This window comes from Acomys russatus, chromosome 23 (assembly GCF_903995435.1).
Source record: "Acomys russatus chromosome 23, mAcoRus1.1, whole genome shotgun sequence".
NCBI lineage: Eukaryota > Metazoa > Chordata > Mammalia > Rodentia > Muridae > Acomys > Acomys russatus.
This window is the reverse complement of record NC_067159.1, coordinates 55,945,821-56,089,999: the sequence shown is the minus strand read 5'-3', so window position 1 is coordinate 56,089,999 and position 144,179 is coordinate 55,945,821.

The window sequence follows — 144,179 nt, the reverse complement described above, 5'->3', positions numbered from 1 at the left end:
TGTATTACTTGGTAATTGAAGCAAATGAATGTTACTTTAAGGCCCAGTACTTTTGCTTTTTTAATGTCTTTAATTTTTTTCAGGCCTGAAACATGGCTCAGTGAGTGAAAGCATTTGTTACAAGACTGATGGCCGGAGTCCAACCTGTGTGACCCACACTGTGGAAGGAGAGACCCACGTGTTGCCATGTGCTCGCCCCCCACACACGAATAATACACCATATTCTATTTTATTTGTAATATATTTGTACAGAGATATATACACAATTCTCATTCAGAGAAACAAATTTCCAGAGGCAGGAAATTCAATCTAACTAGAGTCCTAAGCAGCACTCGAGGAGAAATGAGCCTGACAGTCCTCTAGGGTGTCCCCTTGTCCTCCAGGGAAAGCTTGCTCTCTCTCCAGCTCTGACCCTCCCACTGACATATCTTAGCACTGGGGAGACTTACCCTGTGCATCTCATTCCTGCCACCAGTAAGGCCTAATGTCATCCACAAGCCTGAGAAAATCAACACATAAAAAGCAAAGAATATGATAGTTATAGTTCAAAAGATTTAAGTCAGCAGTTGCTTTGTTCCACATGTTGAAGGCTGTGACCTATGACCTAGCCATGTGAAAGAAGAGCCTGCCTGATGGAGGCCAAGAGGGAACCGAGAAAGGAATGGACCCAAGCCAGTCAGGATCCCCCAGTGACCTCACTTCCACACACTAGGCCTCTTATTGAGGATCCAGTGAACTCCGAGTGATCCGGGAGCTGCCGTAAAAGTCACGTCTCTGTTGCTGTGATAAAATACCATGGCCAAGGGCAACTCAAGAAAGGGTTTGCTTTGTCCTATGGTTCCAGAGGGATCGATGTGCGTAATGACGGGAAGGCACCTCCGCCGGGGCAGGAAGCTGAGGGACCACATTTTTATCCATCCATACACAAGAAGTAGAGTGAGAACTAGAAATGAGGAGCAGCCACAAACCCTCAAAGCCAGGTGCCTGTGGCACATTTCCTCCAGCAGTGCTCCTCTGCTGAAAGCACCCATAACTGTCCTGAACAGCAAGACATGGCAAGGACCCAGTACTCAAACACATGCGCCTTACAGGTCCACAGCTGGGGATGGGCCCTTCGCTTCATTCATCCTTGCAGGACTTTTAAGATTAAATAAAAACATACGAGCCTCTGGTATGTCCAATCCCACAATCTTTCTCTGTATTGCCTCTATGCCATAGAAATTTTCACATCACAGCACACTCATCAGGCGTGTGTAACAGTGTATGTTTCATGGGCTTGTCTCCTGTGTTCCAGGGAGAACAAAGACTTTTTAACCATAGCTGTAAAGTGTCACTTAAAATAAAAGATAGAAGAAGTCACCTAATGGAACAATATCAGCTTCTTTAAATGTTGCCTGAACAAATCACACTCCATCTAATATTTTTTAACTTTATAAGTTAATATTAGCAAATGTTGATTTCCTAATTAAACTGTATGCTGTCTGGCCAACCATTTTTTGAGCCAAATATTAGATAACACAGCATTTTATATTCTGCATCTAAAACTTTAAATAAAATGGAGCCCCAATCAGAAGTGCAGTTTTAGTTATGTGTGTATTTCTTTGTCACGGTGCATGAAGGCAACTTCATTATTTGCAACAATAGAGGATTATGGCATCATGTAGTATAATCAACATTGTATATTATTCTATTTGTCATTTCATGTTTGACTCTGACCCATCTTATGATTATTAATTAACAGGTGAATCAACTCTCTCCTCTCTGTTATAACAATGATATCAGTTTGGGTATTAATTTCCTCATGATGATATCAATCATGTCACAATGTCCAGAACAAGAATTATATCAACGAGGTGCATTGGAGTGCCCCAATTTTCTCTTTTACTTTAATTTTAATATTTGTAAAAAAAAGTTGAAAATATTTTTATTTTGAAGCTATTCTTATGAACTTCCCCAGGCAGATGAAACTGATTTTTCCTGAGTGTTTCACTGTATAGTTAGTTATCATTGACAACATTAGATATTGGGGATGCACAACTCCATGTTGATTTTGTGTTTCCCTAAATTAGTCAGGACAACAGGACTGCTGTAGTCTTGCTCCATGTAGACATGTTCTCACAGGAAGGGGTTAGGATGCCTTCCGGCATGGCGTTAGGATGCCTTCCGGCACGGCGCTAGGATGCCTTCTGGCACGGCGGGAAGCACTTGGAGACAGAGAACAAACTGTGCACATCGCAGACTCACCAGCACTAACTGCGCAAAGCAGCTTGTCTTCTTCTGTAGGTGATGAAGAAGGACATCACACAAGATTCCTCGTGGGACAAATCTAGACCAACGTAAGTTGAGTCGTAGTGAATTTGCAAAGTGTGAATAAGTGAGCAAGAGTGAACTCTGGTGCCCCATATTTACCATGTCCCCTGGGTGGGGAGGCCCGGTGGCACTCAGAGGAAGGACAGCAGGCTACCAAGAAGGTATTTGATACCCTATGAGCCTATACAGGGGGAGGAGGTCCCCCTCAGTCACATCATAGGGGAGGGGAGTGGGGTGAAAGCAGGAGCGGGGGTGGAATTGCGAGGATACACAGGATGGGATAACAATTGAGATGTAATATGAATGAATTAATAAAAAATATAATGCAAAAAAAGAGTGTATTGGAGGCTGCAATGCTCAGTTACGACACCAGCACAGAAGGAGGAGGGAACACGGGAGCTCCACCACCACCCCTATGGCTCGCTGCAGTAGACTGCGGCTGGCACAGCTCCACTCCACAGACAACTCCAGGCTCCTCGTAAACCCTGGCTATACCCAACAGCTTCCCACAAAGAGTGGCTTCTACAACACTCCCCACACAGACAAGCCGCAAGCAACCAAATTCTCTTTTCCAAAGGGTATAAATGTTTGAGACTTGGAATGCTGCCCTTCATTGCCTCAGTCTGTGATCCAGTAGCCATGAGAAAATGTGGTTTTCTAATGTGATTTTGGCTCTTTAAAGATTCAAACACGCGAGAAAGTCATATCACACTCTCCACTCAACTGTGGAGAATATTCTGATCATTGGCTAGATCTGGGAAGGGGTTTAAAGTTTACCTCCTGTATTGTCCTTGGCTGGTGCCTTAGTTTGAGCGGGACCCCTGGGCCCAAATCTGCCTATCATATTGTTCTACTTGTAGGTTTCTAGGACCCTCTGGATCCTTTTACTTTGCTGTTCTCCCATGCGTCTCTCATCTAGAGTCCCAATAGGATGCCCTCCCCTCTGTCCCAGTTTCCTGGTAAGTGAAGGCTTTTGTGGGACATGCCACTTGGGCTAGTATGCAGATATAAGTGAGTATATACCATTTGACCTCACATTTGACCATGTCCCCTGGAGGGGGAGACCTGGTGGCACTCAGAGGAAGGACAGCAGGTAGCCAAGAAGAGACTTGATACCCTATGAGAATATACAGGGGGAGGTAATCCCCCTCAGTCACAGTCATAGGGGAGGGGAATAATGGGAAAATGGGAGGGAGGGAGGAATGGGAGGATACAAGGGATGGGATAAACATTGAGATGTAACAAGAATAAATTAATAAAAAAAAAAAGATTCAAACACGCAATGGCAAAAACATGGTGAGTACTTCTTACTATTATGGAATGTGAGTTCAGTTCTAATCATTTTCACACCTTATACAATACATGCTCATACATGTGTATGAGCATATGTACATATCTACACTGAATATTGGACACACACACGCATGCTAAAGTTCATGACGATCTTTTCACGCATGTATATTCTTTTTTAATGCTGTGTATAACTTTCAATAAGAACCATTATTGGCATAATCATACCGCTCAAGTTAGGATATGTCCCAATTTTCTCGACTGCTCCTGAACAAATTACTTAGTTTTGGTGCCTCACTTTCATAGTTTGTGAAATCCTACTAATGATAACACTGTCGCGGAAGTGTTGGAGTTAGTACACTCAACACGTGTCAAACTTTTGGGACTGTGGGTGGAGTAAAACATTGAGCAGCTGTTAGTGAGTAAACGACTGGAAAGTCACCTGTGGAACGTCTGTGGGAACGCACCACACTGTGCTGTCTACACTGTGACTGCACTGAAAGGTTACTATGGAGAAGACACCTGAGATGACTTACAGTTTCTAACAATTTGTAAATGGTCAACAGTGTGCAAACCATATTTAGCAGAAGAAAGCCACCATCCAGATACAGATGCGTGTATTTAACTCAAGGGGTGGGGGAGAAGTTTAGCAGGAAGGTCTCAAAAGTTAGAGAGCAGATTTGTCCCAAGTGAGCCTTTATTTTTTTTAATTAATTTATTTATTTTTTATTAATTTATTCTTATTACATCTCAATGGTTATCCCATCCCTTGTATCCTCCCATTCTTCCCTCCCTCCCATTTTCCCCTTATTCCCCTCCCCTATGACTGTTCCTGTATCTGCTCATAGGGTATCAAGTCTCTTCTTAGTAACCTGCTATTCTTCCTCTGAGTGCCACCAGGTCTCCCCCTCCAGGGAACATGGTCAAATGTGAGGCACCAGAGTACGTGAGAAAGTCATATCACACTCTCCACTCAACTGCGGAGAATGTTCTGACCATTGGCTAGATCTGGGTAGGGATTTAAAGTTTACCGCCGGTATTGTCCTTGGCTGGTGCCTTAGTTTGAGCGGGACCCCTGGGCCCAAATCTTCCTATCATAATGTTCTACTTGTAGATTTCTAGGACCCTTTGGATCCTTCTACTTTGCTATTCTCCCATGCTTCTCTCATCTAGAGTCCCAATAGGATGTCCTCCCCTCTGTCTCAGTTTCCTGGTTAGTGAAGGCTTTCGTGGGACATGCCCCTTGGGCTGGTACGCAGCTATAAGTGAGTATATACCATTTGAGTCTTTCTGCTTCTGGGTTAACTCACTCATTATGATCAATTGAGAAATGGGGCTTGGAACTAAACAGAATTCTCAACAGAGGAGTATCAAATGGTTGAGAAACACTTAAAGAAATGCTCAACCTCCTTAGTCATCAGGGAAATGCAAATCAAAACAACTCTGAGATTCCATCTTACACCCATCAGAATAGCTAAGATCAAAAATTCAAGTGACACCACATGCTGGCGAGGATGTGGGGAGAGATGAACACGCCTTTATTGCTGGTGGGAATGCAAACTAGTACAGCCACTTTGGAAATCTATCTGGTGCTATTTCAGAAAACTGGGAATAGGGCTTTCTTAAGACCCAGCTATTCCACTCCTTGGAATATACCCAGAAGATGCTCCAGCACACAACAAGAAAATTTGCTCAACCATGTTCATAGCAGCCTTATTCATAATAGCCAGAACATGGAAACAGCCTAAGTGTCCATCAGTAGAAGAATGGATAAAGAAACTGTGGTACATATACACTATGGAATACTATTCAGCTATTAAAAACAAGGAATTCCCGAAATTTGTGGATAAATGAATTGACCAAGTAAGCCTTTAAATCTCTGTTTGTCAGCAAAGTAAGAAAAGTTGTCATATTTAGGAACTTAACCTAATCAAATAGGCACACACACACACACACACACACACACACACACACACACACACAAGAAACCAATTAGCTAATGTAAAAAATGGACAGGCAACTCCTTCCTATAATGTAATGGCACTGTTTTTTCCCTCAGTGGAGGAATCACTAATAAAAGTTCTTAGGCATAAAATCTTGTGGACTCTGAGCTGTGGACTGGTCATAATGACTACAGCCCAGTGTCACACATATAAAGAGGCTTGTAAAATGACAAGAACGTAGGCTTTTGACCCACAACACTATGAAACATTTTTGAATATATTAACAATTTACATTTCATTAAGAAAATTACTTTTTTTCAACTTCATTTTTTTTTTTTTGAAATTCTAATTTTCTGCTTTTCTAAAAGCACAGTGCTCTCTGCTAGGAGACATCTGCTGTCTGCCTGAGCAGCCATCCTCATTTCCGCCCCTCAGGAAGGTCAGAAAACCTTCTCAATGTCACCTAGCCCACCAGGACACATAATTTGAGCCATAACGTGGTTTGTGTCAAATTTAATCATAGTTTGAATTTTAAAAAGTCCCCTTTCCGAAGTTGAGATCATGCTTGCTTATCTTGTGGTTATCTTGATTGTGCACTTAATGAGCACTAATTGCTCCCAATTTAAAAGCAAGTCTCTACACAACTGAACCCAGAAGGCAAGGCAGGGTGTTTGTCTTCCTAGCACTTGGGCATGTGAGGGCTGAAATTTTGTGCACCCAAGGAAGATTTGATGCCTGTTAATATCTTGTCTTAAGATATCCAGGGTTGGGATGTAGCTCAATGGTAGAGGGCTTGCTCAGCCTGCACATGATGTGCAAGACCCTGGCCTGATCTCAAGTACAGAAAACAAAGAAACAAAAAGTGGTTGTCACCTTATCACCTTATGTGGTTGTCACCTTACCACCTTATGTGGTTGTCACCTTATCACCTTATGTGGTTGTCACCTTATCACCTTATGTGGTTGTCACCTTATCACCTTATGTGGTTGTCACCTTATCACCTTGTGTGGTTGTCACCTTATCACCTTATGTGGTTGTCACCTTATCACCTTATGTGGTTGTCACCTTATCACCTTGTGTGGTTGTCACCTTATCACCTTATGTGGTTGTCACCTTATCACCTTGTGTGGTTGTCACCTTATCACCTTGTGTGGTTGTCACCTTATCACCTTGTGTGGTTGTCACCTTATCACCTTATGTGGTTGTCACCTTATCACCTTGTGTGGTTGTCACCTTATCATCACCTTGTGTGGTTGTCACCTTATCACCTTGTGTGGTTGTCACCTTATCACCTTATGTGGTTGTCACCTTATCACCTTGTGTGGTTATCACCTTATCACCTTATATGGTTGTCACCTTATCACCTTGTGTGGTTGTCACCTTATCACCTTATGTGGTTGTCACCTTATCACCTTGTGTGGTTGTCACCTTATCACCTTGTGTGGTTGTCACCTTATCACCTTGTGTGGTTGTCACCTTATCACCTTATGTGGTTGTCACCTTATCACCTTGTGTGGTTATCACCTTATCACCTTATATGGTTGTCACCTTATCACCTTGTGTGGTTGTCACCTTATCACCTTGTGTGGTTGTCACCTTATCACCTTGTGTGGTTGTCACCTTATCACCTTATGTGGTTGTCACCTTATCATCACCTTATGTGGTTGTCACCTTATCACCTTATGTGGTTGTCACCTTATCACCTTGTGTGGTTGTCACCTTATCACCTTGTGTGGTTGTCACCTTATCACCTTGTCATCTTATATCCTTATCACCCATGTCATCCTGTGACATGGCACCTAGAGAACCTTGGGCAAAGACTTCCCTACTTGAATTTTTTTTTATTTAAAGACATCTTTTCTTGCTTTAGGAACATATATATCACCTTAGAAGTTCCCACATAATATGGATATATTTACTGCATAGTGTGTAAGAATTTAAAAATTCTTTATTGCTGCCTTATAGACGCACCACACTCTGAATCCCATCAAACACTTGGCAGTCATAACTCAAACTGTAAGGAGTTTGGCAACTGGAGAACAGAGCTCTGGGTTAAAGAAATCACACCATTTTCTTGTGACCCAGTGGTCCAGCTGGTTCCAGATTTACCTCCCCTGATATCCACAGACTGCTCTCATTTCACTCTCTCTATGTGGAGAAAAGTCAAAGCTCAGAGCAACAATACTTATGGAGCTAATCTAAGCAGAGTTACCTTTGTTCATACCCTTGTGGCTTGAACTGAGAAAATCGGCCCCATAGAGCTTTAGGAAAGACTAGGAAATATATCTGTGTATAGCCAATCACGTCAGAGGCTGGTGCTCAAAAGGATCCATTACCAAGGAAAGACAGGATGTGAATGCTGTGCTGCCCTTCATAATTTAGTCCTCACAGAGATTGGAAGTTCTGCTTGTTGTCATCATTTATCCCTCTGCAGCACTGTGAGTGCCCATCAGGGACTCTTGCCTCTTCCCCTCTCTGTCTACATGCTGTGGTGTGACTACCACTATCTCATGCTAGCAGAAAGGCCTTTACCCAGGTCCTGTCAGTCAAAACAATCTTACCTCGGTGGTCCTGGCTATTGGCTCCACATGACATTAATTTTAGTGGGTTTGGACAGGAGTACAGGCTCCAATATCTGAGACCAATGTTTAATGGATATCTGTTCTATATGGTGGTATTTGTTGGATTTTACTATATTTTATGAGGTACTTGAGAGTATATTCAAACCTCATGATATCATTTCATCTTTCATATGTATTTTCCATGGAAAAATATTCTTTTGCCTATCAAAATTAAATAATGACAATGTATTTTTAAAGTAAAAAAAATCAATGTTATCATTAATTTCCTTTACTGACTTAAAAGGATACACAGGGAATCAGATTAGAGCACACAGATAGCTAACTAATTAAATCAGTGAATAAATAATGTAGACAAAGTAGATGAATCTGCAAGTTAGAAAATCAACTTAGCACAGATAACATGACAACAACTAGTTTACAGAAGAGTAAGTAACCCACATCTGGTGGCAGGGACACATGTGCTGAGGATTGAGGGTTATGTGAACATACAGATGACACCTTGAATTGAGTGCCAAAATTAGCATTACTAGTCAGGTACTGTTTTAACAAAAACAACAACATGTCTAGTGTCTTCGGATGGAATGAATGAAAATAAATACATACAGCCAAAATCTCACTTGGACCCAAGACAGTGAGTCTAATCATGAAAAAATTAAATAATTTGTGACTTTACAAAGCCTTGGCAAGAATAATCTTGCTTTCATCATTACATTTCCATTCTCATTAGCAGACTCTGTCACAATAGAGCTCAACTTATTTTTTTCGCCAAGCAGATAAGTTTGTTATGCTGGGATGCACCTTGTGCCTGGTGAAGGGCAGAAGTGTTTCCTACAAGTCCCGTGGGTTCCATGAAGGAGCAGGTGTGTATGTGAGGGGAAGGCTCTGTGGGTGAAATTCTTGCCTTTCAGTCTTCAAGACTTAACTTCAGATCCCTGGAAACAATGTGAAAGGATGGATCCATAGCACCATGGCTGGGGTGATGAAATGAGAAGAACACTGGGTCTTGCTACCCAGAATCCCAGCGGTGTCGGTGAGCCCCAGGTTCAGTGAGAAGGACTCTGCCTCCAAAAGTTGGAGATCAACTGAAGAAGAGCTCAGTGCCAACCGCTTTTCCCCATATGTAGCTGTAAACACACATGCATGCACACACACACACACATGCATACACGGTAACTTAAAAAACAACATTCTGTTAATATATGTGTGTGTGTGTTTGTGTATAATACAGTATACAATATGTAACAGAAACTTTTGTGAAATATAGAAGAAGGTTGACTAAAGAATAATCTTTTTTTTTATTTGAGAGAATGGTCAACTATATTTACATGTGAAGTGTGTCTCAGTCCTCTACCCACCTGAGGGGAGATATCACTTAGTCCAGTTCACAAGCAGAACACAGAGCGTTAATGTTTTAGTGGCATTTAGTGGCTACATGCCAGTTTATCAGAGGAATGGCAGCTAACCCTTTATAATCATGGCCGTTGCCCCATGTTATGTGTATACAGGGCTGAGCTGTGTTCGCTACGCCTTTTCTCCTCTAACCACTTCCCCCCTAACCGTTTTGTTGGGTTCTGTCCCCTCTTTTCTCCAGGGTCTCTACATTTCACGAGAAGCACCACATATAGGGTTAGAACCCTGATAAATAGTCTTTACATTTATAAAACACAGACAATCTGGCAATTTATTTAACACTTCTTTGTACACTCAATGCTTGGCATCACTTAATATAAAGCTTGTGAGTTGCTGTGAACTTTCATTTGCAATTACTAGTAGTTTACGTTAAGAAAATCCAAAGCTAACTCCAGGTTAGAACTCTTGAATCATCCCTGACAGGTAAAATATTCACCTGCCTTAGCTAATAAATGATTTTTAAATACAGGCTCCTCCCTCTTACCTCAGAACACATCTCTGACTGTAACAACAACAACAGCTGACCGAAAACAAAATGGTGGCACTTGATCCACACTAGTACAGAGCCAAGTCTTGCTTGTAGGTTACTAGCAGATGGAAGGCATCATCCTTATCTGCCTAATTAATGATGTAGGCTTTTAAATTTGGGTTTCATAAGAAATCAGTTGTCGCTTGGTAACAGACTTGCCTGTGGGCTCCCTGAAGAAGCCTGGCTCTCCGAGCAGAGCACCCTGTTGTCTTATAAATAGGGCACTGAAGCTGGCTTCTGTGTTCTACATCATCTGGTTCTGGCCAGCTACTTTTCCTCATCAGAGACACACTCAAATGTAGGGAGAAGAAAAACAACCCCACTTTGTGTTTTAACCTAATAGCAAGTCAGAAGGCAAGAGTGCAAAGGCACTTGATCTTTCCCAAAAGAAGAAAGCAAATTACTTTATAGTATTAATTTGCTAAAAATAAAACCCACTATGGTTCTTGGACAATTTATATAAAGTGCAATACTGTTAACAGGGCAATGGCAAACTCCAACAAACAAACAAACAAATAAAACAGATCTTCACAAAAATAGGAAATATATAGCTTTAAGTCCCACTAATGGGAACCAATGCGGTACGTGAAGTCTGTGAGCATGGTGAACATTCCTTCTGGATGACAGAAGTGTCCTTGTCACTGATTTCTAAAAAAATTCATACCATCTGTTCTATTATAACACAAACTCCTAAGAAGAGAGCTTTATTGTCTCCACCTGGGCATTTGTGTGTACAACAGAGCATGCCCTGGGCAGGTGCCTTATAACTGTTTGCTGAAGAAAAGTTCAGCATTTCCAAGGATCCATAGCTTTCAAGGCTACAGTACAGCACATTCAACCCGGGGCTTAGCTTGGGGGATGTGGCTTTATTTCTATGGGGTGTTATGTGTCTATTACATAACACATTGTTTGGACGGACGGACGGACAGACGGACGGATGGATGGGGTAGATGGAGACGTGGGTGTGTAAATGAAGACAAGAAGGAAGAGGGGGCTGATAAACTCTGCACTGATGAGGCTGAGAAGGACTTGGGCGCACACGACGCGGTGATGAGGAACTGCACGTGAAACAAGGACCTCTGCGGTGCTGGGAAGAATCAGTTGCGTGTGTGATGGAATAAGAGTTCATCTCTCCATTTTCAATGACTGAGATAGTGACTTCCTAAGCATTCTAACTTCATAGCTATTTATTGAATGTCTATTATATTCTAAGCACTCTACATTTTACTTAAAAATCACTGAAATATGTAAAAGCATGCATTACAGTGAACAAAGTAAAGAAGCTAGTAAATTTTAGTCTCCCTGTATCCTGTGAAATATACATGTGCAATACAAAATAAATTGAATTTTTGCATGCCTTAAGAGGGTGCCAAAAATAATAAAAAAAAATAAATAAGTACTGAATATCTACTTTGTTATTTAGAATTTATTCATAAAGAAAATTTGACATTGGCTAAAAATGTCAAACTTGTTTGCTACGGAAAAGGGAAAGTGTATTTAGAAGGAAAATATTTTATAAAATTTCACACAATGTAAACATATTTTTGTCATTATTACTGCTAGTATACTTTGTGCAATAATTATTAAAGTTTTAAAAATGCTTTACACTACCAATATACTTGATGTAAATAAATATGGCAGAAATAGTGAACTTACTAGAAATGGCAAAATGTGAATTTCACAGTTGTGGGTTTATTCAAAAACAACCTTTGAGTGTTTAAAGTTTGCTTAAAGTTTCACAAGTTCTTGCTGAAAAAACATTAAGGACTTTATTAAATCAGACAAATAAAATTCTAATGATTTTCTGATTGCAACACAGCAGTGATTTCTTTTAATATCACCCAAGTATCAAAAGTAAATAATCAGTTCCCTTTCTTAAAACAAGAGTAACCTTTCGAAATGCTTGTATGTTTAAAATATGCTGCTGTTTCTTGATAAAACAGTTGAATTGAAAGAAGTGAAAAACTAAAAATAGTAAATATTTTTCTCCAACTTTCAGAAGAACACATTGTGTTATATAAACTATTATAACCTCTATGAAACACCAAATAAAATTCAAAATGAACTGCTCATCTTTCCATACATGAGTTTTCTCTTAAAATAGCCATCTGGCTGCATCTCTCATATAGGAAACATCAACTCAGTAAGAACTCCAGGAGACCATAGTAAAATCGATGGCAAAGCAATGATTTTGAAAATATAATGTCACAGTTTGAGCCAAGTGGAACAGAGCCTAATGTAGTATAAATAAAACTATTTTATGTGAATTTGTGTTGAAATTCAGACCTCTTAAGTTTGAAGCACAACCCATAAAAAAAAAAATCAGCAGCGTCTGAAGTTCACTTTTGCTGTATGCCCCTTAAAGACACCAGCTTTCTTGTTACTCATCAATATGTGCTTATGTGCTTATTTAAATAGAGCCCTGTACAACAACCCCCTTTTTATGTCCTTTCATTAAGCCTTTGTGAAGCGTATGTGTCCTTTGAATGCATGGTCACAACACTTGCCAGCATGTGTCATGGTAGCTGAAGCTGCAGACTTGAACACGGGCAGCCTGGTCACAAAGTAAACTTACGTCACTGTGGTAACATGGGGTCAAATTTTCTAGACAAGTAAATTTTAGTATCCCTTTACATCATTACTACTTTGAGTCAGGGTCAGTGGTTTGGAGTGTGAGCTTGTCCAAGAGTACCGTTCTGATGACCCAGTGACCCATGCCAGACAACTCACAGCTGCCTACAACTCCAGACCCAGGGATCCAAGCTCCCTTTCTGGCCCCCATGAGCATGCGTACTCAAATACACATGTCTGCACACTATTACGCTCTGAGGTCTGAAGAACTTTTCTACATAGATCACCAATTTAATTGTGAAATCATTTTATACTTATAGTTAGGGAATGGGAAGTTAAAAGAAATTAGATAATTTAAACAGATTAAATGTGAAGGATCCAAAGAAAGACTGAATCCCATCAAAATTTATTCTGAGACTCATTCTACCCCAACTATATAATTCTTTTAAAGGCATTTTAACCATAAGAGTATGATTACTTGCCTGTATGGACATGTATGTATGGGAAAGTTTTTCATTTTGGTTTTTAGAGACAGGGTTTCTCTGTGTAGCCTTGGCTGCCCTAGACTCACTTTATAGACCAGGTTGGCCTCGAACTCACAGACATCCACCTGCTTCTGCCAAGTGCTGGGACTAAAGGCATGTGCCACCACTACCCTGTTCCATGTATAGAGAAATTTTAATCCAGAAACATGGCTGCTCTGGAAAGGGACAACATACAAAGACCTTCTAGGTCTGTGTGATCTGGCTGGAAACAGGACAGACCTTTAGTTCATACCTTTAATCCAAAACTGTGATGTCCAACTGAGAGGCAGACAAAGGGATGACCCAGCAAGATTTGACAGAATGAGTCAGAGATAGGATACTCCCAAATCTCATAAGAACATATAGAAAGAGAGGCTACCTAGAAGCAGGGGAGAGAGAGGGAGAGGGGAGAGAGAGAGAGAGAGAGAGAGAGAGAGAGAGAGAGAGAGAGAGAGAGAGAGAGAGAGAGAAGGTGGGTTCAGTGCAGCTCAATTGAGTTTATGCAGTTTTGTTCAGTTCATGGAGTTAGAGCAGTTAGTGCAGTCAGTGCAGTTCAGTTCCTGGAGTTCAGAGATGGTTTTTCCAACCAGACCAATTCAGTGAGAAGCTGAGAGAAGCCAGCTTTAATCAGTCACTTTGAAAAGTATTTTTGAGCCACAACAGCTTAGTTGAACCACCCAGCCAGAGTTCAGAGAGAACTGGAAAGGGTGAGCCTATACAGCAGTAAGTCTCAGAGGCTGAAAATAATCTAGGCCTAATTTAGTAGATGGAGGCTGGAAGGTGAAGCCTTCAAGGTCCAGTCTTAGAAAGAGTTACAGTGTACGGCAACTAGAAGCTTCCAGGCCAGGCCTTAGCCTAGGGATAATTAGAACAGAGATAGAAATGCTCTTGGCTCAGCCCAATTCGGGTTGGGTATGGCTTTTTTCACATCCTATCACTTGAGGAAATAAAAATGACATTTACACATGTGTTCGCCATGTGAGTGAAGTATCCATGACAGCCAGAAAAGAGGTCTGATGGAACTGGAATTCAGATTGTTATAAGCCACTGTGTGGGTGGTGGGAACTGAAGAAGCATCCTCTGTAGAGGAGACAAGAGGTTTTCATCACACAATCATTGCTGCAGCCCCTGATCTACTATTCTTCAATAATGTATGTTACATCATAGAAAAAAGTAAAATGTCCAAGGCTGTGCTCCAAGGGGTGCAGTAAGTTAAAATGTCTTTCTTTCTTTCTTCCTTCCTTCCTTTCTTTTTTTTTCTTTCTTTTATTTTTTAAAGCTGCTTATATCAATGACTTTTGCAACTACTGCACTTTAAGTTTTACAATGAGTTTCAATTATTTTTACTTTTTCATGTGAAGTGGTAATATGAATAAATATTATAAACATTAGTAATGTGGTGAGCAGCCACAGTGTGGTGAGCAGGCACAGTGTGGCGAGCAGGCACAGTGTGGCAATCAGGCACAGTGTGGTGAGCAGGCACAGTGTGGTGAGCAGGCACAGTGTGTGAAGAAGTGCGGTGACATTACTGGATAAATGTTAGTTTGATACACTGTAAAGAAATAAAAACATTAACTTGAAAATGCCCAAAGCTCTGTGATTTGCTTGGCATGAATAATTACTTATTAATCCTAATAAATAAGTAATTTGGAGAAAACTAATAAGATGATACAATCTTCTTAGCTTCTAAATACTATATATATGTATGGTGTGTCAAATGCAAAATACTCTTCCCTATTTTGGGATGACTTGACTAGGAATCTGAGTCCATCTGTCACTCAAGTGTCAAAAATACAGGGTACAAGCACACAGGAATCAGCCAACTTATTAGAGCGAGAGCATATTCTACGTCCACCACCTGGTGTCAACTCTGGAATCTGAAAGTAAAATCTGTGCTTATAATGGCAGCCATGAAGAGTTAATCCTACATAACATTAAAACAAAGGGACAGCCACCATGGTGTCTTCTGTAGATCTGCAGAGCTGGAACTGTAAAGGCTTATTTGAGCTAAAGAAAAACAATTTTAGGAGGGTGTTTTATTAAATCAAAGCCTTTAGTTTATTTGGTTTATTTACCAGATCTGAGTTTCTCTACAGCAGATCCTATTTTGAGGTGCGCGCAGCAGTAGTCTTTTATATGGTAAGAATGGTGGACTGTTCGCACTTCTGGTCATCCAGACTGTGAAGTTGTATTTGGGACTAGTGTTTAACGCCCTTGCACACAGAGGTGTCAAATGACTAAATCAGCACCCAGTACCTGCAGAGTGACAGCCACCCATTCCAGGCTAAGAGTAAGCCAATCTTTGTTGTTGTCAATGTTTTGCAAACTTGGAAACTGTGCTTTGCAGATGGTAGAATATAAGAACAAACACTGATACCACATTTGGATCTGCTTTTAGAAATGTCAGAATTGGCCTGGTGTGATGGCACAGGCCTTTAATCCCAGCATGCGGGAGCCAGTGGCAAACAGATCACTGTGAGTTCAAGGCCAGCATGGTCTACAATGGGAATCCAGGACAGCCAGGGCTCTATTACACAGCGCAACCCTGTATCAAAAAAACAAAACAAACACCAGTGTTGGAATTTAGGCCAGCTCAGGACAACACATAGCGTGTCCATCGTCGATATCAAAGCCTCTTCCTAGAGACAGTGTACCTGACACAAGATGTGAAGACAGAATGCAGGCCATGAAGGCGGTTTTAATTATAGTTCAGAGTTAATCAGTTATGAACAAGAAGTTGCTGCTGAGGCTCATTGGAAAAATGAAAGTTGTTCTCTTTAATCTGAGTTCCTTTCCTTTTTAAAAATACCTGTCTTCGTTTCATAACCTTTTACTTTGTTTTAATCGTGAAGTATGTACACCACTACCTGTTAGTCTCCTCTTTTCAGAGCTCTGAGACATGTTAAAAATATCCTGATTTAAACTTACACATGGTGACAGCTTCTAGAAACACCCACAGGGCATAGCTGAGCAGAAGAATGGGCATTTCAGCCTCCTGTGCTATGGAATGGAAGTCTTCATCTAATAGTTAATGTTTAAACTAAAGAGTATGAACAAGAGTTTGACAGATGGCCAAGAGGAACAGCAGATGCTTCACACAGATGGATCCATGTGAAAAACAGAACAGAGTTCTAGAAGATATGGCAGAGAGACTTCCTACCAAGATATGTCTGGAGTTAAGGTGGGTGGTGTGTCTTACAGAAGGAGAGGAGATGTACATGTGGGTTAATGGGACAGACTGGAGATGAAGCTCTGTGATGACATGTCTTACAAGCGCTGTTTCTTTCTTTGGGGCTTTGTGTAAACTCATGTTGCACAACATGTTCTTCTCTGACTAGTTGATCCAACTGACTCTTTCCTTGTGTGAGCCTCTTCATTGTCAAAGGGCCCAAAATAATATTTTCATCCATGAGATTATATTCAAGTATAGGAAACTTTGTACATTGGATGCATTTACTGCATGTTTGTGTAAAAACATTTTTAAAGTTATATCTAGATTTTGAAATAATCTATGAAGATTACAGACATGATGTTGAGTGGAAAATTTAATATGACCTAATGTGCTCATCAAGGAAAAATGAAGCCAAGAGAGGCATGACCTCATGAACTGAGGTGGCAGAATTGAGGAAAAGAATCATCTGTGTTGGTTTCAATGGAAACAGCCTGCACACAGAGTCAATGGGCAAACTCTGCCCAGACAGGTAAAGCAAGTCCTCAACACTTTCTGCCTCACACATATGTGTGTCTGTCAGATATATTGGGCAAGAAGGCTGAAGATGATGCTCCAACATTATAGAGAGTTTTGGGTGACTATTCAGGTAGCAAACTGTCTCTGTCATCTTCTCATTTGGAAAGCTACTAACCTGCACTCCCAGCACACTCAGGTAATCAAGTTTATTTCTTCTCAAGTCTCTGATGGAGTTGAAGACCAGGAAGCTTGGTTTTTAGTTGTTTAAGGATTAAGATGTTTTTAGCTCTAGATAGATGTTTTAAGTTGATAATGACTGCCTAGATGTGATGGAGATTGATTTACATTCAGAATTTTAGACACACCAAGATAGAAAAGATGTTTTCTTCAAGGCTGTCAAATACAAATAGCTAAAACACTAAGAAAGCAACATTTATATAATTCCTGATTGTGTCGTGGTTCTTCTTGCTGTAGGTAGTTTACTGTATATATGTGTTATAGCATAAATATATATGTAAAATGTTTAATTAATTAAAAATATCCTGCATATAGTAATAGGGAGTGGGATTGCTGGATATTTGGCTTAAGAAAGTGTGTCACCAGGGGTGGGCTCTGACGTTTCAGAGGCTCAAGCCGCAATCAGTTTCTCTTTCTTTCTGCCTGCTACCTGTCAATCTGGATGTAAATGGTGTGTGCCTACTCCAGCACCGTGTCTGCCTGCATACCCCCACGCTTCCTGCCATGGTGATAACGGACTAAACCTCTGAAACTGTAAGTCAGCCCCAACTAAACACTTTCCTTATTAAGAGCTGCCATGACCGCAGTGTCTCTTCACAGCCATAAACCCCATGACATCATCTGTGGCTCTTTACACTGGACTAGTATTAAGAAAAAAGAACTCAAAGTATCAAAAATGTCAACATGCAAGATCTTATGGTATCAAGGAACATTTCCAAAGCATATAATAAAAAGGCTAAGGAGGCGGTCAACTTCTATTTGAGAGAATTTTAATGTGGAAATGAGTCATACGTGTTAGTTTCATGCTACGAGTTAGATGGAGTTCTCTACAAAAACTTGATAGGTAAGATGTCCTTGTAGCTCAGACAGAGATTTCGCAGGAGAACATGCAGAATGTTACGATCTAAAGGAATGTGCAGAGAAAGTCAACTGCAGTGACTCTGCTATACGGCAGCCTTGGTATTTCAGTATTGCTTCATTTTGAGAAGAGCTGCACATTGGGTGGAACTGAAACTCCAGTCTCACCAAATGTCACCCTTGACCTAGGGGAAAATTAAGTTTATCTGATGAGTTGCAGACTCTTCTCTGTTTTGTGTGCTGTTTGACCTGCTATAGAACTTAAGTGTTTTAGCTGTTATCGTGTTACCCAAGTTTGATTCCTACACACTCGAGATTATGTCTGAAGTGCAGAGGAGCAAGGCCTGAGCTCTGCTCACTATTACTACATCTTAGATAAGCAAGGGAAGTTGCTACTCCACAAGGCTCTGTGACCTTCTGAGCTTGAAGCATGCCAGTGGCATCTTCAAATTTATTGTTAAGGATTTCTAGGTATTATGGGAAGCACACACACTTCATGGGTCACATGGATATCATGAGGACACACAGTCCATATGTATCACGGGATGGACACTGGCCATGTGGACACCATGTATTTAACAGAGCCCATGGGCCACACAGGCATCATGATTACAGACAGGAGATCACATAAGTATCATGGGATAAATGTAGCCTGTAGGTCACAAATTTTCCCACCTGCTCCAGAATTAGTACATAAAATATCTGATTTAAAAAGTTAGCTCATTAACATGTCTTTCTTGTCCCTGTGCCACCATGTGATGAAAATAGAAACACTTTTACTAATTATGTTTAAACATGAAAAGGACTTAGGATCGTGCCTTTTAGACTTTCTGCCATCCATCTATAAACATGTCACCATTGCTTCACAGTGCATGAAAATTTAGCTATGCTCATGAAATAATCACCATGAAATAGAACACCTGGTGCATTTTTTTCTAGCTTATAGGGAGATGATAAATCTACCATTTAATTCAATTGACCAAATTTTTGATGGTAGAATTGATAGATTCTTTTTTTTTTTTTTTTTTTTTTCTTACCCAGAGATTAAAAATATGCTGACAAAACATTCTTTTTGGAAAAAAAAAAAAAGACAAAGACGTCTTACCATGAGCTATTTTTTTACGGGCAATGCATTTTCTTATATCTAATGAACTTTTAAGTTTACCATCATAAATAATGTGAGTACTGATGAATTGCATATTAATTGCACATAAAAGAGCTTATGACTCCCCCTCTTCCTGTAACGGCTCTGGCTTTGATTGAGCCAGCTCCTGCCCAGCAGAACTGAAAGGCTAACAAAAATGAGCACCTGTTTTTCAACCAACTGACTTACCAGACATGGCTAAGTTTCTTACCTAAGGATAAGAAACATGGGAACAAACTCCTATTGAGAGGATTGAAAATGTTTGCTGATGGCCTGTAATAAAGACATATGGCAACCAGCAGCCTTCCTGTCAGGCAGGCGCTGGTTGCCACCCTGCCTCTGTCTTCCCTATTGTACCTGCACAAAGCCAAAATGATATCTCACCCCTGTATTTTTCAAGGATTTTGAGGATGACTGTTCCCATATTATTCCCAATGAGAACCCTTCTGATAAGTGAGCCTTTACAAGATGGAGTGCTATTTATAAGTAGCCAGATGGAATGAACTCAGACCCATTGGGAAAACAGGATTTCAGTTAGATAGGACTTGGAAGCAAGTATACTGGACTTAGTGTAGGTAAGGACACAACTCTGAGAACAGGGGGTCAGAGTAAGGCAACGATGAGTGAAACTTCTCCACCTCACGACCCACAACAAGCCAAGCTTATGTCTTTAAGGGAGGAGACCATTTTCTATGCAGTAAAGTGACTCTTCAAATAAAGGACTGAGCCCACAAATCCAGACTCCATAAGTTGGACTTCCCAATGGATTTTTACTCATTCTGATAATCTTTTTTATTTTACTGAAAATGGATGGTTTTTGTATAGTACATTTTGATTATATTTTCTCCTCACTACACTCCTCCCTGTTCCCCACCCCAGCCTAGCCCAGATCCACACACTTCCTGTCTGTCATTATAAACGGGCATCTAAGGAATCATAGTAAAATAGGATATGGTAAATTTAAATCAAATTGTAATATGATCAAAAATGAAAGAAAGAAAGAAGGAAGGAAGGAAGGAAGGAAGGAAGGAAGGAAAGATAGAAAAAAGTTTAAAAAATCACAACAAATGCATAATAGACACAGAGACATAGACAGTCAAATATACAGAAATCCCATAAAAGTCTGGAAGGCAAACTATATGCTCAAAGGAACTATAAGTTTCAAAACAAAAATAAACAAATAAAATAAAAAACAAATGCCCTTACTTACCATTATGAGACAAAGAATACTCAAAGATGCCTTTGTGTAAATAATTCTGCTGCTAGTATTTTTTCTTCCATCCACAAGCTCCAAAAATAAAGACACATGAAACCCAAAATATATTTACAAGCACCTAAGGCATATAGCTAGGCCCTTCTCTGACTAGCTTATAACTTAAAAATAACCCATTTATTCTAATTTCATTCTGCAAAGTGTCTAGTTACCTGTGATCAGGGATAATGTGTCTGTCCTCTTCACATCTTGCCAATGAATCTCCTATACCTGGCTCTCTCCCAGAATCCTTGTTACCTACTAGTTGTCCCACGTTCTATTTCCTTCCTATGATGTAGGCCATCAGATTTATTATTTACAGGGGCAAGAGCCAACAATACACACAATATTCCTTTTACACAACTTCAAGACAGTGGATTTTCTTAGTGTTTAATATAAATATTTTATCATTCTTTCAACTGAAGAATTTCTAGAAATATCTTGTGCAATTCTTTACTTTTGTCTACAATACACTCCCACTATCTTAGAAATTCCATTTCTGCTGAAAATTCATAGTATTGGAATTGTTCCCATTTTGATGTATAGATTTCTGAGTTTTCTCATATTTTATCTTTAATTTCTTAGTATGATAATGATGTAATTTAAATCTTACATATTAATTATATGATTAGTGTTCTTTAAGTTTATAAATTAATGCTTCTTTTCCAGGTTTGGGCATGTTTGACAATTGTTTTTTCCATTTTTCCCACATTCTGTTTTTATATCTCCAGAGTTTAGGGACAACACTTCCCTGCACGTTACAAATTCTGATTCCTTAAGGACACAGTGTCTGTGCATCAACAGATCCACAGTTTTTTTCTCCTTTTCAGGTTACATCACATTTTGTCCTTTATTTTTAAATTTCCTGAACTTCTCCATTTCTACTTCATAACAATCATGTCTATTTTTAATGTCATCCAGCATATTATATTTAACATTTATTACAGTCTAGTTGTTACTTTTCTTTTTTATTGTCTTTCTCATGAGGGTAAGTTGGCATTTATTTAGAGAAAGACTGTTACGTATGGGCTAGTATAGTACTAAGAGAGTAAAAAAACATTTTCTTATATATTCCTAAGATTTTTGTATTGTTTATATATATCAGCTATATTTTCCTTTGTATTGATTAATTTTAATTTTTTGAGAAGATAGAGATTCTCAGCAAAGAAATAATATATTATTAATTTTAAAGGTGTATTTCCACTAATATATAAAAAACAAACATTGGAAAAGTCAAGGCTAGAAACAAGAGAAGAGGATTAACTCCTTGAAATAACTTAAGAACTGTCGCTGGGATTTGACCTACATAATTTGATTTATTTCACTGTATCTTACATTTTTTAAATGTAAAGTTAAATACACTTGGTAAATTGTGAAAGAAAGGAGTAAAAGTTGGCTTCATTATTTGATTTGGTTATCTGGACGAAATATTGTCATTAAGCAAAAGACGAAGGCTATGTTATAGTATGTTTGAGAGTCAAAAATGAAAAGAATTTAGATTTTAGTCTTCTTATTTTGGAAATACATAATATAAGCATGCTGGTGGAAATGTAAAAGAACAGTAATATGTAAAAAGTTCAGAGTCAATGAAATTAATAAAGAGAATTAAAAAACCACACAGCTGATTGAGAGTACCTGGAGGTAAGTAAACAGGTAGAAAAAAGTAGAGAGGACAACACATTGTTAAGAGTCACAGGAAGATAAAACAAAACAAAGAGAATATGTCAGCAGCTTAGGAGCAAATGCTAGAAAGTGATGGCATCTGGGAATCCAGGTAAAACAACTGTGGAGCAAGAGATAGGACACGTCCTACAAATACTAACCATAGGCGAGTTCAGGAATGTGTTTAGGCAGCGAACAGATGGCTGCGATAGGCAAAAATCAAACACTTGATTACGTTGGTTCCCACAGAGAAACCAGTAGGGACACAAGTGTAAGAGGAAGTTGAGATGGACTCCACGCAGTATTTCAAGCAATTATGCCACAGGGATGGACCCAAGGGCTGGCCATCTGAAAGATGGAGCACTGGAAAGTGTCGAGTATGCTCAGACTACAATGAGCCGACAGGATGATGAGAGTCATCCTGGAGTGGATTAAACATTCATAGGCTCAGAGGGTGTTAAACTGGCAAAGCTGAGGACCTCCAGCAAGAGGATGTGGGCACTTGATGGAAACATGGATAATTCATCTGTAATCATAGAAAAGAGGTAGAATAAATGGGGTCCAGATGGGGTTCGTCTGCCAAAAACAAATGGTGCTAATAAATTATAAAACCCCTTTGCTTATATATTATATTTTTTTTCTCAGTGAAATAGGATATAAGGCCTTTAGGTGAGGTGTCTGCTGTAGAGAAAGTCTTCTAAATTTATGTGAAAGGATTAAGGAATATATCCATCATCTCTTAGAAAAAGGGGAATGGATCAGGGTGACAGCCATCAGGATGTTGTAATAAAGGAGAGGGATTAGAAATGACTGTTGGGGGACACAAAGGAGACCAGAGGGATGAAGAAGAAGAAGAAGAAGAAGAAGAAGAAGAAGAAGAAGAAGAAGAAGAAGAAGAAGAAGAAGAAGAAGAAGAAGAAGAAGAAGAAGAAGAAGAAGAAGAAGAAGAAGAAGAAGAAGAAGAAGAAGAAGAAGGCGGCAGAGGAGGAGCAGAGGAAAGAAGAAAGAAGGACACTAAAAGAAACTCATTTGAACAGCTTGGGCTTTGAGGAACAATTCTGTATATGAAGCCAGTAGTTAAGCAGTTACAAATTGGGAGTATAAATTTGAAAATAAGTTATAGAAAAGTAAATGTTGAAAAATGAAAAGTATAAAAATGAATCTAAAAGAGATGGAAACATTTGTTTTAGATTAAAAAAACACAATAGCAAAGGAAGGGGAATAGAGCACTAAGCCTCAGTGATTATAACATGAAAATGTAGTGGTGGGTTCCAGATGGCCAAAGAACAAAGCCCTCAAATGTCTATGTGAGTTTACTTCTCAATTTAGGATTTTTGACTTAGATAAGACATCCATCCTCCAGACTACAAAAGGTTAATTTTAAGATATTTAAGTACTCAAAAAAAAAAAAAAATAGTTCTGATATGCCCTTAGGAGTCTACTAAATTGCTTGGTCTACCAAAGTAAAACTCACAGGAAATAGGAAGACTGCCCAGAAAAGATGACAGCCACCCAGAGCATAGGTTCCCCTGCGGATGACGGCAGGCAGTCACTGAGGAGTGGACCTGGCAGTCCTCCGAAGCTGGGGCACTGTCAGTCACCTTTAAATAAAAACACAGAAGCAACAGTTCTGTGTGTGATGATAGAGAAACCCGTGTCTTCTCCAATCCCCTGTAGCCAACATCTCTCTGCTCTCCCTTTTCCACATGTCAACACAGCTCCTACTGTTGCTGATATGGCACTGTTAAATCCTCAAGTTGGACCGCGTGAGATCTCTTGTAAAATGCCAAGGCCTGCAAAGCTGCTCCGCGTAGTCTCTCCTTCCAGCTGCTGTCTCCACACTTCTGCTGTCATATTGCTTCAGGCCACATCAGGGAAGAGTAGCTCCACATCAAGCTCTCCACCATTTCCAAACTCCCATCTCCTTTCCCTCTTTCCTGTTACAGTGTCACCTGCTTTAAAGTGATGTCAGCATCCTTCCCACAATTCCCTGCCCTAACCGTTTGTTCCTGGAGAATCTACACTCTCAAACGTAGTGTATTTGTTTACTGTACTGTTTGTTATCGTCAGCCTCTCTGGTAGCTGAGACTCTTGATCTTCTGCCCCAGCTTCCTGGCGCAATTAGAAGACATCCAGAGAGTGTTTAATAGAGATTTATATTCTAGCCGAAGTTGCAGAATACCACATAGGTTCCACAAACCACATAGGAAATTAGACGAATGAAAGTAGTTCCAGTATTACTTCTAAAGAAAAATACTGTTTTCATATGGAGTTGGAGTTTACCGCTTTACACAATTGGGAAAACAATAATGAAATTTGTGAAAGAGGTTCTCTTAGAAATAAGAATTAAGAACTTGGATCAAGAAAACATGTCTTTTTTTGTCGTGAGTCTTATAAAAATAATTTATAAAACTATGCACATGAAAAAATTTGATTCTTAACATATTGGTAAATATTTTAAATACTATTCATCATTGTATTAACTAGTTTTCTCTTAAGTCCATGAGCTGTAGTTAGTTAAAGGCCTGCAACAAATTCTTCAATAATTCAGGTTCTTTTTATTTAAAGAAACAGTATGCCAATAAACTCATATATAAATTTTACATAAAGTTGATCTATTTTTTTTAAAATAGCTGAACTTAGGGGTCAATTATAATAACCTACAAACATCTAATTTGATGATATGAAAACAAATGTAGCCACATTTTTCTAATCCATAAAAAGTCAACATGGTTATCTATTTAATCCATTTAGATATGATGTGCAGTACAGGATTATGGTATTAGACTGGAGGAAGGGGATTTACACATAGACTCTATGCAGTCATAAATTTGATGTGACTCAGAATGAATTGCAAATTTCATCTTCTCAGTCAAATGACAGAGGATTCCCAGAAGATGAGAATTCTAGGTTCTTAAAAAGCTTAAGTCAATTAAAGGAGGTGTGGGAAGTATTAAAAAAAAAAAATGGCCACTTCCATGTTGACATCTCTGGGAATGTGCTTTACGAATGTGGCGCCTGAGTCTGAGATCACAGGCCTACTTCAGGCCTACTCACATGAGAGTATGTTCCCGTGTAGACGGCAGGTCCCTCTCTGTGCTCAGCAGCGTCCCAGCTTCTCCCCTGCATGTGGGTAGAGGTGAGCATGCTCACATAGCGGAAGAGGTGCTGAGGATCTCAATTAATTCTACTTCCACTAAATTGTGTTCACAGATAAAAAGGTTCTTTTTCAATAACCTGTAGTCATAAACCAAGGTGCCGATAGGAGGAACACATTCCTGTCCCTTTACGTTTGAATGGTTGGCTATCTGTCATGTCTTTCTCTGACATGAAAGCAGCAGGGGAGCCCAGAATCTTATCTTGTTTGAATTGCTCCTGAGCTATCACTTCTCTGGCTGTCAGTGGCACATTGCATACAGTGTGGCTCACATGAGCTGTTATGTATCTGCCCAGAGCATAGCCTAATGTCGGTTAAGATGTCTATCTCTTTAATAACAGAAACCCTTCCACTCTGTTTGCCGTTCGAAGCCACTCACCTGTGGTCATTTGCACAGCATTGCAATCACAGATGAGAACTGACTTAAGTGCATGGTACAGTAAGGAACATCCTGCAGACTTGCTCACTTAGCACGCATCTAGTAAGCAACACCTGGATGAAAAGCTTTGTGCTACATGTAAAAGGAAATGATTGGTGTGTTGCAGTAATTTTCAGCAGAGAGATTTTCTTGGTCATTAGATATAGGAGGTAGGTCACAGAGTCAAGTAGGGGAGAATGTCATGAACAATTAAACTTTTCGAAAAAATGTGATTGAAGGTTTTCTTTAGACTCTTGGCAGTATCTGTAAAGCACTTGCAATGCTATAACTAATGGTCTTATTTTGGTTTGCCTGGAGCTCTTGGATAGTCTAACTATGGGGTTTCAGGTGGGGATACCTTCCTAATTCAGTGGTTTTTTTAAAATCAGTGATTTTGAGTGTGTGTGGAGATGCCTAAATCAATGGTTTTCGGTGTGTGTTTCCTCAACTATACTTCATTATTGGCTAGATGGGCAAATCTTATGGAAGGCCAGAATCTAGCTTGCTCTCCATTCCTCATAGTAAATTTATGGAAGGGCACTATCAGTGGAGACCTGGGCATCAAGATAATTCAGGCTCTATTGCTGACCTTTAGCATGCTTCCCAAATCCCCAGACCCTTCACAGATCACCAGGGCGCTAGACTTCCAACGCAGGTGGAGTTTCCACTAAGTTTGCATACAATCCTTTTGAATCAACCTCTGTGCTTTCCCACAAACATCTGTTCAGGTACAGCAGCATCTGTTCACAATTGTGCAGACTCGGCACCAGATTAGAAGGAAGATTTCTAGGGCACATCCATCATCCATAACAACCTTGGCAAGTGGTCTGATGCCTGGAATCCAGTGAGAGATGTACACTGTTCATCTCACTGAAAACCAGGCAAAACTTCTCCACCCTCTCCCTTTTTGCCCAGAGAACTTCCATTGCCTGAGTAAATAACTATAAAGATACAGAAATATGGAGCTATTTATCCTCCTATGAAATGCCCTCCTATAGTCAAGGAGAGCTAAGTGGTACAGAGTTCTTAAGAGTCATTTGAAGGCAACGTGATACCCTGGTCTTGTCTCTTGAATGAGTGATGGGCTCTATAACCTTTCAAAAGTGTAAGTGCTTACATTTTAGAGGAGGAAGATGACTAATGCCTGGAATCTATAAAAGTAGCAGCATCCTGAGGATCATGGAGAGAAAGTCCTGTCTTGATTTTGTTTGTTTGTTTGTTTTTGTGATGTTTGAAGTGGGGTTATGTCCACTGACATGAGACTTATTCTTTTCCCAAACATCCTCTCAACAGACTAGTTTATAAATCCCAGGTTTTTGTTTTAGAACTTATTAATTAGTTCAATTGCTCCTGTTTGTTGTGCTACCATGGGCATAAGTAACTTTTTGATCCATGGAGAATAAGGATATCTATGCAAGGTAGAAGACGGCCAAAACCAGAGCTACTGGCTTGAGAAGCCCAGCACCGAAGACCCCATGCTGCTGGTTCTGGTGTCCTTTGCAGTGTGTAAAGGGTCATGACAATTGAGTCATAACGAGACTGAGGTCATCTGGGTGAGGCAGTGTCCAGAAATCATATCAACTTAAGGTGTTGGAGGTAAAGCGGTTGACAAACAATCCTTAACTTTATTTTGTCTCTACTAGCTCTTCTGGATCAGAGGTTGAACTGCCCTTATGTTGACAACCCCAGAGAGCAGTCTGAGGCATGCTTTAGCCTCCATCAATGCCTCTCCAATGATATCACTTTCATTGAAAACTTTGACCAGAAGACTTAAATTTAAGACAGAAATATGGAGGGCTATGAGACTGCTTTGTCTTCTTCAGTGATCATCAAGAGGATTAAATCAGAGATGTGTCATTCTGACCTACCTGTTCTATTGAGAGAACCTGGGTGGAATTCCAACCTTTCCTGACCTTCCTTCATTTCCTCTCCTCCCAGTAACACTCTCTCGCCTATTCTCCCCTTTCCGCCTTTCCCTTCTCCTCAGAAAAGGGAAGCCCCAACTACCACCAACCCACCCAAGCACATCAAATAACATCAGGATTAAGTACATCCTCTTCCACTGAGGCTCAACAAGGCATCTCAGCTAGCAAAAGTGACACAAGAGCAGGCAACAGAGTCGATGTCAGAGTCATTCCCCTTCCACTGCTAGGGGACCCTCATGACGACTATGCTGCCCATCAGCTACATATGTGTAGGGGCCTAGGTCCAGTACATGCATGCACTTTGGTTGGCATTGAGCTACCATGGTCCTTGGTTAGTTGACTCTGTTTTCTTCCTGTAAAGCTCTTGTCCTCTTCAGGTCTCTCTATTCTTTCCCCAACCCTTCAACAAGACTCCTGAGCTCTGCCTAATGTTTGATTGTGGGTCTCTGCATCTGTTTCACTTTCCTGCTGGGTGGAAGCTCTCAGAGGACAGTAATGTTAGTCTCCTATCTGCAAGCACAGCAGAGTAACATTAATAGTGTCAGGGGTTGGCTCTCTCCCATGGGGTGCATCTCCAGTAGTTTGTAAATGCAAAAATCTACATGGGAGCATCCTCACCCTTTAAAGCAGACAAGTCATTGGTCTGTTTTATTTCGTGAAGTGCCATATTGTATAAAATTACTTTCTCAAAATTCCCCTTTGAGTTTCTATGGTTAAGGTATATCTTACTCAGTAGTCCATATAGCATAGCATCTGACTCAAAACTGGTTACCACAAATAAGTGTAAAATAAGTTATTGAGACAGTCAAGTAAAATTATTTAAAGAAGACAAGTTTTCACTTAAATTTTCAAAAGAAAGTGTTCCTTATCAGTCTGATTTTAAAGTAAAAAAAAAATTAAAATTGTATTTGTATACTTATTGTGTTATTCTTATAAAATATAACTGAAAGTTTCTTAATGGAAAAAAGTTGAATAAACTTTAGACATTTACGTCATAGAGTATTTTGGAGCCACAACAAAAAATAACTTGGAAATGTACACATATATCTGTATAAAGACATAGGTTATCCATGGAATAGACATAGATATTTCATATGTATATTATAAGAACACATACTTATTGAACATTACACGGAACACAATTCCATTATTACTAAACCGTGCTGACTTATAAGAATGAAAGATGGAGTCAGGACACAGGAGGAGGATCAGAGTGCAGTGATACAGGCAAAGGCTTCAGTCTCACATCATCTACAGATAGCAGTCTCTTCTAAAGATGGATTTTTAAAATGGTGCCTTTTATTTTCTTATTCTTGCTTTTCAAATGACTTGAGCAATACTTTTTAAGAAGGAACTAAACAAAATAATGACTGTGTGTGTGAAATTGATGCTAGCTCGTCTTACTGTTTGACGTTTTACTGTTATAGTCATGTGTTCAATAAGCACCGTTGCTAAATACAAGACACATAGACATTTCTTAAGTGAATGTGAGAATAGATTCAAATGCACACCTACTTCCATATTTAATTGTCACCTATTCATGTTTCAGTTCATGGAATCAAAGTAAGCATGATGAAGAACATGTGTGTGCCTCTGTTTCAATCATTAATGCCTTCCAGCTTTCTTTGCCTTCAAAGGTAGAGGTCACATTTATATTTTAAATGTCTGCTAGACTAGAGAGAAACCATCTCCAGGTTATTTTCTTATTCCTGGACTCACCTAGGGCAGATGGAGGTTTAATAAATGTTTTTTGACTACTATAGTCAGTTAAATACTGTAGGACTAAAGAAAAAATTCAGTTCAACAGGAAAGGAAAGTTAACACAAGGTGGTTTATTTTTATAAAACAAAGTTGTATAGCCACAAGAAAATACTTACTTTGGCAATGAACTCTCTCTTGGCTGTGACTGTTTGCAATGTGGTTCTAAATGTTTCCTTACCATCACCTTTGTCTGTTAGCATCCCACCAGGTGGCTGTGACTAGAAAACACGTAGTCCTCTGAACACCTGGTCAGTGTAGACGCCCTTTTATGAGCACAGGTGGCACTCCTCTACAGTTTACATGCTTTTCCTTACCAGCCCTTCCAGGAGTGAGGGCTAATTAGTCAACAATTACTTAAGGCTGTTTTCTGATTATGCAATAATATGACTAATTTAAAATAGCTTAACTTTTCATCAAATTATCTTTGTACTGCAGCAAACGGGTTCTTTCTATTCACAGTTTCCTGTTTATCAGTTGACTCAAATTCTCAAAAAAATTATTTGCATTGGAGATTTAGTTAGCAGTACTGGTAATCATAATCTGATATGATCTGCATTGCAGTGAGTCTCCCACATAAAATTATGCAATTACATATGGAATGTTTCTTAGAATGTTTCTGAATGGCATGTCTGTGAGTGTTGATCAGCATTTTCTACCTCAAGAATCACCTCAATATTCACTTGTTAAAATCAACCTGCTCCATGAAGCCTAGTCAAATGCCACTTTCCTTTCAGGCTCAGCTCTGTCTCCTTATTCACACAGGAATTCTTTCTTCTTTTGAAATTCATAATATGTGTTGGTTTGCATTTGAATGCAGCTTTCTATTTTTTCAATCTGTTTCTGCATACTTCCTTCCTTGGATTCTGCTGTTATTTATTTTATGCTCCTTCAGACATCCAATAGACATTAATCAAACGCATTCTGTATGAGAATTTTTCCAAGTAGTGAAGAGACATAGCAAATATGGAGGTGTCTTTGTTCTTAAGGAGCTTGCTAGCTATGTTCTCATTCATTGTTATCCAGTGTATGCTGAACAGACTCACAGGAGTAGGATGAAAGCATCTTTGAGGTAAGAGACTCAGTGTGTTTATTCCTGGACTCTTCACTTATCATAGAGTGGTCTACATGTTAATCATCTCAGTATTAGTCAATGGTGGCTTGTCCACAGCTACAGATTTTATCATTGCATACTTTGGGGTATATCTTCTTTTAATTATCATTGCAGGATGGGAGATGCAGATTATTAAGAACATATTAAGATTGTTACTTGGATCCACATGTTCACTCACCAATAACACATTGCAGCATATAGTTTGAAAAACATTCTCACTCAGGAAAAACTGAAAATCTGCATTAGTCAATAAATCAGGTATCTAGATCAAACATTTCCTCCTGAACTGACAGTTCTAGGAATGCTAAATCTATTGCACTTATTATTTCTTGTGGTTATCATTGTGTGTGTGTGTGTGTGTGTGTGTGTGTGTGTGTGTGTGTGTGTGTGTGTGTGCCCGTCCACATATGTGGTCCATGGGACGAAATTCAGGCCATCAGGCTTGGCAATAAACACCTCTATCCACTCAGCCATCTTGTCAGTCCAGATCTATCTGAAGACAGGTACTGGTATCGTTTACCTAGAAATGTTCATGTCATTTGTCATGAAAATAGTGGTGAGGAATAAAAACCTCATTTACTGGATCATTTGTGAAGAGACACTAATCATTAGTACTTTACATATTTGATCTGTACTATGAAATGGTAATGTTCTAGCTTTAACTGTATTTTAAAACTTTCCACTGTAAAACCAGCCACTAGTGTGTGAAGCATCAGCTTCTTTGGGTGAGGAATGTAGCTCATCTGTCTGCAGGAACTCTGGGACCCATCCTTTCTTTTTTATAATGTGTTTATTCACTATACATCCTGATTACAGCCCCTCCTTCCTCTCTTCCCAGTCCCCCCCTGAATCCCCTTCCACCATTCTCTTCTCTCATGCTCCTCAGAGAAGGGACAGGTCCCCCGTGGGTACCAAGGGACTCTGGCACATTAAGTTGCTACAGGACTGGGCACGTCCTCTCCCACGGAGGCCACACAAGGCAGCCTGGTTAAGGGAACGAGATCCAAAGGCATGCAACAGAGTCAGAGCGGGCCCTTTGTCAGCTGTTAGATCACATGAAGGCCAAGCTGCCCATCTGCTACATATGCGCAGTGGGACTAGGCCCAGCCCATGCATGCTCTTTGGTTGGTAGTTCAGTCTCTGTGAGCCCCCACGGGCCCAGGTTAGCCGCCTCTGTATATCTTCTAGTGGAGTCCATGGCCCCTCTGGTTCTCTTGCTCTTTCTGTCAGCTCTTCCTTAGGACTACCCATGCCCTGGCTGATGTTCAGCTGTGGGTCTCTACATCTGTTTCCATTAGCTGCAGGGTGAAGCCCCTCAGAGGAGTTGTGCTGGGCTGCTGTCTACAAGCACAGCAGAGTAACTTTAACAGTATCAGAGAATGATTGTCCCCTTTAATGGGTCTCAGTTTGGGCCAGTTTTTGGTTGACCATTCCCTCGCTCTTTGCTCCATCTTTGTCCCTGCAGATATTGTAGGCAGGACAAATTTTGGGTCAAAGGTTTTGTGGGTGGGTTGGCACGCTTATCCCTTCTCTGGAAGTCTTGCCTGGCCACAGGAGGTGGCCCACTTCAGCGTCCAGATCCCTCATTGCTAGGAGTCTCAGCTAGGGTGATCCCCCATAGATCCTGAGGCCACCCTCGAACCAGGTCCCTTGCAGCTCCTAGAGGCAACTCCCCCACCTCTGATTTCCGTTGTCTCACTTGGCTAGTCCTGTCTCCCCTTCTCTCCCTACTTCTAACCTTCACCCCTGCTCCCCTCCTCCTACCCAGTTCTCTCCCTCTTCCATTCTCCTTCAATGTCTATTGTATTTCTCCTTCTGAGTGATATTCAAGCATCCTTTTCCCCCCTCCCCCTGCTCTCCTTCTAACCCTGCCTGTTTGGGATTGTGGGTTGTAGCATGTACTTTCTGTACTTTCTGGCTCATATCCACATATAAGTCAGTGCATACAATACATGTATTTTGGGGGGTGTTGGTTACTTCACTCAGGATATGTTCTAGTTCCATACATTTTCCTGCAAAATTTAAGATGTCCTTATTTTTAAAGCTGAGTAAAAGTCCCTTTCTTAGCACCACTCTGTTCATCTCTGGCATCCTTTGCTCTGCCTTACAAGCGACCCCGTATCCTTGCTCAGAGGCATCCTTGGTCAGAGGTCCTTTGAATTCTGTATGACCTCATCTTCTGGTTTTTTTTTGTTTTGTTTTGTTTTGTTTTGTTTTAAGGCCAGAAAGTCTCTCTGATAACTTTATTATACACCATGTTAATGGTTACTTGACAGCTTGGCAGCTTTCTCTGGTCATCACTCTGGAAGGTTGGACCTAGCTTCAGTTGCTTCCCCATGCATGCTCTGGCCTGGCTGTGGTATGTGCCAATGGTTTTATTCAGAGTGGTGGTGAAAGAATCCACTAGGAGAGCAGTTTTGCCCTCAAACGGAATGGTTCAAGTAGAAGGATCTCGGTGTTGTAAAGCACTCAGTATTCCTGTCTTGTCAGAGAATAGTTTGTGTGTAGGTAGTGGTGTGGTAGGGAAAGGCTCAAAGAAGTCAGAAGCAGAGACCACTGAGACAGAGGGGGAACAGACATGTTCTGCTGATATGTGCACTTCAGAATGAGAGTGTCTGGTGATGAATAAATTATTTTCAGCCTATGTATGTAGAAATTTGACATTATGTTTTCTGAGGTGAACCAATGACAGCTGAGAAGAACATGATTCTTACACACTTAGGTCCTTGGTCCTTCTCACTTTCCAGAATCTCTGCACCCTCAAACAGCTAAAGGCTCTCTTTTCCCCACACCCTTACAGGGACCCTGCTGGTGTCCTAACACTGAATTTTCCCCTGGACCCATTTTTTAGTGAGTCTTTCACACAAGCCCTGTTTGTAGCATAGTAGATCAACTAAAGCAAGCAGCAGATGAAAAGTCACGTGACACCACCAGCACCTTCCCGATATAAGCATATTTGTTTATACTATAAATTATGCAGATGTCTCAGTTCTGGGGACCTGCCATGCTTACATTGATTCTGGGAGAGAATAATCAGTGTGCCCACAGCTCCGAGCCCACCAGAGTTCCCCATGCTTCAGATTCTCCCAAAGTAGGAAGCCAGTGCTAGGTAGCTATCAGAATGTGGTCCTGCCATAGAGGGTAGTGGTCCTGCTGGCAGCTTAGCTCACTCTTCTGGGTGCTGCAGGGCTACGGCAGGAGCTAGCAGACTGCATTCACCAGTTCTTTTAGCTGCTGCTCTGATAAGGTTGCAAACACATTGAACCACACGCTTCCTTCCTCCACACCTTCTGAATTGCCCCCACCTGCCCCCTCCCATCTCTGTGTCCTTATCTTTGTTTTTCTTTTTCTCTAGCCCACTTAGTCCAAGTAACTGTTCATATGTGCACAGTTATCAATCCATTCACTAGACCCAAGTCAGCCTACAAGTGGTCACACTCCCAAGACTGAACCTCGGTCTCTAACAGCAACAATTGCCATGAGCTCCTTGATTAGGTGTGGGGTCTCTTGAGCTTCCTCTCTACTGGGACTTTTACAGGCCTTATATTGCCCAGGTCAAGGGAAGGTAACTACAGGTGTTGTTAGGTTGCCATCTCCAAAGCATAGCACTTCACAAAACCAGACTTCATTGTCCAACTTTTTCTATTTCCACCTGAACTGTGGTGTTCCCTGAGCCATGTCCCCTTCTCTTGATTCTCTTGGCACAGACATCCAGGAAACACACAGACCCAGGTGTCTGGGCATACATTCTCTCTACTACAATAACCTCCTTTGACTGATTCTCAGCTTTCCTGAACAAGAACCCATGAAGGCAGAAGACAAAGAAATCTAATGAGCAGCATGCTATGGAAGTTTCCAGGCCTCAAGTGTCTTCATTAGTATTTGATGATTCTGTGAAGTGTCTCAGGCACTGTTCACTTAGTCCTCCACTGGTTAAAGGGTAGTGTGGTCACTTTCACAGATTTAAAACTGGACCCAGAACATATAAGCAACCAGATCGCAAACACATCCACGGGAAGTGACAATATCTACACCTGGGACACCTGGACTGTTGTGAATTTCAGATGAAAAACACATTTTAAAAGTTATTATTCATAATAAAAATGCAGATGTATATGCAATTCTTTCTTCTATTTTTATAAAAACTAATTATTTCTTGCCCATTTTGATTAATATATAAAACATAAATGCATTTCTTTAAGATTTCAAACATTGGATTGAATCGAAGAAAATACTTACCATACGTATGCTTTTTTATTATAACATAGATACAGAGGCATCAATTTAAAAAATAGTGATTAAAAATTTGACATATAAATTACATGTTTCTGAGTTGCTAAGCATCTGGCATATACTGTCATAATGAACAAAAGTAAGGTTTTTATTTTTGTCCCCTTATAAAAAATAATTCAGTGGCTTCTCTTGAAAGCAACATTCTTATGGAAAACTATCTTCGTGGGTCAGCTCCCACCAAAATCTGGGACTTTTTCTCTAATTATAGCCATAACCTTCTTCCTCAAGTCTACCCACTAGTCCTCAATAGTGGGATGCTCAGGTCTTGCGTGCTTGGGCAATCTTCTTGTTTAGTTAATGCCTTGTTACCTGTGGCCATCACAACTGAAACACCACAGCCTTTAATGCATCTCCTTTAGCTCTCTGAATCAATTGCCAGTGCCTTTCTTCAGGGACCTTTGTTTCTATGCTGCACTATACAGCACTGGCCGCTCGGTATTGAAATTGAGCATTAACCTGTATCTTCCACTACATTAACCATCCTGAAAGCCAACACAATATCTCCCTTACCTTGATTTTATTAGCACTTAGTCCAGGGTCAGACCCAGATAGTGAGTATTTAAAAATAACCACAGAGTATTAAATTGGCCTTTTTCCCTTTCTGAATGATGACAGCAGCTGCCCTTGGAGTCAGCTGTATCAGTAGATGTAGCTCTTTCACTAACAGAAAACAGGTCACATTTGTCATGGGCACATGCTCAGAATGCTGATTGAGAAATGTAAATCTGTCTGCGTTATTTAGCTTGTTTCACCATCTTAAGATCTCCCCACTCTTGTAACAACTCTACTATCTGAGACTGGTCCTTGCTGCAACTATGGTTCTGTCAGTGGACTCTGAGGAAGACAGAGATGGGGCAGCATGCTAATAAGCCATGCTGTCCAGTGGACGCTCTTTAGTTCCATGATGCACTACAACTGCACAGCACATTCTCAGCTCTAGTCTAGTTTGCTTAGAATATACTTAGTATGTTTTACAAATGTGTAGCCTTTATTTACTCATTTTGGAATTATTAGTAAATGCTAATTTGTGTTTCCTTTTTTGGATTCATATTTTGTCTCCATATTCCAGCTTTCTTAGTGGAGAGATAGTGTATCTAGTTAATTCTGAGAATTAATTCATTGTATATTCAGGAATATATCATCAGGGACTAATAAATGTATTACTGATTAGACCATTATTTTGGAGAACACAATTTATATATAGTTAATTTTTATAGAAAATATAATTTGAAATTTGTTCCCCGTGATCGCATATATCAGGAAGACTCATGAAGATGGTCACGAGGAGATAAAGCCTGAGCGCACAGAGAGGCCTTAGGAGTTGGACTGCTCACAAATTAGTTTATGACCAGGGCAGAGCCTTTGCTCTGGACAAGCCACCGTGAGGCAGCAAAGAGCTGAACCCAGGGACAGAAAGAGATGCATGGGGAGGTACGAGTGACCAACCCAGAAAGATCTGCCCACACATCTAGGAAGCAGGTGTCTCACCAATTTCTCTTCTGGTAGGAACAGCTGAATACAGAAAGTGCATAGAGGGACCAGGGAAGACTGTGAGGTGGATTTCAACACCCGTGCATTCTCCCTAACAAAGCAGGCTGGTGAGAGAGAGAGTTGGAGAGTCTACCTGGAGGTCCAACCAGGATCCTCAGGGATACGCCTGTTCTCAGTTACCTCTTAGGACCACTATGATGAGGCCAGCTCTAAGTTCATAAGAAAGATCATCATTAGCTCAGTCTTAGCTCTCAATCACTCAGCTCCTGGCTGTGATGCTGAAATCAGTAGGTGTACCTTCATAGTAAATGTATACACTATGTAACTTTCAAGGAAGCAAGACTGATGGAGAATCAAGGTAAAATGACTATTGGATGAAATTTGCAGGTTATCTATAACTGTGCGAAACACCACAGATATGCTGAGACTCAGGGTTTATGTTACACCAGCCATTTGAAACCCTGTGGGCTAATCAGGCTCATAGAGACGGAGAGGACAACATCTGTAGTCTCATTTCCTTTTCTGTGCTTTCCCAGTGATCACAGTATTAGACCTAAGCTTTCAGTGTGATTTACACCCCCCGACTATGACTATGATGTGCTATCTAAATTCAAAGGACAGGAATAAACCAGTACTTCACTGGAGATTGATGTCCAGCCAGGACTGGACAAGCTCTCACTGTTGGAATCACAAAAGGACAAGCTAGTATTTTACCTTAGTCTTAAGGATGCCAGAAAAGGAAGTTTTCAATAGAGCAAGCTGCTATGTGGCTATGATTTACAAAAAGATATGTAACCATTGGCTAATGAACTTCAAAGCAAAGTGGATCTGAACACATCTCAAATGAAGTTTCTGACTGACAGCACCTGGCTAAGTACTATTTCAAATGAACCATCTGATGTCTAACTTCTTCTTTGAAATAAGAATTGATAATTATGTATGTGTCTTTCTAGAAATATGTTCTCACCTGATTTCTGAGACACAACACACTGAAACAACTTGGTCACTAAGTATTGTTTCTTCTCAATCATTTCTTAGTTTCTCTTTCTATTAAAACTCTAATATCAGTCTCAATTTTTTCAGTTCTTTATCGTCTATATTCAAATGATTATATACACACACAACACACACACACACAGACGCAGACACTACTGTTCAGTCTCTGACTCTTCTTAAATATCTACAGCTGGTAGGAGTATAGATTTATTTTACAAGACTTAACTGCGTAGCTACATATTTACACTAGTTAACTAGTTAAAACTAGTTAAATGTTTTATCATTATTATGACAAAATACCTGACAAAAGTTACTTAATTTGGAGATATTTATTTTGTCTCATGGTACAAGGGCACAACCTGTGAAGGTAGGTCATGGAGGTCAGAGAGTGAGGTGGCAGTCCCACTGTGTGCACAGTCAGGTCGTGGAGGCCGGAGAGTGAGGCAGCAGTTCCACTGTGTCCACAGTCAGGTCATGGAGGCCTGAGAGTGAGGCGGCAGTCCCACTGTGTGCACAGTCAGGTCATGGAGGCCGGAGAGTGAGCCGGCAATCCCACTGTGTGCACAGTCAGGAAGCAGAGAATGAGTGCAATGCTCAGCTCAGCTTTGCTCTGTCTGTGGAGTGGTGCCACCCATATTTAGCATGAGTTTCACTAATCAGTGTCTCAATACACAAACTCCCTCCCACATGTACCGAGAGGTTTTCTCCCCAAAGTTCTGCTAGAACTTTCACATTGCCGGGGACAAGACACAATCATCTTTAACACTTCCATTTTATACTTACAAGACATTTCACACTGTCTATGGCCATAATAGAATTTTTCTCATTCACATTAACACTTCCTCCATCTGGCTCGCATAGGAAGCTGAATTGTCCCTTCAAGTGGTCAATCTAAAAATTTCTGAGGTTTCATTGAGCCTTCTTTTTCTCCCAAACTTCTTAATCTGAGAGTGAGAACTACAAATTTATGCCTCATCACCTTATCTTGATACAAACCTTCCTGCCACTGTTGTTCTACCTTCTCAAATAACTCCCTTGATCTCCTAATTTGATGCAGTAAAGTCTATTTCTTATACTGTGTTAAGAATAGAAATGAAACACAATTCTCAGTGTCTGAATCTTTCCTTAGAATCGTCAAATAACAAGATGTTGACTTTTTCACACTTCCGCCCTCCTAGAGTTTCTGTTATTTCTCTTCTTCTACAGCCTTCCACACAAAAGAGTTGTGTTTCAAAGTTTGGGAGTAATACATGACACAGGTTGCGCCATAATGTACGTTTTGTCAATTTTCTTAAATGTGCCGAAGTATTTTGCTACTGAATATTTCAGGCACATAACGGGACATTTGGAACTTTGTGTTTTGGTTATACCTTGATTCATACTCTGTGTGAGTTCTAGAAAATTTGCATCTTAGCCAAACGTGCATAGATTAATTCATATCTATGCATGGAAGAGACTTATTTAAAGAAATTGTAGAGTGCATCCCTTCTAAAGACTTAACTTACAAAGGAGCCATCACTCTCTAAACATCTTACTTTTGAGCCATGATCTCTGTTTGTGAAGTTAACTTATCACAGAGGGCCCTGTATCCCTCAACTCCTCTAGCTGAAACAGTGTGTTTGGCTTAATTGCCCTCTTAGGTATAAACAGGTTAATTAGAATATGACTGTGAATTTGTTTCATATATAACATGTCTCTGACTGGACCTTCCTGAGGTGGCTTGGTCATAGCTACATATCATCCCAATATTGGGATCTGATTTAAGAAAATAAAACACACCTCCATCCAGTTATAGATTATCTAGACTTGAATATTATGAAATAATTTAAGGGTTTACAAAAGCTAATAAACTAATTTTTCTACAACATATTAAGCTAAATTATTCTTATATGTCACTTCATGGGAACATGGGTGTGGAACTTTCACATGACTCTAATTATAACAATTAGAAATACATTCTGATCATGACAGTTGTCCTTTTGGGGTGGGGGGAAAGCCACTCCAATGATGAACTACTGCAGGTCGCATTCTCATGGTCATTCTCCAAGCACCCAAGTGCACCATTATTTAACTCATAGATAAACCATTCTATCTGTAGTCTGTCTGTCTGTCTCTCTTTCTCTCTGTCTGTCTGTCTGTCTGTCTCTGGATTTATAATGAAAATACCATAGTCACATTCACAAATAGATAAAAATGGTTCATAAGCATCAATAAGTAGCTAGTATGTTTTGTTAATTTGTTTTCCTCATAGTAACATCCTTTCTGTATGTATTTTCATTGTATTGTATGTGTTTTCTTTGTGTTCCTTTCTCTCCTCTCTTTAAATCTCTAGATGTTAGACTATAGAGAAGATGGAGAAAGACAAACAGAGATATAAGTGCATGTAAACATTCCTGGAAAGATAAACACGCCCAGAAAGAGCATACACATGTGCTCATGTAAGCCTTGGTATAGTGCATGGATAGTTTTACACAAAGTACAAAGCATTAATACATTGTAAGTAGATTTTAGTGTCAAAGTGTGTAGATAGCCTGAATTTTATAATTCTCTATTTTTATACTAAGTTATGTATCAAAGAAAATGCTGGACTTTAAGAAAAGAATATGGGAGATCCAAGATGGTGGTGCTGACCACACACAGTTTCTGATCAGCAGGACTGAGCCTAGGGACCCAGCTGGAAGCTACAGACTGCAAGATCTAGAAATACCTAGGTGAGAGGGGTCCACACAGTGCAGAGCAAGGGTGTGTCCAGCCTCAGCCTATCCAACTGGCCCCCAGAGTCAGGACCCATACCTGCCTGCAAGCTGCAGTTGTGCACTCTATCATGGACTAGGTTTCTGGGACTGAACTGTGGCCAGTGAATCACTATCATGTGACTCTTCTGGCCTGGAGAGAAGCCAGGGAAGAGGATGTATCTGACCTCATACTGCCCTGCCAGTCGACAGAAAGCCTCAGGTGCAAACCTATCAGAATTACACTCGACTTCTTGGCAGAGAACCATAAAAGCGAGAAGGGCCTGGGCAGAGGTCCTTCAAATTCGAAGAGACCACAGATTCCAGTCCAGACTACTATATCCAATGAAACTTTCAATAACCATTGGTGGAGAAAACAAGATATTCCATCAAACAGTACCTATCCACAAATCTGGCCCTACAGAAGTTACTAGAGGGAAAAGTCCAACCCAAAGTGACAAGCTACTACCAACATAACACAGGAAACAGATTACTACTGCTCTACCACAACCAGCATCACAATGAAGGGACTTAACAGTCACTGGTCATTAATATCACTTAGCATAAATGGTCTCAATTCCCTAATAAAAATACACAGACTAACTGAATGGATGCATAAACAAGACCCAACATTCTTCTGCATTCAAGAAATACAACTCAGACACAATGATAGACATTATCTCAGGGTAAAAGGCTGGAAAAAATATTCCAAGCAAACAACACAAGAAGCAAGCTCTGTAACCATTTCAATACCTAATAAAATAGACTTTCAACCAAAATTAGTCAAAAGAGATGAGGAAGGATGCTTCATACTCATCAAAAGTAAATTTAACCAAGATGACTTCACAATTCTGAGAATCTATGCCCCCAATACAAGAGCACCCACATTTTTTGTAAAAGAAATGTTAACAAATCTTAAACCACACATCAATCCCCACACATTAATAGTGGGAGACGTCAACATCCCACTTTCATCAAAGGATAGGTCAACTAAACAGAAACTAAACTGAGAAATCATGCACTAACCAATGTCATGAGTCAAATGGATCTAACAGATATCTACAGAACTTTTCACCCAAACACAAAAGGTCACACTTTCTTCTCAGCACTTCATGGAACCTTCTCCAAAATTGATCATATAGTAGGTCACAAAGCAACCTTTAACAGATATAAGAAGATTAAAATAATACTTGTATCCTATCAGATCCCCATGGACTAAAGCTGGACTTCAACAACAACAGAAATAGCAAAAAGCTTACACATCCATGGAAATTAAACAACTCTACTTAATGACAACTGGGTCAGGAAAGAAATAAAGAAATAATTAAGGGCTTCCTAAAATTCAATGAAAATGAAGGTACAACATACTCAATTTTATGGGACATATTGAAAGCAGTGCTAAGAGGAAAATTCAAAGCACTAAGTGCTTTCATAAAGAAATTGGAAACATCTTATATAGGCAACTTAATGACACACCTGGAAGCTCTAGGAAAAAAAGAAGCAGAAACATCCAAGAGGAGTAGATGACTGGAAATTAAAAAACTCAGGGCTGAAATCAATGAGTTGGAAACAAAGAGAACAATTCAAATAATCAACAAACCAACAGCTGGTTCTTTGAGAAAATCAACACGATAGACAAACTATTAGCCAAACTAACTAAAAGGCAGAGAAACACTATCCAGATCAACAAAATCAGAAATGAAAAGCGAGACATAACAACAGACACTGAAGAAATTCGAAGAATCATTAGGTCCTACTTCAAAGTCTTATATGCAACAACACTTAAAAATTTAAGGGAAATGTACAATTTTCTCGATCAACTACACTTGCCAAAGTTGAAACAAGATCAGGTGAACAAATTATATAGTCCTATTTCCCCTACAGAAATAGAAGCAGTCATTAAAAGTCTCCCAACCAAGAAAAGCCCAGGGCCAGATGGATACAGTGCTTAATTCTACTAGACCTTCAAAAGGAATTAATACCAATAGTCTTAAAGCTATTCCACAAAATAGAAATGGATGGAACATTACCAAACTCATCCTATAAGGCCACAGTCACTTTGATAGCTAAACCTCACAAAGACACAACAAATAAAGAGAGATTCAGACCAGTTTCTCTTATGAACATGGATGCAAAACTACTCAATAAAATACTCGCAAACTGAATCCAAGAACACATCAAAGATATCATTCACCATGACCAAGTAGGCTTCATTCCAGGCATGCATAGATGGTTCAATACATAGAAATCCATCAGTGTAACATACCATATAAACAAACTGAAAGAAAAAAATTATATGATTATCTCCTTAGATGTCAAAAAAGCATTTGGGAAAATCCAACATCCATTCATGTTTAAAGTTTTGGAGAAATCAGGAAAACAAGGCTCATACCTAAACATAATAAAGGCCATATGCAGCAAGCCAATAGCCAACATCAAATTAAATTGAGAAAAACACAATTAAATTCCTCCAAAATCATGGACCAGACAAGGCTGCCCATTTTCTCCGTATCTCTTCAATATTGTTCTTGAAGTTCCAGCCAGAGCAATAAGACATCAAAAGGAGATCAAAGGGATCCAAATGGGAAAGGAAGAAGTCAAATTCCTATTTGCAGATGATATGATAGTGTACATAAGTGACCTCCACAATTCCACCAGAGACCTCTTATAGCTGATAAACACCTTCAGCAAATTGGCTGGATACAAAATTAACTCATAAAAGTCAGTAGATGTCCTGTATACAAAAAGGAAGATCATGATGACAAAGAAATTAGGGAAACTACACCCTGATGATAGCCACAAATAAATTAAAGTATCTAGGAGTAAGTCTAACCAAGCAAGTGAAAGAATTTTTTGAAAAAAAATTTCAAATCTCTGAAGAAGGAGATTGAAGATGACATCAGAAGACAGAAAGATCTCCCTTGTTCGTGGATTGGGAGAATTAACATAGTAAAAATGGCCATCTTACCAAAAGCAATTTACAGATTCAATGTAATCCCTATCAAAATACCTACACAATTTTTAAAGACATTGAAAGATCAAATCTGAACTTCATATAGAAAACAAAAAAACTCAGAATAGCTAAAACAATCCTGTACAATAAAAGAACCTCCAAAGGGAATCTCTGTCCTTGATCTCAAACTGTACTATAAAGCAACAGTAACAAAACAGCATGGTACTGGCATAGCAATAGGCTGGCTTGTCAATGGAATTGAATTGAAGATGCAGAAATAAGTCCAGACAACTATGGACACTTGATTTTTGACAAAGAACCCAAATCTACTTAATGGAAAAAGGATAGCATCTTCAACAAATGTTGTTGGTCCAACTGGATGTCTACTCGTAGAAAAATGCAAGTATTTATTACCATGCACAAAACTCAAGTCCAATGGATTAAAGACCTCAACATAAATCCAGAGACAGCAAATCTGTTAGAAGGAAAAGTGAGGAAGAGCCTGGAACACATTGGCACAGGAGACAACTGAAGGTTATAGGAAGTCACTGGAGTGGGCTTTGTGCTTTCGAAAGCCCACACCATTCCCAGTTAGCTCTTTCTGCCTTCTACTTGGGAATAATATGTGAGCTTTCAGGTACTGATCTGGCACTATGCCTGCTTGCTTGCTGCCATGCCTCTCCCGGCCTTGCATCATGTGGACGTGGACTCTGCCCATCTGAAAGTGTAAGAGCCCCCCCCCCCCCACCAAAAAAACTAAACTATTTCTTCTAAAAGTTGCCAAGGAAAAAATAGAAAAGCATACATTTTTGATGTGAAATAAAATTATAATATGTTTAAGCTTTATGAGCTGTACAGGGGACCTTCAACTGTCCTTGTTACAGTTTTAACATTGTTAATCTTACTATGAAGCAAAGACCCCTGAATTCTAAAGAATCTATTCTCCAGATTTTAAACCACTGACACTATTTAGAGTGCTGTGTAATGAAGTTTGCTTTCAGAGTGACAAGTTGAGGAACAAGGCGTGAGGCACACCTCCCACACCGCCCATCCCTCACAGAGGGCAAACAAACATCCTACAGTGTAGTGTGCTGCCTAGTGATGATCCTCCATAGTGTTTTCTACCTACACATTTTCAGATTACAGTTGCATTATTGGGATATAATCCCACAGAAAATCAAGAGGCATATGCATATTTATATCTGTATTTATTCACCAAAATCCAAGGGCTACACAAGGATTCCCTCATTTTCATTGTAAAAGTTCTTAGTACCATACTTATAGAAATAAGTATGCTCAGGCAACAGTTCCTGGAGCTGAAGCGCCTGCACTTCAGCCTCCATAATATCCTAGAATTCAGATTACCTATTTACAGGCACTGTGACCTGGGAAGGTCCATAATCTCCTGGATCTAGGTTTCTCTTCTTTGAGAAAAACAACACAATGTTTATCTTTCTTGAGCTATCACTAAATGTATCCATGTGTTTCACTGACCGGTGGGCCTGCTTACTCTCTGGGGCATGGACACAATCATTGTGGCTATTGTTGTTATTGTTGCCTTTTTCAAATTAACACCCTTACATCAGAAAAGCCTGTCTCCTTCCTTACAGAACCTTCTCAGCTACAGTTATTTTGGTGGTGTATGTCACATTGTCTGCCTGCCTGTGATAATACTTTTTTTTCTGCAACACAGATCTCTAAGATTGCTATGGAAGAGACGAAAAGCTGAGCTGTAAAGAAATGATCAAACTGCTCCTTTTCTCTTGCTCCTAACATCGACTATTATCCTCCTTGCCCTCCTTGCCTACCGCTGTGCTCAGAGCCCGTGGTTTCAATGCCTCTTTTGTAATAACTCCCAGAAGCCCGTGCTGGTCAGTGTACTGAATAACTCTTCCATTTAGCACCTTGCCCCCTGCTTGATTCCCATCTCCTGGCAAAATAGAGATCCAACTTGAACTCCAGCAGCCCTCTGTATTATGTGCCAGATGACCTGCCACATGAACCTCTGGGGAAAAGGGTGGTAGCAAATTTTCAGGCTGAGACCATAACGCTGATTTAAATGGGTGAGAAGCCTTTCCTGTGTTCTTACTTATTCCATCAACAAAAGCATTTTAAATTTTCTTGCAGGACTGAAAAACACTCTCTGGTTGAGTGACACCTCGAGGAAAACCAATATCTCAGTTGAGAGATTCCATTGCCAAGAAAGAAAAAGAAAAGTTTTTTTTTTTTTTTTTTAAGAACAAAAACAAAATAAATCTAATGTCTGTCCTTATGGGGACTCAGCACAGCCTTATTCTCATCTTTGCACAAGCTAAACAGATTTAATTGCCTTTTCATATGTCAAACCCTGCCTGTCCAGAGGGACAGTGGAAAGGGTCTGGAAGTGAGCGTCTGGGGCTGTGTCTGCTACTACAGCCAGTGTTTCCAACGCTGTCAATTATGCACATTTTTCACAGCACATATTCATTAAGACACAGTTGCCAACTTCATTGCCACTGCATTTTTTATTATATACATTAGTTCTGGTTGAAAGACAATTTAGAAATGTTTTTATGCGAAATAACAAAGACTTCTGGCAGGAGGATTTTCCTATCATTTATTACATTACACTAGCAAAGCAAAAATGGCTCTGTGCCTTAATGATGCACTCTTATCTGCATTTGCCTTCATCTGAATCTTTGAATATTCCCTTTTAGTAATATTGTTGCACTGCAGAATGTATTCACAGACTCAGAAAATAATGTATTTATCACTACTTCCCTGATAGTAGTTACAGGAATGTCCAGAAAAAGGCTAAAGGGCTTTTATAATAAAACATGATAAGGATACATTAAATGAATCATCAAAAATGCTACATCTAGATAGTTATAAGAGTAGAACACATAGAAGGGCAAATAAATAAAGCAGAAAAGTTACCACAAGAGAGAGAAATCATATGGTGTCCAACCGCAGAACAGATGCTGCTGAGAATAGCTTTGCATGTGAGGATGGCTTGCTACTCTCTGTCCTCTCCCAAGCCTATGGCATGCAACCCTGCTCTTGAATGGGTTGTGACCTAATGTGAGGTGCAGGCAGCTTCCAAGCCTAGATGGGTGAAACAGGAGAGGGAGCATGTGTCAAGAGCTATAGATGTTTAGATTCCCAGAGACATGATTTGATGAGTGACGAACTGCACAATGTGTCCACAGTTTATCAGCTGCCTATGGTAGAGACTTTGGGGCCTCATGACTCTCACTGAATAGCCACAATGTCTTATGGCTCTGGAGGCTATGGGAAACAGTTCTGTGCTCTGGTTGTTCTCCGTTCTCATTTGACTCTCTAGTGTTGGAGAGAAATAGACTCCAAGATGAATGAAAGCAAGGAGGAAGGTAATTAGAGAAGGTCAATTTAATTGATAGGTGCAGTGAGAAGGGAACAAAACAGGACATATAAGAAGGAAGGTTTAGGTGTGGTGTAAGATCCACATACCTCAGCTTACCCTCCAGAAATCATCAAGGGAAAGGTGAGGCTTAAAGTACTACAGAGTCTAACTGAGAATTTCTTACCTTTAAGCTCTAAGTGGATGAGCTATTTGTTGGCAGCAGTAAAGGGTTTGGGTTTATATGAAGGTAATTGTTCTAACGAGGCCAAACTCTGAGAAGGCTGGTAGCTGAGGGCTACTTTCATGAGCACACGCTAGCTGGGTGGAGTCTGGTCCTGCTTTACACTATCAACAATGGTGGCAAAGGTGAGTGCTTCTAACAGAGCCACATGAAAACTATATCTAATCAGCCATGTTCGGGACACAAAGCCACAGCTCAGTAAATAGTTAAGCTTCCTTTTCATAAAAGTTAAGTTTGTGAACTCATGAATTCACAAATAATTTTGTGGAAGTTATTTCTAATATCTTGTATTTCAAACGCTTTGGAGTTAGAGCTTTTGGATATTAATTATATTAACTGACTTTTACAGTATTTTAATGTGGGTATCACAATCATTTTGTTTTCATAAGAGAAGAAAGTGAGGTTTGCAGTAATTTAGAAATATTTTAACATATTAGGTTTACTGTGAAGAACCAAAGGTTCTTGGGAGAACCTAATACTTTCATCTTAAACTGACAGCAAGTGTTTTCTAATCAGAGACGCTAATATGCTCATGAGCTATTCCCTTAAAAAGTCATGATTTATTTTTATTTTTACAAAGAAAGCAAGGTTATTTGTACACTACAAAAGGTAACGAGGACCACCTGTCCAACTGCACATCCCTCACTTGCTCATGGGACTTGTGCCTCTCGAGGCACTTGGGGCCATATTTGCGATGGTAAATTCTAACAAGCATATAAAGTGTAGAATGGCGCCAAGAACATGCAACACGCTGTGCCTACAACATTCAACATGAGTTTGCAGAGACAAGAAACAGGAAGGGAAGAAAATAGTGTTTTTATAACATGAAAGGGAACATACAGCCTGACCCCAGAGGGTGACCCAGTGGAGAACTTTAAACAAGAGAAGCATGCTTTGTATTTAGATTACTCCATCAGGGGCAGAAATGTTTCAAAAAGCTTGCTCATAGGCATCATGCTGGGCTCAACCCAAAGATGGCGGCTGTATAAAGGTACTGAGAGCGCAGACACACTGCTGAAAAAGTACACAGAAACTAGATAGAAAGGACAAAAGCCACAATGAAAAGTAAATAACACTAAAAATGTGGAAACCCTACTCAGAAGCAGAACTAAACACAAAAGGTCACAATATTTGATCTTTTATCATGATACTTGTTTTCATAAAACTTATTAAGCAGTCTGATCAAGGGGACAAGTACATCCTTTTTCAACGTTAATGCATTATACATAGTATAGACTATATGACATAACAAGGATGACAAAAGCAGCTTTAGATTTGGCTCTACACATATTACTAGATCAGACATTATTAAAAATTTAAATTCCTTCTTTTTGAGGGTCAATGTAAAAAAAAGTGAAAAAGGCAATTTACAAGCTCTAAAAAGGAATTAAAAATGTCATTTTGTAAAAAATCTGATACTAAAAAAGATAAAAATCTTTCTATACTCAACCAGAAAACTAACAACCCAACTTTACCAATTGAAATGTATGTAATTATGCACATGATAACTCATCATCAAAGAAAATAGTCACAAGGAAAACGCACACATGAAGATATGTTCAGCACCATGCATCATTAAGAAATTCCAAATTTAAACAACATAACTGTAACTATAATAGTAGCCCAAGTCCAGAACATAAGACCCCTCAAATCATTGACTTCTTTCTTACTACTAAAACACGTTCAAGATGATAGATCCATCCTGGAAAACACTTTGACTACTTCTCACAAAATTAAATAGGACTTTAGCAGTGCTTTCACCAGCCAGCTACTTGGTAATTATTCAAATGTGCTAGCAACATATTTTCACAGGGATGCCTATTCCTGAGTGCCCACAGGGGATTTGCTCATAATTATCAAAACTTTGAAGAAGCAATCAGCATGTCTTCCAGTGAGTGAATAGAAAAACACCCAGGAATAAACGGCCTGGGGAAGAGAAACCGAGCCACAGGAAAACACAAGAAACCTTAAATCATGTGGCCAAGCAAAGAAAGGATGCCATGCTACAGAAAAAAGTACATGTTATGTAACCTATGATACTCTGACAAAGTACACTATATAAAACTAAAAAAGGCTCCCCTGACCAGGGCACTACGCTCAGAAGGAGGAGTAGGGTGAGAGTAAATGGGGCAGATGAAGGACTCCTGTGTTGCTGACAGTGTTCTGCACGGTTTTGCAACCGTAGGCTTGTGGTCCACATTTTTCAAACCGTGCAGAGTGCAGATCCCTGGTGAGCGAACCCCTATTTACGCTAAGGCCTTGTATGTGGGTGCCTTGGCTTTTCTGAGGTAAGACATTTACCATGCTTTGCAAGAGCAATAATAGAGGGGAGGGTGTTGTGCGGTGAGGGCCGCAGGAGGACCCTCTGCACCTTCTCCTCACTCTCCCTATATATGGGAAACAACTCAGAACTAAAGTACCAATTAACAAGAGAAGACTTGCCTCTATTTTTATATCCCTCAGGCCTGTCAGTTTCTATGATGGGTTTCAAACACATAAAATTGCTGGTCTCCTCAACAGAACTGAAAGCTCACACTGTTAGTACCATCCTGCACGTGGTGCTCCTGCCATTTGCTTTTAGTGCTTTGCTTTAACTCTAAGGTCAGATCTTAAGACAAATCTCCTGTAACTGCTGGACAGGAGACAGTGACTTTCCTAAATCAGACCTCTGGGTTTACTGCCTTAACAATAGAGAGTATATTATATCCATGGTTTGGTGTACATCTTGGAGATATTTTGTACATGTTTATTCTGTATCATTATGAAATGATTATCGTAATGAGATGACCACTGAAGGAACCTGAACAAGTCTAGCTACCAATTATTTGTTATTTATTGAAAGTGTTCCTTCACGAGAGCACTATGCTTTTTCAGGAAAAGCCGAGGAGGGGTGCTTTATCCATTACTTAGGAATTACTAAAACAGTAATTCTTTAGCAATCTGGGGCTGCTTAGATGATGTTTTAATGTAATTTTGCTAAATGTTATTCAGTTATACTACCAAAACAAGCATGATTTGACTTCCTAAACAGTGAAGAAGAAGGAAAAAAAATTTCCATAGCCACAGCCCTCAACATGGGTGAATTCTTTTTGAAAGGTTTAGGTATGTTTTCTTCAGCCACAGGCCTTGAAGGATAATGTAGACCACAAATAATTCCTGCTTGAGGAATATAATGTCTAACACAAAAGGAGTTCAGAAGCATAGTTGACTACAGCCATTGAAATAACAATTTCTTCAATTATGGAACACTTATTTTGAATCTAGTTCCTTTATATGAATTATTCCATTTTTACCACACAACCTTGAAATATCATTCTATGACTTTTGTGCATGAGGTACTTAAGAACCTGTATTCTCATTCAATCCATGGTAACAAGCTGCCGAGAGGTCCAGCCAGGATAACTAGGCCAAAAGACCAGAAAGTTAGTGGTCCACCAGCCAGGACGTGTGCGAAATAGATGCCCTAAGAACTTTCTGTAATGAACGTTTTGAATACTTGCCTGGAGCTACAGGTGCACTTCACATGGAAGCGTGAGATAGGGAGTGATCGCTCATACTAGGACACTTCTGTGACCATTTTCTGACCCATTGGGTAAAAGACTCATTTGCCAACCTTTAATGCATCTTAAAGACCTCTTTTCTGTGGAGCGTCCACCCCTCTCATATTTGATAAGCTGTTTTCCTCTGTTGTATGTGTATAAAAAGAAGAAGTTAATCTCTTGCCACTAACAAGGGAAAGGCATATCAAAACAAGACAGAATTCAAGTAAGAGTATTTGGTGATAATGTGGATTGGTCATGTTCCTTGGTGCTATAAAAAATTCCTATATCTCCCAAGTTGCACATGCGTCCTTGGTCTCCACTGCTATTCTCTGAAGTCTGAGGTTAGGAACCAGGAAACACTCTGTAGCTTTGTCAACACAGTTCTTAGGTTTTATTACTTCAAGATAAATCTTTCTTGTTCACAGGAAACAGTGAGAACATTGGGCTGTCACTCAGAGCAGACACGCTCTCTTCTCACATCTTCCTTAGAGCATGAGGCATGGTGTTTATGTAAGAACTGGTGAAGGAAGAGGGCATGATGACAGCATTGGGCTGCACTTGGTAGCTGGGAAAGACCAGCCTGTGCCTGAACCCTGATTGATTTTTAAAACACAGCAAAACATTTCCTTCTGTGCTGATGGATTAAGCACACAGGGCCCTCATCTGTTCTGTCATAGACTATAGTGAGATGTCAATAAGAGAGGAGATATAATAAAATCAGCAAAGGAAAGGAGAGTGATTCTTTATCAAAAATTGCTAGAAAACAGAACCCAGAGAGGAAATCCTGACTAAAGAACTAGTGGGGAACACTTTACCCAAAGGTACCCAAGAGGGGTTTTGCTACCTACAAAGATGTATGCTTGTCCTCCTGCTCCTAATGAGGCTCAGAAATGGAGGTCCCAAGTGCCTCAGTATAACAGGGATTTGTCTAAGATAGATAGAGCTATCCTCTCCATTTCCATCAAGCTCTGATTATATGGCACTCCATAGGTATCTAACCCTTAAACAACAAAAGGGCATTATTTAAAGAAAACTGGGTGCAGAGGCTCTGTGACGATCTTGTATTAGTGCACCGGACAAGACCTCAGAAGGACAGCCTATGGGGAACAACCAACAAGGGCAGCCCGTCAAATTCACACCTTTATTTACAAATCTGTACAAGAACAAAGATTTTGGGATGACTTGTTTTGCGCTACACCGTTAATGCAGGAATTCAAAGGAAGCCAAAAGTAAACCTCCTGTATTCAAGAGTAAGCCTTGACTTGACCACCGGCTGGAACACTGTCTTAAGAGCAAGAAAATAAAAACAAATAAAACAAAAACAAGCAAAACAAAACAGATAAATCTACTGACTAGAACCAGACAAAATCCCCTGTTCTCTTTAAGTGTAGGGGAAACATAAAGAAATACAGAAAATTGGGAAGTTAGATTTAAAGGAGTGCGGTGAAAACTGAGGATAAAATTAGGAAATATAGAAAACAAAAAGGTGCCATTTCACACTGCTGCCATTAGAGCCTGCAGTGAAGAAGGGCATTCGTGTGAAGACCTGACAGAGATGGAAGAACAACCCTTAGATGTCATATTTCAAGTGGACAACAACAAAGCACATCTTAACAAACTGAAAAAACAACTGAACAGCTCTGCAGGTCTTTTCTGACCACCAAAGCACCAAAATATAAATCCACCAGCAAATGGGCACAGAGTAAACTAAGCAGGACCTACTGTGTGAAAGTGAGAGCAGGAAAATGCAGTCTTATGTTGGAAGTCAGGTCAGTGACGGCTTTAAGCCGGGCATGAAGGGGAGCTTACTAGAGAGAACTTGAGAAAATTTTAAGGGTGGCAGTAACACACTGTATCTTCATTATGGTGCTATTTAAGTGTGAATGTATTTGATTAAACCCACACTATCCTTCTGGCCTAGTTAGCCTTGATTGTAAACCTGACATAGTCTACAGTCGTCTGAGGGGAAAGCATACATTGAGAAATTGATGACACAAACTGTCCGGGGGTCATGTCTGTGTGGAACTGTCTAGAACGTTAATTAGTATAGGAGGCTTCAGTCTACTGTGGCAGCATCATTCCCCAGGTGGGTGGCCCTGGGCTATATGAGGAATCTAGTTACGTGTGAGGTTGAGCCTGAGGCAAGAAACATCATTCTTCTGTGGCTTCTGCTTCAAGTTCCGGCTTGAGTTCCTGCCCCGACTTCCCTCAGTGTTGGACCGTGACTTTTCAGGGTCATTGAAATAAAGCAAAATAGAACAACGCACACTTCTCCTAGTTTAATTTTGGTCATAGCATTTTTTTTATAGTGAGAGAGTGAAAACTAGAACACCTCAAGTATATATTAATTATGCTGAAATAAGTCTGTGTAAACTAATTTTTAGAAGTTTGTTTCCAGCTTGCGTTAATCATATTCGCAGGGCATTTTAGACACCGGGGTACTCTGATCCTCTCCCATTTGCAGGACTACATCAGCTCCCCACACAGATAATCAATTATATACAAATCTCTACTCAGAGTGCCCTGTAATCTAAACCACAGGCACCAGATGGCTTTAAGAAGGCTAAGCTTGAGATCAGAACAAATATTGACTTAGTCTTTTCTGCAGAAATCTTTGGCCTTCTAACAAAATGCATGCACTACAAAGTTTTTGACATTGGAGCTTCTAAAGCTGGAATAAAATATTTTTGCAACCCCTGGAAGTAATTATTAATAAAATTGCATTAAGGCTCAGCGGGTTTGCTGCAAACATAAAAACTGTTATGAGAAAATGTCCAGTGGTGCACACAGAAGAGGGTTTAGAAACTACATTCCCTTCCTTCTGAACATCTGTATCCATTCTGCTGCTTTGGGAGCAGGGAAGGGCCTCAATACTATACTGTTCCCATCCCTAGAACTTCCTATGCCAGGGCCAAAGCTTGTGCCACCGGGTTAGAGTAACTCAAGAAGAGGTTTGCTTTTCTTGTCACAGAGGCCATGAGAACAATTAACAGGGCCTTCAGTGCTTTCTATACATTTTAGCATACTTCTTTTGGTTTATTACTCATACTTATGACTAAATATACTCATGGCTGACCAAAGACAAAAAAGGAAAGAAGAGCATTTTTACGAATTAGATGTAATAAAGTTTAAAAGAACAGGTGTTGGTCTAAGGAAGGTACAGCCATGCACCGGTAGTGTGCTACAAAGACAAAGCTCCTAAGAAGCCTGCATGGACCTTGGGATGCATAAGAGGGCTGAGCAATGACATAGCTGGAGGACGCTTCCTAATAGAAGTCACTGTACTAAAAGAACTAATTGCACATATTCTGTGTTCTAATTACCCTCTCCTGAACGTGCATTGCTTACATTTCCCAAGCTATAACTATGCTCACACAGCAATCTTTACCCACACAGGACACTCACTGTCTCACACACACACACACACACACACACACACACACACACACACACCCCAATCCAGTAATTGAAAACAACCCAAGTCATTCTTTATTTTATATTTTGTTCCACTCTAGAATTTATCATTTTAAAATATGTCATTCAGCCCTTTTTATTTGATTGAAATCAAATTGATAAAACAATTTCAGGACTAGGGAGACAGATGACTGATATTTGTTTTTTTGCATGAGTGAGGGCCTGAGCTGATCCCCTGAATGAATCTGAAAAGGAGGAAGATCCTTGGGACTCGCTGGCCAGCCAGTATACACTACTTGGCAAACTCCAGTCAAAAACAGTGGAAGAACCTGAAAAATGACACCCATAGTTAACCTGTATCACACACACACACACAAACATACACAGAGAGAAGAGAGAGAGAGAGAAAGAGAGAGAGAGAAGAGAGACAGAGAGAGAAGAGAGACTTACACACACATCTGTAATACTTGCACAAGAGAATGAACAATTAAAGCATAATTTACAGTCTAATCTACCTACAGTCTTGTCTGGTGAGAGCTATATGATCTTGGCAATTCAAATTTACAAGTACTAATTATATAAACTGCATTTTCAATGTTGCTATCTTTTGTAATGAAACACGATTATTTCAAACAGAATATGCTCAACATATTTTAAACAGTAGCTATAAATAGACTTTTCAAATATTCTGTCAAATACCAAAAGTTTAAAAACGGGGTGTTCATAAATTTTCTACTTGCATTAAATCTTTAAAAAATGCCTAAGTCAAGTGAATCCTAATTGTGACATAGTTATTGGATTTATAACACTGAAAAGTATCTTTTCCCCTTGTATATTACAGATGGTGGTTGGCTAAGTATAAAATAGTAAAGAAATAAGTGACTATTTAGTAAGTTAACTGAGGGTATACATCTCAAGTAGTAAAACAAGGTATCAGAGGAGGAGACAGAGGTCCCGGCAGCTGCCAGTATTGAGCAGTGATTATACAGGCTTTGGAGGGAGGGGTGGTAACAAGGAAATGAGCAGAACCGAGCAAGGACAAGGAAGCACAGCTAACCCAGAGCTTCTATGTGTGTCACTGCATCTTTAGACTTGGGTGGTAGGTAAGGCATTCGAACGGTTTGCTCTTTAGGGTGCTATCCTGACAGTGTGTCCTGAAGAGAGTAAGTAAGGGAGGAATCAGTTCTGTGGCCTCTATGTCTTCCTCGCCCACAGTGGAGAGGGCAGTTCTGTGGCTTCCATGTCTCCCTCACCCACAGTGGAGAAGGCGGTTCTGTGGCCTCCATGTCTCTCTCACCCACAGTGGAGAAGGCGGTTCTGTGGCCTGTGGTCTTCCTCACCCACAGTGGAGAAGGCAGTTCTGTGGCCTGTGGTCTCCCTCACCCACAGTGGAGAAGGTGGTTCTGTGGCCTCCATGTCTACCTCACTCACAGTGGAGGAGGCGGTTCTGTGGCCTCTAGGTCTCCCTCACCCACAGTGGAGGAGGTGGTTCTGTGGCCTCCATGCCTCCCTCACCCACAGTGGAGGAGGCGGTTCTGTGGCCTGTGGTCTCCCCCACTCTACAGTGGAGAAGGCAGTTCTGTGGCCTCCATGTCTCCCTCACCCACAGTGGAGAAGGCGGTTCTGTGGCCTGTAGTCTTCCTCACCCACAGTGGAGAAGGTGGTTCTGTGGCCTCCATGTCTACCTCACTCACAGTGGAGGAGGCGGTTCTGTGGCCTCTAGGTCTCCCTCACCCACAGTGGAGGAGGTGGTTCTGTGGCCTCCATGTCTCCCTCACCCACAGTGGAGAAGGCGGTTCTGTGGCCTCCAGGTCTCCCTTACCCACAGTGGAGGAGGCGGTTCTGTGGCCTGTGGTCTCCCTCACCCTACAGTGGAGAAGGCAGTTCTGTGGCCTCCATGTCTCCCTCACCCACAGTGGAGAAGGCGGTTCTGTGGCCTCCATGTCTCTCTCACCCACAGTGGAGAAGGCAGTTCTGTGGCCTGTGGTCTTCCTCACCCACAGTGGAGAAGGTGGTTCTGTGGCCTGTGGTCTCCCTCACCCACTGTGGAGAAGGTGGTTCTGTGGCCTCCATGTCTACCTCACTCACAGTGGAGGAGGCGGTTCTGTGGCCTCTAGGTCTCCCTCACCCACAGTGGAGGAGGTGGTTCTGTGGCCTCCATGCCTCCCTCACCCACAGTGGAGGAGGCGGTTCTGTGGCCTGTGGTCTCCCCCACTCTACAGTGGAGAAGGCAGTTCTGTGGCCTCCATGTCTCCCTCACCCACAGTGGAGAAGGCGGTTCTGTGGCCTGTGGTCTTCCTCACCCACAGTGGAGAAGGTGGTTCTGTGGCCTCCATGTCTACCTCACTCACAGTGGAGGAGGCGGTTCTGTGGCCTCTAGGTCTCCCTCACTCACAGTGGAGAAGGTGGTTCTGTGGCCTGTGGTCTCCCTCACCCACAGTGGAGGAGGCGGTTCTGTGGCCTGTGGTCTCTCTCACTCACAGTGAAGGCATGCATCAGCACAAGGAGACCTGGGGCCTGGTTTGTCTCTTACTTCTCCAGTTACAGTTCCTATTGCCGAAATAAAACCATGACCGAAACCTACTTACTGCCTAGATACTTTGCTCGTTTTATTCGCCAGGACACGGTCCTTCACTGAATGAAGTGATGTCAGGAACTTGAGAACTCTGGAGGCAAGAACTGTGCAGATGCTGTGGAGGGGTGCCGGTTACTAGTTTGTTCCCCATTTTCCCCTCAGCCTGAGTTTTTGTGTCATCCAAGTCCACCTGCCCAGGGTGGCACAGCTGCAGTAAAGCCGACCATCCATCTTCAGTCATCATTAAAGAAGATGTCCCTCCACACTTGCCCACAGCAAGTCCTCATTGAGGACTTCTTCTTCCTAGACAGTGCAAGCTTGTGTCAAGTTGACAGAACAAGCAAACGAACAAACAACAATAAGCCACCAGTCCTGGGTTGCTGAAGACAGAGACTAATCCTGTGTGCTAGGAAAAGACCACTTGCAGAAAGTGGCTCTCACCAGCTTCCCAGAGCTCCTCACCTAAGTAAAGAAGACAACAGAAACTCCCGGGGAGTTGTCATCTTGACCTCCCCTGCAGTGAGTGTGAATGGCATCTTTAACTGCTCAAAGTGGAGGGAAGGCCGCATTAGCCCAGGGAAAATGTTCTGGCTGCCTGCCCCAGGGCCCATCGCCATCTTGATTTTCATGGGTCCTTGAAATTACTAGATGATACCAAGTGGTAAGGTATCAGATCCTTACAAATTTGACTTCCAAATACCATCCTTTAGGTTGGCTGAAGCTGCTATAAATCTGACATATATTAAATTCTAAGATCTCTTGAGTTAAGTTACATGCCTGATGGGAATCCTCAGATTTCTGGTCATTAATCTTTACACTGTGAGAAATATTCTAGTTTTCGTGAGGTTTTACTTCTGACTTCCCGTTGCACTTTCTTTGTCAAGGAGCTACACATAGGTCAAGATGGACTCATGGAATCTCCTTCCATGCAGCGAGATTTACATTTTATGCTAGTAATATAGGGAGGGAAATATTAGAGGCAAGAGCAGAGTCTTGGAGGAACTGCCAATCACTCTCCTTCTTTAGAACTTGGGTGGTCTGGTAGTGACTAACATCCAAAAGCCTTTGCTTTTATTACATGTATATATTCCAGATCTCAGATCCATAGCCAGAAATTTCACAAATCAAATCAAAATGTTTTGGTATGTGGAAGTCGCATTTGTCTCTTATCAGTTACTCAGAACACAAATATGCTGTCCAGAGTGTGCCTAGTATTTTAATGTAAAAGTATACGGAAGGAAAAGGTTCTAAAACTTCCGTAGAATTAGTGGGATGGTCTGTTAAAATGCAGAGTCATTGGCCTCATCTAATTCAATAATTCTGTCTTGTTAACAAACACTCATGTGTTTCCCAAGAAACAAAAACAACTACAGGAAATTAAACTAGCCAGCAACTCTCAGCATCGCCAAGAGGGCACATTTTGATTTTAGAGGAGCCTGTGCTCACAGCCTTCACTGCCTCTGAGAGTAGAGGACAGGGACTCAGGGGTCAGATCACAGACAGATATCGAGGAGGCTCGTGTGCATCAGTAGTTCCAGCATTTGGCAGGCTGAGGCAGGAAGGTAATGAGATCAAAGGCAATCTGAGCTGAGACACATATTAAGCTCAAGAACATCAGCCTAATCTACAGATGGTATCACTTCTTAAAAAGGAGATGTGAAAGCAGTTTCGGTTTTGTATATTTCTCTCTTTGTGTGTCTGTGTGTGTGTGTGTGTGTGTGTGTGTATGTGTGTGTGCATGTGTGTGTGTGTGTGCATGTGTGCATGTGTGCATGCTCACACACATGCAGTACTAGAAATGGAATCTACACATACCAGAAAGTGCTCCCCAGATATGAAAACCATCTTATATAAAAGGCAAATTAAGTTCCAACCCAAAAGATACTAAAATTAATGTAAAAATGTCAAGCAGGGGAACACCTTTCCCAAGGAGGTATTCTTGAAAGGTGGGAAAGCAAAGACGTCCTGGGAATGAAGGCAGCAGTGGAGCAGATCATGTAGAAGTGAGAGGAGAGCAGACTTCTAAACACTCCTCCTCAGACACTGGGTAGAGCTGTCACCACCCACAAGCGACTGCTGATTGAGGGAGCAGGACTCTAAAGGTAGGCTCATAGTAGGAAAGCAATAGAAATTTGAAAAAGCATGAAGTAACTCATACTCATGAAACAGTTTTTGCCAAAAGAAAAGTTAGAAAACACATGTAAAAAATTCCTGTTAACAATCAAAAGACCAGTTTGTGAACCTGTAAATATTATGACCCAAACCAACTCTAACATCCTCAAATAGCATCTAGATTTGAAGAGAAACTTCTTGAACATAAAGAACAAAACAAAGAACAGATATGGATAAAAGAAAATTGAAAAAATGAATCAAAATACATTGAAGACATTACTAAAATAAAATGAAATCATATTAGAAATATGAGCTATGATTTACAGCAACTGTGAGAAAATAGTTTATGTAAAACCTTAATTAATCCTGAGGAGAAACAGAGAAGGGTGCCAAGACAGTGGTGGTGGCAGCTGAGGAAGACACAGATGCTGGAGATACAGCCAGTTGCACTGCAACCAGGACCCCTGAAGGCTGAGGACTGAGAAGGAAGAATTTGCTTTGGATGGCTACAGAGTAAGACTGACGTTAACCCCAGATCACAGTGAGTTTCTGCCTCAAAAATAAATAAAAGATTTTGTAAAGACTAATTTCTTAAGTGACTAAAATCAGACTGTCAAAAGAGAGAATTGATATAAAGTAGATATCTTCTTTAAAAAGAAAAGCAAAGAATGACAATGGTAAAATCAAATGGAAGCAGCACCAATTATATGATCAGACAAAGCTGTGAAGATTGAGAAATTCTCAAGGAAGTGAGGAAGAATTAGAGGAAGTTTCAGTAATATCATTGTGTTGGACAGGAACTGGGTAAAGCAATTTATAAGTGACATGTCATAAAATACAGTTTGAGGCCATTTAATAGTGGATTGGTTGTTGGTCTGGAGAGTCAGTCATGTGACTGCCAGCATTTGGCTGGGTACCTGCCTCATGCATGAGGTCCTGAGTTCAATCCTCAGCCTTGCTAAGGGAGGGAGGGAGGGAGGGAGGAAGGCGAAAGTAGGAAAAGGAGAGGCCACGAAGTGAAGAAGGAAGAGAGTGAGGGATGCAGCACCCGCTGGAAGAAGACACAGGCATCCCTGAAGTGGGCGTGAGCATAATGAAGGAGATGAGCACACATGAAACAGAGTCATGGAAACCATGTGAGTATCACACACCGTTCTGGTGGAACTGAGATCAAGCTCAACTTCAACTGTCTCAGTAACCAATTCCATTTCCATGATATAAGTAGAAATCTGATTATAGCTGTGTTTGTCCAAAGCAGCCAAGAGACAAAACAAGAACCAAAATTTACCAGGAAGATGAAAACAGAAGAAAATAGAAATTGAGACCCTTACACTCCAGTGCACAGGACACACTGTGAAAGCATTACATATAATTCATAAAATAAGACTAAAGAAGAAGCCATGACTTATAGGCATAATATAGGTATCAATATCAATGGAGGCAAACCACAGTGATCTCAATGAAACAATATTGAAGAAAGATATGAAGGAAAGCTGAACAAGAAGAGAACATTAACATGAGATTTAGCTCGCCACTCTCAGTTACAACAGAAATCAATAGATCCAAACTGAGGCTATCGGGCTTGGCAAATAATACACGTCTCTCCCAGTCTCATGAGACACTCATGAAATGAAATAAAAGTCCTGCAATCTTCGTGATTATTATGAACGAAATGGAGATTTAAAATATTCTCATTTCTCCTCCACAAATCAGAGGAAAGGCTCTTCCATCTGGTTGTTTAACAGATGCTCTATTAAACAACCACTTGGTAAGAGGGCATAGCCAGATAAGACTCACGGGACAGCTGAAAACGACAGGGAGAAAATTGCTAGGTGTTGTCATACCACAAGTGTGTTACAGTGAAAGTTCGCAGGAGAAGAGCTTTCAACATCCGAATCAGCAGAACTCTAGAAACAACAGACAAATTAAAAAATGAGTTTGAAAGCAAAAGCTATAAACCAAAGTACACAGTGGCCAGTAAGAATGAAATATGCCAGATGGTCAGAGCCTTATTCTGGGAATCAGAGGAACCAGAGGAATCAGAGACTGACATTCTTCCCTTAAAGAAATACAAACAAACAACAATAAAAAAATCAGAGTGAAAATCTCTAGACAGTGTTGGGTGCTGATATCACAACTTTAATCCCAGAACTGGGGAGGCAGAAGCTAATAGATCTCTGTTTTGGAGTTCAAGGACATCCTAGTCCACTGAGTAAGTTCTGGGACAGCTAGGGCTAATCAGAGAAATCCTCTCTTGTACAAAGAAGAAGGAAGAAGGAGGAAAGAGGAAGAAGAGAAGAGAAGGAGAAGAGGATAAGAAAGTGGACGCAGTGGCAGCAGCAGTAGCATCTCAGGACACAGAGTATAGCACAGAAGGTCAGAAAGTCTCTGGAAAAAAGCAGGACACATGGCATAGCTTCAACCCAGACTCCTCACAGTGGGGAAAATCCATGAGCACTTCCAAGCTATGGGCCTCGTGGGCTGGAGACAACAGCCTACCTGTCCCTCCCAGATACGTAGACATGGTGCTCAGAGTCCTCCTCAGACCCAGTGTGTAGGGATCTGCCATGACAGTGAGCCTCTGAAATGTAGGCCAACATTTCCAATATATCAACCCTCTTATCCCATACAGGCTTTGAAATCCTGCAGCCTTATGTCTTCCTGACGGGAGCCTAGAGTTTGAAACTGAGATACTCTGGTGACCTGAAAACAAGTGCATCAACTCACCACAGTATCTGGGTAAAGACAATCGCCAGAAGAATTTACACAGAGGGAAGTCAGACATGGACATGCTGAGAAGTTGAAGCAGGGGCATGGGGTCCCACTGAGGCAGGAAGATGGTCATGGCATGGCCTTGTGTGATAAGACCCAGGACATTTCTTTTTCTTTAAATTTTTTGTTACTAATTTATTCTTGTTACATCACAATGGTTATCCCATTCCTTGTGTCCTCCCATTCTTCCCTCCCTCCCCTTTTCCCCTTACTCCCCTCCCCTATGACTGTTCCTGAGGGGAATTACCTCCCCCTGTGTATGCTCATAGGGTATCAAGTCTCTTCTCAGTAACCTGCTCTCCTTCCTCTGAGTGCCACCAGGTCTCCCCCTTCAGGGGACATGGTCAAATGTGAGGCACCAGAGTACGTGAGAAAGTCATCAACCTCCTTAGTCATCAGGGAAATGCAAATCAAAACAACTCTGAGATTCCATCTTACACCCATCAGAATGGCTAAGAAAAAAAACTCAAGTGACACCACATGCTGACGAGGATGTGGGGAGAAAGGAACACTCCTTCATTGCTGGTGGGAATGCAAACTAGTACAGCCACTTTGGAAATCTATCTGGTGCTATCTCAGAAAAATGGGAATAGGGCTTCCTCAAGACCCAGCTATTCCACTCCTTGGAATATACCCAGAAGATGCTCCAGCACACAACAAGAAAATTTGCTCAACCATGTTCATAGCAGCCTTATTCATAATAGCCAGATCATGGAAACAGCCCTAAGTGTCCCTCAGTAGAAGAATGGATAAAGAAAACTGTGGTACATATATACTATGGAATACTACTCAGCTACTAAAAACAAGGAATTCCGGAAATTTGTGGATAAATGGATTGAGCTAGAAACTTTCATAATGAGTGAGTTAACCCAGAAGCAGAAAGACTTAAATGGTATATACTCACTTATATCTGCATAGTAGCCCAAGGGGCATGTCCCACCAAAGCCTTTACTTACCAGGAAACTGGGACAGAGGGGAGGACATCCTATTAAGACCCAGGACATTTCTAAGGGTGACTGTCAGCCACTGAAAAAGGAAGGCCAGTGTGAGAAAATAAACATGAACTGGTCTCTCATTTCCCAGGACAGGAACTAAAGTGTCTGTGGATGAAGTAAAAACAGACTAGATTATTCTCCATCTATCTTCTTGGTTTGGGCTCCTTACCTTTAACTCATGGCCTCCAGGGCATGCCTTCAGGGCACCATCTTGATTGGCAGTTGATCTACAAGGGCTCATTCTGCTGTGAATGGCACCATGGATGGCACCATGCCCCAGGCAGGTGGTTCTTGGGTACATAAGAAACCTATCTAAAGATGAATCTGCCCAGGAGCTGACCAGAAAGCTGTGTCTTCCATGGTTTCTGTGTCAAGTTCCTGGCCTGATTCCCTCTGTGAAGGATATTGGCCAATGAGCTGATACAAACTCTCTTCCCTCATTTCTCTGCGACAGAGAAATGGTAGATTAAATCACAGGCCACAGATCTTGGGTTCAGCCATCATTTTCTACCTCCTAAGATACAGGCTGCTAGTGTCCTTTTTTCATGACCCTGAACTAACAGTCGTCTGAAGGGCATGCAAAGATCCTGAGACCCCAACTGTTTTAGAGCTCTCAAGAAAGGAAACTGGATAAAAAACCAAGGCTACATTTCACAGAGCCTCACAGCTCATATGACTAAGTAAATAAATACGGAAAGTAGTAATAGCTAGGCAAATTTGCACACATAGGAAAAAGTCCCACAACCAAATTTGATGTCCTGACTGACTAAATTGCTTAAACCTATGAAGGCAAATTGCAAAAGCTAATAAAATGTCACACATCCCCTAAGCCACGTCTCTGAAATTTAGCAAGTGCAGGTGATGGAGAGCTGACTCCCCGACCTGCCTTCCCTGCAGTGCACAGGCTGTGCTCTTTGGGGTGGTGTGTGTATTTGTCTTGTGTGTTTTATGGCTCTGAAGGAAATTGTCCTTGAGGAATGTAGAGAGGGTTTGAAGGATTTGACATAGATGGAGAACGCTGCACACCAGAAATGAAAGAGTTCAGAGCTTTCAAACTGCAGTGTAAACCAAAAGCTTGGTTAAATAACAGATCCATCCTGTTTCCTCTTTTCAAATAAATTGGATAAGAAAAACATGCTGACTTAGGGAAAAAAATACCATTGGAGCCAAATGTTCCTGGAAGAAACATGAAGTTTAATTACTGTCACGCTTGACTTCTTGGGAAACATGACACTGTTTTACATGAGTGACCGGGACGGTAATTTTGAAAGATAGTAGCAAACACTGAGAAATCAAGAAGAGCTGTTGGACTGTGTATTTGATATGTGACGGGAGAGACTTGAAGCAGCACATTTCCACTGATAAGAGATGGCCTCACATAGGTAAAACTTTACTCAAAATGGGCATGCTACAGACGTGGGCTTACCTTTGTTACCAGCGGGGCCTGCTCTTCTAAGCCCTCATGGGTCCATGCACTCCAGCCACTGTTTCATGGCTACAATAAAGGACAGTAATTAAAACATTTCAAACCTGACTCTGCAAATGTGTAAAGATTTTCCTGAGGAAATAATCCTGCTACATCAGCTCAGTCCAGCTCCTTCTCTGTGCTAGCTGCATAGAAAGTAAGCAAATGCCTTGCTTAGTTAGAGCTCACTGCTCAGTGAGGTCTCAGGAATCAGAGTAGTTTAATAACTTCCCTTTGGGCCTTTGAGCATTGCTCCAATTTACACAGTCTCTGAGCACACTGGCACCTTTGTACCCATTACAGCCCACTTGCTTTAGAAACACTGAGAGACATGGACAGTGCCCACTGACCATTTATCTTCCTGATGCTTTAATAATATTTATAGTAAATGTACTATTGAAAAAGTTGTATAGCATGGCAGGGGTAAACTTGCAAATATACGTAAAGCCTATGACCACAAATTACCATTAAATATCATATAAATAGAAATTGTGATATAAAAACAGATATCGCACAAAATAATATCTCAAACTGCTGGTTTCTTAACTAAATATCTTAAATTTTCTTTCTCTGGAATGATTATTTGCCATATTTGGCTTAAATATGTTTTCAGCATTGTTTGCTGCACGTCTTCAGCACTGTTTGCACCCCTGATCTGTGCTCATGTCAAAAAGGAATGTGGTATTGCCAGCCCACAGACGGAGCCTTTCCCCTGGCTCAGTCTGGCGTCTGGGAACTCCAGAGGCAGCTCTGACAGTTAAGGAATGCGTGGGGAGCATGTCTGCTTGAACTAAGCCCAAGTGTCTGCATATGATTTTATGTTTTCCACTCATTTGTGTGGTGATATGTAGCAGGTCAGCAGCCAAATTAAAGTAGCTGGGTTGGAGAAAAAGCACTAGCTCTTTTAACCAGATCCAACTAGGATAATGAGGTCTCTCCTATCAGGGAGCCAGTTCTAGAAAAAAAAAATCTAAAAACCTGAAAAGCCAAAAATGGCACAATGATGTACAAATGATCCAAAAAAAATAAATAAATAAATAAACCCAAACAACAACAACAACAAAAAAAAAAACCCCAAGTTGTTCTGAATATGTACCTGTGACTTTTTTAGGAAGTGTAGTCTGTTCAGGTTTAGGGCAAGGATTAACACAGGATCCATCCCAGCTATTGGTGTTTCCCAGTGTAGGATTTAATCCTCAGAAACCTCATCCTCACCATAAGAAAGGTGGAACTTGCTTAGTAGAGGATTTAAAATAACCATGTCCATACCTTCCATATCTTTCCTTACTAATGGCTTCACTTCGCCAGTCAAATTAACGTGCAGCTCCTGTTATACTGATAACAGTAAACTACAGCATTCCCAGGGGCCTCTCCTCTGAGGCTTGCCGTTATCATGGGACCAGCGCATGTTTGCAAACCAGCCCCAAAGATGCTGGCTGACTTCTTAAAGAGAAATAACCTGGCCTCCAGGGAAGGGGGTGGGGCGGGTCGGTGAAGTATCTACATTGCAGGCCTGAGGACCTCAGTTGTATTCCCAGAACCCATGTAAGGGCAGGTGTGGCAATGCCAGCTTGTAAGGAAACACAGGGGAGGCAGAAATACGAGGACTGGGCAGCAAAACTGACAATGCCTCTGTCTTAAAACTTATCATGGAAGGGATCAGTCGATAAAGCACTGACTGGCAACCATGGGGTACAGAGTTCACACCCCCAGAACTACATCAATGCTGGGAGCATGTGGCAGGGAGATGTCGGGAACCTTGTAGAAAGGTAGCTAGCTGCTCTGCCTTATTGGTAAACTTTTCGTTCAAGTGAGAGACAGACTCTGCATCTATGAGTGATGTGTAGTGTGGCCTAGGAAGAAGGTAGTGTCGGGTTCAGAACTTCCCATGCACATAATTTCCTGTGACACAGCTGCTTCCACAATGACATGAATAGATCTGGAGATGGGTCTCAGAGTCTCTCCTTTCTTAAAAAAATCATAGACTAACCTGAGAATTTAAAGCTATGGGGTTGCAAAGACAGCAAACATGCCCTGACTCCACAGATTTCTGTCCCATTGGACTCTGTCCATCACTCCACTGCCCAAGAAATACTCGGCCTGTGGGCATCGCACACTATTATTTTCCAATGGGGTTTTTTTTCTGGGCTTTGTTTCTTCTCTGGGTTTGAGAGGCATTGTTCCTCAGATTGACTTTTCTCGCCTATCACTACACTATTATCAAGCAGCGGTTGCCTTAGCAACTCTTGACTAGGCTGCAGCTCACAAGCCTTGTTTCTCTGGTGTCAGTCTTCACATACTCTCCAAAGAAGCCAATAGCTCTCATGCTGTCACACGCGGGGACAGCATTCTTCAGAGGAAAACTGACTGTGGAGATGAAGCATTTACTCTACTCAGATTTATCAAACAAAGGTGTGTTCTGTTTTAATAATCACATCAGCTAAATATTATATCATCCCATACTGCTCAACCAAAGAGGTGTGCGGATGCAGCATTATTTGTTTTTAAGATGTATTGAATAAAAATGCCTGAGGTCTGCAGGAGTTAGCTCAGTACCATGTTATCCTATATGAAGCAATTAAAACCAAGCTTCCTTCAAATGAAAGCACACAGTGCATTACACATAAATCTATGTACGCACATGCCAAAGTAATTGTGTATACTGTGAAATCTTATAAGTAACATTTATCTTTAAGATGTAGTTAATTCTTATTGGTGACTGTCTCACAGTTGGAACAATTCTGGAAAATTACAAAAATCAGCACTTGTCTCCAAGCACTGGTTCACGCTGCTCTGCCACTAGGATGGCAGCTTGCTTAAAATCACACCTTCACTATCAGTAGTGGTCTTGCCTCACATATTTTAAAGAGATCTGGATCTTCCAAGCTGACTTAAACCTTCGAAAAGAAATGAGTGTTTAGTATGTGCCTCTCTGCCATAGATTTACCTGCCTGTTTCCTTCTCGGAAACCTGTGTGAAGGGTAACTGACTCCCTAGCATAAAGGGCCTCTTGACTTGTGTGAAGGGTAACTGACTCCCTAGCATAAAGGGCCTCTTGACTTGTACAGACACAGTGCTTTACCCCCTGCCACCTCTGCTCTGGCCTCGGGGGTTCTCTGCTTGGTTTGGTCCTTCCACTTTTATCCCTGTTTGAAGATCTGCATAGTTTGTTCTCAGGACTTACACACAGACACAGACACAGTTGCAAAGGCATACACACACACACACACACACACACACACACACACTCCACCCACATACACACTTCGCTCACACACACTTCCCCCCCACCGTCCCCATACACATTTAGCTTGATTCTTTTAAGCTTGCCTATCACTAGCAGCTAAAAAGTAGCAAAAAATAAGTTTATCAAAATAGCAGGAAAATCCAGTGTTACTTTGCTATTTCCTTTGTCTCATGCATCAGTGACAATACTGTGACACACTAAAAATCTAAATGGGACAACAAGTCACATTGAGATAGCACAGTCCTTTAATCCCAGCACTCAGGATGCAGAGGCAGGCATATCGCTGTGAATTTGAGGCCAGTCTGGTCTACAAAGTGAGTCTAAGACAACCAAGAACACACAGAGAAACCTTGTCTCAAAACCAAAACCAAAAACAAAAAACAAAACAAAACAAAAAACCTCCTTTAGGGTTCAGCAATGTGTGTTTACACAGAAAAAAAATGATCTTATGTTAATTCTATAGCTCCTATGATCTTATGTTAATTCTATAGCTACTATGAACTTGGCCACAACTACTGTATGAAATAACACGGACACGAGTGTCCAGTTGACACAAGACAGGTAAAATACAATGCCACCAACTCTCAGTTGCTTTCTCTGTCAGCTATAAAAAGGCATGCACATTCTAACAACACGTGGAGATGATGTGTGTTTGCCCTTAGCCTGGCTTTCTAGGAGCGGCAATAAGCACTTTTCATTCATTGTTTTTGTTCATGTCTTTTTTTAAAACAGAGATCAGAAGTATGGGCTATGGTGAGATAAAAACAATTGTTGTGAAATTGACATGGCATTCCAGTTCAACCTTAAACATTCCTGAAGTTCAAAGCCAGGCAACGTCTGGTGAGAAGATCCCAAGGCTGCACTCAGCCCTAGTGTTGTAACTGTTTGCTTCTCTTTGGTCTATGAATTCTTTATGATTCTGGATATCAAGAAAACACCAACAGCTGCAGGAGATAAAAGGCCCTATGCCACGTACCTGTCACGTGGGAGACACCATGGGAGACCCCAGGGATCACCTGACCTTTTCAGGAGCCTTCGCTGAGCACTGGTTGAGGTTTAGGTGACAAATGTCTCCTGTTTCTGACCACTCACTCCTCTCCAATTAGTATTATGAGGGGTGTGAATAACTCTACTTGGAATACTTCCTTATTTTGCACTTGTATCTGATTTGTTATATATAAATAGGACCCTTTGCGTAGTCATGTTCTCTTTGATTTTGCCCTAACTCCAAGGTCACTATCTCACTTGGCATGTCAACGGAATGTTGTCATTCACACCACAAAGGGCGTGAATTGTGTGGCTACTTTTGTCCATGGAAAATAATCTAGCATTTATGGAACATTTTCATATACTCTTTAGACTTGCCTTGAATTTTCTTAACTACGTAAAATAAACACCAAACATCTCTTAAAAATCGAACAAACAAAAAAACCCAGCTGTACCACAGAGCTAGAATATCAGCAAATAAATGTCTCTAGAATTTCACTGATCTAGAATAATGTTACACATTTTTAAACTGTCTAATTATGTGTGGAATGTTCCCAGAGACTCTTGGATTACAACTTTCATAGAATTTCCAAAGGAAAGATGAATTTAAAAAAGAAAAAACCTAGAAAAATAAATTATTTTTTTGATTTTCTTTTAACTCAACAGAAAAAGACAGGGCAGTCTTTTAAAGGATCCCCACGTCTTATTTCCTCTGGTTCCATGGTGTTCTTTGAAAGAGATTGAAAAAAGACTAAAATTCATTACAAGTCCTTAATTGCTGGTTTCTCGACAAAATAGATGTTTACGCGTGGTTTTCAGAATAGCTCCCATTCACTGGAGGGAGAGCGCGTGCAGCCCAAGTTTAAATAAACGGCAATGTTGTACTAAGTTTGCAAAAGCGTAATTAGTCGTAGAGGCACAATATTTTTAAGTGTGGGATTCTTGTTCTCCAGCTGTCGTGGTTAGATCTGAAGTGCAGAGGCAGCTCATCATCATCTCCCTGAAGTCCAGGCCTCCTCACGACTGAAGAGCACTTCGCCTGCCTGCTGGTTGGCAAAGGGAACAGTGTCTTGCAGACATCCCACTGATGGGGACATTTGTGGTGCTTGCAAACAGGTCCAAGGGGATTCCTTGGCCAGAGTCACTGATCTGTGCATGTTCTATCATGCAGATACAGCAGGCAACATTGGATGGCCGACTGAAGTGATTCTGCACAACTAGGAGATTTGAAAACAAATGTTTTGTTTATTTCATGTACACAATAACCGGCAGAGGCAGCTTTTGCCAAGCTGCCCACTGTAAGAACTGGGGACATAATAAGGCATTATACCTAGCCCAACTGCTATCTTGATAGAGATGATTGACCTCAAATAACTGTCCATAAAATCAGGGGTTAGTCACATTTAAAGCAATAAACTATGTTCTTGTCTATAGCTTGAAGATACATATGATGATTACATATGTTGAAGATACACATAATGATTACATATGTTGAAGATACACATGATGATTACATAGGTAGAGAATCCAATGGACACACCATAACATGCTTAAAATTCACTTAAGGAAGAAAACAGACGACAGCTGTTCGCCAGATAGGGGGTAGCGCCTTGTGTATGTCTGTGAGCTTTTCATGTAAAAGCATGTGGTGCAATTTATCTTTTCTACTGTTACTACCAATAATTTTATTCGACCTTATTTATGAAACACTTGCAATTTTATATAATGGAGATAATGCTCCCTCTGACACTGAAGTCATAGAATAAGATGGCATTTATTTCTAAGCTTCAAAATGCGTTAATAAATAACATATAGGGTGTAATACTGTTCTACAGTAAGAAAACGAAGGGGCTTTTCCAAGATGCCCTGAACCTGAGCCACAGATCTCTTCCTCCACCTGAATTAAGACACCTCTCTAACATACTGTAAGTAGGTAAACAGACCGACCGCCATAAGATTCATTACCGTTTCCAAAATTTCATGAAAGAGCACTGTAAGCTTAAATCCACTATAACAAAGAGAAAGGCATCAGAGAAAGACATGGAAGTCTGAGGCAGTAGCATGACTGATGAGGCATGGCTGTAGAAACGCTGACAAAAAGATGAAGGATCTGGGGGCAAGAGGGGGTAGGCAGGTGGTACCCTCCAGAGCTGCCTGGGGGAAAGAGAAGCTTTGTAAATTTTGTTTTGAGACTGCTGGCATCATCATATACACACATTTACAATATTTTAAATATTTGTTAATGTTTTACCTATATCTGGGTTTATGCCTTGTGTGTTTGCCCATGGAGTCCAGAGCAGGGCTGATGTCTCAGTTCCCTGGATCTAGCATTGCAAGTGGCTCTGAGCCACCCAACATGGGTGTTGGGAACTGAACTCAATCTCAGTGTCTTCTGGAACATCAGTATGCATTCTTAACTACTGAGCCATCTCTACAGCACCATGTGTTTAATGAAGATATTGGAGGAAGTGGTAAGTGTATAGTCTTAGCTAATTTAGGATGTCAAAAGTTATTTATCTATTAAAAATGAAAACATCAATTAAAACTAGAACAAAATCTGTAGGCAGTTCATGCCAAAAAAATTTTCTAGTAAATACAAAAGTAAAATTTTGAATATTAATGCTAAATATTCTACTTATAATAACTCAAGGGGCTTATAACTAAAAGTTTTCTAGTATCCACACTTGGATATTCTATAACCATTAAAATTACATTTTATCTGGGTGTGATTACATCACCCTTAGTCCTAGCACTTGGCAGGAAGAAAAATAAAAATGTGCGTTCAAAAGCGACCGCCTACAGACTGGGAAATAATCTTCACCAACCCTGCATCTGACAAAGGTCTAATATCCAAACTTTATAAAGAACTCAAGAAATTAAACGCCACCAAACCAAATAACCCAATTGAGAAATGGGGCTCAGAATTAAACAGAGAATTCTCAATAGAGGAATATCAAATGGCTGAGAAACACTTAAAGAAATGCTCAACATCTCTAGTCATCAGAGAAATGCAAATCAAAACAACTCTGAGATTCCATCTTACACCCATCAGAATGGCTAAAATCAAACATTCACGTGACAACACATGCTGGCGAGGATGTGGAGAGAGAGGAACACTCCTTCATTGCTGGTGGGAATGCAAACTAGTACAGCCACTTTGGAAATCTATCTGGTGCTATCTCAGAAAAATGGGAATAGGGCTTCCTCAAGACCCATCTATTGCTCTCCTTGGAATATACCCAGAAGATGCTCCAGCACACAACAAGAAAATTTGCTCAACCATGTTCATAGCTGCCTTATTCATAATAGCCAGAACATGGAAACAGCCTAAGTGTCCCTCAGTAGAAGAATGGATAAAGAGACTGTGGTACATATACACTATGGAATACTACTCAGATATTAAAAACAAGGAATTCCCGAAATTTGTGGACAAATGGATTGAACTAGAAATGATCATAATGAGTCAGCTAACCCAGAAGCAGAAAGACTCAAATGGTATATACTCACTTATAACTGGACACTAGCCCAAGGGGCAGGTCCCATCAAAATCTGCACCTACCAGGAAAGTGGGATAGAGGTGAGAACATCCTATTGAGACTCTAGGTGAGAAAAACATAGGGGATAGGGAAGTAAGTGGATCCAGAGGGTCCTAGAAACCTACAAGAGGAACATTATGATGGGTGGATCTGAGCCCAGGGGTTCTGCTTGATCAAAGGCACCAACCAAGGACAAAACATGCAACCACCATCAAACCCCTACCCAGATCTAACCAAGGGACAGAACATTCTCCACAGTTAAGTGGAGATTGGGGACTGACTTTCACAGGATCTCTGGTGCCCCATATTTAGCCATGTCCATTTGTTGGGGAGGTCCAATGGCACTCGGAGGAAGGATAGCAGACTACCAAGAAGAGACCTGATACCCTAGCACCATTTTCAGGGGGAGGAGGTCCCCCTTGGTCACAGTCATAGGGAAGGGGCATTGGGGTGAAAGTGGGAGGGAGGGAGGAATGGGAGGATGCATGGGATGGGATAGAAAATGAGATGTAATATGAATTATTTTATCTTTCAATAAAAATGTGTTTAAAAAAATGTGCGTTCAAGACCATTTTCATATGTATGATGATGCAAGCCAGCCAGAGCTACACAGTAAGATCCTGTCAAAACAACAACATCAAAACAAACAAACAAACAAAAACACACACCAAACCATGGAGAAGTTAGATTTTATCTACATACTGATATATAACGATAATTAATAAAAATGTGTGTTTTCCTGCACTGTATATTGACTTACTGCACCTTGAGGCAGATGCATGGACACGCGTGTCTGTGTTTGTTCTCAACACTGAGTAGATACACAAGCCACTCTGTGGTGGAGCCCTTTCCTCCCGTTGAGACATATTCTTTTGGAGACAGGGGAACTCAGAAAAATAAAAATCAAACCTCACAAGTAAGTCCTCAAGAAAAACTTGCAAATTTATGAGGCTCCTCGCTAAGGCTAAGCAAACAGCAAACAGCAATAAATAAGTAAAAGCCCGAGGGACTGGACCCTGACAACTACCACAGAGTATACAGTCCCATTAAGGCTCCAGCCACAAAAGGCACATTCAGCACTAGTAATTCCCAATGAGAGTCTAGCACCCGTTACCCACTCAGCTCCTGTAGCAGCACACACATTTTACGTGCTTACTGGATCACAAATAATTTTCCAGATGTAATGAGGGAAAATAATTGAAACCATTATATATATATATATATATATATATATATACACACACACACACACACACACACACCACACCACACACACACACACCACACACACACACACACACACCACACACACACACACACACCACACACACACACACACCACACACACACACACACACACACACTTAAATTTTACATCTAACCAATCCCTTTCGATATGACCTCTTATTACCTTTCTCTATTTCTTAAATAGTCTCGCTGACAAATGAGAAAAGCTATTTTTACAGAAAAGGCTGCCTAGACAGATGGTAGGGCCCACTCAGTTCAACAGACAAAGGCATCCTACAAGTCTGAGACACCGACACTATTGTGAGTTGCTATAAAGGCCATGGCTCATTTTGTCATGTATTTGAATTTATTTTTCACATGTAGCCCTTCGTGCCTCTGTTCATATAATGCTTTCAACATGTTCACTTTTAAAAGATGAGCTAAATGCACAGAATACTGGTCACTCTGACCTCTAATTGTGTGTGTTCATGCATAAAGTCTGGGGTGACACCGAGGAAGGGACAGTGAGGGGAAATTACAACAGGCCATAAACATCAGGAGAAGAGATGTTCACTCCTGGCTCCCACAGCAGCCATATTGGGGCCCTGCTCACCCTAGTCGGACATGAAGACAAAAGGGGAGGAGCAGGAAGTACAGGAGGAGCAACTGTGTCTTACTTTGTTTCAATTTAATTAGAGCTTATTGTGTACTGAAAAGACACATGACAATGCCAGCAAATAGTAAAATGCACTATTTTATGAAGAAGCCCTTAATAAACAGAAAATCACTTAAGCTGAAATGCTGTTGGAATTTATTCTTCATTGTCTCTTATCTAGAAAAGCAAAAGCACCATCATTACTGTTTTACTTATGGCGGTAGTGGTGGCGCGTGCCATTAATCCCAGCACTTGGGAGGCAGAGGCAGGCAGATCACTGTGAGTTAGAGGCCAGGCCTGGTCTAAAAAGTGAGTCCAGCACAGCAAATGGTACACAGAGAGAACCCTGTCTCAAAAAAACAAAAAGCAAAAAACAAACAAAAAGAACCCCTCAATTCTGTCTATCCCCAGTCCGTGATATGTATGCAGGCACTCTCCTCCTTTTGGGCATTTTAATTTATACCTCACTTGCCTATATTAGTCTGGCAAGGTAAATTTTTACTTCTATTCATTATAAATCTCTGATGACAAGGAACCAATAGTGTGTACAAATTTCATGAATTTGGAGTTAGACATTTATAATCAAGTTAAAACTTTGATTATTTTAGGATGCATTTTTCAAAACAGGACACTGCCAGTAAAAAAAAAAAAAAAAAAAAAAAGGAAAAAGGTTTCCTACAAAGTGTGGATTGCAAACAAAAGCAAGTAAAAATCATGTGACATTCATCTTTAAAAAAATAATGGTAGGGATAGGAAAACCTACTAGCAAGGACACGCAAAACCAAAAGTCAAATTAGTAAAAGTTTAAGTTAAAAGGAAAAAAAATCTCCTCAAAACTATAATTTTTACACACACAGATGCTTTGTGACAATAAGCATAAATCATAGAGAACAAAAGCCTGGGCCACTAAGGTGAGAAGGGTTCTTCAAAGGGAAGGGGAGGTACCGAAGAGACTTGACTTCCTTTCAGGACTGAACACTGGTAGCCATGTTGGAGTCCCAAGGTAGCCATTGCTATGGGGCTGGTGCAGCTTCCCTGGGCACACACACACACAGTGCTATGGGGCTGGTTCAGCTTCCCTGGGCACACACACACACACTGCTATGGGGCTGGTGCAGCTTCCCTGGGCGCACGCACACACACACACACACACACACACACACACACACACACAGTGCTTTGGGGCTGGTGCAGCTTCCCTGGGCACACACACACACAGTGCTATGGGGCTGGTGCAGCTTCCCTGGGCGCACAAACACACACACACACACACACACACACACACACACACAGTGCTTTGGGGCTGGTGCAGCTTCCCTGGGCACACACACACACAGTGCTATGGGGCTGGTGCAGCTTCCCTGGGCGCGCACACACACACACACACACACACACACACACACACACACACACACACACACACAGTGCTAAGGACTCCAGAGACCTGCATTTGGGAAACTAGAGTCTCTGGTTCACTGTCTTCCTATCTTCTTTGCCCTTGATGACTAATCTAACCAGATCAACACCAGCTCACCATGGAACACTGGATAAAATACCACACATGTTCTGTTGTCTGATGTACACAGTATCAATTCCATGCCCTAAAACTTAATGATGCTTAGTAAGTGTTTTTGAATAAATAAAATTTAAAAATCATAAAAATGAAATTAAGCAAGAAATAGATACACATTAAAAAATGTCACCAGTGAAGATTACCCCTTAAAATGTTATGATCGGATTAAATATGTTGATATATGCAACACACCTGGACTATTATTATTGGGAATTTTGATATTTGTGATATTTACTTGGGTTTACTATGATTTAATCACAGTGAAGAAGCTCAGCGTTTAACATCTAAGAAGATGGACATTAGAGCCAAACAACTGGGAAACAAACTGACTCTGTAAATTGTCAAGTTTGGAAAGCAAACAAAAGGCAGAGAGGTCAAGGACACAATAAGAAGACGACCCACAGAATCAACTAAGCAGGGCTCAGAGGGACTCACGGAGCCTGCATGGATCTGCATTTGGTCCTCTATATGTAAGTTATGGTTGTGTAGCTTGGTGTTCTTAGGGGCCTCCTAACAGTGGAAGTAGGCTGTCTCTGACTATTTCACCTGCTCTTAGGACCCTTTTCCTCCTCCTGGGTTGCCTTGTCCAGCCTTGATATGAGAGCTCATATTGTTTTGTCATATTTAGTTGGTATTCTCTTCTGAAGGGAAAGGGAAGAGGAGTGGATCTCAGCGAGAGGCATGGGGAGTAACTGGGGGGAGTGGAGCTAGAGGAAACTGCAGTCAGGATGTAATATATGAGAGAAGAATTAATTTAAAAAACATTAATTAAGAGAAAAAGAAAGCAAACATTTTAAACACGGTCAGGCAGCTCTATGTTCCAGAAGAAACCACAGAGTAATGGGTGAAGATGCACCAGAGCCTGCACCCTGGAATGGAGAGCACTTCATGCTCACAGGGGAGGGCTGCATTGATTAGTATCCAGAAAATATACTTTGAACCAATTTCATAAAGCACGTCACTCGCAAGAGGGTTCAGCCAACCTCAGTAGACCCAAGAGGAGTCAAGCTTCCCCAGGGACAGCAGAGAACGAATCATAGGAAGCTGATTCAGTGTGACACACATGGTGCCTCATGACTGTCCACACGGCCCTGCCCAGACTCGACAAGGCCTGGACCTCAGGCACTGAGGGACAGCCCACAGTGCTCACAGTTAGGACCCTGACACCATCCCATGCACGTTTGCTAATGTGCTTTCCCAGCATTCAGCCCCTTAGGTAGAAGATCACAAACACGGCCTCTTAGCCTTGGTTTTCTCGGTTGACCTGGAAGCAGGTCTGTGATTTGCTCCATGGATCTCTGGTGCTGTTGTTCCATGGAGCTCCTCTTGTGTTGTCTGTTGCTATTTGTTCTGTATTCGCCTTTGTTTTTGGCAGGGTCATTCTTGGCAGCATAATTACCCACTGGAGTCTATTACTACCTTGACTACCTTGCTGTCAGTTTCAGGAGACCATGAACCTGCAGAATGTCTTCCTTTTCCAGCCAGTGGGGAGGCTATTTGTCAGCAGGGGCAGGAGGGAACAGAGCTGTAAAAAGCTTTCTTCGTCTTCTACCTGCCCTGTGTCCACCCTGACAACTCAAGGGAAATACCAGGAATTGACACTTTCAACCTTTTCTATTCATTCCACCACATAGTCTTCTTATTAAACACACACACACACACACACACACACACACACACACACACACACACACACACACACAATTTAACATAAAATGTTGTAGAGGTCTTTTATAAGAAATATGCATCTTGCCTGATTTTATTTCATGGAGAGAGGTGTACTTTGTACTTTCTTGAAAATTTATCCAGTTCTTTGTTTAGTCAATGTCTAGGATATTTTCAGAATAATTATTTTTACTTTAATCACAGAAGATAAAGTGAGACATTGTACCTGTGACTTTTATGTCCCCAAATACCAATAGATGGATACTAACTACAGCAAATGTCAGGCACCACTTTTATTTATAGAAATAATCATGAAGGTTTGGTGTATGTGATAAGGCACATGTACAGTTACTACCAAGAAACATGCATTTCCTAGCTATTTTCAGGAACTGTGAATAAAGCTTATGTTTTCCCATGTAGGGAGAGAATCTAAATCCTTTTGCCAATATCAGTTTTTGTTTCTTTTATTAAACCCAAATTGTATTTAATCACTTTACAGCCTGATGCCAGTCCCCTCCCCCAACCTCCCAGTCCCAACTTCATGCTCCCCTTCCTCCAGCCCCCTCTTCTTCTTCTCAGCAAGGAGGGGGCACCAAGGGATACCAGCTCACCCTGGCACTTCAAGGCACAGCAGAACTAAGCAAATCCTCTGTCACTGAGGCCAGATGTGGGAGCCCAGCCAGGGGGAAGGAATCCAGAGGAAGGCAATGGAATGAGAGCTAGCCCTTACTCCCATTGTTATGGGACTCACATGATGGTGGGGCTGTGCGTCTGTTACTTATTTGTATGGGGAGTCTGGGTCCTGCTCATAAAAGCTCTTTAGTTGCTATTTCAGTCTCTGTGAGCCCCCGCAGGCCCAGATTATTTTAACCTGTAGGTCTTTTTGTGGTGACATTCCAGCACCTTCAACTCTTTCTCCTACTCTTCCACAAAACCCCTGAGCTCAGCCTGTTGTCTAGCTGTGGGTCTCAGTATCTGTTTCCATCAGCTGCTGGATGAAGCCTTTCAGAGAACAGTTATTCTAGACTCCTGTCTGCAAGGATAGCAGAATATTTTAATAGTGTCAGGGGTTGGCTCTCTGCTGTGGAATGGGTCTCAATTTGGCTCAGTCATTGGTTTGCCACATGCTCAATCTCTTCTCCAATTCACCCTACATTTCTTTTAAAAAATTTTTATTATTATTACAATTTACTCACATTACATCCTGATTGTAATTCCCTAGCTGTTATCTTCCTGTTTCTACCCTCCCTCCCTTTTCCATTCTATTTCCCTCCCAAGGACTTCTGACAGGTGGGGTCCCTCCTCTTCAACCATCTGACCATAGCCTATCAGGACCCATCTGGATAACCTGCATCCCTTTCCTCTGTATTCTGACAAGTGATCTCCCCTAAGGGGCAGCGATCAAGTCGAGGGCACCAGAGTTCTTGCCAGAGGCAGTCCCCTGCTCCCTCTGCCTCATATAGAAAATGAGCTGCCCATTGGCTACATCTGATCAGGGGATCTAGGTCCTCTGCTTGTTGTGTCCTTCGTGTAGGCAGGACAAATTTTGGGTTGAAGATTTTATGGGTGGGTTGGCATCCCCCTCCCTCCACTGGAAGTCCTTCCTGTCTATAAAAGGTGGCTACTTAGGTTCCATATTCCCCACTACTGGGAATCTGATATGATGATGTGGGACTCTGCCGGATAAGGTTGAAGTCTGATGTCTCTGGAAAAGCCATTTTTTGGTTCTGTCTATCATGATGGACTCCATTTTCTCAACAAAGTCCTCCTATTCAGAGGAGACCCTAGCCTCTAGCAAATGACCTCTAATGCTATCTAGACACCTGGTGTCCAGACAGCAATGCAGTGCTGCCTTTGTAGCTGTTCCACAGCCACTGGCTCAGTGATGACCACCTGCTCCCTCTGATGTGCTTAGCACAGCAGCTCAAACTAGGAGTTTAAATACTTTTTTATATCATCATGGGCTCGTGGAGCTCCCAAGTCTCCACTGCCTTCTGATACCGGCAATACCATTCTAAAGAAGCCAAACTGTAACACTCCATGCAGATTTGGGCCCAGGGGTCCCGCTCAAACTAAGGCACCAGCCAAGGACAATACAGGAGGTAAACTTTAAACCCCTTCCCAGATCTAGCCAATGGTCAGAATATTCTCCACAGTTGAGTGGAGAGTGTGATACGACTTTCTCACGTACTCTGGTGCCTCACATTTGACCATGTCCCCTGGAGGGGGAGACCTGGTGGCACTCAGAGGAAGGACAGCAAGTAGCCAAGAAGAGACTTGATACCCTATGAGAATATATAGGGGGACGTAATCCCCCTCAGGAACAGTCATAGGGGAGGGGAATAATGGGAAAATGGGGGGGGGGAGGAATGGGAGGATACAAGAGATGGGATAAACATTAAGATGTAACAAGAATAAATTAATAAAAAAAAGAAAAAAACAAACAAACAAAAAAAGAATTATTCAATTGTAAAAAAATATAATAAAAATAAAAATAATTTAAAAAAAAAAGAAAAACTCATTTTTTACACCTCCCCCAGTGAGACCAGAAACCTGGCTTTATGCCCAGGCCACAAGCCTTCCCCTGAGCACTCTAAGCTGCCCCCGAGCAAGAAACGAGATCTTGAGACCTAAGCTCCCAATGTTCTTCTGTTCTCCTGTGGAAGCAAGCAGCACCTGGAACAACCGACAGGATGCTGCTCCACAGGATGCTGAATGAGAGGGTCGCCCCTGAGATTCCCAGGGCCCTCACCTGCTCCCCACCTATTTCTCTCCCTCCTGGTCCTCCACTCCACTCCCCTGCTCTTGTCATACCTGATCCCCTCCCCCATCACCCTCCCCACCCATCTTGCACACAGCTCCCATTCTCCTTCTACTTCAGGTGTCTATTTTGTTTTCTCTTCTGAGTGAGACTCAAGCATGTGCTCTGGGGCCCTCTCTAGCTTTGTTAGGTCTCTGGGTTGGAGCACGGTTATCGGATACTTTATGGCTAATGTTCACTTTATATACCATGTGTGTCTTTCTGAGTCTGGGTTACCTCACTCAGGATGATTTTTCCTAGGTCCATCCATTTGCCTGCAAATTGCATGATGTCTTTGTTTATAATAGCTGAGTAATTTCCATTGTGTATACATACCATATTTTTTCTATCGATTCTTTTGTTGAGGGACATCTAAGTTGTTTCCAGCTTCTGGCTCTTACAAATAAAGCTGTTGTGAACATAGCTGAACAAGTGTCCTTGTGGTATGGTGGAACATCATTTCCGTATATGCCCAAGAGTGGTATACCTGGGTCTTAAGATAGATTTATTCCCAGTTTTCTAAGAAACCTCCAGATTGATTTCAAAAATGGTTGTACAAGTTTGCACTTCCACCAACAATGGAGGAGTGTTCCTCTTGCTCCACATCCTTGCCAATATGTGCCATCACTTGAGTATTTGATCTTAGCCATTCTGATAGGTGTAAGATGGAATCATAGAGTTGTTTTGATTTGCATTTCCCTGATGACTAAAGAAATTGTGCAGTGTTTGTTGGCCACTAGAGAATTGTCTGTTGAGAAGTCCTGGCTTAGCTCTCTACTTAAATTTTAATTGGGTTGTACGGTTTGTCGATGTATAATTTCTTGCATTTTTATATATTTTGGATTTAGTCCTTTGTCAGATGTAGGGTTGGTGAAGATCTTTTTCCATTCTGTAAGCTAGTGTTTTGTCCTATTGCCAATGTGTTTTGCCTTACAGAAGCTTTTCAGTTTCATGAGGTCCTATTTATAAATTGTTGATCTTAGTACCTGAACTGTTGGTGTTCTGTTCAGAAATTTGTCTCCTGTGCCAATGAGTCCAAGAGTATTGACTACTTTCTCTTTAAATAGATTTAGCATATCTGGATTTATATAGAGTCTTTGATTCACTTGGACTTGAGCTTTGTGCAGGGTGATAAATGTGGACTTGTTTGCATTCTTCTACATGCAGACATCCAGTTAGACCAGCCCCGAGTTTGACTATTTCCTCCCATCTACTCCTCTTGGGTGTGTTGTTTTTAGGGCTTCCAGGTGTGTTTTTAAACTGCCAGTATGAGATGTTTTCAATCTCTTTGTGTAGGCACTTAATGCTATGAACTTTCCTCTTAGCACTGCCTTCATTGTGTCCCATGAGTTTAGATATGTTGTCCCTTTAGTTTCATTGAATCCTAGGAATTTTTAAAAATTTCTCTTTTTATTTTGTCCCTTACCCAGATGTCTTCAAGTAGGGAGTTGTTCATTTTCCAGGAGTTTGTAGGCTTTCAACAATTTCTTTTTTGTTGAGTTCCATCTTTAATCCATGGTGTTCTAATAAGATGTAAGTGATTATTTCAATTTTATTGCATCTGTTGAGGTTTGCTTTGTGACCAAGAAGGTTCCATGAGGTGCTGAAAAGAAGGTATATTCTTTTATGTTTCGGTGAAATGTTCTGCAGATATCAGTTAGGTCCATTTATTTCATGATGTCTATTAGTTTCCTAGTTTCTTCATTTAGTTTCTGTCTGATGACCTGTCTAATGTAGAGAGAGGGGTATTAAAGTCTTCCACTATTAATGTGTGGGGTTTGATGTGTGGTTTAAGCTTTAGTAGCATTTCTTTTACAAATGTGGCATAGATGTTCAGAACTGAGCTACTATCTTGGTGTATTTTTCCTTTCATGAGGATGTAGTGACCTTCCCCATCTCTTCTGATTAGTTTTGGTACAAAGTCTATTTTATCAAATGTGACAATGGCTATACCAGCTTGCTTCTTGGGTCCATTTCTTTGGAATACAGTTTTCCAAGCCTTTACTCTGAGGTGATGTTTATCTTTATTGCTGAGGCATGTTTCTTGTATGCAGCAGAGTGGTGGGCCCAGTTTCGCATCCATTCTGCCAGCCTGTGTCTTTTACTGGGGCATTGAAGCCATTGATATTAAGAGATACTAATGACCAGTGGTTATTAGTTCCTTTTGTTTTGATGGTGGTGGTAGTACAGTGTGTGTGTTTCTGTGCTTTGGATTTGTGGATGTACAGTTATTTATTTCTTGTGTTTTCCTGGGTGTAGTTAGCATTCTTGATTTGGAGTTCTACTTCTAGTAACTTCATTAGGGCTGGATTTGTGGTTAGGTACTGATTAAACTTGGTTTTGTCATGGAATATCTTGTTTTCTTCATCTATGGTGATTGATAGTTTTGCTGGCTATAGTAGTCTGGGTTGGCATCTGTGGTCTCTCAATGTTTGCATGACTTCCATCCTGGCCCTTCTAGATTTCAAAGTCTCTGTTGAGGAGTCAGGTATAATTCTGATAGCTTTGTCTTTATATGTGACTTGGCCTTTTTCTCTAGCAACTTTTAATAGTCTTTGTTTGTTCTGTACATTTAATGTTTGGATTATTATGTGGCAGAAGGATTTTCTTTTCTGGTCGAATCTATTTGGAGTTCTGTAGGCTTCTTGTGTGTTTATGGCATTTCTTTCTTTAGGTTGGGGAAGTTTTCTTCTGTGATTTTGTTCAAATGTTTTCTAGGCCTTGGAGTCTTCCCCTTCCTATGTTCCTATCATTCTTAGATTTGGTCTTTTTATAGTGTCGCAGATTCTTGGGTGTTTTCTTTCAGGAACTTTTTAGTTTTAATGTTTTCTTTGATTGATATATCAATAAGTTCAATTGTATCTTCCACACTTAAAAGTCTCTCTTCCATCCCTTGTATTTGGTTGGTGTGGCTTGTGTCCACTGCTTCTGTTCTTTTCCATATGTTTTCTAGCTCTAAGATTGCCTCAGCTTGTGTTTTCTTTGTTGCTTCTGATTCTCTCTTTAGGTCTTAAATAGTCTTATTCATTTTTTTCTCCTGTTTGATTGAATTTTCCTGAATTCTTTATAAGATTTATTTAATCCCTTGATCTGTTTGAATGTATTTTCCTGTGTTTCTTCGGGTGAATTATTTTCCTCTTTCAAGGTTTCTACCATTTTCATCACCTAAAATTTAAAGTCTTCTCCTTGTGCTTTGTGGGTGCTCATCTCTCCAGGGCTTTTTGTGGTATGGTTACTGGTTTCTGGTGGTGTTATGTGGCTCTGAGTTTTGTTGCTAGTCTTCTTGTGCTGACTTCTACACATCTGGTTGTCTCTGGTGTTAGCAGGCATAGAGATTCCTCCAATGGGGCGCTGTCGGGGCCAGGCAGGTTAGGAGCAATTAAAGAGAGCTCCAGGACTCCCCAGAGGCTTCCTCAGGTTGCTGGAGAATGAGTATTAGAGCCTGCACCAAGCTCAGCCCAGCTGGGCTCTCTGACTGCATCCTAGTTGGGTCAGGCAGGAGAGGAGTGGGATGATAGATTTCCAAGCCCAAAACAGCTCAAGTGCCCTACAGTTCTTTTCGAGATAGCAGGACTCTGCCTATCTGCTCTGTGTTCCAGATAGGCTACTTCAGTAAGCAGCTGGGGGCAGGGTGCTACGACAGATTCAGGCTTGATGCTGCTCAGGTGCCCCAGAGACCTTGTTGATAGGGCAGCAAATGTGAGTCTTGATCTGCGGCAGAGTCAGCTCTATCTGTCTGCTCTGTGTCCCAGGTAGGCTAGTCTGGTAAGTAGCTGTGGGGCAGGGGTGGGGGGTGGACGGAGGAAGACCAGAGCCCAAAGCTGCTGGTGTGTTCTATAGGCTTTCCTGAGATGACAGGGCTGTGCTTATCTTCTCTGGGCCCCAGTTGGGTTAGGACTGTAAGTTCCTGGCCAGAAAAGAGAGATTGCAGCCCAGAGCTGTTCACAGAATGGCAGCTAATGTGGAGTATGGCCTTCAGAGGTCTCTGCTCTGTGACCTAGATAGATTGGGCCAATGAGCTGCAGGTGAGCAGGGTGAGATCAGAGCCAGAAGCTGTTAGCGAGATGGTAGCTAATGTGGATTGTGTGACACAAAGGTATTTTTTCTTCAAGTATGAATTTTTAGCTGTTGAATTTCCTGTTTGCTTTGGGTGGTGGAAATATCAAAAATGAATCTACATCTTACTACCCCTCAGGCAACTGGAATTCCTTACTTTCAGTACTAACCCTGACCCAGCCCAGCTCACAGAGCTACATCCTACCATTAGATTTGCAGTGAGACTTTCATACTGACAGTCCTACTACGATGACTTATTTTTTAGTTCAGGATTTTCTGAGGGCTGAGTGAAATTCAAAATGAACAAAAATAGTGATTGAAATCTTACCCCAGCTGATTTATAGTTATTCTACTATAGATAAAGATGTACAAAAATTAATTAAATTGATTTTGAAATCACATATGACCTGGATCTTGGCTTGATTTAAAAAGTGTTTTAATATCATAAAATTTATGTGAATAGTATAGCTGAAATTAGACCAACTTAAAAATACTTAGAGAAACAAATTGAAAATTAATTTGGTAAGAATAATATATAAATAGGACTTGAAGTTTTATCTTGTGATTGCATGAATTTTTTTCCTTTAACTGCGTGTTTTCATGTATGTGTGTATGAATCTCTCTGTGTATGTGTGCATGTCTCTGTGCATGTGCATGTGTGTGTCTCTCTGTGTGTGCTGAGAATACATCATATGTTCTATAGCTCCACAGAGATAGAAATTAGAAATTGAAAGTACATAGATTAAGATTTGGCATACATATACATCATGAATGATTATCTAAGCTAATTAACACAGCTGCTGTGTCAAGTAGTTGTCATTTTCTGTGGTGACAAAAGAACAGACAGGACATGGTGTTCTGGAAATTTCCAGAACAACAGTGCAACACTGAGAAGCACAATTATAATGCTGTGACCCTCAGGACATATGCAGTTCATGACTGAAAGCCTGTGTACTCAGATTCATCTCCCCTGAGCCCAGACCACAGCCAGTGCCATTCTCCTCTGCTCCTCTGTGAGGTCCACTGTTTTGTTTTCCTCATTTAGTAAAGACACACTGAACTTCTTGCTTCTATGTTTTGTTTATGTCACATGGTACAGTGCTATGTAATTTCATACACATCATAAAATGTGGGTTTCCTGTCTACGATCAAATATTTTATCACACATAATCACATCCTTAAAATATTTTAATTTGTTGGCAGGTACTTAGTTCTTTCCTATTCATTTATAAAGACATGAAAATTTCTAAAGCTAAAGATCAGCTGGCCCCATACTAAATTTTCTGTCACCTCCTGCTTAATTTGCTGTTATGGGTTTGCTTATTTGTTTTGTTTGTTTGTTTGTTTGTTTGTTTTACAAAGGAAAATCCTTGTCAATTATCTAATTAAATATACACAATTTTAAAAATATAAAATGTTGGGGGTGGGAGGACAGAAGGCCTGTAGAGAGAAGAGAAAATGTGGGTGGGGCATCTCTGTGACAAGCTGGAGACCTACAACAGGGTAGGCTTCTGGGAAGATATGAGGGCAACTCTAGCTGAGACTTCTAGTACCAGGGGAAATGGAAATTGAAGAGGACACATGCTAACCAGACAGGAGTCCTAGTGGAGGGAGGGGAACACCAACTCATCCACAAAACTTCAACCCAAAATTTACCTTGCAGAAGTAAAGATAAAGCAGAGATTGAAGGAATGTCCAACCAATGCCTCGCCCAACCTGAGACCCAGCTCATTGGAGGGAGAGCTAACCCATAACACTATTAATGATACTCTGCTATGCTTGCAGACAGGAGCCTAACATAGCTGTCCTCTGAGCGGCTTCATCCAGCAGCAGATAAAAACGGATGCTGAGACTCACATACAAACATTGGGCAATGTGTAGAGAGTCTTGTGGAAAAGTGAGAGGAATGATAGACGGACATGGAGGGGACATAAAATCCACAAGAAGACCAACAAAGCCAAATAACCAGGGCCTAGAGGGACCTGTGGAATCTGAAGCACCAACCAAGGACCATACACAAACTGAACCTAGGCCCCTACGCAGATGCAGCCAATAGGCTGCTCAGTGCTCTCTTTGACATGGACTCTGGTACCTGCTTTTTGATCACTTCCCTAAATGGGGCTGCCTTGACAGGCCGCAGGGGAAGAGGATGCACTCAGTACTGATGCCACCTGATGTGCTGAGAAATAGGAAGATGGAGCAGGGGAAGAAGGAGGGAGTGTGGGACAGAGAGGAAAGGAGGGAGGGGGCTGCAATCAGGATGCCAAGTGAATAAATAAATTAATTAAAAAGGAAAATTTACCTTTTATGGCTTACTACATTTGAGAAAACAACCAATACCAATTATTTTTAAATATTAAATAATTGAAATGGAAGCAGAGATTAACAATTAAATATATAATCAAAAATATAGTGAGCCACAAACTGATTTAAATGTGTGTTATGAGTATTGAGATATGTCCTTACCTGTGTGCGTGCTGAGTCTGATTTAGCAATGAAGCCATATCTCTGTGTACTATAGAGCCTCTTTCTTTATGATTTATCAACAAAATAGCCATTGATATTTACAGATTCAGCCTCATTTCCACTTCTTGATTAGTGTGCTTCCTTGTGTACAAGGAATAGGACGGCACAATTTGACCCCTAAAAGGGCAGGAATGTGGACAGGTAGAATCTTTAGGAGTTTTGGAGAAGAGCCTTGAATGTGTGGATGTATAAACACAAACTGTGCAGGGATGTTGTGTGCAGCTGGAGGTGGGTGCTCTGCCCACACCCTGTTTCTCACTACACTAGTCTGTTCCTGTGTCCCACACAGGCCAAGGCACGTGCTAATTTGGGGATGAAATAGAGAAAGAGACCCTTGAACTCCAGGTGAGCCTGAGGAATCTGCACACCCTAAGACGAGAAGCCGTGTGTCTTTTTAGTGACAATAGGTTGGCATTAGACCTCTTTCATTGGAATGGCTTAAGACAGCATTTTAAGCAGAGATGAGCAGACCCAGCTTTAAAAATGACAGCATTATAAGTATCTTTTTGTTATTGTTGTTTTCAGTGGTTTTAAAATTCAGTGGGAAAATTGTGTTCCCAGCATGTGTTTATTGGGTGCCTCTTCCGCTCTGTCAGCCTGGGATATTTTAGTGAGTTAACCACAGAAGACTTCTAGCAAGGGTTACAAGTACATACATAAATAACTATAACTCAGAGTAAGAGTTGTTCTTCTCCTGAGATGGATTTAGAAGGCTACTGAAGTATATCGGGGAGAATCTTCCTCAATGTTGCATCAGGGAAAGCTTCAAAGATGAAGTCTCACTTAATCGGAGCTTGAAGAATCCTTTGTTTGAGTACATGCATTGATTAAGGCAACGGCGTAAAGAGTGTGCGCTATAAACTCAATAGGTTTGCAACGCTTCATGGAAAAATACAGTAGCAATAAAAACGTTTCTGGAATTCTGTAGTGTGTCTCAAAGACTGATCTACTTATTATATCTGACACTGCCGTTTTCAGTTAGGGGTTGATGGCATGACCACCTTCTAAAAACAATGTCTTATATTAACACTCAATAAGGACAGGCCATATAACCTCTTTTATTTAGTGGGGTGAATAAGACTCATGGAAGAGAGAGAGACAGCAGCTTGGAAGCTTCAATGTGATGACTGAGATTGCTCATCAGGATTGCTGACCTCTGTCTATGGCAAGCTGGGAATTAAGTTATTTCCAAGTACCCTGGTATCATATTTCCCCCAGAGACAGCAGTGTGAGGTGTGGGAGGCAGCACAGGGAAGCTATGGGGCAAAACGTGCTTAGCAAAAGAAACAAATGTTAGAATTCAAGCCACTTTTTAGAGTTGGAGGCAAATGACTCCATAGATCTCCATAGAGGTTCCAAAAGCCAGGTGCTTTATTGGGAGGGTATAGAACCTTTGGGAATTGGGGTCTAACTGGAGGAGTTTGCTCTCTGAGATATAGAAGAAGTAGGCCTTCGACATTGCCTGGTCTATCTCCGTCCCCTTGCACATGGAGATGTCAGCAAGCAGCTTCCTGTATAACACCACAGGCCTGGGCTACACTTCCATTGTGTCCTGACTGGGGATTGACCACAGTGACTGGGGATTGACCACATTAACTCAATCCAGGTCAAAAAAGTTCTCCCTTCATGAGTGCCTTCTTTTTGGGTATCTGTTCACAACAAGAACTATAAGTGGGATGCTGTCACAGCCTTGGTTAGAATAGAAGTCTGAATATGAGAAAAAATGAAGTAATAAAACAATCACCAAGTCCATTTCTCAGAGTATGAAGAGAAATGTTGTTTGTAATTATCAGATTTCTGTTCAAATCTGCAGCTAATTCTAAAGCCACGCATCGGCAGGGGAGCCTTATTCTATTACAAGGCCCAGGAAAGACATTTGAAGGGATTTGTGCCTGATTCCCAGAGTACCAGGCAGAACTAACTCATACAATAAAAAGGAAAGATGAACTTTGATGAATATATATAGAGAGGGGGGGGGAGGGAGTTGTTTTCTTGAAAGCATTATTATATTGAGAAAATACACAATAGTGAAGGTCACACATCCAAAAGTATATGAGCAGCATAAACTATACTTGATGGGTTAAAAAGTAAAAATAAAAGACTTAATATTGGGTGGGGAAGTGAGAGGAGCACATTTGGGACAAGGTGAAGGAGGGGTTAAATATGATCAAGATACATTGTATAAAATTCTCAAAGAACAAAGAAAAATGAAATAAAAAGCAAAATATGCATCTTTCTTTCTTTCTTTCGTCACCTTATAGCCTGATCCCAGCCTACACACACACACACACACACACACACACACACACACACACACACACACACACACATATATATCATAGCTTTCTGAACAGAATTTGATTTAACTGATTATTTTAATTTTCTTTTTTCTGTCAGCTGATTTTTTTCTCATTTGTGTTTTAATTTACTAGCTCTCCAGTCTCTTTTTGTGCATTTTTATGGCAGATATTTTAATTTCCAAAGTGTTTATTCTGTTATAGCCAAGATAGTCACTTTGTGTCTCTATAGATGGAAGTTCAGAAGATTTGTAGTCCCCAAGGTCAATAATATTAAAACTCCTGACCTAAAGTACAAATACACCTTAAATTTAGAAGTAACAGTGAAATAAATTGCATAAGATAAGCATTTTATTTTAATTTTTCATTAATCAATAAAGTAAGATAAATTACTTTGGGGATCTAGATAAAATGAACTAATTTGGTATTGTTTTGTAACACATAAATAATGTGTATATGGTTTTTCTTTAAGAATACTATTTATTTGAATTGTTCTGAATGAACTATGATAAGAAAAGGTTAGAAATTTCTAAGTACACATATTTTTAGTACTTAGGTAGCTTCATGCAGATCCTGAAAGATGTTGTTAATGCTGTCTTGATAGAACAGGTGCTTTTTGAGGCCGAGCCAAAGAAAAGAATCCTTTATTTCAGAAAATTAAACAAAATGTATCTTTCATTGTAAGGTCACTTTCAATTAACTCAGTGTGATTTTTTAAAAAAATAATACACTTAAGAAGTTTAAAGGGGAAATAATGTTATTTATTTTACACTGAGAGAAGGAATTTTAAATTAAAGTCACAGTAAGTAAACAGCTTCGTGAAAAGGGTGTTCAAGAGGGGACAAAAGCCAACAGCTGTGAAACAGGAGCCTTGCCAGGAACCCTGTTCTAAAAAAGCAGAGTTCTGCAGCACCCATTCTGCAGATGACCGTCCACTTGGGAGATCGGTTTGGGTGTGGTCTAAGTAGAAAGATGGCCTCCTGCCTGATAGCATTGAACTGAGACCTCAACTTCGTTTCTGATTCTGGACTCAGGGTTCACACAGAAAGATTTTCTTCATTGTCTCTTACCCTAGAGATGTCTTGTCTTTCCAGAGTCCAGACCCATGTGAGATTATCTGCTCCTCCCTCTCCTCCTCCCTCCCCTCCCCTCTCCCCCTCCTCATCCCCTCTCCCCCCTCCCCCTCCCTCTCCTTCCACTCCCCCCTCTCTCTCTCCCTAACTCTGTCCCTCCTCTCCTTCCCTCCATCTCTTCGTTCTGTCCTAATATCTCCTCTTAGCTCTATCCCTACATTCTGTTCTCTTTTCCTCTTCTGGTCCTCTATCTCTTTAAATATATATACACACATAAGAAACACACACACACACTCATACTCTGATTCTCTGTAGAACTCATATAATTAGATGATACAACTGTGCTCCCAAGCCCCTGTCTTTCCCATCCGCATCTTCCAGCTCCACAGCTCCCTCTCTGCATTCTCAGCACCACAACTCTGAAGCTGAATGCAAAACAGAAAGAGACATAATCACAACACTGGCTTCCAAATCTCACTGCAGCCCAGAGGCACTTACCTGCAGCGCCTGTTTGCACACATTTAAATGGACTTTTGTCATCTTATCTCTCCTCATAGCCTAACATGTCCTCTATTGTTCTAATGAGCCTATTTTACTTCCAATTACATTGAAGGCTTTCACTAGAGATAACCAGGTACAGTATCACGCCACACTTCTCCTGCCTTCTTCACCCATGTATAGTGTTGGAGGCTGCACATATGACCATGCTCTTTAAAAAGCCAATTCCCTCCACTCCAATGCATCCTGTCATCTGGTACCTATCTTCTCTTCTTCTCTAAAGATAAATGGGACAGACAGAACTGTGTAAATAGATTAAAGCTGAGTCCCTAAAGCTACAGTGTCTCTGCTTCTACTTTTAGAAGAAAAGATTTTCCTAAACCTGAGAATAACGCGTGTTTATTGCTATTGGGGTCATAAAGAGGATACAGAAGTGTCACAACCCACAGAGTTTAGGAGAGATCACTTAACCAGCAAAACATGTTTGTATGGTGGGCATACCAAGACCCAAAACTGCTCAGTAATACTCATCTCAAGATAAGCTTTGACATTGAGAAGTGTCAGAGTGAAATGTGCTTCATGATCAGAGAAAATAAGTATTCAATAGTATCAAGAATAAGATGAACATAAATGAGTGTTTTCTTCTTCCTGGATATCTTTTAAGACTTTGAATTTCTAAATAACAATAAGAGAAAGACCAATCTAGAGAAATCCCCCCTAGATTGGTAACTAAATTTTCACAGTCAAATTTGATTTGATTTAGGAGAAGATAAACAAATGTGACATTTCTGATCTCAAATAAGAAGATTGAACATTTATACCTTAAAAATATACACAGCAGTGTGTGGGATTATTAAAAATGTTCATGCTTCAGATAGTGACAACTCAGACAGATTAAAAACCTCTATAATTGGACCTAACTAAAGAAAAGTGGGCCTGGCCTAAGAGAGATCTAACACCAGTAACTCAGTGAAATCATCAGGCCCTAACGAGCCTGAGTTCATAAGAACATGCAAAAATATTTAAAGCTCCTGAGAAGTCATAAGATGACAAGGGAGAAAAGGCTGTCTTCCCTGAGAGACAGTTATTAAGATTAATATCTGTGCAGTTCTCCACAAACCAATGAGTTAAAGAGATCATTCACACTTCCGATTCTGATAATACCTTGAAAAAAAGTGTGAACTGGCTACTAGGGAACTAAAGTACTCAAATACACTCATTCTAGTGAAAAAAGCTGTTCCTATTTTTCTGACTAACCACTGTTCTGGTTTTATTTGTGCTGCTGTGATAAACACTGTGCTTAGGTGTTATATTCCTCCATCGGAGGAAGCCAAAGCAGGAGCTTAAGAGCTAGCAACTGCCGCAGGCAACTTGGAACTCCACTATTTTGGGCTTGCTTGCCCAGGTGTGGAACTACCCACAGTGGACTAGGTCCTCTTCCATGGTCTACCAACTAAGAAAATGCCCTGCAGACATGCCAATGGGCCAGTCAGAAGCAGTTCTCCAATTAAGGAACCGGAGTTTGCTGTTTCCAGGTGAGTCTAGCCTGTGCCAATCTGATAAAACCTAACTAGTCAGTAGATTATTGATTAAAAAAAAAAAAAAGAGCTGTCAAGGCAAAAAATAGTAAATTCAATGATGACATGACATACATCGCTGTATTTGTGATGCTTTGTATTCTAAAATGATATGGATCTCAAATGTCCATTATTTCCAAACACGATGATACTTAAACACACTTCATGGATCTTGCCTAAATACATGAGTGTTTAGAACTGGCTCATAGAATTTGTGAATGTAATGAAGACTATTTCAGGTCAAATATCTGACTGCAGCGGTGTTGTTCTGGAACACACGTAGGCTTCATGCTGCTGGCATGACAAGGTTAGCCTGAAAGCCTGGAGGCTGGGTGGAATGCTCTGCTCCAAGCTCACTCAATAGCAGTGAACCCTCCGTGCTTTTGCTTACATTGCAATCACTCAAGGTATTGAGCCATGTAAAGCAGGGGAGACGAACTAGAAAGAGAAAGTGATCACTGTGATCTCGATAAGGAAATCAACAGGGACAGGCCATCATCACAGCAACCAAGCCAAGACTTACCACTTCATCTTTTATCACAACAACTCACCTCAATGTTCTTCTGCTTAATTGTTTTCAAGTTTGAATGGCACAGCTTTCCCCTGCACAACTGCAGACTTTGTTCCAGGGTCACATTATACTGTACCCTCAATGCCACTGAGAGTGTGCTGGAGTGCAGAATCGCTGAGTATTCAATAATGTGTTGAGTCATAACCAGCATTTTAACAAGATCCCCAGCTGATAAATAAATAAATTAAGTTTGAGCATCAGTATCCCCAACCAACCTTCCACACTACTGGGATGAGCACATCACCTAAATGTTAAATCTCTCAGCATCTGTGGACACCTTTGTCACTTTGAGTGGAGAATCGACTATTTCCCAAATACAAAGAATAGCCCAACAACAACTTCCAAGGATGGTATAGCTTATGTAATAGGAATAAACAAGCTCAGAAACTCAAGTGACTTAATACAATAATTTACAGCTCAAGACAGGTTATGTGCTCTTCCTCTAAACCTTAGCTACACCATTATAAATAACTGCACCAAGGTCACAGGGACAGAACAAGAAGACAGAAGGGCTTTGCCATATCTTAACTATCTTAGTAGAAAAATGGGAATTGTCACCTCTTCTCAGCATTACAGACTGAATTTATGGGGCACATAGACATGGGCTGGGCTCTGACCCCATCTCCCTAAATGATTGCATGAGTATCATGGAGCAGCTTAACTTCTCCACACCCGCCTCCTTGGAGTGTCACATTTGCTCTTTCTCTAGCCTGGTGCTGGGTTGTTGTTTACTGGCCTGTTATTTCAGGGTTGTCTCTTTTGGGGGTACTCGGGCAGGTGCCTCTGATGGTTTACACACAAACAGTTATGTCTACTTTGTGAACTAGCCAGTGTGAGACGTTGAAACCTTGATTGCAAACTGTCAAAAATACTTTCTGTTTCTGTAAACACCTCACGAGACAGAAGATTCACATCCTCAGCTTCTGGTTAGTTCTTCATAAGGAATGATGTCATAATCTACCCACCATCATCTTTCCCTCCTCCCTTTGCATATTCTTCTAGGCTTTCTATAAGGCCTCCCTTGTTCTCGTGCTCACTCCTAGATCTAGGGAGCTGTCTCCCTGATAGCTGGGGCAAGAAATTCTGGGGTGTCTTTGTTTATCAAAAGCAAGTCAGGGACCATTCCTAGTTGCTTTACTGCCCACTCTCAGTTTCTCAGTCAAAAAAAAAAAAATTGTGTCAAAGAACACAGGGGTCTAGAACACATTTGAACTATGAGTAATGCAGAATTTCTACTCTCTGTAGTTTACAGAAGACAAAACTTGGCCTAGATGGTAAAATATTAAACAAGAACTAAAATCCAGGCTAGCTGCTTCTACCTTCTAGACAAGAGGTTTCTAATAATTTCATCTTCTGCCCTAAGAAAAGGTTAGTGGAAGAGGGAAAGTGTTGTCATCACTAAAACATGTGGACCACACCTGTTACATGGTTACCATAGTGACAGAGAGAGAACAACAGGAGGTTAGAAGTAGAGAGGAAGAGGTCCAACCCTAGGGATAATCTGAGCCATGGCTGCAACTTCCCATTTGACAGAACCTATTTTCTATCTCAAATCTCAGGTCACAGGAATGAATGGATCGGGATAAGACATATCCCTAGTGAAATACTGAAAAATAGAATTTAAAATGCCACTTGCTTACAGGAGATAAGTCAGACAACTTAAAGCCTCCATTCTTCTAAAAACCTGCTTCTGTCTCCTATGCATAATTTTCCTTCCTGCACCAAGGCCTTGACAACCCTACACCATGTCTTAATTACATCCAGGAAATCCTGACTGTCTCAGAGTCTATACCTGACAGAGAGGCAAGATTCATAAGGGGCCAGGAAGAATGCAACAACAATTTGGCTCATGCCCCAATCCATCCAAAAGACTAACAAGTTTCCAATACTTATGGCTGACTCACTACTCTGACAAGATTCCTGAAACACAATGAGGCAAGAATACAGCAACATACCCAGAAATTCTGGTGACCTTATGCAAATAACAACCTCATTATAGGAGTGAGTCAGATACTCATGCATTACGGACACTGACTGGCTCAAGGACTCTAATGCCACCATATGAGGCAGTTAAGAGACCATGTTCCTTCCAGGTCAGGGCTGCTTAGTATTTGACCCACCACAGAGTGATAGACCACACTGTGTCTCCATCTTTGATGTACTGACCATCACTCAGCTCTTCTCCCAGTGTTTCCTTTGTGACACATCAGACACTCTTCATTTGACCTTTACTGACTATCCTATGAGGAGGCAGAAGGGTTGGCTGGGGAGACTGGGTGTACTAGTTCAATGACTCACTTCCTATATTTAACTTGGTATGGACTTCCCATGACCACTGCAAGCCAAAAACTGTACTTTATTGAAATTGTTTTTAATCTTCACTAGGATATTTTGGCAGAAAGTGTTACCTGTTTGTAAGTCTCCTGACAATTTAGGGTTGTACACACCTCTGAGCCTGATATCTGAGATAGATATCATGTCAAATCTTAGTCTATAATCTGTCTTTATTTGAGTCTAGCATTTGCTGTTCCCTACAGTGTACAATTTTATCTTTATGCATTATTGTCATTAAATTTATTTTAAACAATATGAGCAAATATAATTATTAAACATGATTTTTTACACATACACACACACACACACACACACACACACACACACAGCTTAAAGATTGCTCAAGATTCAATGTAGAAGGTGAGAATGAGAGAGACACAGAGAAAACAATCAAGCAATGCCTAAACTGGAAGTAGTTTCAATAAACAACAAGAAAGGATAAATGTTTTTGTGATGCGTTAATTACTAACTCTGCCAAGTGTCCATTTCCACCATGGGTTATCCCCAGGAAGCAAGTAATGAGTACTAGCATGTGGAGACTTAAAGGAAATCCAAGATGACACTACAGAGGTTAGAGCTGGTGTGCAGCCTAGGCGAGAACATCTGAAGGTGGCGTCACTGTACTGAGCGCCGTTTGATTTGAGTTGTCTTTACCTGTATATGTGTGCATGTGTGATGCTGTGTGCACGTGTGTGGAGGTGCCTGTGAGGGCCACCTGATGCTGTTACTGGGACCAGAACTCACATTCCCTGGAAGAGTACCTACTAGGCACTCCTAGCCACAAAGCCATCTCACCAGCTGATATGGCCTTCTTAATGGGCATCCAGAACATAATTTTCATCTGTTTATATTTCTCTAGTAAGCATAGAAATGGGTAAAGAAAAAGAGGAAAAGAGTTAAAAATAAAAAGTAAAGAAAGAAGACTATGAAGAGAGTTAAAAATAAGCAGAGTGAGTCCATTTGATAGTGTTTAGTTGCAGAGGATGTTAGTCTTGAGAGAGGACAGCCATGAATAGGGAAGACCATGGTGATATCTTAATAGTCATTTGAGATAAAAATATATTTCTAAAGTTACATTTCTTGAGAACTACTATAAACAGGCAGCTAAACGAATCATCTCATGTTTAACAAATAGCTATCTTGCAAAATACAGATTTCATTTTTAACTTGGCAAAGCAGTTTTGCAGCTGTCAATGAATAACTCAGGAAAATCTCACCAACAAAAGAGCTATTACATAGCAAAGAGAAATTCCAGAGGAATAATAGAAGGCTTACTTGGGTGGGTGGGGGGGAAATGGTGATTTTCTGTACATTTAAATACACATTTAGATTTCTCAGCTGCACTTTTCTCTGTGTAAATGAAATGGCTGGTTTGAAAATCCCAGTAAAGACGTTATATATGTTCTTACTATTGGAAAATGAGTAATGATAAATTACTATGCCGCTGTTCCCTATGAACAAACTAAGCGAGGAGAGCCAACTTACAATTCTGACTAATCATCTGAAATTTAAGGAAAATAACATTTCCAAGATTGTATGCACATTTGACTATTACAATCATTAAATTGCAATCATTTTAAGAGGTGGGTCTCCCACATTTTTTCATAAGGCCATAAAGTCCTTTAAAACACAAACATTAATACTGCAGACTGTAGCCACATTGCCAAGATTCAATGTCTGACTTAAACACTCCTTAATCTAACTTTGTGACCTAGTTCCATGCCTTCAACTCTCACCTATGAGACAAGGTTCAAATCACACAATAAAGCCAAAGCACACTGAGGGTTAGGTAATAACCCACATGAGTCTAACGAGAACACCCACCCACACCATAAGCAATGGGTCTGTGAATTACAGATATGCACGGAGTGACAACAGAGGTCCAGAGGTTACTGTTGCTGCATCTGTTCAAGGTTGAAGACAGCAGTTCAGCACCTACCTACACCACAGATAGGACACCTCAGTTGGCTCCATGTCTTTTGTTGCATTGGGTGAAGGCTTATGCCTTGCAACTTTCTGGGCTAACACACTGGAGAGTGTGCTTTCCTGGGCTCATAGGGAACCAGGCTCACTCCTACCAAGCTCTCCATATCTGCAGATGTTGATCACAGTTATTCTTAGTATCAACTAGTAATAAAAGTCAGTCTGAGGCCACCTGATGATTGTCATGAAGTGTGTGAGAGGGAGTCCCCTGAGTATGTGACTCCACTGTGAGTATAGGGCTGATGACTGCCCAGAATGAGCAAAAGAAAGAGCCAGAGAAGGAAGCTGTGTTTAGGTTTTAGTATGTGAACTAGGAAAAGAGGAAAATAATAATCGTTTGTCTAGGAAACCCTTATAGCGAGGCAGGATTTAGGGCTCTCACCACCCTTCAGTCACACACAATGGGATCCACACAGGCAGATGATGACTACCTGACACCTGACCTGTAGCATTCCAATTAACACAGTGCCCAGTGCAGCCATCAGCCTACATGCAAAACAGAATCCACAAACATAAAACCCATGAGATAAATCAGAAGAGATTTTGAGTAGCCATGACTAGACATAAAAGTTGCCAACAACCAGACAGGCTACTGTTACTAGCCATTCTGCATACTCAGATAGCTACTCGCGTATTTCCTTCTTTCATTGTACTCGACAGGTTTTAAATATCAACCTGTGTCTCTAGAGACCACAATGGTGAAAGCCACTACATGAAGGCCCATTGCCAGGGTCTTCAGTGACACCTAAGACCTACAAGACTATCATACATGATATTACTACATACACAATATTATGACATGATGAACTACTGGAAAAGTAGGAGCAGAAATTACTGCTGAATTAGCTATTTATTTTATTCTTCAGTTTTATGATGTGACAGTGTAGTTAGATTTTTACTAATTGTGAGGTTTATTGATGATGGCAAAGATGAGTGGGCATGTCACCTCAAGGTCTATTTGTTCTACTGATGCATTTCAGACACAAGTCAATAATTCAGAGTAATTTAAAAGTAAGACCTAAGTGCCTATCAGTGTGTTAAGTATCATTAAAGTCATTGGAGTTTCTGGTCCCCAAAGGGAGACAAGAATTCAGGTTTCTGTCCCTAGACCTCAGTGTAAACCCAGTTCTTTATGGCATGGTAATCTTTTCACAAGTAATATGGAAACACCTGAGCACCTGACAGAAAATGTGTGAGGTTATGAAAGATTATAAATATAGCCAATGCAATGGAGAAAATGGTCTTAAACAACTTCCCAAATCACAGAAAAACAAAGAAAAATGACTTTCAAAATTAGGATGATTTAAAAGTCAATTAATTCTTTCTGCTTCTGGGTTAACTCACTCATTATGACCATTTCTAGTTCAATCCATTTGTCCACAAATTTTGGGAATTCCTTGTTTTTAATAGCTGAGTAGTAACCCATAGTGTAAATGTACCACAGTTATTTTTTTTTTCTATTCTTCAACTGAGGGCCGTTTAGGCTGTTTCCATGTTCTGGCTATTATGAATAAGGCCTAATAAAGGGCAAGCTTGGATATAGACCAAACTCTGCCAAGGCAGGGTAAGAAAGTCCTCAATAGTTCCTGCCTCACAAATATATCTTTCATATATATTGGGCAAGAAGGCTGAAGATGATGCTCCATCATTAAGGAGAGTTTTCAGTGAATGTTCAGGTAGTGAATTGTCTCTTTCATCCTTTTATTTGGGAAGCTGCTAACCTGCACTTCCTGTCTACTCAGGTAATTAATTTTATTCCTTTTCAAGTCTCTGATGGGGTTGAAAACCAGATAGTTTAGTTTTACAATTAAGCTTAATTGTTTAGGGTTAAGATGTTTTTAGGTCTAGATTGATGTTTTAAGTTGAAAATGATGACATATGACAGACATTGATTTATATTCAGAATTTTAGATGCACCAAGATAGGAAAGATGTTTTCTTCAAGGCTGTCAAATACAAATAGCCAAAACACTAAGAATGTAACATTTATATAATTTCTGATTGTTTCATGGTTCTTCTTGCTGTAGGTAGTTTATTGTACATATGTGTAATAATATAAATGTGTACGTAAAGAATAAAAAAATTTAATAAAATAAAAAAATCAAAGACACATAAATAAACCCGTACCCCTATGGACACCTGATTTTTGACAAAGGAACTAAAACCCTGCAATGGAAAAAGGTAGCATTTTCAGCAAATGATGCTTCTCTAACCGGATGTCTACACGTATAAAAATAAAAATAGATCCTTATTTTTCACCCTGCACAAAACTAAAGTCCAAGTGGATTAAAAACCTCAACATAAAATCAGACATACTAAAGTTGTGAGAAGAAAAATTATGGAAAAGCCTTGAACTCATTGGCATAGGAGACAACTTCCTGAACAGAACGCCAGTAGCTCAGGTTCTAAGATCAACAATTAATAGATGGGAACTCATGAAACGTAAAGAAGGACGTCAACAGATTAAAGTGACAGCCTACAGACCGGGAAATGATCTTCACCAATCCTAAATCTGACAAAAGGCTAATTTCTAAAAAATATAAAGAACTCAAGAAATTAAATACCAACAAATGAAATAATCCGATTAAGACCGGGATGCAGAGCTAAACAGAGAATTCTCAACAAAGGAATACTGAATGGCCAAGAAACATTTAAAGAAACGCTCAACGTCCTTAGTCATTAGGGAAATGCAAATAGAAACAACTCAGAGAATCCCTCTTACACCCATCAAAAAATCTAGGATCAAAATCTCAAGTGACAGCACATGTTGGCAAGGATGTGAATATAAGGGGAGCACTCCTTGATTGCTGGTGGGAGCACAAACTTGTACAGCCACTTCAGAAATCAATCTGGCACTTTCTCAGAAAATTAGAAACAATGCTACCTCAACACACAGCCACACCACTCCTGGGCATATACCTGAAAGATGCTCCAACACACAAGCACATTTGCTCAACAATGCTCATAGCAGCTTTATTGGTAGTAGCCAGAACCTAGGTGTCCCTCAACTGAAGAATGGATGAATAAAGTTTGGTGTATTTACATAATGGATTACTACTCAGCTGTTAAAAACAAAGAAATCTTCAAATTTTCAGGCTAATGGATGGAACTATAAAATATCATCCTGAGTGAGGTAACCCAGACTCAGAAAGACATGCATGGTGTATACTCTCTTATATGTGGTTATTAGCCACATAGTACAGGATAGCCACACTCCAATCCACAGACCTAAAGAAGCTGAATAAGGAGGACCCTAGGCAGGGTGCGTAAATCTCATTCAGAAGGGAAAACAACTCATCCAGAACAGACACTGGAAACAGTTGAATAGAAGAGACAAGACAGGAGCCTACCAAAGAGGTCCTCTGAAAGACTCCGCCCAGCTGGGCAAGGAGCCAGATGCTGAGACTCACAGCCAAACTTTGGAGTGACGTACAGGGCGTCTTACAGAAGGACCAGGAGTGGCAGGAGCTCTGCAGTGAGACCAAAAGAGCCAACAAATATGGACCCAAAGGGTCATGTAGAGACTAAAGAACCAATGAAAGATCATGCATGGTGAGGACCTAGACCCTCTGCTCAGATGTAGTAGAAGGGCAGCACAGTCTCCTTGTGGGTCCCACAATATGGGCATTAGGGGATACCTCTGACATGGACTCTGGTGCCCAGGAGTTGATTATTTCCCCCTGGCAGGGTGGTCTTGGCAGGCAACAGATAAAAAGAGAATGTAGGTAATACACATGAGACTTGAATGGCTAGGGTCAGATGATAGAGGAGGTGGGCTCCCCCTTTCTTAAATCTAGGGGAAGACAGAGGGTGGACAAGGGAGGGAGGGTGGTACCAGGAAAAGACAAGGGAGGGCACTACAATCAGGATATAAAGTGACTAAATTATAAAAAAGAAGAATGATGTTCTATTGTAAAAATTATGAAGAATAAAGTCCTGTCTTTACTTCTCTGGTGACATGTTCTCTTAAAATATATCTATTTATTATTTGTACATTATTCTGCCTGCATGTATGCCTACACACCAGAAGATGACACCAGATCTCGTTATAGATGATTGTGAGACATCATGTTGTTGCTTAGAATTGAACTCAGGACCTTTGTAAGAGCAGCCAGTGCTCTTAACCTCTGAGCCACCTCTCCAGCTGCCAACACGAGTACTTTCTTTTTAACACAGAGTATTTTACCCAGGATTCTGGAGTGATTAAGAAATATTCAACCAACCACAGACTGTAATTGTGGATTTTAGAAAGAACACAATAATGAGTTAAGATCAGAAAACACAGTTGTAAAAGATGTCCTACAAGAGCCAACATCATTTGCTATACGGTCATGATGTTGCTGAAACATGACTCCCTGCTTCCAGCTTCCTAATGTATGTCAATGGTCAGGACAACAGTCAGCCAGGAAATCTCAGCACCTGTATTCTATGGATGCTGACACTGATTTTATAGTGGAGAGGATATGGAAGCTCCCGAGGCTAAGAAACATAACAATTTAAGAAGACTGTCTAAGTAACACACACACATATGCACATGTGTGAGCACATGTACACACACACAGAGTAATATATCTATATGACTAACATATGACCTATCATGTATGACTCATGTATATGACATATGTATTATGTATGACTCATATATATGACATATGTATCATGTATGACTCATGTATATGACATATGTATCATGTATGACTCATGTATATGACATATGTATTATGTATGACTCATATATATGAGTTTTATGTTCATTGTGTTGAAATATGAACTCAAAACTGAGGCTTTTTGCTGAAGTAGCTATGACTGAAGAAAAACGTTTTATCTGTAGGTGTGTCCATGTGTGTTCCACTTATATTCTCTTAGTCTATTTGGAAATGGGAGGTATCATTTTTGATTACTGATATATGGTGACAAATCTCAGCTTTTTTGAGAATCTCCTGCACTCCTGCATTGTGCTCATTATTGCTTTCTGCACACCAAAGTAATTGCTGCCCGTGCCTGTGCCACATGCTCAGACAGACTGTGTGAGCCTGAGACAGCTAACACTGTCTTCTCAACCAATCCTGTTCATCCAGCAGTGACACTGGTGGAAGGGCTCCAGATGCTGCTCAGCTCTTCAGTCATTCATGATTGCACTGGCGCTGTTAGTCCTGCCACCCAGAACTGGCTTACACAACTAAATATGACACCAGGATTCTCAAAGTGATTGGGAGTTAGGGAACACTTACAGTGGCATGACCAGTACTGTGTTGAGTACCAAAAAATCTACAAGTACTGTGCTAAGTACTCTACAACCTACAATAAGTTTTGTGTTAAGATCTCTACAACCTACAGTAAATAGTGTGTGTGAGATACTCTAGATTCTACAATAAGGACTCTGTTAATGACTCTATAATGCACACTTCTACAGGAAAGAAACAAATAGAAAAATCAACCTTAACACAGTGATAGGCAAGATGATTAATAAAAAAGAAAGTGGATCCATTTTTTGTCTGGTGTAAGGATTCCTTTCAACACACATTAACAGCTTAATATTCTCTTCCTTCTAAACTGTGCAGTAAGGGAAAATACAAATAAGAGAAAAAGTGAAGGCTACTCTTGGGAAGGTGTCTTTGACACTTTAAGAGCCTAGAAAGTTGAGGAAAAATATAGATGAAAGTTAAATCGTGGTTTTATATAAGCTTAAACATGTGGCACATGATGGAAACCTGTGCTCATGAGAGGCATTCCCAAGCATATAAAGAGCCAGCTCAACCCATCCAATTGAAGGACACAGTCTTAAAGAGCCAGCTCAGCTCACCCAATGAGGCGTCTCTGTGGGTGCAACTGTTTTACCCATGAGCATGATAAGCTGAGTCACGCACATGAAGAAGTGAGAGAACCAACTGCCCCGTGTTTTCTTCTGACCTCCACCGGAACCCACACACACAAACACACAATGTGATGATTGTTCTCTCTGGACAGTTCTAGAAGAGTCAATGAGCTGCAGCTCCACATACAGTTTGATCCTTGGCAATCAATAACAGGAAAAGGAAACTAAGTGACTTAACCTGGATTCCCTCTTCTGCCCAGGGCAAGCCTGTTGTTTAATGCTCACATTGCACCCTATCTGATGAAACTCCCTTCTTGTTTGTAGAGAGAGGGATACATGCTAAAACTGGAACCATAAACTTGCACAGTTGTCATTGCAGACTAAGACTGAGGAGTAGTTAAGCAAAGTACAGCAATCTTAAAGGATGTTCTCTATGGGAGTAGACCTATGAAAGTCCTCAGCACCCACTGAATCTAGAATCACATCTCTGGCATGCCTCACGCCTAAGAACGGATGCCCAAGAGAATTAGGTGGTGATGAAAGAGCCACAGAGAACAGTAGTGGCATCACCAACACTCACCTCACTCTCCTCTGCCAGCAGACACAATGTGACGTGCTACCCCACCCTGCTGCTGCCATACCTCCCTCACAATGAGGGACGGTGCCCCAATGCTTCCCTTTAAGGTGCTTTTCAACAAGCACCTTTTTGGTCATAGTGTAGAAAAAAGTAATGAATGAAAGTATAATTTCACCAGTCAACTAATAAGACCAGAAATGCCCTTCATGTCAATTATGGAAGCTGGAAGAGTAAGAATCTTCACAGTGTTTTTTTTTTTTGTTTTGTTTTCTGGACTGGGTGTGGACCACTGACTGCTGCAACCAAATTTCTGATGTCCTTTCAGAGAAGACAGGAAATAGAGATCACTTTTAGTACCTTGCTGTGTCTTGACTTGTTTGATCCTCCTGTGTAGGGTTCAGTTATGCACACAGTGGCATGTGACCAGAGTAAAGAAGAAAAAGGCCCTTCCTACTTAACCAGTGTAAAGAGATGCTAAGCTTTTCTGTTCCCATACCAGTTGTTCCCTAAAAGCAAAAGGTTCTTTCTTTTACCTAAAGAGAGTTCCATAGTGGAAGAATAAACTCCAGTGATTTAAAACCATTAGTAATTTCCACTGACAACTGGAGCAGAAGCCAGAGGCCATATTTGGCAACCAGAGCAGAAACTCCCCTTCGAGGAGAAGCATAGCCATTGTGTTTGATAGTTGAATGCTATCAACAGCATTCTGATAGCTGCCATGTTAGTCACACAGTCTGTGACATTATCAAAGGAGACAATTTGTCTGAATAGTATTGTTGGAAGTGTGCGTTGATCACATTAAGTTACGTTTTTAGTATGAAGCTAATTGTAGTTTTTTTATAACATATTCCTTTCACAAATACTTAAAATGTCAAGATATTTTTCAATATACTACGAAAACTAAACTAATTATTATTCACAGAAACTAACAATTTGTTAGGAGTGTGAACTCCTTTTTTGTCTTCACATTAGCAGGATACACTACTGGGAACAAGAATGATAAATATAGTCAGATAAACAGACTTCTACCCCATTGCCACTAATGCTCACAGTGTCACTATTCATGCAGCTTAGCTTTCCTCAGCTTTAATTACATTGTCTGTAAAATGGGGACAATAGGAGAGAGAAGGATGTGTGGAGAGAGAGAGAGAGAAAGAGAGAGAGAGAGAGAGAGAGAGAAATAATAAAAGAGTAAGTAATGAAATAATGACTTCAAAATGCTCAAGATAATACCTAAGCCATACTAAATAGTCACAAAATATTGGTTATTATTTTGTAAGTTGCCCAATCTGTCTCAGGAGAGATCACTTTATTTGTGAATCACAAATAATATTTTTTCACAGCTAGCTAGAACACTTATGGGGTCAACTAAAAGAACACATTCAGAGCGCCCTTGTAAAACACGAAGTGAAACTTACAATAGTATTTTTCATTGTAATCATGTAATTATAAATATAAACAAAATATTGACCCACAATCCTGTCTAAGTAACCTCCTCTATAACACACATAGCAGTACTCTATAGTTAGCGAAAGGAAGCAGAGTCCACCGCTCAGGGCCATATGATGTGATTCCTTGGCTGGGGTACTGAGTACACTCCTTCCCTAAATTGCCTTACAGTGGAAAAAATGAGTATTTTCTGAATGCAGACAGAAATGATAATCCTCAAAATAATGATGTGTCAACGGGTTGAGTTGATCCACATGAAGGTTGGAAAGTGCATGTTCCAAACAATGTGTCCATCCAGGGTTACTACTGTAGAGACAAGCACCATGCCTCATTTCTGGGCAGTTCTGACGTCAAGCTTCCCGGGGCTGATGGAACATACACTTACAGAAACTCATGCTCACTGTCTTTAATGGTCAAGCATATGTCATATCTACAAGAAATGACCAGTGGAGTTGCTCAGTCAGATACTGTTAAGTGGCAAGTGGATCTATTGACATCCTGATTTGTGTGTCAGGTTGGATGTAGGTAGCTGTGGTCAGTCTGTTAGTGATCAATAAGCTCCTTCTGAATGGAATATCATGACTTTCCCCAGTGAATCCAATACCTGTTTTGTTGAAACACTATCTTGGTCCAACCAAATCTCTCATTTTGTAGATTGGACAATTAAGGTCAACACGAGAGCCAATAATTGGTACAAGAGTTGGAAACTAAATAGAAGTCTGTTGTCCTTGTTCCTTTCAATTGCACCATTGTACATGCGCCAGAAACAGAGGCAGGAAGGAACGGGAAAAAGAGCAAGGTGGAAGATGGAAGGAAAGGGAGGGAGCCCTGACTGTGAGCATGCTGCCATTAGAGCTGGGAAGAAGACTCACCACAGTGGCTGCCACACAAGCACAGGGACCTGAGTTCAGGGTCCAGAATCCAAATACAGAATCAGATACAGTGGTGCACTAGGGGCGGGAAGATCCCCGAGGCCGACGGGACGGTCAGCATAGCCCAGTCAGATCATGGACTCAAAACATGAGGTGGGGAGGGGCTAAAGGAGACACCTGACACCCACCTCTGATCTAAGCCACAGAAGTGTGCATCGGTACCCACACATTGGTGTGCACAAACAGCATGCCCACAAAATCTGCCCCCACACACTGGTGTGCACAAACAGCATACCCACAAAATCTGCCCTCACATACGGGTGTGCAAATATAGCATGCCCACAAAATCTGCGCCCACATGCTTGTGTGCATATATACCATGCCCGCAAGTTCTACGTCTACACACTGGTGTGCACAGATACCATGCCTGCAAAATCTGTGCCCACACACTGGTGTGCACAGATACCATGCCTGCAAAATCTGTGCCCACACACTGGTGTGCACATACAGCATTCCCACATAAGCACAGAGGAAGTGAATGGATACCAGATTGTGCATATATCTTAACAGAATGAATAAGAGGCCAAAGAAATCTGACACATTGTTTATGTTCTTCACTGGATTTTTCTGTGTTGTCCTCAATGATTCTGAGCTGAAATGCCTGTCTTCTCATCTGTATTTGATATAAACAGTCACGTAGTAAGGAAACTTGAATAATAAACTCTTTGAAAATAAATCATTGAGAAGTGAAGGGGAACTCAAGGGCATTTACCTTCTCCTCCTCAAGTGCCCATACAAACAACTAAGCCTTCCAGATCACTCATATAAAAAGGGACTAATGAAAAGTACGCAAGGTAAACTGAAAAGTCACACAGAACCGAGTGCTTGGGAAACATCAGAGCACTCGGCTCTGGTTCTTGGGACCTACAGTGGCCCACAGAACCCCGTGGGCTGTGTCTTCATATATCTCCCCCGTGGGTGTGGGCACGACTGAGTCTCCACTATAAATAGTAAAGTAAAAGTGACAGGTGTGCAGCTGTCTTCTCTGGATTGAAATATTCCAAATCTCAAGAGACTTGAAAAGCTCATGAAACTTGCAGTACTTACACGGGCCCAGCCCTAAGTTGTGCGAGTTGCGAACATTTGCTGGGGTAAAGGGACTCAGAGGATGTAGTCGCCTACAAGCCTCTGAGGAAGCTCCAGGGCTCTCTGGAGCCTTAGGAACCCAGGCCTCAACCACATGAATTTAATTGCATCTTTCTTGCTCTGATTTCAAAATAAGCTTGTCAGAGGGAAGAAAATATATAGCTGGTAAATATATTTTCTGTAAGTTAAAAAAAAATTACAGGCACTTAAAGACTTAACACTCTTCTCGGTTCAGTCAGGTAAAAGTTGCTTAGCAGATCTCAGCACTAATTACAGTAATTTAGCTTCTCTCATATAAGTAGGTTTCTGGGGAACTTTAATCAAAGGAGAGTGAAGCTGTACAAATACTTTGATTTTACTGTTTGTATCTTTCTTCAGTTCTTCAATTTATCCCCATTTGCTTTAGTTCTACAATGGCCTGGTTGTAAGCACTGGAGCGAACGTTCATTATCAGTTGAAATCAAAAGGGGATTACTCCACAGCAGTAAGTGCCACGAGGAGCAGGCTGTCCCCAGGAGAAATTTTCTCAGTGTGGCACTAATAAAACCAGAATTTCTCATCAGGTAAAATTGCACAGAATGGAAGAAAGGGCAGTACAGATTGCAAAGTTCTGATTTGGGATAGAGAAAAAAAAATAACCACATAAGAAAACTGAAAAGTACAAACCTAATGTGCTACAATTTCAGCCAAACACGTGTGGGTGCATACACACACACACACACACACACACACACACACACAGATACAGGAAGAGAGTGGGAGAGAGAAGGAGGGAGGGAGAGACAGAAAGAGAGAGGAGAGAGAGAGAGAGAGAGAGAGAGAGAGAGAGAGAGAGAGAGAGAGAGAGAGATTAATTTATCTTGAATGGTTTAAACTAATAACGACCAGCAATGCACCATAGTGTATAGCCAGAAACAGGATGTGCCACCTTTTTCTCATCAATTTTCTGCTTCAAGGGCAAACTAAGCAGCTCCATCACAGAAAGCAGTGCTGGGTGTGGAGATAGTGTGAGCCACCCACTGTGTGCTTCATGCATCATCCGCAGGGATTCAAAGCTGTGCAGCTGGAAGGACCCACTGTGTGCTTCATGCATCTGCAGGGACTCAGAGCTGTGCAGCTAGAAGGAGGGCCCCATCAGCCTCACTGTGAATCAGAGGGAGGAAAGCTGCGTCTGGCACACAAAACTTGCTATATTACAACAGGCACGAAAAGTAAATATGGGGAATCTTGGGTGCCAGTCCCACAGTGAGAATACCAAGGTTATTCTTGGCCAGTCCCCACGGGGAGATTTAGTTAGGGTCAAATATTTTCCACGAAAAGCGTTCACCCAAGTGTTTCCTTGTAACTTCTCTGAGTGACAGGAAGTTAGTGGGTATGCGGAACTCACAACACACGGCAGGGGGTCAACGGGTCATTCATTTGTTGTAGGGTCCCAAACTTCCCATTGCCGCCTATTCCCACGGTCATAAATGAGTGGAGCAGGCATGCTTAGCTGCTTCATAGCTAGACTTTAAAAATCTACTAGTCATTAAAGAAAAATTGGTAGGTTTTTTTTTTTAACCATAGTACATATCACTATGGGCCTAAAAGACTTTGAAATAAAAATAGCAACCACCTGTAACAAATTTTACATTGTCAAGTAGTATGAAATTCTTATACAAGATTAATTGCATGGGGCTATGGTCCCCAGAATAAAAGCTGAAAGAAGCCCTGCTTTAGGACACCAATCTCTTGTCTTGCCACATCAGAAAAAAAATCCTAAAAATTCAATAAATATTGGGAAATCATTGATGATGCTTTTCGATGTTGGCTTTATTTTTAGCATTTATCAAAATTGATAAAAGATACTTTTGAGAAAACTTAAAGCTAACTACTGAAATTAGAAATGTATAGTGAGATATTTATAAAACATGACAGGTAAGTAACTGATCCATAAAAGTTCATATCAAAATGAAGGTATCTAAAGGATCCAAAATATGCAGAGCCTATGTGCCTATGTGAACAATCTCACCACCTGGCTTCGATACGGCGGAGACTGCGGCTCCACGCGCTCCCGTCCCAGCGCTGCTCACAGGCCGCCATACGTCGCAGTGTGCACCATGGTTTGTTCAGCGTTCCATCCTCTTGTCACTGTGAGACTCCTGCCTTGGGCTATGCCTTCCGCCTCTGGCCGAGAACCTGGGCTGGTTCCAGGGTCACCTCCTCGCTGCATCACTGTCCCAGCCATCATGAAACCAGCTGAACCGATCCTGCACTGTCCTGGTTTGCTTTCTATTGTTGTGGTAAGCACCATGTCCAAAAGCCTCTTAAGGGAAGGAAGGCCTGCAGGGCTACAATCTTTCCTGAAGGGAAGTTAGATTCTGAGGAGGAACCTGGAGACAAGGATGGACGCGAAAGCCAAGCTGTTCACTGACTTCTTTCCTCTATTTGGCTCAGCTACCATTTTTGATAGAAGCCCAGGACCAGCTGCCCAGCGTTAGTACTGCCCACAATCAGCTGGGCCTCCTTACTCAGGAAAATACCCACAGACTTGCCCAGTTTCTGCAGGCTCCATAGCACTGTTTTCATACTTAACTTTTGACACCTGTCATCTGCATTTTTTGTGGCAACTTTGGGGCACATTTCCTCCTGATGGTTTGATAAATGGATAGCGCCGTAGTAAATATTGACTAGATGGAATTCCAGATTCGGTCACGTGTCCAACGGCGCACAAGTCAGATGGGCAGCACTGCCTCTGCCTTCACAGCCACACGCGACAGCAAACGAACACCGGTGTCTCCTCGATACTTTCCACGAGCATTGCTTTTATCTGATCGCCTACAGGAAACACAGGCCTCCAGGGAACCAGTTAGACTTCACCCGCGGAATCCAGATGGGAGCATGCACAGCGTTGTGACGCCTCTTACCTCCTATTTGACTGTTAAATGAGTCGAATGCCTAATGCTATGTCTAAACCAGCAGTTGGCAACTTGTTTTTGGCCAATTCAGACCCCTTTCCAATACTTACAACCTTAGGGGTCCTGTGGGCACTAGTTTTTGCTGTAGTGTCTCCAGCACTCAGAACAATGCTCAATAATTGTTCTTCTAGGTCCAGAAATGTTTAATTTTTTTCCAGTTTACCCAACAAAAGTTTTACGAGTCCCTGAGTGTGTAAGGATCAATACACATACACAGTCCAAACATTTACTGATACAAAGTCACCAAAAAAATTAAACAAGAATTTGATATGCATGCATATCATATGTAATTGTGCTGGTTATTAAAGATGAGAACAAATAAGCACATGAGTGAGGCAGAGACACTTGTTTGGTTTTCCAGGAATGATTTTGTCTAGCTGAATTGTTGGTGTTGCAGATGCAGCCCCCTCAGCACTTATCAGAGTTGATTGACATTGAGTTTATAATCATCAATGCAATGAACTCCACTTTGTGGAAATACATTGTACAAAGTAGCAGAAATATCTTTAGGTCCATATTAGAAACTCTTGGTAATACTATCCTAACACAAAGATTATTTTTTCAAAATTATAGTTACCACTGTAATTTTAAAATCAAACACTGTAAAACAATCTAGTGTAATTGCTAAATAATGGCATGAGAAAAATATTAAGCATTTTTTTGTTTTTAAAGCCTTACACACTTGTGTAGGAGGGGAAAACTTTGTATAAGCAGTGAAAACACCACGCTTCATGATGCACAACACACTGCGCTCTGATCCACAGAGCACTGGGCATCTGCTACAACTAGGGACATAAGAGGTTCACTCAGAGAAATGTACAAGCTATGTGTTCAGAAGTTGGCTACAGTTCTTTTGCACCGAAGCCCAGGCGAGTGCATCCAGAAAACCTCAGATTCATCATGGATTTGACCTTGTATTAAATACCAATTGTTCTACATTCTTGCAGTTAGCACAACCCTCACCTGTAATATCAAATCCCATGCCTGAAGAAGCAACTTCCTCTGGCTCTCGATTCTAGCATCTCCTAAGTGTCCTCGGAGCCAGAAGTTAACTGGTTCTTTTCCTTAGGAGTAGCTATCAGCCTACCTCTCCTTTGCACACTCCTAAACTCACACTCTGTTTCAAGACCTTGTAAGCCTCGGGCATCATTAAAGACAATTCTTCTCCGATTAAGCTGCCACATCTGAGTAGGTAAAGATGACAAGAGAACCCACTCATGTGAAATGCACATCCTACCACTAGGCAAGCTGAAGCGGGTCACTCTACTCAGTTATTATTCAAGGATAACCTACCTTCATGTAGGTTTTACCTTTGTTATCTTTCAAACTTTCCAGATGATTTGCATCCTTTACTGTACCAATATCATGCTGTATTTAAATACAGGAAGTGCTGCATACCTATGCAAGACAGGAAACATAAGAAAGATGGCTACAAGATGGGCTGTGGTGGTACATGCCTTTAATCCCAGAACTTGGGAGGTGGAAGCAGGCATATCTCTGTGAGTTTGAGGCCAGCCTTGACTACAGAGCAAGTTCCAGTACAGTCAGGTCTACAAAGAGAAATCCTGTCTCTAAAAATCACAAAAGAATGAAAGAAGAGAGGAGATGAGAGGAGCTAGGAAGGAAGGGAGGGAAGGAAGGAAGGAAAAAGAACTAAAGAGAGAATTCTCAATAGAAGAATATCAAATGGCTGACAAACACTTAAAGAAATACTCAAAGTCCTTAGTCATCAGGGAAATGCAAATCAAAATGGCTCTGAGATTCCATCTTACACCCATTAGAATGGCTAAGATGAAAAATTCAAGTGACAACACATGCTGGTGAGGATGTGGGGAAAGGGGAACTCTCTTCCATTTCTGGGGGGAATTCAAACTCGTACAACCACTTTGGAAATTAATCTGGCACTTTCTCAGAAAATTGGAAACAGTGCTACCTTATGACCCAGCTACACCACTCCTGGGCATATACCCAAAAGATGCTCCATGTACTACAAGGATATTTGCTCAACTATGTTCATAGCAGCCGTATTCATAATAGCCAGAATCTGGAGACAACCTAGATGTCCCTCAACCAAAGAATAGATAAAGAAATTGTTGTACATTTACACAATAGAATACTACCCAGCTATTAACAACAAAGAAATCTTCAAATTTTCAGGCAAATGGATAGACTAAGAAAGATCATCCCCAGTAAGGTAACCTAGACTCTGAAAGACATGTGTGATATATACTCACTTATAAGTGGACATTAGCTGAACATAGCTGTCCTCTGAGAGACTCCACCCAGCGGGGAATCAGGACAGATGCTGTGACCTGCCTCTGGTCTCTGTGTGGAGTGCAGAGAGTAGTATGGAAGAATGGGGTGAAATGGAAGGACCCAGAGTGTTCAGGATCCCCACAAGGATACTGTCAAGGCTGATGGATCTAGACCCAGGGTGCCATGCATAAACTGTTGCACCAATCAAGGAAAATACACTCAGCAAACCTAGATTCCATATTGAGATCTAGCAAATGGACATCTCATTCTCCAAGGTTATGTGGAGAGTGAGGACTGCGTCTGACATGAACTCTAGAGCCCCCAATTTGACCACTTATCCTTGGGAGAGAGGCCTGGTGGCACACAGAGAAAGGGGAAGCAGGCTAACCAGAAGAGACCTTATAGGCTGTGGTCATTTGATGTGGGAGGAGGTCCCCTTCTGTCACAGGCCTGTGGGAGGGGAATAGGGTGAAAGAGGGAGGAAGGGTGGGAATGGGAGGAGACAAGAAAGGGGATAACATTCAAGATGCAATCTAAATAAATTATAATAATTTAAAATTTAAAAAGAAAGGAAAGAAGGAAGGTCAGTATGAAGAAAGGAAGGAAGGAAGGAAGATAGCTATAGAAACTCCTAAGAACATCACGTGTGAGAACCCAGGACTTAAGTCACGTAATAAGATACTTACAAGTTCTTACAGCACAGGGGGTTGCTTGTCTGGCAGAATGACACAAGGCATTACAAGGAAAGTTGCAAGAGCTTTGGTCAAACTGTGACATAGTCTCCTGCTACTTGGTGACCTTTGACATCCTTTCTGAGTTTTTGGCCCCCTAATTTTCACTTCCATGAGCAGAGATTGTTACTGGCGGGTTACAGATCCTTCTGAGGTCATTCATGGCTGCACATTACTGCAGCGGCATCAGGCAATGTGCATGCCTCCATCGTGGACAAGGCACCAGCTCTTCTCTGCTTTGCATTTCCCAGGGAGAAAAGCTTCGTGACACAAATCCCTAGCAGAGAGTAACACATCAAAGGCAATTAGGCATAAGCAAGGAAACATTTACTACAATTTCATGTCAGTGCTCATGGTTCTAAAAGAAAATTCTTAGATAACTACACTCTTCCTGGCCATCTCAACATAGGTTTAAATTATAACTGAGGGTGTGTTTTCATGGATCCACAGGTAATTATTACCTATCATGTGATATGATGGTCCACATGTACGTGGTATAATGATAGATTAGGTTGTACATATATCTTCTCAATCATTTATCATTCTTATGACTTCTTCTGACACAGGTCAGAAAGAATGGGCCAACCTCTCTTTATGCCAAGCCTGGGATTTCTCAAGTCATTACACAACTCCACCTCATAGGCCACCTCACTCCAGTATGCCTGCTGTTTATTTTATTTCTTTGACTAATTATATAGTCACATGGCTGACAAGCCATTGCATTTCTGTCTCTCTAGCTCATAGTTAGCAGGAGTATTGGCTTCAGTCATGGCAGGAAAAAGGAATGGACACCAAGACATTCTCCGTAAGACCTCAAAAGTTGGCTACTTAAAAATACCGTCAGTGTGGAGATCCAGAAACTCTCATCAACACCCTGTGTCTGATGTTACCCTACAGTGACTTACACCTTTAAAAGACAGAATAAATCTTCCAAGCTGATATTCTTTTTTTCAAACTACAGATTTATTTCTTTCTCAAATTACAGCCTTCACTGTTGCTTAATTTTCATTGTCCTAATAATTCATCACAGTAGGCTTCATCTCAAAGTGACAAGGGGGAGCAAGAAAGTGTATTTTTCTGGTACTCAACAAATTCCTATATGAAGGAAGAATTTATTCAGAATAAATGTTAATAAAATGCAAGTGCCGATTGCTGATATTGCAATGCATCTATATATAGGTAATCACAAAGAGCTGCTGCAGCAGATAAAAATCTGATATTATTTATTATTAATATTTAATTTTTCAATTTTAGATAATTCACCACCTGTAAAAAGGCTATGACTGAAGCCAACCTCAACATTCCTCTTAGTCCAGGAACGACATAAGTAAATATATAATTTAAAATGCAAAGTATGATTAATTTTACTGATAGATGCCGAGAGCTAAGAATCAACCTTGATGAATAGTTCTACGTAAGCCAATGCAGCATTGCATGCTGCAGCCACAATATGACTGTCAAATGGCGGAATGCAAATGAAGAAAAAAGTGTGGGGTGCTATATAAGTTCAGCTTTTATTAATACATCTTCCTGTCTCTCCAATAAGTAACCATGTATTTAAATAAAGAAAGCTGAAATTTAAAAAAAGAAAAGAAAAGCAAAACAAAAAACAACAACAACAACAAAAAAAAAACCCCAAAACACAAACAGGAAGCTCACATGAGATTGTTTCACACTTTTGGACCTTATGAGACTGTGGTTCAGAGTCATCTCTCCCAAATAAACCCGTGGTTATTTGGCTGGCAGAGACCACAACAACTGTGTCTTATGTTGTTTTAATTGATGATAACTATAAAAAAAGAAAGCAAGCAAGCAAGAAAGAATGAATGAATGAATGAATGAATGAATCAAAGAGTAAAGAAAAAGCATTTCGTTTAAATCTATCTAAACCATAAAGTACAAATTCAAGTACCTTCAGTGTCAAGAAGAAAATCTCCCATATGGCCCATAATGCTGGGGAGCTTTGTGATGAGGAGAGGGCACATTAACATTAAAACATACACCCAACACCTTCCTTTACGAGTCTCCTCAGTTTCCAGCACTCTCCAGCTCCGTGTGCTCCTCTGACTAGACTGATCTGTATGTTCAGGATCAGGCACCACTGCAAAGACAGGCCAGTGTCCAGTGCCACGCCTACCAGTGCCTGTTTTATTTTGTTTTGTTTTTTCTTGTAACTAGGTAAGTATTTAGAAGCTAAAGCAAATGTGGGGTTGCCAAATCGTACTGCCACATACGTCACAAGGCCTGCCTCTCAACACAATAGAAAATGAGTTGAGTAGATTGGAATTTTGGGGGGAATGGGGGAAGAAACAGTGTCTATAGTAAGCAATTTCATGAGAGAAACAAGCAAAACCCAGCCAATCTTACATTATAAATATATTAAACAAGGAAAAGAAACAAAGTCTTGTCAAATTATTTAATTGGATTTTTTTTTCTTTTTGGTTTCGAGACAGAGTTTCTGTGTGTGGCCTGGGCTGCCCCGGACTCGCTTTGTACATCAGGCTAATGTCAAACTCACGGCGATATCTCTCTCTCTCTCTCTCTCTCTCTCTCTCTCTCTCTCTCTCTCTCTCTCTCTCTCTCTCTCTCTCTCTCTCTCTCTCTCTCCCTCCAGAGTTCTGGGATTACAGGATTTTTAAAGTCATCTGACAAAGTATTTTAGGAAGTAAAGGCTTTCTGTTTCTCTTTTCACATTAATATGTCAGTTATTGGGGGCGGGAGTAAGTTCACTCTGCAGGTGTGGATGCCTGAGAGACGCTTGTAGAACAGCATTCGTTCTCTTTCCACAAGAAGTCCGTTAGTTCTGCAAGTTTGGTAGCAAGCTCCTTAACCATGGAGCAACCCAGCAGCCCAAATTTCTGTTTTGTTTTTGCTTTTGTTTTTGTTTTTTTTTTTTTTCAGGGGAAAAAAGAGTGATCAATTTCCCTTGAGTCCTGGGGATCTCACCTCCTCTCTCATTGTTTCTGTAACAAAATCATTTTATTGAAGACATAGGAGCTCTGCGGCATGAGCCGGCATGTGATGTGAGCTCTGCTTTGGTGTGAGCTCTGCTGTGGTGTGAGCTCTGCTGTGGTATGAGCTCTGCTGTGGTGTGAGCTCTGCTTTGGTGTGAGCTCTGCTGTGGTGTGAGCTCTGCTGTGGTGTGAGCTCTGCTGTGGTGGGAGCTCTGCTGTGGTGTGAGCTCTGCTGTGGTGTGAACTCTGCTTTGGTGTGAGCTCTGCGGTGGTGTGAGCTCTGCTGTGGTGTGAGCTCTGCTGTTACGTGAGCTCTGTTGTGTGAACTCTGTCACACACTGGGTCTGGACCGGGTTAGTGGGCCTCTTGACCCTAAAGGCATATTTGTGAAATAATATATAATTATGTTCTTACTTTTCTTACTGTATTTTCTTATTGTTTTCATAATTACATCAGCAAATGTTTAGATAGTGGTTGTCAGTAATACACAGGACTTTCAAAAAACAATCACATTTAAAAGAAAGTAAAAGTCCAGAGATGAGTTCTCTACAGAGATGAGAGTGAATTACCAGCTGAGGTTCCCCTCACATTTCAGAATCCACTGAACAGCTTCCTGTAGACTCACCAGGTTTGAAAAGAGGAACAGAAGAGATGGGCAACTTCATTTCCCCTCTGTCCTACCTCAAACTCTCATGAATCGCTGCATATTGACACTTTGCCCATCAGCTTCACCGCCAGTGCTTCTAACAGTAACATTTGCTCAGCCACTAGGAGGCTCCATTTACAGTTTGGTCCTCATCCACCTTAGATCATTAAGTCTTATCCAGACTGAGCATGTCCTCCTCCCCTGGCAAGGAAGTTCTGCCAGGGGGAAGTGATCACACAGCTGTCAGCAGAGTCCGTGTCAGAGACAACCCCCACTCTAAATGTGTGTAACGAACAAGGTCTCACTTTTCAGTTACAGAACCTCAGCAAAAGACCATCACACATTATCCAGACACAAAATCTAGAAGTCTGTTATATTAAATGCTTTATGGGCAGGTGCACAAGCAGTTCCCTGTTGAAATTGTGTTAGGAATTTTCCAAAGGTAAAAATACTCTTTAAAATCCAAAATTACAAACAAAACCCAATGCATTTCCTCTCTCCTGCAGATAGAGCAGAGATTGAGAAAATGTCCAACTAGTGCCTGGCTCAACCCAAGACCCATGTCATGAGGGAAAGCCAACCCAGGGCACTATTAAAAATACTCTGCTATGCTTGCAGACAGGAGCCTGGCTGAGTTGTCCTCTGAGAGGCTCCACACACCAGTACCTAGAAACTGGATGCTGAGACTCACTGCCAAACTCTGGGCAATGAGTAGGGAGTCTTGTGGGAAAGTGCAGTTGGGGGGGGTGTAGGAAATGGAGGTGACAGGAGCTTCAGAAGAGGGACCTGCTGAGACTGAAGCACCTATTAAGGACCAGGCATGAACTGGACCTAGGACCCCATACAGATGTAACTTATGGGCAGCTCAGGCTTCATGTAAGTCCACTAGTAAGGGGAGTGGGGGTTGTCTCTGACATGGACTCTGTTGACAGCTTTGTGATCACTTCCCCCTGGCAGTACTTCCTTGCCAGACCACAGGGGAAGAGGACATGCTCAGTCTGGGTAAGACTTGATGATCTAAGGTGGGTGGGAAGGGGCACTCCCCTTTTCTGAGGAATAGGGCAGGAGAGAGGGGGAGAGATAAGAAGATTGCCACTGAGAGATGAGGACAGATACAGCCACAACCAGGATGTAAAGTGAATTAATTACTTTTTAAAAAATCTTTCAAATCCAGTCAAGAAAAGTGGCTAAGGAGATAAATTGGAAAGTGACATACTCAAAGTAGTTTGGCTACAAGCCACACCATTGGACATTTAGGACATGGGGCATAATTTGAGATTATTAGTGACGTAAGGGTTCATATGTGAAATATCTCCAGAGGCTCATATTTTGAAGTCATGACCACCAGTTGATGGAAGAGTTGGAGGAGTCTGTAGAGCCTTTAGAAGGAAGAGACCTAGGCAGCAAGAACATTGAATTTCATAGTCTTGTCGCTGGAGATGTGAGCTAAGATCTCCATACACTGCTACCTTAGGCTGCGCCCACCTCATGCCCCAACTATACCTTCAAACCTAAACAAGAGTAGACAGTTTCTCTTTACTCTGCTTTCTGTCAGATACTTGACCACAGAAACAAGAAAGTAATGAGTGTAATAGTAATATAAATAAATAAATGCTCAAATAAGTAATTATGTGAAAGCTTAAAATTCTTTCCTTATTAGTAACAGCTCTAAAGCATGTGAAGGAATTTTTCCAAGGCTGTAGGCTAGAACCTTCCATCACGAGGCTTGGACATCACACACTGACCCCTCTCTGCTATGAAAGGGGTGAGGTCACAAGGTAGAAAAAGCTGGGGGGAGGGTTCAGGTGAATGTCAGCAGTGAGCTTTCATGACCAAAGCCTGTGTCCACAATGCTGGGATTAAAATGGAGCCCTGCTCTGTCCTGTCAAGTGTGTGGAAATAAAAATCTACAACTCTTTGCAAAGACATCTTTCAACATATGTGACTGATACTTGTCAAGACTTTCAAGACTATCACAAACAAGGAATGTCTAAGCAATTCCTACAACTTTGAAAGCTTTAATTAATAACCTCATATGAATACTTTTGACTGTTTGTGACAAATATTAGATGCTATTGAAAAATTTAACCCAAAAAAGAACATGAGCACTTTTTAATGCCATCACAATTCTTCTATAAATATAATCATTATTAAAATATCTTTATTAAAATACATAGTCATTGTTTCCAAATAGCTAATGGTAAAATGAGTCACTGGAAAAAAATCTTGCCTGGTAACCCAGATTAAACAAATCCTAATGTAATTGTGATTAAGGAAAACATATCACATACTAAATTCCTCCCCTGACTAAGTACCACATCATGCCTTTGTTTAAGTCTAGAAAAAAAAGCACTGATTGAATTTCTGTATTATTCTAAAGTCATGTATTCAAGGATTAAAGTTTGTAGGTTCCAGCATAAGACTGAGTGCTTCCAAACTATGATTCTAATTAGGGAGATAATATTTGGTGCATAATAACTTAGTTTGGGTGATGACACTTGTTTAAATTTGCTCCTGGGATTTTTTTCTGGTCACTCTGCACTGACATCTATTCATTCAATCTGTCTGAAAAAAGAAAACTCTTCAAGTTCAAATAAAAAAAGAAAAATAATATACTCTTCCATCTATGTATTTCTCTAAATTGGACATAATAACATATTCAGTGACATGGTAGCTCTAGTAAAAAAGGAAAGACATTTTTATAATTCAAAAGCATTTTAAGGGGATAGGGTGGTGGTTCAGTGGGTGAAAGTGACTGTGCTACAAGACTGGATCTCCAGAATCCACACAAAAGCTAGAAACTAAGCATTGCCGGCAGACCCAGGCACTGCATATGTGCACGGTCCACAGCAACACACACACACACACAAACACACACACACATGCACACACATGTGTAGGTACATGCACACACATGTGCATGTACACACACACACACATGCACACACATGTGCATGTACACGCACACACATACTCACATGCACACATACAAACAAAATTGTGTTAAGTGCCGTATACTAACCAGGAAATGACATTCACATTTTAGTCTTTGTCACTGTATCTTCACTGCCTGATAGTTTGCATATTTGTAGCCTGTCTTGAGGCCTATGTAATACTATATATTGTTGAGGTTAATTTAGAAGTAGCCATAATAAATGTTTGCTAATAGGCTATAGTTATTACTGCAGTATTTTCTAAACCACTATCAATAAAAACAGACACCTGTAATATTTTAAAATAGTTTTGGTTCATCTGGGGCTGGACCTATATTAATCCCCTAAACTACCTCCCATATCTCTCTGCCCCAATCCCATGCTATCTGCTTCTAATAATTTCTATCAAGCTACCTCCCATCCATGTTCCCAAATACTTGCTAATGCTCTTCGTCTGGACGAAATCCTCCATCCATGCCAGCCATGTGCTTCTTCTCCTCCTCACCCACGGCAGGGGACTCCTTTTTTCTCCTCTTCCTCTCTCATCCTCTCCTCACCAACATCTCCTCTTCTGGTCTATGAATTCTTCCTTTCCCCAAAATTTCTCTGTCTCTTAAATCCCATGAACCTTAGCCACGCCTACCCTGTTAGCCTGCCCAGGTGTAGCAGCTTTTTTTGGTCAAACAGGAATAAGTTGTTAGGCAAGGTTGCACAGCAATATTTGCGTACATTAAAAGTCAGCAGACAGTAATTAGAACCAAAATACATCAGATCAACCTCCAATAATACACTTAATTTATAGTTTCTAAAATGACAGGTTAGATGTCTGTTCTATGAAGTGAACTGATTGGTACTGTCTTTTACTAAATAACAAATTACCCTAAAGTGAAGGGGTTTAGGTTAAAACACATTTATTATCTCAGTTTCTGAGTGAGATGTAAGAAATGGAATGGCTGGGTGGTTATGGCTCAGGGTCTCTTATGAAACTACAATCTTTTATTTTTCTTCTTTTTCTTTTTGTCATGCAGGGTTGCATTCCAACTGGGAGTAATCTATCTCAACATGCACTTGTATAGCCGGAGGCAAGATTCAGGAGACACCTGATGCTCCTGATGGGGTCTCCACAATACCTCTCTCCACAGTAGGACCGCTGAGTTGCCGAGAGAGAGAGAGAGAGAGAGAGAGAGAGAGAGCGAGAGAGAGAGAGAGAGAGACAGACAGACAGAGACAGACAGACAGACAGACAGAGACAGACAGAGACAGACATAGAGACAGACATAGAGAGAGACAGAGGGAGATAAACATGGCCAGTGTTACCTCAGTCTGAGAGTCTGAAACTAGCTTCCCTACACCATAGGTCAGAGGTCACACTGGGGGCATCCTTCATCTTGCATCTCCTGTGAACATTGACAAAGACGATACACCTGCCTGTGTTTCCTCTGAGTGCTTTCTGTCTGTAAAACTCTGACTTTTGAGTGCCATGAAGGTGTTCTCTAAGGTTTTATGAAGTTGTATCAGCCCCCAAAATAATTCTGTATGAAAATCTTTTCCTCTTTTAAAGCTTGTGGCCTGAGCTCTACCTCTGGTGTCTTTAGCAAAGAGCCTAGTGAACCTCACAAATTTAATCTCTGGGCTTGAGAGCAGCTGTCATCAGTGGGAGCATACCCAACATTCTTCACCATCACAGTGTGTTTCTTATACATACCAGAATAGTCTGTAAAGATGTTTAAGAAAATAAAAACATTTACGCATAAAGAGTTACTAAGAATGTGCCGCATGGAAAAATGGATGTTACTTGTCTTTTTAGTATATTTTGTACCTAATTAAAAATTAAAGAAGAAAGTAAACTGAAGCCAGATAAAAAAGAAAGTAAGAACTATTTTATCACACTTGTATCAGAGTCTTCTCATGCCCGCCTTTCCTGAGCTGATGTAGCGAGTTCTCATTCAAGGCCAAGACTGGCTGCTCTGATCTGTAATCTGCCTTAGTGACACAGACAAGAAGGGCATCGTGACTTGAGTAAAAGCATGTTCTTCCGCCCTGTGATGTCACAAGAAGCAGATTCCCCTTTTCACACACTGCATTTTATTTTTCTGCTCAATTTATTTTGCTATTATTCTATAATAGTTACTTTTTATTTTTTTCTAATAGTCCACAGGTATATTTGCTTTTATTATCTAGAGAATATTCTACAACTAAATTTCTTAGCGCATTTAATTTACCAACCTCTGAAACTCAGGTAAAATGAGAATTTGTTGTTGAGATTAATACACATTGTGCAGATTGCTTTTGATCCAAAACTCTTTAAACTGATTTATTTTTCAACATTACACAGTGACTTAGATTTTACTTGATTGCTGTATCCACAACCAGCTGAATTCAAACATTTTAGTTGCCATGAGACTGGTAGTTACTAGAACACGCTTTCAAGCCTATTGCACAGGGTAGTATTTTAAAATGCACTTTCTTCTTCTAAAAAGCTCAAATTTGCCCTAATTTGATTCTTACACTCTTTCAACTGACAGATTCCATCATCATTTAGTTTGATCAACTCCAAGCAAGTCCTATGTCAAAAGGTGTGCAGACGCCACACGTCTGTCCTCTGCTTCATCAAGTGAGTTTTCAGAGACCTTGGCACACCTTCCCCACTCAGCCTGCAACACAAAGCATCTTCACCTTTCAGCACGACTTGGCCATGTGTGATGTGCCAGTCCAAGCGACGTTTGAATGACACTGAGCCGAGAATGGAGCAGTCACATGGGACTTCTATGCTGTCACTGATGGATCATGGCAAATGGCCTTTGCTGTATTAGGATGGGGAAAAACACTCAGCAAAATATACACAGAACTCATACACAAGGAAGGAGGGAAAGAGAGGAGAGGGGTGGGAAGAAGAGGAAGAAAGGGAGAGGGAGGGGAGGCGAGGAACGGGGTGAAGATGGTGATAGGAGGAGAAAAAGAAAAGGAGGAGGGGAGATGGAAAGAAGTGGTTTTTCATGGCACCTTTAAAATAATAATAATAATAATAATAATAATAATAATAATAATAATAATAATAATAATAATAATAACAATAATAATAATACATAAAGAGTTATTATTATTATTATTATTATTATTATTATCATTATTATTATTATTATTACTGCAGACAAAAATACATCTGACAGTATGAATGAATGGCAGGGTACACATGCATGGCTGAGAAGGTTATTTTTGTATGGAAACTGACCTCTTATATTTACATGAATAGAGTAGAGTCTCTAAATTCTTTTTTTTTTTCCTTTGAGTCTCTAAATTCTTAAGAACAGACAGACACAAGAAAAAAAAAGCCTGTGATTAGGAAAACCCTGGGCTGATTGAGTCAGCATGCAGCCCATGATCACGATTGCTGACCTTTATTAAGTGTAAGAGACTTTTCCAAATCAAGTCTCTTTCTCTGATGTGTCACTGACCAAGAAGGCGGTATGGCTACTCTGGTGACAAGCAGGCTGGTCCAGTAGCCAGAGCAACATTCTGTCACAGTTCCAATCTGAGGCTACCTTCCTCTGGAGCCCTGGTTCTCTCTGTAGAGGGAAGCAGTACAGCAGGAGCTTACCTCCTTAGAGTCATCATACTGAGAGACTTTGTTTGAATACTGGTTCAACGTTCTGATCTCTTTCAGCAAACTCAGAGCCTCCTGTTGCCCTTCACCCATCCTCAAGTCATATTGTCAAACTCCCTAAGCTCAGCAAACAGTCACCATCTGGTTGCCAAGCAACCACAGATTTTCTACAAGTGCTAGTGTCCTGTGTATTTAAACTGCAGTTGGCCTTTTTCCCCCCTTTAACTTTTCAAAGTTTAGAAAAATAAATATATGTCAAACAGGCAGAGATACGCATATTTTAAATATGAGTGTTGGCAACCCAGGAACCGGTGAAAGAACAGACACTGTGGGAAATGTGTTCATGTGGATTGCTCCCTGAAACCCTCACAAAGAGATATTAACAAAATGGCTACCTAGTGGCTGTATGCCAATCAGAGTACAGGGCAAATGGATGTTTTCTTATGATGGTTTTCTAACACTCTGGGGCTTCTATCTGATCCCAAGGTTGTGAGAATTGGGTGAACTGAACTGTTAACACCAGCAATGGTCCCTCAGTCTAGACAAATCTTGTCTGGGTCAAGTGGCTCTGATTTCCAGAAGGGTATTGAAAATGTGGTCATTGTTTGCATTTGGCACAATTTCAATATGAGAAAATGACACTGAGGGACCAGATTCCTCATGCTGGGCTCAGAGATGAAGACATGTAGAGAAGTGAATGAAAACACTGAAGAGTATTTCACACACACACACACACACACACACACACACACACACACACACACACACATTTATCTCATTAATAAAGATATTTGTTTAAATTTTCCATGTTTGCTGTTTGCATATGTTTTTATTTAGGGGAAATATAATATAATGTTACCTTTACCTCATTATAATATGCCTCTGAGTCTCCTGTTAACTCAAATTATGAGACAGTTGGGACCAATACATGTCCCCAATAAATCATGAGTCTTTAGTAAATATAAGGTTTGCTTTTAAAGCTAATCATCAATTCCTAAACTATGGATGACAAATGTGTCTTATCAGCCACGCTCTTGGTTCCTGAATCCAGAACGTTCTAGATAAGTAAGTCTGGAAACAAAAAAACTTTTCTTCCTAAACTTCAGCTTTTGCATCTGAAAACAAAGATATCCAGATATCCAGACACTGCAAAGGTTAAAAGGCATGACTATCAAATGAGAGTGGCTGGAATGCCAGAAGTAGCACCTGTCAATCAAAAGCACCACTTACTCTGTCTTCACTGTCTGTGGCTCTCTTTGAATTCACTCGAGAGGATGAAGACGTATTCCTAATGAATTTATGAGTAGAAGTCTCTGTCATTAATCAGAATTCTGAAAGGTCTTGACACATCTGGATATTCAAAGTAAATATATATGAAACTAAAAGTGTAAAAAAAAAAAGAGAAAAACTATCTGATAACTGTTCTCAACTTAGATTTCAGGTTTTTGGTATTTGTTCATTTAAAATCTTTTAATATTTTATAAATAGATAGTAATGTCTATGCCATAAATTGACCCCAGAATCCCTTGTATGCCAAGCATATGCTTCATTTTAAACTCTGGACTGACAGAGAAATATCCCACTTTAATCCATGTGTTTGTGTGCTCAAAGAGTTGCTATTGTCAGTTTTACATTTATTTTCTTCAGTCATGGGCATATCAGCTTATATTTCATTGTTTGTTAAAATATATGGAAAATAATTATGCTACATTTGATAAATGATTAGGAAGTGTAGGCTTTAATCTTTAAAAACTTAATTTATTTGGGATTCTATAATTACTTTATATCCCTTCCAACCTACCAACCCTAGATAGGAGAGAAAGAAGGTTAATAGGGCAGGAGAATTAGACTTTTTTAGACTCAGTTCCTTGGGCAGATTCAACTCTGCATCATCATGATTCCAGAAGATCCTTTAAATAGCAAATCAGAAATTCAGCAAAAGTTACTGCAGCTGCTGGAACCCAGAACATTGGAGCATTCTCAGGAGCCATTTCTTCTTAGGAGCTTCTCAAAGCAGAGCAATGAACATCCAAGTGATATGAAGTGATGCAAAATCCAAAAGTCAAGCCTCTAGTTTTGGGCTCATACATATTTTCTCTCAGAGTCCATACCAGGATGTTTCTTAGCTAGCAAAGACCATGCTTCCACATGAAATAGTACCTCTTCTGGTGGACAAACATCACAGACCCTTACACAAGTCTGTTTCACATCCCACACTTGACACCAAAACAAAAGCATGTTTACAGAAACTACAAGGAAGGAGCCTACCATAAGTAAAGACTGTTGGGCTGAAGGTACTTCAGCCTTGAACAACTGCGAGGATGAAATCTAGCAATGAGGCCATGGCTCCTTCTTAGAACCTGCTATTCCTAACTCAACGTGCAACCGGAACTTGCAAGGTCCTCATTTGCTAGCGTATGGACAGACAGGCAGGAAGAGAAGAGTCACATGTGAAGTCACTTAGTCTCCCAAGCGAGGGGTGACTCACAAGGGTGAGCAAATGAGAAGAGGAAGGCCTGACTGTACCACCTACCTCTTGAATGCCCTCACCACATGGCTACACAGGCTCTGTATTAATTTCTACTTTGCTTGGAAATTTATTGACATTAAGCAGAATCTTTGGAATTCAATAGTCCATTGCTCCACGCAGTTTTAAATGACTTATTTAAATGAAATAAGTCATTCTGATTTCAAAATTCTAAACTTTTCTTTTAAGCCATGTTGTTTGCCTTATTGGCTACATATAGAAATCTATTCTTCTGATCTCCGTATTTATCAGTTTTTATCAATAAATATTTTGTTCCCTCTCAGTTAATAAGATTGTATCGTGCTTTCAAAACCCATCAAATATATTTCTCTATTCAGAAAAAGGATGAGACTCAATTTTCATTTTCAACTTATTATAATATATGCATATTTCATTTTTAAATTATCTTTCAATTTTCTATAATGAAAACTTACCTGCTAATAAATTTTAAGTGTTAAGCATGCTATAGCTTCAAAGAAAGCAAGTTTTGAGGCAGACTCTGAGTGCTTGGCTCTCACCTCCCACACCCAGCCTCAGACTCCTGCGCACCCTGGCTCATACCAAGGGTTGAATGCCCAGGTTACCAGTTAAACTGTACGCTCAGTTTCCAGAAACAGTATGCAGTAAAACTAAAGGAAATGTTTCCTCTGGATTTCCAATGCAGAGTGGTCAGCCTTGAAACCATGCACACACAAACAACAAATATGGTCTCAGAAGGTCTCTCTCTCTCTCTCTCTCTTTCTCTCTCTCTCTCTCTCTTTCTCCCTCTTACACACACACATGTGTGTGTGTGTTTACCAATATATAATCAAACAAAAAGGAGATATAATCTTGAAAGGATCATAAGAGAAGTATATTCTTCAGAAAGGAGAAGGAAGAGCAATGGAGTACGGTGGAGAGCAGAGTGGGTGCTCCAGAGCTACAGGAGCTGGCAGAGGGCGTGGTGGAGAGCAGAGTGGGTGCTCCAGAGCTACAGGAGCTGGCAGAGGGCGTGGTGGAGAGCAGAGGGGGTGCTCCAGAGCTACAGGAGCTGGCAGAGGGCGGGGTGGAGAGCAGAGGGGGTGCTCCAGAGCTACAGGAGCTGGCAGAGGGCGGGGTGGAGAGCAGAGGGGGTGCTCCAGAGCTACAGGAGCTGGCAGAGGGTGTGGTGGAGGGCAGAGTGGGAGTGCTCCAGAGTACAGGAGCTGGCAGAGGACGTGGTGGAGGGCAGAGTAGGGGTGCTCCAGAGTACAGGAGCTGGCAGAGGGCGTGGTGCACACATCCAGAAGAAGTGGTTGTGTAACATCAAAGAAGTTTCCAGTATATACATGTTCTCAGTGGTAGAGAACAAAAATTGTCCCTGAGTATGCCAGGAGACTGTTTTAGCACAGTGTTATATACCCCTACGTTTGAGCCTCCAATTATATAAAATCAATATGGGCTATAAAATGCCTTCATTTCAGTCTGTTTCCCCAGTGCATGGTGGAAGATGCTACTGAGCTCTCGAAGTCTCACCTGAGATCCCTGCAGCATCATGAGGCATTTGAAAGCAAGGTGTAGAAACATGGCCTCTAGGCCCTTTCTTTAAGGGCCCAGAACAGGCAGAAGAGTGGCCATTCTTAGTATATGTGTCATATTGATTTAACTTGCCAGTACTTTCAAAGACCAGAGAAACATTATACAAGCAGCAAGTGTTCCTGAAACGTGACACAGTCTCTTCTCTAGAGGTCTGATTTCTTTCCCTGTTACTGACTCTAATATTGGGAAGGGTGTCCCAGGATGCTTTAAGCCCTGCATAAAAAAACAAGACACTTGAAATCAAGTGATAAAGTAGCCACTAGTACTGGCAGACTTAAGGAATCAATGGCCTTTAGGATTTCATTAATAGAATCTTCTCCTAGAAGTTGGTCAAAAATAAGAAGGAGAAAAGTACCCTGGTCCAAATGATGACTTTTAGAATAGTTTTCTATTCTGGATACATTTAACTGTAATGACCAAGCTAATCTTGCCTTGATTAGCATGACCATGAAAATAATTATCATTTATATGTAATTTTAAATCTTAAAAGCCCTTGTTAAAATGTCCTTTCCTGCTCCAGGTCATGCAGTATTGACTAGGGTAATGAATTCATTATGCCAATGTGATTTCTTCCTGGAGTCTATAAATGTAGACCTCAGAACACACCTGTGGGCTAATATTAGCACATGGACTGTGGGGTGAAAATTTAATGGGTCTTCTTGATAATTAATATTTAAAAATTTTAGTTTCTGTGTGTTTTTAGTGTGATATGTAGGGAGATATTTCTGTAATTTATGAATATTAAAAGTTTTTATGAAGAAAATTCCATCTTTTCTAGGACCATTTCATTACATAGAAACTATTCTGTATTGAGATCAAATACCCAAACATCAGCTAAGTTTGAGATCTTCTGATGTTGTCTTGACAATACAAAACAGTAGGTTTTTTTCTCACAAAACCATTTTGAATATATTTGTGTTTATTTTCTAAAATATAATACATTTATATCTGTCAAAGTTTAATGCCAATTATTCAAAATGCAAATCATCATGAGATACTGAAACTTGAAGCAAGTCTTCATATCCCTAAGTGCACAGAATGAAAAGCCAGAAAAGCCAGTTGTTCCTATAAAAAGACCTGGCTGATACCATTTTAAATAGTTTTATTCCAAACATTCTCCTTGTGAAATATTAAAAATGAAACTGTGATTCAAGCATCCTCCCTTGGGCCCTCCTTGGCTTCTTGGGTCTGTGGATTGTAGCATGGTTATCCTGTACATTATGTCTAATATCCACTTATTACACACACACACACACACACACACACACACACACACACAAATACACACACACACAAACACACACAACAACAACAACACTAAGGCAATAAATCAAATGGGAATCCCAAAGATGTCAAGACAAACATTCGTATTTTCTGACTATTGTATTTTCTTATTGTGCAAGTAACTGGGGTTCAATGTGAGGATGGGGACTGGAAAACACAAGAAAGTGAAAAGAACAAGTAAATAATTCCTTATCTCCTATATCATGGATAACACTTGGGTGTGTTTTTCCAGGATGTTTGAATTAAGGCTTTGGATCTTACCCAATAGCTCTTCAGAAGAGAAAATAAAATAGATATCTGAAGTAGATGGATGGATGAAAGTGGGTAAGAGAGTGGGTGGGGAGGGTAACAAGGGTGGAGATCAGGTGGGGATAGAGTGGAGTGGGGGTACGACTGGGGGAGAGAGTGGAGATCAGTGGAAGGGCATCTCTGGGACAGGGGAGGCTCCCAGGAATCTATGGGATGACCTTACCTGAGATTCCTAGCAGTGGGAGCTAAGGAACCTGAAGTCATCCCCTCCTGTCCCCAGGTGGGACTTCCAGTGGATGAAAGGGAACAGCAACCCGCCCATAAAACCTTCAACCCAAAATTTCTCTTGCCTACAAGAAGTGTGGCGATAAAGAAGGAATAGAGATTGAGGGAATGATTAACCAAGGACTGGCCCAACTTGAGAGTCACTCCATGGGAGAAAGCCAACCTCTGTCATTATTAATGATACTCTGCTATGCTTATAGACAGGAGTGTAGCATAACTGTCTTTTGAGAGACGTCATCCAGCAGCTGCTGGAAACAGATGCAGAGACCAAAATCCAAACAACAGGTAGAGCTTAGTGAGTTTTGTGAAAAAATGGGAGGAAGGATTGAAGGAGATGGAGGTACTAAGGACACCACAGGAAGACCTATAGAGCAAACTAACCTGGGCCCATGGGGGCTAACAGAATCTGAGCCACCACCAAGAAGCACGCATGGTCTGGACCTAGGTCCCCTACACACATGTAGCAGATGTGCAGATTGGTCAACATGCGAGTTCCATACCAACGGGAATAAGGGCTGTCTCTTACTCTGTTGCCTGCCTTTGGATCCTTTTCCTCTAGCTAGGCTGCCTTGTCAGGCCTCAGTGGGAGAGGATGTGCTTTGTCCTACTGTAACTTGAGGTGCCAGGGTGGGGCCTCTCTTTCTCTGAGAAGGAGAGAGGGGGGAATCAGGGGAGAGGTATGAGGATGTGACTAAGAGGAGAGGAGGGAGGGGCCGGGGTTTAGGCTTTATAATTGATGAAAGAAAGGAAGAAAGGAAGGGAGGAAAGAAGGAAAGACTGGAGGGAGAGAGAGAAAGAGAGAGAGAGAGAGAGAGAGAGAGAGAGAGAGAGAGAGAGAGAGAGAGAGAGAGAGAGAGAGAGAGTTACACATCCAGTGAAAATTAAGACAACTAGAAAACACTCCCAAGTCCTAATGATGATCTGCAACCTCCTCTTTGCAGACAGGAGACTTATGGATTATGGCTCCCAAGAAACTCGTGATATAAACAGTTGCCCTCACCATAATGGGTCTATGAAGCACTTCTTGGGTCCAGGACACCACAGAAAAGGACTGGGTACAATTCCATGGAAGTAAATTAGTTGGGCCACTAAAACAAGCTCAGACTGAAAGGCTTCTGCCATCTCCCTGCGTCTTCCACCCTCAGCAGAATGAGAATTTTCTGCAAAGCTTCTTTTTTTTTTTTTTAATTTTTCATTAATTTATTCTTGTTACATCTCAATGGTTATCCCATCCCTTGTATCCTCCCATTCTTCCCTCCCTCCAATTTTCCCCTTATTCCCCTCCCCTATGACTGTTCCTGAGGGAGACTTCCTCCCCCTGTATATGCTCATAGGGTATCAAGTCTCTTCTTAGTTTCTTATCTACTTCGTAAATTTAATCAAGAGAGGACAACAGTTGCGCAATTTCTTCGCTCTTAGTAAAGACTGAACACATTCCTGTTTTTCTTAGGGAAGACACATACATGCAGCCATGTTTTATGCCTTATCATTTTTCTTTTCCAATAGAAAGTCATTTGCTAGACACTGTCTGGTCTGTGGCCAAAAAGACTTTGTTTCAGGCCTTGTGTATTTGTCAACCAGGTAGAGTTCTCCTGAAAGACTTTACCACTCCCTTAAAATTTGTGTCTCACTTCCCCTATAGAAAAGGAGACTGACTGGGCAGTTTCAAGGTTCATGTTTGTGCCCAAGCAATTGCACAGCTTGCCTTGACATGTGTACCAAAACTGTGTGTCTTTTTCTCTTAGTTTATTTAGTGAAGCTTTCAGAGAGCCGATGGGAAATTTGTCTCCTATGTGCTCATGCGTTTCATCCAAATAATACAACTTTATGAAAATTTTTTTGGAATTCACATACAAACCAGCTAATTATAGATGTGACAAAATGCTTTTGTAGATTTATTTTTAAAATAGGTTTAGAAAGATAACTAAATGTTCCTATTTTATGGGCTCTTGGTAGGAAGCCTGTGGTGTTTTGAGATACTAAGAACACCAAATGTCTGTTTATCTATGAAAGGAGAGTGAGCATATCTGTAACTCTTAGGACACAGGTATTGGGGACAATAGGCCGTATGACCAATGTTCAGCCATCTTGTCCAAGTCTGCACCTTTAAGTCTCTGTTTTTCCCAGAGCTTGCCTTTCACTAGAAACCAGCTGACCCTGTTGTGGGTCAGCAGTTAGACTAAAGACAGATAGAGATGGAGCAACCCTGTTATGGTTTAGCAGTTAGACTAGACAAAGAGGGAGCCAGATACCCTGTGTGGCAGGACATTATGACCCTGCCTGGAATTCCCTGTGTTTTGAGAAAGGCCTGCAGCTGGGTTGCTATAGCAATATGTTTCCCTGCCTTCTGAACTATAAAAGCTGCTGCCTGGTTAATAAAGATTGAGAGTTTGATCAATCAGACTTGCTCTTCTTCTTTGTGTCTTGCATTTTCAAGAGGTGACCTTCCCCCCGAGTTTTAGTCGAACCCCGCAGGCTGGGGCACACAGGGGCTCCAGATTCCAGGCCAGACCTCCTTCAGGTACTCTGAGGAAGGACCCTTTCTGGAACCCTCCAGGAAGAGTCTTTAATGATCTGGGGATGAATCCAGAAAAGCATTTTCTCCAATAGCCAAACAAACACCTTAACACAACAGACGTGAGAGTGGCTGAATCGTGGTGAGGCCCAACCTTGGCTGCATGCAGAGATCCGTTGTCAACATTAACTTAGTATGATGGGGCCCCACAGGACATGATTTCAGGAGTTTGATTAAACAAAGCAATACCATACAATAGGATTCAGATAAACATGAATTAAGAACAGCTTCCAAATGGACATGTTCCTTGCACACAGTCCCTTAAAATTATTGAACTGGTTTGTCAGTGACGAGGTTAACCTAGCATTTGCTTCTCCCATGGACTGGTCCATCTTCTGTGTAAAGGCTTCTGGATGGTGAATAAAAGCCTGGTGCTGCCAAACACTTCTCTGCCATATGCAGCCAGTAACTTCCCATAGCACACTATTGAAAAATGTATTCTTTCAACAATGTAGTTTCTTCATCTATGAAATATTAATAATTACTTACCCTATATGTTGCTTTGATTATAAGTGAAGATAATATGTATGAAGCCCTTATTGTGGTATGTTAAATATATCACAATGAAATGATTATTAATGTTCTAAATCTACCTCTGCTTTTCTCAGAATCTACACTCAATCTTGTACTTTATGAGCTTTACCCTTGACAGTGCTACACTACAAAATTAAAGGAAGGACTCTGAAATCCCACAAAGGATGTACCTGACCTACTTCTAAGCCTGCATGGGACAGAGCTAGGCATCTCTGGGGTTCAGAGATTGCAGAAAGGATGAGAAAAAAAGGTATAAGAATGGTGAGTGGATCAAAAGGTGTTGCCAGTGAGGGAAGACTGCAGATGGAGGAGTCATGCTGTGCAGTAGAAAGGGGATAATCATGCCAACGGTCACGTGATTAAGTTTTACACCAAGTAGAGGACGCATATAATATAAATCTGCGGGTCTCAGCTGAGGAGAAAGCAGCGAAGCCCTTGAAGATATGTGAGGAGAGTAAGAAATCACAGGAGACAGCTGAAGCGAAGAATCACTGTCAGTTGCTTATGGAGGATCCACATGGGAAGCAGCCATGGTAGATGAAGATGCAGCAGCTTAAAGCTGTACAAGTGAAAACACACAGTATATAGAATTTGAAAGAAAAAGATTTTGGATCATTACAAAGCTACTCAAGAAGATGACAATTTAAGTGCACAGAATATATCTGAAAAATAAACAGTCAGGACACATAGTATTATTGACACAGAAAAATAAACTATCTATTGTTTCTAGCATACTAAAAACATGAAAAATATTACAATATATGAGATAATAAATACTTAACAGAACTCTAAAGATTGTTTAATTAGTGAAATAATCAGAAGTCCACAACCAAAACTGAACTAGAGATCAGTATACTTCTAACTCACCCATAGGCCAATGAAATCAAAAGGAAATTTTGTGAAACTGAAATATAATATCTGAAATGTTGAAAAAAATTAAGAATGCGTGGCTTGTAGAATTTATACATTTGAAAGGAAAAAAGGCTTGTGTCTTTTATTCATTGGTCATCTAAGTAAATTGGAGAAATGATCAATAATCAAGCCTTGGAATGAAAGCTAAACTGTTCAGTGCTTGCCCTGAGGGCATCCTGCTGAGCCTGGATTGAAAGAGACCTGGGCAGAGAAGAGCAGCCACAAAGGCAACAAAAGACAACAGGAGTAACCAAACAATACAGCACAAAAGCAGAAACTAGTGAAACACAAAGTTAACCAAAGTGTAAGGAAATAACTCCAAGGTTATTTAACTTTATGGAAAGTAAAGTAGATAAGAATAAATTTGTGGAATAAAAAGCCTATTAAAGACAAAAGTATATTTTGTTCAGTTTTTTGAACTTGATCTGAAAATTAATGCATATTCTATGACAAGCACAACCTTCCAAATTCTCAATGAGAAAACAGAATATGAACAACTGTGAATGTATCAGAAGCTGTAGATACCTGATATAAAATATTATATTATTATTAAATTAGAAAACATCAATCTTATAGAAAATGTGAATTATCTAAAAGTTTTTATTGAAAATAGTGTACACATATTTTATGATATATCAATATATCCTTAGGCTTATATTACAAAAATAAATATGCAGTTTTACACAAATAAATAACTTCATGGAAGGATATAATACGTATAATAAAACTAAAAATACCCCCAAATTATCCATATATATTAAAATAGTCACCACTTTTATGGCAAGCTATTTCACAGTTTTCACTAAATAAAAACCTACACATAATCAATGATGTAACAACCCATAAAAACTAACTTTATGAATGCATTTTAAGACATGTACAAGAATATATTTAAATTTTAATAATACCATTTAGCATCTCCAAACCATTTCTAACTGGCTGGTCTACTAATGGGAGAATTTTAAGAAGCATATGTGCTATTTTGTACATTCAAGTGTTATATAGAAAAAATGTGAACAAAATACTACTGCAGTCAATATTCAGAAATAGTCTAAAAACGAACTGCAACATTGACCACAGACTCTGTGGTTCCTGTCTCCACAAAGATGTGAACATCCAAATTTCATTGTTTCACGAACAGGGTAGTAGCTATTTTGGGACCCTGTAGTACCTGCAGTTCTAAACTGTTCAATGTTAAAAGGGACTTTTTCCTGGTCACCAGCTACCAGGATGCCCTTGCTCTCTAAACACTGTTGTATGTAGATTTATGGATATAGAGGGAAAAGGAGAGAGGGCAGGTAAAGGAGATGCTGACTTCTCCATGACAGGCCATGTAGTGGAGTGAGGTCAGAGTCTTCTTGCTATTGAGAAGATGGTCAGTGGGATCTGGGCCATGCAGATTTAGCCATGGAACATGCTTTTAAAGAACACCCTTAAAAAGACTGATTAAATCATATAGAGTTGCTAGATAGATTTGTTTCATTGTGTCGGTCAGGGTTATCGTAAATTAAGTGTTCCTCAAGGAAAATAGGTTTCACACTGGTATAAAAGCTGGAAGGCTGTGGACAGTAAGACAAGCCTGAGATTAGCTGTATTTCTGAATAGCTGGAGGCAAAACAGTGGAGGCCACTAGACTGTCAGAGCCTAGAGGCCGGGTGTCTGCAGAGCCTGGAGCTGTAGAAAAGCACGCCAATGCCTCCTGACATGATGCCCTGAAAGTCAGAGAAAGGTGAGACTGCATGGGAAGACTTTGCAAGGTCAATCTGCACAGTAGAAGCCTGGATCACGGGTCAGAGGAAAGACGGAGTCAAATAGCGTCACCTCCCAAATAGGTTTGGCATTAGGTCCTGGGGTTTGAACTCATGCCACGTCCGACCTAAGGCTAAACCCCGCAGAAAACACAGACAAAGGTTATCGCACCTGAAGATCGTCTTGGCCGAGCCACCTGCTTTCAGCGGTTTCCTTGCGCAAAGATGAAGAGACTTCTTCAAACTCTTGAGTTGACTCAGAGGTGGGAGAAGAGGGTTCAGTTTCGAGACTCCATTCCATCTTGGCTGTTCCAAAACCAAATCTCCATGAAGACACACTTTTTACCTATTTTCAACATTTCTTATTTGTGGGTGTATAGGCTGTGGAGCACATGATTCACTGAACAGTTGAATCCTGCCTTCCACCTTTTCATGGGTTATGGTTGTTGGACTCAGGTCGCCAAGCTCACGGGGCGCCGATCTTTACCTGCCGTGCCATCTCACCTCCCATTTTCTTCTTAACCTGTAAATTACAGCCATCCATCATAACATTCACTGTGTATGAACAAATAATAATAAACTGTTTTATATTATAGAAAAATGTAATAAGATAAAAGAAAAATAATGATAATTTACAGAATTATTGGGAAAACTTAAAAGTGATAGTTTAATAAATGATCTTCCAAAATTGTGTTTGTACCTGCTGTAAAAGTCCACATTTGCAACTCTAGCACTCAGGAGGATGAGACAGAAAAATCACCATGTTTTTGAGGCCAGTCTGGGTCAGCCCCTCTCTCAAAAATTGCCACCGTTTACTCTCTTTTTCTATGTTTTGCAGCACAATTTTTATTGACACAATTCACTAATTGGATATCATCTACCATGAGATTTATAATGAGCATATATGTCTCTAAGAAAGACAAGAAAAACATGGCACAATATTTTTGTCTCTTTCTCAGCACAAGTTGTTTGAAAGTCAACATGATATTTCTGAAAAATTGATAGTTGGTCACTTATCAATCAAGACCTGCCTATACATGAATGGCACCAGCTCTTGCCTATTTTGAAACGTCAATTTTATTAACTGTATCTTGCTTTATATATTATATGGTAGAAAATCCTCATGTGTTTATATTAGTAAAAAAGAACATTACACTCCCTTTCTGATCACAGGAGTTCTTCTCCTGGCTGCAGGAAAGCATTTGTGCTGTGTGTATGCATGTATATATGTGTCTGTGTCTATATGTGTGTGTGTGTGTGTGTGTGTGTGTGTGTGTGTAGGGTGTGTGCGCGCGTGCGCAGGATTGACCATTTCTCAAAAGTCTTAAGGACAAATGTTTCTTCAAACCTTATCAAATCAATGTATCTTTGACGTCCTTCTAGAATTTTTATTTTCTTATTATTTTTAGGAGAAGGTCTTTTTCTCTAGTCCAAACTAGCCCCAGACTCATTCTATTAACAGGTTAATTAGCCTTGAATTAACCTTGAATTAGTTTTGAACTTGCAATACACAATGCTCTCCTTGGGTAAGTACAGGAACTATAGGCATAAGCCACCATGAGGGCCCCAGAGCACTTTAGCACACAAAATAACTTTTGGCTAAAATGCTTAAACTTCTAAATGTCAAACATTTAGTATTTTTAAATGTCTAACTGTGTAATTATCCTTTGAGCAACACAATGATATCCCTATGCTTCTCAGTCAGTTCCTGGCATCTGTAAAACAGACGCCATCATGGGAACTCCATGCCACGTACTTAAGAGTTAATCTGAGCCTAGAACATATTTGGCTTTAGGGCATTGGAGATATGATCACTACTACACATCAAACACACACACACACACACACACACACACACACACACACACTCACTCACTCACACATGCATTCACTCATACACACATCCACTCACACACACATCCACTCACACACATGCATTCACTCACACACACATTAACTGACACACACATTCACTGAAACACACACTCACTTACACACATACATTCACTCACACACACATTCACTCACACACACATTCACTGACACACACATTCACTGAAACACACACTCACTTACACACATACATTCACTCACACACACATTCACTCACACACACATTAACTCACACACACATTCACTCACACACACATTCACTCACACACATACTCACTTACACACACACATTCACTCACACACACATTCACTCACACACACATCCACTCACACACACATCCACTCACACACACATTCACTCACACACACATTCATTCACACACATGCATTCACTCACACACACATTCACTCACACACTCATTCACTCACACACACACTCTCACACACATTCACTCACACATGCATCACTCACACACACATTCACTCACACACATGCATTCACTCACACACACGTTCACTCACACACTCATTCACTCACACACACTCACTCACACACACATTCACTCACACACTCATTCACTCACACACACATCCACACACACACACGCATTCACTCACACACATGCATTTACTCACACACTCACACACACATTCAGTCACACATACATTCACTCACACACACGCATTCACTCACACACTCACTCACACACACATTCACTCACACACTCATTCACTCACACACACATTCACTCACACACACATTCACTCACACACACATTCACTCAAACACATATTCACTCACACACACACGCATTCACTCACACACACGCATTCACTCACACACATATCCACTCACACACACATCCACTCACACACACTCATTCACTCACACACACATTCACTCACACACTCATTCACTCACACACACATTCACTCACACACTCATTCACTCACACACACATTCACTCACACACACATTCACTCACACACTCATTCACTCACACACACATTCACTCACACACTCATTCACTCACACACACATTCACTCACACACACATTCACTCACACACTCATTCACTCACACACGCATTCACTCACACACGCATTCACTCACACACGCATTCACTCACACACGCATTCACTCACACACGCATTCACTCACACACGCATTCACTCACACATGCATTCACTCACACACACATTCACTCACACACATTCACTCACACACATGCATTAAGTCACACACACATTCACTTATACACACACATACACATTTTGTGTTTATAATTTACAGCTACCTAGAGAAGTGTCTCCTTTGACTAAACACAAATGGCAAACAGAAGTTCTATATTCATTTTTTCCAGAACATCAATTTATTTGTGTCAAAATGTGTTTGTGCTGGTTTGGGGAACGGGCTTATGGTTAAGAGCTCTAGCCGCTCTCTTAGAGGAATTTGGTTTTAAGAGCCAGGGGTCACAGTCTAACTATGTAGCCAAGGCTGTCTCAGAAATGAGGAACCTAGCCGGGTGTGGAGGCGCATTAATCCCAACACTGGGAAGGCAGAGACAGGTGGATCCCTGTGAGTTTGAGGCTAGCCTGGTCTGCAAAGTAAGTCCAGGACAGTCAAGGCTACACAGAGAAACCCTGTCTCAAGAAACAAACAAGAAAGAAAGAAAGAAAGAAAGAAAGAAAGAAAGAAAGAGAGAGAGAAAGAAAGAAAGAGAAAGAAAGAAATTAAGAAAAAGAAAGAAAGAAAAAAGAAAAAGGAAAAGGAATGAGGAACCTCCTGGCCCAGTCTAAGCACTGAGATTGCGGAGGAACCTCCTGCCGCAGTCTAAGCACTGAGACTGCGGGACTGCACTCTTGCCAGGAGGAGGCTCATTTTCTTGCTTTGTTTTGTTTACACTATGATACCAATCTCACTTTTACCATGATCGACCTGGTCAAGAGGAAAAGCAAACCCCCTCTTCGTAGAACACATTAAAATAGCTGCAACTGAACTCTATTTTTCAAGTTTCCCAATACACTGTACTCTGTTGACCTCTAACCTACTTCATTCACACAAATCATACTTAAATTAGAACTAGAATGGCTAGTCAATTGACCTATGAAATACAGGTGCTTTTTATCACTGCTGATGTGTTTGCATGATTAATAAGTTAGTAGGGCCAAAAATCAAGCCTTGTGGAAACCCACAATGATAGTAGGCAAGGCTTCTCTGGAGGACATAGACTAGCAGAGAAGGAGCAGCCACAAATGCCTGAACACAGTGCAAGCAGGATGGACTAAGTGCCAAGTAAAAGTTGAAATAGCTGCTCTGTAGGGATCAGAGGGGAGATTAATTGCAGTCAAGAGCCTAGTGTCAGGAAAGGCCCCTGTGAGGAGGTGGCAGCTAAGTCGCCTTTGAAGCTTTGTGGTAAATAATGTAGGGATGATGATTCCATGCTGGGAGCCTGCATGAGTGAAAGGAAGGGGTCCTGAAAGTGCATATTATTTCCGAAAGGATGAGGAGTTAGTTTTACAAACAGCATGCAGGTTACAAGGGAAAATAATACATTTCAAATTGTTGGGAGTTCTGATGTGCCTGCTGGTTATTTCTAATGGTTAGATTCAGTGTTCAGAGTTTATGTCTACATGTAGCTGATGGTTGGCTTGTGTCATTTGATTTCTTTCTAATATTAAATACATAATATCTTCGATGACACACGCTCCTCTGTAGTGTTGCCATACTTCCACCAAGAAGTAGAGTCAGGCTTTCCTCTCCCTGTGCCAGCCAACTCTATTACAAATGGAGTTCAGTGAAAATGAGACCAGAGAGCTGTCACAAGTCAGAAAATCCAGGCACCTTCTTCCTGATAGCTCTCCTACACCAGCCAACATGCTGCGGAAGTTACCTGGACACCAGCGGACCCAGCATGAGACACCCCTGCCAGGCCACAGGCGTGGAATTGAACAGCGGACCCACCATGAGACACCCAGGCCACAGGTGTGGAGTTGAACAGCGGATGCAGCATGGGACACCCAGGCCACAGGCGTGGAGTTGAACAGCCCACTTTGGCAATACATCTTCAAGTGTTACTCCTTTCAGCCACCCACTGTCATCTTTCTAGACCAGGCCTTTGACAGGGTGGAGCAGGAAAATGCTCCCCTTCAGGGTTCTGTTGTCATTTTCACAGAAGATGTGGGGACATCCTGGGGTTGCTCTGCCTCCGAGTACTGGAACTCAGAGTGCTTCCTTATGAACAGTAACTAACAAGGCATCTCCTTCCTGCTTAAGGACATGAAAACCATTACTCTGTGTTCCGTGCCACTCCTTGCACATTGATAGATGCCCGAGGCCACGCTTATGGATGTCCCAGAACCTCTTTCAGGGGCCACAGTTCATTCATGTGTGTTATTTCCACTCAAACAAAACTATGAGACAAAAAAAAACACCCACCAACAATAGCTTTTAGGTAGCTATGGCTGCAGCCTCCTGCAATCACAGAACTAGGAATTACAGAGACAGGAGGATCAGGAGTCCAAGGCCATCATCCATGCTGTGTATTGAATTAGAGGGACTTTTAACTGCACGAGACGCTATACAAAACACACAGAGAAATGGACAAGCAAGCAGAGACCAACTTTAGAACCACAGGAAAGCAGGAAATTATGACATCACCGATCAGTTTAGACTAGGAGTAAATCATGTCACGTACTCGAAGAGTTCCTTCTTGTAGCCACCTGGGACCGCATTTACTGTGGCCCACTTTAAAGCGTTTCTTCATTTTCTGCCACAGAATAGAGTCTGGAAAGCAATGAGAGTCGTAACGTGTGAGATAATTGGTTTCGGCCGGCCTGTTTCAGACACGGCGTCTCGGCATTGTGTGGGAAGGCGGCGACAGGGGCAAAGGGTACATAGAGTTTAGGCTCGAAACTCTTTTCTCATCAGTGAAGCCTTGATTTGACCTCAGACAATTTTGAAAATGGGGTTCAGTCACAAGATGGAGTAAAGATGTTTTATTTCCAAGAGTGTTAAGAACTCGCCGCCCATTTTCAATTTCACGATAAAAGATTGAAAATGATTCTCTTTACTCTTTCAACCTAGAGTGAAGAAGACACATAGGACCAGGAGCTTCATCTGGGGGGGGGCAAAGGGGGGGGGTTGGAAGGCAGAGATGTTTGTGAAGCCCGAGAAATAATCTACAAAGGTTGCAAATATAGACCCAATAAATAGTTACCAGGAAAGCGGTAGCTGGGCTTGAATTCAGGGGAGTGACATTGCTTGGGTTAGAAAGGCGATGGGCTTCAAGAGGGACAAGGAAAAGACTCAGGGAGACATAGGGCATCGGGCATGCAGTGCCACTGAGTATGTGCAAACAGGATGAGGTGGGCATTGTCCACGGAACATGGACTCAGGTGTCTACCCCGAGCTCTGGCATTTGTAGGAACTGCCCAGTTCTAAATCCAAGCAGACACGTGGACTCAAGACTCTAACCCTACAAGCTGCTTCCTCGGACACTCCCATCACATCCAGAAGGGAGCCAAGGGAGAGAGCAGCAGGGCTGGCTTCCAAGCGACACAGTAAAAAACCTTCATGTAGAAATCAGGTGGCTACAGCAGAAGTTGTAAATGCCATCATACCAGGATTGCGGCTCTTACTCTACCACGTAGGGTGATTTTCACAAACACACCTACTTCAGTCCTGCACAGAGGTCGAGGTACATTCCACCGACTCAAAAGTTTGAAGGACCTTATGGGTCTGAAAAAAGATATCATATTTAAAAAGATCATATAACAAAAATACTCGAGGCATGAACGAAAAGGTGAAGATTTTTTTCCAGTGGGAATTTTTTGGCTTTTATTTACTATTTTTATTTTATGTGTATTGGCATTTGATGTAAATGTATTTGTGCACACACACACACACACACACACACACACACACACACACACACACACAAATGGATTTTTGGTTCCCAGGAGCCCAGAATAAGACATCAGATCTCCTGCAATTAGAGAGACAGAGGGTTCTGAGCCACTGTGTGGTGCTGGGGATTGAACCCAGGTCCTCAGCAAGAGTACTTTCAATGGCTTGTTTTTCTCTCCGGCCCCAGGATATAGTCTTTTTAGAAAGAAGAGAAGTGGTTGGGTGGTGGTGGCACACACCTTTAAGCCCAGCACTTAGGAGGCAGAGGCGTCTGGTTTTCTGAGTTTAAGGCCAACCTGGTTAACAGAGCAAGTTCCAGGACAGGCAGGGCTACATAGAGAAACCGTGTCTCAAAAAACAACAAAAAAGAAGAAGAAAATGTAAAAAGTAAAATTTATTTTAAAAAATAGCTAGCTGGAGCTTCATATATATACTTACACTGGCTATCTGAACCTCAAATTAAAATCATTAGTGATTTTCACTATGTTATTACAAGTATCCACACACAATATGTCTACACACATACACTATATGTACACATACTATGTGTATCCACACATATACTGTGTACACACACATACACACACATTATGTGCACGCACGCACACACACACACACACACACACACACACACACACACACACACACTGCAGCATCAGATAATGAATAGGCAGAAATAAAGGTGTATCATTGAGAAGGCAGAAGACATCATAAAACCATTCGTGTTTACATGCCAGTCGCTGGCTTTATTCTTTAAAGTTTCGCTTCACAGTTGTTGGTGTCTATTTCCTCATCTCTAGACTGGAGCTGAGCTTCAAAGTGGCTCTTGGGAATCAATCTAGTGCAAACAGGAAAAGAAGGAGGGACAAAGGAGGAAGAGGAGAGAGAAAGGAGGCAGGAGGAAGAAAGGAAGAAGAGGAAAGAAAAAGAGAGGCATCATGCATACTGGATACACATCCCACACATACTCATCACACCACACACATACATGCACACACACTCACAGACACACACACCATACCAACACACATGCACACACATCACACTATCCACACACATCACACCATACACATAAACACACAAACTACACATAAACCAAACACACAAACAGAAACACACACTGATACAATACATAGAAAGACATACAAAGAATACACACACACACACACACACCCCAGAGGACAGACCTGCAGAACCATTGTATCATCTCTTACCTGTGTTATAAACATGTACATATGGAAGTGGTAACTCTAATGCCCATTTGAAAAATTATATACTTTTAAAATTTGATTAACGGTGTACTTAATAGTAGATATGAAAACAAATATTTTAAAAGAATCAGTGCTTATTACTTTACTCCAAAACAACATTAACAATGGGCTTGAAAAGCAATCATTGTTAGGAAAGAAATGCATATCTAGGCGTGGGGCTCCCACAAGCGTGGGAGAGTCTTTACCTTTAAACCATCGTTCACACCTTCTTTCCCGTGTGAAAGAAACGAAGCCAGCTACATTGATGAGGGAATTTTGTACACAAGGTAGAAAAAGAAGACAAAGAGGCAAGCCATTTGTGAAACCATCCCAGCAGTGTACTCACTGGAGACTGGGGCAAGAGGTCAAAGGGAAGGCATTGCCCAGGTCACCTCATGGAGACCCTAGGGTGATGTCACCTTCAGTCAGGAAGAGCTTTATGTTTCTGGCTTCAGGGAGGAATAGTCAGTGTACACATATACCTCAAGATTAGATTCCAAATGAAAGGAAAGCATTTACAACTCTCTGGAAGGACACAGAAATGACTATGGGCAGACAAAGGCAAGGCACTGGTCTGCGTGAGGAAGATACATATTTACAACCAGAATTTCAGAAGTACCAGATTGCCAGCTCAAGCCTCAGGGGGGTGCAGCATTCTCGGATCTCCTGTGAGGGCCCCATACAAGACAGGCATGAAGAGCTCTGCCTCTAGGAAGGCCAGGCAGCTGCCTCCACAACCTCCTGCCTCCACATGCCGTGAGTTTAATATCCTCACCTATTCCTAGGGTGGGGATGCCAGAGGAGAGTCATTGCCAGGACTGTGAAACTTGAAGCAAATAACTCAGTTGGATAAACTCACAATGGAGAAAGAATTCACAGGGACTCATCATTCAAAATGGAGCTTTTTCTCATTTGATGCAATTTACAATTATTAGTTTTGTATTATTTATTTATCTCAAGACAAGTCTTTGTAAGCCCTAGCTCCAACAAACTAGGTAGCTCAGGCTGGTCTTGAACTTACAGCAATCCCTCAGCTCTTCAGTGCTGAGAATGAAGTGGTAGACCAGTGTGCTTGTCTACAGTGCTTTGTTTTCTGTCATGTCTTTTCCTTTTGACTCAAAATAAAAAAAATAATAAGTAAGCAAATGCTAATCCTTCCTGCCTACAAAGGAATGGTTTGAGCATGATGGGGGGGGGGGGTCAAACTGGAGATACAATAGTGGAACTGATCAGCCTGGTGTGGGTAGCCTCCCTGCCTCCTGAGGCCGTGGTGCAGTCCTAGCCAGAGCTGCCAGTGAGGTCCATGTCTATGTCCATGGCCATGCAGCAGAAGGCGTCGCTATTGATGTCCACAGCTCACATAAGCACCAAAGGGGACATCCTGATCTGCTGATGTCCAAAGGCTGCACAGAGTTGAACCTGCCATTTATGGGCTAAGGAGCTCAGATGATGTGGCCCTGCACCATGTCTGGGTAGGACAGCAAAGTTGGCTTTGTTGGCCGGGGCACTGGTGAGCTGGCCCAGAGGATGTGAACATGGGAAATCTGGCCCTGCCCCTTGAAGGCAGTGGACTTGGATGAGCTAGCCCGGGCAGTGCCAGAGCACTCACCCTGGTGGGGTAGGTGGAGCACTCACCCTGGTGGGGTAGGTGGAGCACACACCCTGGTGGGGTAGGTGCAGAAGAGCTATAGGACTGACCAACTCAGCTACCATCCAGATGAAGGACTGAGTTGTGATTCACCCCAACATCTACTCCACCTATGATCTACTAGAGGAGTGAAGGAGCCGGTACAGAAAATCCAAAGCTGCAGGATTTCAACGGCACAAGATGACAACTGGATATCTGAAAGGTTCCTGGTGAGGATCCAATATTGACAGCGCAGCGAAATCCAGAGACCTTGAGCCAGTGACTCATTTCAGTGAACATTTGCACATAAAGATGTGTGAACAAAAAGATAATGCTGTGTGACACACTGTGACAAACAACTTACATCATGAGAAATTGTTTGTTTGTAGTTGGTTTTATTAAGTTTTTGTTTTTGTTTTTATTTTTATTTTTTCTTTATTGGAGGAGGTAGCAAGGGCTAAAGGCAGATTCGAAGGGACCAGGAGATGAGTGGGAGTAGGGTTCATGGTGTGAAATTCAAAGAATCAATAAAAATATATAAAAATAAAAACAATGCACATAGTCCCTCATATGTGGGCCCTGCTTTGTAGTATGTGCCTGTAAGCAAGTGTAAGAATGGTACAGTAAAACTATAGCATGTGCATGTGACAGGTGTAAGGGTGGTGCAATAATACTGTAGCATGTGCATGTGACAGGTGTAAGGGTGGTACAATAATACTGTAGCATGTGCATGTGACAGGTGTAAGGGTGGTGCAATAATACTGTAGCATGTGCATGTGACAGGTGTAAGGGTGGTGCAGTAATACTGTAGCATGTGCATGTGACAGGTGTAAGGGTGGTGCAATAATACTGTAGCATGTGCATGTGACAGGTGTAAGGGTGGTACAGTAATACTGTAGCACGTGCATGTGACAGGTGTAAGGGTGGTACAATAATACTGTAGCATGTGCATGTGACAGGTGCAAGGGTGG